The sequence below is a fragment of the Delphinapterus leucas genome, chromosome 5 (genome assembly GCF_059928025.1).
Source record: "Delphinapterus leucas isolate spDelLeu-1000000601 "Yukka" chromosome 5, BTC_Dleu_Yukka2, whole genome shotgun sequence".
NCBI lineage: Eukaryota > Metazoa > Chordata > Mammalia > Artiodactyla > Monodontidae > Delphinapterus > Delphinapterus leucas.
The window spans coordinates 37546008-37654487 of record NC_143133.1 but is presented as its reverse complement, the minus strand read 5'-3'; the positions used below and the strand labels follow the sequence as shown (position 1 = coordinate 37654487).

The 108480-nt window shown below is 45.3% G+C and overlaps 3 protein-coding genes across 7 annotated transcripts; all 3 read right to left on the bottom strand.

Annotated features, from left to right (window-relative positions):
* Positions 1-11770: 11770 nt before the first annotated feature.
* DRD5 (dopamine receptor D5) lies at positions 11771-12532 on the bottom strand. The gene is given in 2 exon segments (XM_022567155.2): positions 11771-12406; positions 12409-12532. Coding segments are annotated over 2 exon segments (651 nt in total). The 5' UTR covers positions 12470-12532; the 3' UTR covers positions 11771-11816.
* Positions 12533-30757: 18225 nt separating this feature from the next.
* Positions 30758-74947, bottom strand: OTOP1 (otopetrin 1). Its single transcript, XM_022567011.2, has 6 exons — positions 74347-74947; positions 62031-62167; positions 57214-57272; positions 50675-50805; positions 46796-47721; positions 30758-32607 (listed from the first exon to the last, which is right to left on the bottom strand). Exons 1-6 carry the CDS (start codon positions 74741-74743, stop codon positions 32437-32439), a joined length of 1821 nt encoding a protein of 606 aa, XP_022422719.1. The 5' UTR covers positions 74744-74947; the 3' UTR covers positions 30758-32436.
* A 3824-nt stretch (positions 74948-78771) lies between these two features.
* TMEM128 (transmembrane protein 128) lies at positions 78772-97841 on the bottom strand. Of its 5 annotated transcripts, XR_016393232.1 has the most exons (6): positions 97699-97838; positions 95925-96066; positions 92382-92540; positions 90327-90435; positions 83428-83549; positions 78772-81728 (listed from the first exon to the last, which is right to left on the bottom strand). XR_016393232.1 is itself a non-coding variant. In XM_089911651.1 (5 exons), the coding sequence occupies exons 1-4, from the start codon at positions 97793-97795 to the stop codon at positions 90336-90338; spliced, it is 498 nt and encodes a 165-aa protein (XP_089767777.1). In that variant the 5' UTR covers positions 97796-97838; the 3' UTR covers positions 78772-83549; positions 90327-90335. The 5 variants fall into 5 exon arrangements, 4 of the variants coding, with proteins under 4 accessions (XP_089767777.1, XP_089767779.1, XP_022422720.1 ...); XM_089911651.1 differs by having other exon boundaries at positions 78772-83549; XM_022567012.2 differs by lacking the exons at positions 78772-81728; positions 83428-83549 and adding an exon at positions 88412-89060 and having other exon boundaries at positions 97699-97837.
* Positions 97842-108480: the final 10639 nt, after the last annotated feature.

Sequence of the window (108480 nt, the reverse complement as noted above, 5' to 3'; positions counted from 1 at the left end):
AACACTGTCATTTTAATTTTTATACGTCTCTGTCCTTTTCTGGTCTATTATTTATCCTGTTATAATCACAGAATATATAAAGCACAACTCACAACTCTTATCTATCTTCTGTTTTTTCCATTTTATATTAAGTCAAATGCATCATCTCAATTTTCAGGCCTTTTGCTCGTATTCTACTATCCACTGCAGTGAACTCTTCATGTGCAGAGTTGTTTTTTAGATACCGAAAGATAATGGGGAATGGTGAGTCAGAGAGATGAGCATTTCCATGAGCCCGGGGACACAGGCTCTAGTGCTTTGCTGAAAGGTACTAACCATTTACAGCACCCTGTATCCATTCATGGACCCTAAAGGAATCTCCTCGAATTAACAGACCTCCTGTCCTAATTCTTGCTGAGGTCTTAGAGATTAGGTCCTGGTCTTACTATTTTATCTATTCTCCCTTCTCCAAGCCATGGAGGTTGACATTTTTTCTTTTCAAGTTCACTGAAAGAAAAGTAACTCATCCAACTTCTGGCTCTGGTTAAGATGAAATAAGCACATTCCACCCCTTTCACTGATTATAACTAAAAGCCCTGGATATAATATGTAATACAAGTATACAAGAACTCTCAAAATAAATTATAGCAGGCAAATTGACAAGGGAAAACAAAACTTGAAGAACAACCAATTTGGCAGTGAGAATTTTGCATTTTTTCCTCCCATATCTCTTGGCTTATACTCCTGAACAGACAATTCCCAGAACTGCCCAATAAGCACTGGCAGAAAAAGCTCTAAGAGAAATCCTCCCTATCTGGCCAGAGGGACAGAAGTGGTAACTGGCCACGTGGGGAAAAGAATACAGTAGGTGTGAAAGAGTCACCTTTAAAAGTGTAAAAATCTCTCCCTTTTTTTTTTGGCCCTGAGACATCAGCCGTGAAGCTGAACTCCTAGGATGTGGCAGCACTGGTAGCCACATAGACACCAAAAATCTAAGAAAAGTAATCTTCTCTCTGATAACAGGAACAGGCAAAATGGGCCTCTGTGGTCTGAAGATTGTGGGGGAATGCCAGTTATGTTTTCTTTATTTTTTTTTTCTATTAATGTTTTGCCCCAGGTGCAAACCCATTTGTGAAGCTTAACACAATGGGGAGGCTATATCCTTGCATTTCTAGCCAAAATACCAGAAGTGACAACTGGAAACTGGAGATTATTGGGGAAATCACAGTGAGGAGCCAGCTGAAGAAAGGGATGCTCTGAATCTATGAATGCAGTCCTGGGCTCACCCCTGAGCACCACATCAGGGAACTGACCAGAAGCAATGTAGAAAAAACTTTGAGAAGTGAACTACAAGTTAGATCACCACGTGGGCCCAGACCAGCCCCTGGGTGGTACACACACAGGGCAGACCCAGATAGCTTGCAAAAACTTTGAAAGTTAAACTGAAAATGGAAATACTGTCCACAGAATGTGGGTCAGGACTTGCAGTCTGAACATAACTAGGTTGATTGCCTGCTTTTAAAAAATTGTCCAGAAAGCTTTAATAGGACACAGAGCTTCATGGTATAATATTCAAAATGCCCAAGATATAATTTAAAATTACTTGACCTATGAAGAGCTAGGAAAACCTCAGCAACACTCAAGGGAAATAACAATCAACAGATGCCAATCCCAAATGACTCCGATTTTTTTTGTTTTACATCTTTATTGGAGTATAATTGCTTTACAATGGTGTGTTAGTTTCTGCTGTATAACAAAGTGAATCAGCTATATGCATACATATATCCCCATATCCCCTCCCTCTTGTGTGTCCCTCCTACCCTCCCTATCCCATCCCTCTAGGTAAAATGACCCCAATTTTATGGCTCCTTTAAAGTAACTATTATAGTCCTGCTCTTTGAAATAAGGGAGAACACTCTTGAAATCAATGGAAAGATAGTTCTCAGCAAAGAAATTAAAACTATTTCTAAAAATTGAAAATATAGAACTGAAAAACACAATAACTGAAAAGTAAAATTAACTTTAGAGCATTAGTAGCAGAATGGAGATGACAGGGGAAAAGATCAGTGAACTTAAAAGCAGATCAATAGAAATTACTCAATCTGAACAACGAGGAGGAAAAGAGTGAAAAAATGAACAATACCAAGTAATGGCAAGTATGTGGGGCATTTGGAACTCCCCTACATCACTGGTGGGAACTATAAACAGGAACAGCCTCTCTAGAATGGTGATCAAAGAAAACATCTAAAGCATGTTTCCTAATATTGAGCTCATGAGCTGAACGTGTGCACCAAGCCCAAACTTCTCACCACCCCCCACCCCACACACACTGACACATTTTCTCTCCCACCTACTCATGGGGCCAGGGCATTCATGCATGGAGGGACAGAGAGTGTGTAGGTCGTGTGGCAAGTCAATTCCTGATACAGAGAAAACAGTGACACTGATAAAGATCCCCTCCTTGACCAAACTTTAGTCAGTCTCCTCTGAGCACTCTTCTTGACTCGACCTTGTCCTTGGCCTGCAGATCCCAGTTTTAGCAAGAATCCTGCCAAGTCAGTTTGATGAGAATACCCCAACCTTTGATATCTAATCGAGGTCCTCTTCCCCCATCTTTCATATCCAATCAAGCTCCTCTTTTCCCTGCTCTTGTTACCTAACCAAGTCCATCTTAGTAATTTCCATCCACTGATTCCCTCACCCTGCCCATTGGCTATAAATCCCTAGCTGCCCCCATTTTATTCAAGTTGAGCTCAATCTCTCTCCCCTATTCAATAGTCTTAACCGCTATTGCGATAGTCTTGAATAATGTTTTCCTTGCCTGCTTACCTCCATCTGTTGCAATTTTCCTTTGGCAATCCTCACAGCTTTAAACCCATATATTTAATCCAATCAGAAAAGTTGAACCAGACTTCCCTGTTGGCGCAGTGGTTAGGAATCTGCCTGTCAATGCAGGGGACACAGGTTCAAGTCCTGGCCCTGGAAGATCCCACATGCTGCAGAGCAACTAAGCCCTTGCACCACAACTACTGAAGCCTGAGCTCTAAAGCCCGTGAGCCACAACTACTGAGCCTGCGTGCCACAACTACTGAAGCCCACGTGCCTAGAGCCTGTGCTCCGCAACAAGAAAAGCCACCACAATGAGAAGCCCATGCGTGGCAACAAAGAGTAGCCCCTGCTTGCTGCAACTAGAGAAAGCCCATGCCAGCGACGAAGACCCAATGCAGCCAAAAAATAATTAATTAATTTTAAAAAAGAAAATGAAAAGTTGAATCAGTGAATGTCAGATTCTCCATTTCCCCAAGAAAACTTCACTTGGGGGAAGAGTGAGTAAAAAGGGCAGAGAAGTTCCTGTTTAAGACAGTGGCTGGTCCATACACAGGGCCAGATGGAGATGAAAGTCTTACAGAGGATAACTTCTCAGTACAGCTAGAGTCATTCAAGATACAGCTTCCATCTTTGGAGTGAAGACAGGAAAGGGAACTCAAGGTTCTGGGCCTCTGACAATGAGGTGGCAAGTGTATCTATAATTCTCAACTCCAAATGGACAGGCAGTTTGGGAAACTTTATAAGTAATTCAGCCCTGGAAGGCTGCCCTGCAAAAAAATCCTTAGCCAGGTATTCATTGGTCAATCCACCAGCCAATCACCAGCAAGCAAGGAAGGTGAGACAAAGTCAGTGATTGGCCAGGCTTGGGTTCCCTCAGCAGGAATTGACTCTGCTCTCCCAGCACTGGCTAGAGTCACCTATGGGCCCTTGAGAGATTAGGAAGCTGAAATTATCAAGAAGCACAGGACTCAGTGGAAAAATATCTCCCCAGTTTTTATTTTCTAGTGAGACTGAGGTAGAGGTGTTTGCACAGAGCATTAGGGATGTTTTCCTTATAACGAAGGTTCACTCATTTAGAAACAGGTCACAGGGTGGGCATTCCATCCTAAACATTTATAGTCACAAGGGTACGTGTACTTGAAGGGATTATGTAAGTGCGTGAATGTGTCTGTGTCTGTTTTAAACACATGAAACATTCCTCTTATGTTACTGCATATGTTCACCTGCTCTGGGCATTATCAACTGGTGCTTATCTAGAAAAATGAAGAACTGCTCCAAGAGAGAGGGGGCCATGTCTGTCTGACTCTACACTGTATCCAGATAGCATCGAATCTGGCACATAGCAGGTGCACAATAAATATTGGTTGAACGAATAAATGAATGAATGGGTAGTGTAGTAGACAGAAAAATAGCCCCCAAAGATACCCAGGGACTAATCCCCAGAACCTGTGAATACGTTACCTTGCATGGCAAAAGAGACTTTGCTGATGTGAATAAGTTACAGAGCTTGAGATGGGGGAATTAGGCAAATCCAGTGTGATCACAATGGTCCTTATAAGAGGGAGGCAGGAGGGTCAGAGTCAGAGAAGGAGATGTGATGGTGGAAGCAGAGAGTGGAGAAAGAGAGATAGAGAAAGACATAGAAAGAGAGGGGTGGGGAGAGAGATTTGAAGATGCTACACTGGTGGCCTTGAAGATGGAGGAAGGACTCCTGAGCCAAGGAATGCAGGTACCTCTAGACGCTAGAAAAGGAAAGAAAAATGATTCACCCCTACAGACTCCAAAAGGAATTCAGCCTTGCCAACATACTGATTTTATCATTTCTGACCTCCAGACCTATAAGACAATAAATATGTGTTGTGCTAGGGCACTAAGTTTGCAGTGATTTGTTACAGCAGCAATAGGAAACTCATACAGTTAGCCCAGAGCAGCTGTCTCCACAGTGAGATATGAGTAAGCAGAGCACAAGACAATTCATTGGGATCTAAGGAGAAAATATGACAAAGGATTTATATTCATCTTTCTTCTTGAAGTAAATATTACTGGACTTATTTTACGTGGTTCAAACACCATCCCTAACCCAGACTGGCCATTAGTTAGATTACATGTCTTGGCTACTTCTCCTCGCAGATGTTTTTTGGTTTTTGTTTTTGGTGGGTTTTTTTGCGGTACGCGGGCCTCTCATTGTTGCAGCCTCTCCCGTTGCGGAGCACAGGCTCCGGACGTGCAGGCTCAGCGGCCATGGCCCACGGGCCCAGCCGCTCCGCAGCATGTGGGATCTTCCCGGACCGGGGCAAGAACCCGTGTCCCCTGCATCGGCAGGCGGACTCTAAACCACTGCGCCACCAGGGAAGCCCCTCGCAGATGTTTTGAAGAACTTCTCTCTTCCTCTTCTCAGAATTTCAAGATTCGTGATTTTTAATGTAGCACATGTAACCCTTCTGTCTATTTCTGTTACATAGTAGGCCCCAGAAAGGTTGTGTTTATTGGAGGGAGGAGCAAATGAAAGAGTGTAAATGTAGTGACAGGAGCACCAGCCACCCACCTAGACCATGATGTTGAAGGTCACACCCGAAGGATAAAGGGCAGTGAACAGTAAGAATCCCAGGTCTGGACTTCATGGAGCAGAGCTGCTATTACAGCCCTGAACTTTCTAGCAATAACCTTTGCTGGTGAGAGTCAAAACTTCTTTCTTGTTTAAGCTACTCTTATTTGGGGTTTCTCTTCCTCATGACTAAACCTAAACTCAATTCATACGGGTCATGACAGGAAATAGCCCAAGGCAAATGAGAACATATGAAGCAAATCTAATCATTTAGACACTCAGCAGGGTGTTTCTCTAGGGCACAGGTGCCTCCGGGTTCAGGGAGCATGAATTTATATTCATGTCGTGTAGTTACTGCAGCTTCTCTGTAGTCTTGGAGCTGTCTGTGGTGCTGACCTGGGTTTTCTGCCTAAGAATACTAATTTCTCTTCTTTACAAGTTTGCAAAATACTTTCACATTATTGCTTATGATGCTGGTGGTAACTTGCGAAGTAAATTTTAATGGATTCATTTCATTTCATCCAAACCCTGTTCTTCCAGCTCCAAGCCCAGCAAAGTTTAGTTCTCCTGTCACTGCACTACAGGAGCTCAGCAATTTGGCCCCAGCCCCTTGTCTCCAGGAGACATGGCTGGGACCATGACTCTGACATGCATCCCTCCCTGTGTGTACCATACATGTATATTCATCCCTTCTGCTCTGACTGCCTGACACATACTGATCTGTGGTAGATTGTAGCATTAACAGCTCCGATGAATCATGCTTCCTGGTGTGCATGATTATGTAATCCCCTTGTGTAATCCCCTACTGCTTTGAGTCTGGACTTGGCCGTGCAACTTTCTTTGGCCACTGAGACATCAGAAAATGTGATATGAGCAGAAGCTTGATGAGCACTTTTGCTCCAGCTCTCTCCCTCTTAGAGTGCTAATATCATCATGTGTGGGAGCCCAATCTAGCCTCCTTGAGGATGAAAGGCCATGTAAAGGGAGAGGCCCAGCTGTATCCACTGTTGCAGCTAAGCCCAGATCCGGTGACCCTCCAGCTGAATGTGGCTGTATGAGTGAGTCCCAGAAAAAATAGCAGGAGAACCACCCAACCAATTCACAGAATCACCAGAAATAAATGATCATTGCTTCAAACTGCCAAGTTTTGGCATTGTTTGTCATGCTAGACAGACCATGTGGGAGACCCCCTAGAGAGGGCAATGCCCGAGGTGCCCCTGCTATTCCATAGGTTGCCATGTCCTGTCTCACCAACCAGGCCATGAAACTTCCCCAAAGTGGGGGACAGAGCGTTCCTGCCATTACCCAGAGACAGGAATGGGGTAAGGAGAGTGAGATGCAAAGTTTAAGGAAGTGCTCACTGCTCGCCTGCCTGTTGTCACATGCTCCTTCCGTGCAGTGGGTGGACAGAGTGCAGGGATTAAGGCCACCTTCAAATTCAGCGTGGGTCCCTCTGGCTGGGTGATCGCGGGTGAGTCTCTGGACCCCTCCCCAGTTCAACTGCCTCATCTCTTTAATGGGCAGGCTGGAAGGACCTCACGGGGGTATTGTCAAGGTAAACCTCTGAAGGCACTTTGCTAGTTACAAAGAGCATTCAAGTGTGTTGCATGAGGAAAACACTTCTTGTGGGGCTTTCAGCCCTGCAGGCCCTTGATCAGCCCTAAATGTGAGGACCGCCACCACCCCCGACAGAAAACACCACCCCTGGACTCGCTGTGTAAACACCTAGTTGCTCAGTGGCATCACCTGAGCCTGGCATGTGTGTGCGTGTGTGTGTGTGTGTGTAGGAGACCAAGGTCGGGAGAGACATCGACATTTATTGAACACCTACTTCGTGCCCAACACTGGTCTAGGCTGAGAAGGAGACCAAGCCTTGTGGGAACAAGACCAGAGGAGTCTCAGCTCTCGTCGCTGTTGGCTTTCAGGACGATGTAGTTCTACCTAAGCTAGAAACCTCAAAGTCTTCTTAAAATTTATCAAACCGCAGAGTTCTTTTAAAAAGGAGAAAAGGGGGCTTCCTTGGTGGCGCAGTGGTTGAGAGTCCGCCTGCTGATGCAGGGGACACGGGTTCGTGTCCTGGTCCGGGAAGATCCCACATGCCGCGGAGCGGCTGGGCCCGTGATCCATGACCGCTGAGTTGCGCATCCGGAGCCTGTGCTCCACAACGGGAGAGGCCACAGCAGTGAGAGGCCCGCATACCGCAAAAAAAAAAAGGAGATAAGGAAAGGAAAAAGAACGACACGAAAATAATCTCAGTGTTACACGAACTCATTTAATCCTCACCCAGAACGTTGGGGTTAAGTTACCCATTTCTCAGGCAAAGAAACTGAAGCTAGGAGAGGTGCTCAAATTCAGACAATTAAGAAAGGGGAAGCTAAAAGCTGAACTCAAGGCTGTGGCGCTTCAAAGCCTAGGTAGTGTGGCTTTGCGACAGGCAGCTGGGATGTGGAGTTAGGGCCTCTCAGGGCCAAATAATCCTTTGTGGTGGGAGGCTGTCCTGCGCACCGTAGGAAGTTTAGCAGCATCCTTGACCTCAGCCCTTAGATGGCAGTGATCTCAGGTGGCCTCAGCCTGCGGTGGCTTGAAACATGATTTCAGTTCCCGGCCAGAAATTGAAGTCAGGCTGCGGCAGCGAGAGCGCTGAATCCCAGCCACTAGACCAGTGGCCAGTGACAAGGCTCTGGCCTGTCAGCTCTGTAGAAATTAATTTCCACAAAGAGACAGAAAGCAGTGAAACAAGTAAAGTGTTTATTAGGAGGAAAAAGGATACGTGTGAGTAGACACACAATCAGGCTCAGTGTCTCGCCCTTGTGGTAATTTGAATCACTTCTATGGGGCATTTCTTCCAGGTTTCCTCGGCCTGGTCATCTTGCTTTGCCTGGCTCTGAGTCTGTATTTGGTATAACTCAGGGTCCTCCCCATGTGCACGCACGTCTCTTAGCCAAGGTGGATTCTAGTGAAGAGGCCTATGGTTAAGTTGACATCACCTACTATGGGATGACACCCCCACATTTTGGCCCCCGAGGAGCCTTTCTGTGCATGTGTAGCCTTGAGGGTCTCCTTGACCTCGAGAATGAGAAATCCGTGGTCTCTTTATCTCTTATCTGGGCAGGGCTCAGCACCTCTTGCTCCAGCTATTATCTTCATCTTGGAGTATCTGTCCACAGGGGACCGACTCCAGCTGCTCAGCCTGGGGCCCATCTATCTCCTCAGCGGGAGCACCTCACACTCAATTGTGGCAACCAAAAAATGTCTCCAGACACGGCCAAATGTCCCCTGGGAGAGAAAATTGTCTCCATTGAGAACCACAGGCCTAGGTAAAAACCCTGGTTCCACCACTTACTAGTCATCTAACCTTGGAAAACCAACTTAACCTCTCTGTGCCTCAGTGTTTGCATCCGTAAAATGGAAAAATAGTAGTACATGTGGTTAATGTGAGGATCAAATAGGGATTAGGAAAGTACCTGGCCAAAATATGGGCTCCTTTTTTCACTGCTGCCTCCCCTCCAAACACAAAGGAGCACCAGGGCAGGGACACAATGAACATCAGCTTACACAAGCATATAGGAATGCGTCAGTTAACCAGCTAATGAACAGATGAGCGAGGAGTATTCTGATACAGGCATCAGTGCGTTTGCTGAGTGCCATGCCTCAGCAGCCCCTCTCACCACCTCAGGGCAGATAAGGAAGACGCAATGGGCAGGCTCTCCGGTTCAAGTCCAGCTTGGCCACTCACGAGCTATGTGACCCAGGGCTAGTTACTTAGCTTCCCAGTGCCTTCACTCCCCCATCTGTAAAATGGGGGTAACAAAAGTGCCTGCCTTGCAGGGTTGCAAGGATTAAATGAATCCGTACATGCGCAGCCCGGGCACAGAATGAGTCTCTACAGTGCCTGCCTTTGCTGTTAGCATTAACCCTCCACAGCCCTGTACCCACACCGGCCACCCTTCTCTCTCCCAGCGCGCCCCACACACTCCCGTGTCCAGGCCTCTGCACTGGCCACTCCCTCTGCCCAGAGCACTCCTCCCCCTGGACACTGGTGTCGCCCTGAGCCTTCCTTCTCCATCTGTGTCTCTCTTCTTCATGCCTCTTGCTTGACTTCCCTAAATCAAATGGCAGCCACATCACTCCACTCCCTCTGTTTTATTTTGCGTCACATCAGCATCGCTGCCTGACATGACATTTCAGAGTCTGGATGGCATAATACACTGTGGTACAGCACAGTATCATAGTGTTTGTTTGCTGTCTCTCTCCCACTGAAATATAAGTTCCCAGACCTCAGAGTAATTAATTGGCAACTATATTCCTAGAAGAGTGCCTAGCATGTAGTAGGTATAAATAATTGTAATGAATGATGAGTGATATTGTGCAGAAGGCATTCCCCAAATCCTCACATAACCCATGTTTCCTAACACAGAAATTATCCGAACTGGGGCCGAGAACAACGTTTGCCACCAAAAAACTTTTCTTGTAACAACCTGTCTTTTAGAATAGAAGAGTTGCATTTTAGAGATTTTTCAGATCAATTAGAGTTTCTGAAACTATGTTCCCTGAAACTGTGATCTCCAAAGAGAGAGTAATAAGGAATTGTACCAAACAGGTATTCACAAGGTCGAAGACACTGGAGAACAATGCAGAATTCTCTCCTGCTTGGGGAGTCACGATGCACAGGAAAAGTTCTAAGAAGCCCTGTAGAAAACAGATATTGTACCTCGGTTTGCCGAACTTATTTCGCCCTAGACCCTATCCACTAATATTTGCATCGTGAAACACGATTTGGAAAACTGTGCTCTAGTATAAGTCTTTCAATTTACAGAGGCAGACAGAAACTGAGACCCAGAGAGGTGAGTTGACTCATTCGAGGTCACACAGCTATCTCCTGAATCTCAGAGCAGGGCGCTTTTCACTGCCCCTGATGTTTCCCTAATGGTCCACTTAGCAATCAGCTCACAAGAGGTAAAAATGGAACACTAGACCTCAGATTCCCATATCAATCTGACTAAATCATATATGGAAACTGATGTATCAAATAGGATTCGCTTTCAACCTCACCATACCAGAAAGTCAGTTATTCATTCAGTAGCTGTTTATTAAGCATTATGTGTCAGGCACTGCGCATTTTGCAGTGAGTAAGACCTGGTTGTTCAGGAGACTGACAATAAAATTCTCCCTAAAGAGACCAAAACTGATTGAACCATCCTTGAGAAGCCTGCTTCAAAGTAGGGACCTGTACGAAATTACATATTCACATTTCATTTGCTTCCATTAACAACGCTCACATTTAGATCTAATGGTAATAATATGCTCTGGTCTGGAGTGGCTCTGGAACTAAGTGCTCCCCTTTGCTGCGCCGACTGCACAGAAGAAAAACAAAAAGACTGGAATTCATTGGGCTTTTTCGTCGATTTTCCAATTTCAAGTTCATTCAAATATCATCTCTGGCTCCTGCATTTTAGTTAAAATGCGTTCCCTCACTTCCTATTGTCTACAAATGAAAATGCCTATTTAAAAATTGGCTTTGTCTTTTGTTTTTTTTTTTTTGCGGTACGCGGGCCTCTCACTGTTGTGGCCTCTCCCGTTGTGGAGCACTGGCTCGGGACGCGCAGGCTCAGCAGCCATGGCTCATGGGCCCAGCCGCTCCGCAGCATGTGGGATCTTCCCGGGCCGGGGCACGAACCCGTGTCCCCTGCAACGGCAGGCGGACTCTCGACCACTGCGCCACCAGGGAAGCCCTGGCTTTGTCTTTTGAAAGCATATCAACTCACACATTTCAAAGCCCTTCAGAAAACACGGTAGATCAAAAGCCATGTAACTTTCAAACATTATAGATTTGAGGTCGAGAAGGACCAGGTGATTATTTTATATGATCTTTTCAATGAACTGATAGCATCTGTCTAGGAACCAGGAGAATTGTTTTATGTCATGTAATTAGAAAAAGAAGATTCCAAATGAGAAAAAAAAAAATGGAATTCCAGGCTTGAGAAGTCCATATTTGATGTTGTGGCATGAAGGCAGCTTTCAGCACAGACTCAAGATGTGTGTATCTAATTTTTTTAAATTCTGAGATATCAGAAACTCTTCAAATTCTCTTGCCCCTGTGTGTACCTTTAAGGCCAAACTGACTGTAAAGAAAATAAATGGGTGCTTCCAGACCCAGCCAAAATCTTTCCTGCTTTTAAGGATGTTCTCATGGCTTCTCTAGGAGCCATCCTGAAAACCAATCTGGCAAAGCAACGATAATCACCCCATAGAATACATAATTTGTGTCTGTTCGACACCAGAACAAATCAGGAAGAATTCCTCAGCTGTAGCAAAGACACAGAGCAAGGAGAAACTGCAGAAACACAGGCCACAGGAAGCAAGATACAGGAAAGCCACACACACTTCCATCAGCGCTACACACACATTGAACCTTATTGCTTAAAAATCAGCCCAAACACAAATAAGTCACTGAACAATCTATTCATTTAGAAGGGGAGGGGAGGGCTTCCTCTGGCTCCCCGGCTTCCTCCCAGGGCGTCCCGTTGACCAGGTTAGATGGTGGGTCCACCCCACCCCAGGAGTCCATCTTGTCCCTGTGCCAGTGGAGCTGGACTGGGATGAAGGAGATGAGGATGGACAAGGTCCACGCCAGGCCGACCATGACCAAGGCCACACGCTGCGTCATCTTGCACTCGTAGCAGAAGGGCCTGGAGGTGGCCCAGGAGCGGTCCACGCTGATGATGCACATGTTCAGGATGGAGGCGGTGGAGCACGTGATGTCGAAGGCCACCCAGATGTCGCAGAAGGCCCCAAAAGGCCAGTAGCCGGCCACCTCGGCGACCGCCTTCCAGGGCATGACCAGCAGCGCCACGAAGAGGTCAGACACAGCCAGAGACACAATGAAGACGTAGGTCATCCTGGCGCGCAGGTGGCGACTGCGCACGATGGACGCGCACACCAGCACATTGCCCAGCAGGGTCCAGACGATAAGCAGGGTCAGGAGGCCGGCCGTGACCACTTGCGCTGGCCCCAGCAGCGTCGCCCCCTCCGAGGCCCCCACGGCGCCCCCTGCGCCAGCTTCTGCTGCCGGGACCGCGCCCGGTAGGCGGTGCCGTTTCGCCCCGGCGGCAGCATATCGGGTTCGGCGGCACAGGCTGGCTGCGCGCGGTCCCAACTTCTGCCCTGCGTTCACCGGGCGGCCCCATCGGGTACCCGGGCGCTGGTACCCCGGGACCCGCGGCTAAGGGATCCCCGAGCTTCGGGGGGCGCTCACCGTGCGCTGCGCCGGGGCCCCGGGGCGCGCCGGCACCCCTCTTGCCTCCTCGACCGCCACCGGGTCTGTGGCCGCGTTGCGCCCCTCCGGTGCCGGGAAGCGGCCGGTGCCCGAGGGGCTGTTCCCGGGAGCCGGCAGTGCGCCAGCCGGCGACGGCGGCTGCGTCTGGTTCGGAGCCGGATAAGCGAAGAGCGAGCCACCACCGAGGGGGAGGGGGCCGGGAGCGGCCGGCGCCGGGCTAGCGCTGCTGCGCGGCCTCCTCCGTTCCTCGCTGCTCCCGGGGCCCGCGCTCCCGCACCCGCCCCCCGCCACCGCACTCCCCAATCTCCTGCCTACCCGCCCCACCTATGCCTTGGCGCCCTCACTCTTCAAGCTGCGAGTTTGGGGGCAAACCCGTAGGTTTGAGAGGCGCTCTAGTACCAGACCCCGGCCCTCTGAAGACCCAGACCAGCGCCCCAGGAAGCCGAAGAGGTGCCTGGCCCAGCCCTGGTGCCCTGGGCACTTTTGGGGAACAAGGAGGTGGAGTAGGAATGGGAAGAATCACTGGCTTCTAGACTGGGAAAGGGCGTTTGTAGGGTCAAGAGGATGGCCTTGGATTTCTCATAGACTTAAGTCCCACTCTGGACTGGCTGTGTGACCTTAAGAGTCCTCCTTAACTTCCTTGGGCCTTGGTTTTCTCGTCCACAAAATGGGGTAAACGATTCCTTCCTTCTCCATCGGGTGGTGTAAGGGTTCAGTGAAGCCAGGAGGTGGTGTCTCCTGGGAACATCTCCTCCCAGCCTCCCCCGGAACATCCATCCTAAGATTGGGACTTGACCTGACCTCTTGGGAAAGCCTATTCCCCACCCCCAATCCTTACACGGCTTTTCCTTTGGAGAATAATTTTGGATGAACCCAGCAGGTGAGGAAGAGCCCCAGCCAGGTGCCTTCTCCCTGCAGGGTGCATTCAGTCTTTCTCTTTACAGGGATGGATTCCTATCTCATGCTTAACAGATGAGGAATCTGAGGCTTGAATAGGTGGCCCAAAGCCCAAATTCTTAAAAAAGAACGGTGGGGAGACACTGGAGAGGGAGGGCAGTGTTCCTGGATCTTACCTCCCTCCCAGCTGACAGCTGCGCTTGTGAGTCCCCGGGTCTCTCTGCGGTGTTAAGCTCAGTGGAAGGCAGCTGGCGAGAAATGGAGGAGGCGGCAGCACGCTGCTCAGGCTTATCTGAGACCCGCTGACCTATACACCCACCCTGTGTTGGGGTCTAGAAATGGGGGCTGGACTCTCAACTCCTCCCTAGTCTCTCTCTGCACTCTGACCCACCTGCCCCATTCGCCCTGAGCCCCCCCTGTACCTTGGTCCAACAGCTGCAAGTGAAGCAACTTCTCAGACCCAGCCTGCTCAGCCCTACGCAGCCTCTCCCACCGCAAACCATCTCCCCCTTCAGTGCTTTATGCTGCCAGAGATGACAAGACCACCTGTCCAGGTGTCTATGCCTAAAACGGGGGAGTCACACTTACACCTGTCTCTCCCCATCTCCTAGGAGCTGGACCACCCCTCTCTCCACTGATGTCCCTGTCCAGGACTTTTCCTTCTCCAAGGTGTTTTGTACTGACACTACCCTAGCCTCCAGGTTCTGTCCGCCCTCCACTCAGTGGCAGGCAGAGTGAACTTTCTCAAATCTAACTATGGTCATGCCTCTCCCCAGATGAAAAACTCTCAGTAGCTCCCTGTGATCCTTGATCCTGAGGCAAGCGAGGTCTTTTAAGTCTTTTAATCATTGTGCCCTTGCTCAGTGCCCCAGCTTCTACTGCTGCTCCTCTATATGCAGCCTGGATTCAAACCACTATCAACACACATACACACACACACACACACACACACACACACACACACACACACAAATTGTAATTTCCCTAACGAGTCAAATGGTAATTCTTCACCCTGAAATGACCTCCCTCCCATTTTGTCCTCCTGGGGAACACCAACACATGACGTTAGCAAAGAACTTGGGTTTTAGAGACAGGGGTTTGAATTTCAGCTTCTTATTCACTTATTCAGCAAATATTTATTGAGCACCTATTATGTCCCAGATGCTGTTTTGTTTGCTGGGAATACAAGGGTATATAAATATATATATATTGCCCTTTCTCTCCACAAGGTTATAGTCTAGTGTTGGAGAGAGGCTTTAATACAAGAATCACCCAGAGAAATGTATGATTACAACTGTGACAAGTGCTATGAAGGAAAAGTACACAACCTTATGAAAGTGTACAATAGGTTGGTTTGACCAAGACAAAATGTCTAGAGAAGACTTCCCTGGGGAAATCTCTCTTTGGGTTGAAATCACAGTTAAGAAGGCAAAAGAGAAGATAAGAGAAGGAAAGCATGGCAGGCAGGAGCAGGTATTTACTAGCTGTGGGATCTTGGGCAAGTTATTTGATCTCTCTGAGCCTCAGTTTTCTCATCTTCAAAATGGGTTGATCATAGTAGTTTAAAAGATAAATGTTATAATACCAAATTCATTCCTGTATGAGTAACTCTGAGCCTCCCTTTTTCCTCTGGCTGTACCGGGGCAGTTCCTCACCCTGGGCTGCTCTCCAAGGATATTTCTGCCCTGAGTTTTGTGAAAGAGAGTCAGAAAGTGGATGCATTATTGGACCTGAGAGGCTGGAGGAAGAAGGAATGGTCCCAGAGGAAGAGATTATGTTTGTCTTCATAATAAAGAGCAGAAGGAGAAAAGTGGGAAAGGGATTGAAAGCTCAAGGTGGGGTTTCCCAGGGAAGTTTGATGTGAATGAGGTGAGGGAACTGGGGTCTGTAGGAAAGTGGATGGGAAGGGACAGGGAATTTTAGAGAAGTATTACCTGCTGCCTTCCCAGAACTTAAGAAATGCAAGAAAAGTTTGAGTTAAGAAATTATCTTCTTGAACATAACACTGCTTGGAGGCTGAAACACACGGATCATGGCTTTATATGTTGTCTGCAGCACTTACCAGTGTTAGTACCTTTCCCTCCTTTTAGATCTGACTTAAACTGCACCCCTCCAGGAAGCCTTCCTGGCTCTTCTGGACTGAGTCAGTATCCTGAGCTCCAGTGGAGCCCTGGGTTGGCTCATAGGCAGCAATCGTGACACTATATTGTCACCATTCATTTACATGGCTATCTGACCCTCTAGCCTCTGAACTTCTTAAATCAACAAACTGCATCTTATTTGTGTCTGAATTCCCCAAACCAACACAATGAGTGGGTGCTTGACAAATCTTCGTTGGTGGAGGAATAATAAAAGGGGGGGCTCTGTGCCCAACACTCTGACACTAATGGACAATTCAATCAGCAAAGGTACACACAAGCTCACCACACAGTTCTGCATTGGTTTTTCAGATAGTTCTGACTCCCTGAATTTCATCCATTCATTCATCCAGCAAGCATTTATTAAGGACCTACTATGTGGGAGATGGAGGGGAGGCTGTATGGGGTATACAAGTCATAGCCAGGGTAGGTTTGTATAGTGTTTATTTAAAACTTCCAGCAAAAGGCAGTAAATTATATTGAGAAAGGGGCATCTTTTTCTAATTAACACAAAATTGATGTTTGAGCCAGGCTCAAATGTAACTACGTCCCAGGCTCTGCCCTAAGCTGGGGGATACAAGAAGAATCAAGGGCTTCCCTGGTGGCGCAGTGGTTGAGAGGCCATCTGCCGATGCAGGGGACACGGGTTCATGCCCCGGTCCGGGAAGATCCCACATGCTGCGGAGCTGCTGGGCCCGTGAGCCATGGCCGCTGAGCCTGCGCGTCCGGAGCCTGTGCTCCATAACGGGAGAGGCCACAACAGTGAGAGGCCCGCGTACTGAAAAAAAAAAAAAAAGAAGAAGAAGAAGAAGAATCAAATATACATTCCTGTCCTCCTGGGGCTTACATTCCCGAAGAAGGAGAAGGTGGTGGAGGAGGAAGAAGGAGGGGAAGGGGAAAAGGAAGAGGAAAGAGAGAGAGTGCGTGAGAGAGAATGACACCTTTGAGCCTCTACCCTGCTCTTTGCAGTTACAAAAGCCTTTTGCTAACACGTATCTGAGTTGAGTTTCAGTTGTCACCTACGACTGAAAAAGCCCTGCCCAGAGCAGGGAATAAACAAGTTCAGTGGTGACCTGAGAACAGGGGAATGAACTGCCCGTTTGGGTGGGCAGCACGGGGAAGGGCAGCACAGAAGAGAGGACACTCAAGCTGGAGTGTTGAACGGAGTCCACCAGCATTCTGGGATTGGAAGGGCATTCCTTGCAGAGGGAACAGCATGTGCAAAGGCTCAGAGGCATGAAGCTTCGTGTGTGAAAGGACAGATTTCAGAACCCCAAGACTCTTTCCTCTGTTATCCAAAATATCAGGTTTCTCATCATTTTTGGAAACTGAGAGTTTTCTCTCTATCCATAAGACCCTGGGCAAGCAAAGTAACTTAATACGCTGCCAGGGTGCTACAGCCCCTGTGTCTTCCATCTTCACAGGGAGCAGGCTGCCTGGTAGGGATGATGGTTTTGTGTAAGTAGTGGCTGTCCTCTCTCACCCAAGCTCTTTCCCACATACTTCAAAAGAGCTGGTTAACAACCGAAAACCAAGGAGTCTCTTGGTCAGCCTCCGAACCCAGCCACATCTGCACAGACTCTAGCCAACTAAGGAGCTAATAAATTCCTTCTCTTATTTTATCCCAGCTAGAGCCCTGCCCTCAGAAGATGACAGCAAGTAAGTGATCCTCTCACACTTTTGGCTCCTGCAAAATTGTACTAAGAGGATTTACTTAGAACATTTTAGCACAAAGGGGGTTTTCCTAATCCGGTTAGCAAACAGTCCTCTATTTAAACTCATTGATCCTTCTTTTTCTGAAGATATATTTTCAGTTGGATTCGTTGCTGAGACAAATGGCTAAATCAGTGGGCCAACAGCCAGGATTTTGCAGCTGCTGCTGCCGCTGCCACCGCCACCGTTGATGATATCAAAAGAGTCAACTCTGTTTTACACCAAGACAGGCTTAGTTCCTTGGCTATAGGATACACCCAGGCTGTCAATGTACTCAGCTTGGCTCAGCGGAACCCAGGCAGAAAGGTAGAGATGAAACATCAGCCTCCATCCCTGAGGCTGGAGAAGCCCCCTCAAGCACACATCCACTGATGGTGACCTGGAGGCCTCTCCAAACCCAAAGGCTGGTCCCCAGGCCCCCACCCCTCTCCCAACTCAGAAACACAGGAAGCTGAAAGCAGCCATTTCTGGCAGGAAAAAATAGCTATCCCAGAAGTTAGCATATTCACATAGATAGAGAATGGAAGAGGGGTTTGCAAGTCAGACAGTCCCATGTTCAAATCCCTCTTCTCTGACTTACTAGCTGTGGGACCTTGAGCAAGTTACTTAACTTCTCTGAGCCTCAGTTTCCTCATCTTTAAAATGGTAACACCAATACCTACTATGCAGAGATATTACCAGTAAACAACATGCCGTACTTAGGAAATGGTAAGCTCCTGTATTAGTCAGGTTTTGTTACCATAATGCTGTGTAACAAACAGCCCCAGGATCTCAGTGGCTTAAAATAACGAACTTTTATTTGTCGCTAATGGTCTGTGGTCAGCTGGGGAAGCTTTGCCCCAAAATGTGGGTCAGGTTCAGTTTGCTCCTCCACTCCCTCATTCCCAGGCCACTGATACCCCTGGGGCTTGCCTTCTTGGGATGCAGGGTGGGAGCCAAGAGGGTTGCCCCAGCCATGCACATACTTGGAGCTTCTGGTTGGATGGTGCATATGTTAACTCAACTCATGCATCCAGGACCAAAGCAGGTCAGTGGGCGAGCAAGAACGACGCCCTGTCCACAGGGAAGCCACGGCAATGTGAGGAGGCCAGGAACAATTGTGAGCAAATAATATCAACCACACGGTCTGCAATAAAGGAAACCACTATGGTTTCATTGTTCTCAAATGGCTCCAACAGCCAACCCCTTCTATCTGTCCCCTCTGCTACCCCCAGTTCAGGTCCTCATTGCTTCATGCCTACACGGCTGCCAGAGCCTCCCAACAGGTCCGTGTGTCTTGATGTCTTCTCTACCCTCCATCTGGTGCTCTACCGTCGAGATGATCCTCCTAAAACACAGATGAGATGTCTTTCATCAGCTTAAACACATCCCACGATGCCTTGTGACCCACACTATTAATTATTCACCCAACTAACAAAAGTTAATCTGTTAATTCCAAACTTCTTAGCACAGCCCTTCCCACCTGGTTATCAGCCTCATCCCTTGCCTCCCAAGCCTTTCCCAGTAGACCCCACCTTCTACCCACCTCAAATTGTTCCCTCTTCTCCCGGCATGCCTAGTTCTTTCAGGTCTTCTGCCCTTGCCCTGGCTCTCTCCTCTGCCTGAGATGTCCCCACCCTTTTCTGAGTGGGAGCGAACTCCCATTCACGTTTCAAACCCAGTGCCAATGGACCACCCAGATGGGTCTTCCTCAAGTCTCCAGGGAGGTAACCATTCAGTGTCGGCGCAACACACAGCACCTACCCCTGCTACAGTGCGCAAGCCCACTGTCATGTGATGGTCTGTTCGCTTACTGTTTACTTACCTTTCTCCCCCTGCTGTAAACCACCTGAGGTGAAGTCATCTCAGCCTCTTGGAGTCAGCTTGGCTATGAGGAACCGAGTTGACATTTGTTGCATGAATGAACATACTGTGGTTAGAAGGGGTAAGGGCGCACCAACTAACTGTGTGTTCCTTGTGCTGCCCAGACTCCCTTGGACTTCTGGCAAATGGCAGCGTGAGCAAAAGTGATGCAGACTTCCTTGCTGGAAGTACCTTAAGAACGGGCATGACTCCTCGGCCTTCTCTTCAGCAATGACCTCGTGCAGGGACGTCAGGGCTGCAAAGATGGACTCTCCCAGGATCCACTAATCTGCATCAGACTCTCCATGAGTGACACATATGCTTCTTTCTCCAGGTCACGCTAGTTAGCATGACTAATACACAGATGAGTAAGTGTTGCTCCATTTCTCATGGCTTCAGACTAAATGTTGCTCAGTACCCACAGGGTACCCAGATCTTGGTTTATAAATACCAGCCTTCACCAAAAGGACTCAGAGAAATGGCTGATGCCAGAGCTGGGCAGAGAAGGTACCACACAATCCTGGGACATCTTGTGGTACCAGAAAACAAGAGAGTGCTCAAAGAATGATGGAGACACGTGAAAAGGGCACAGCAACCAAGTTGAAGGGGCTCCCACTTGCTAAACCTGGGACAATGTGAGCATCAGAGTTGATAATAATAATGGATTATAACCTATTGAATAAAACGAAAATCCATGAATCCATAGTGATAAGAATAAAAAGGAGGGAAGGAAGAAGAGGGGGAGAGAGGGAAGAAGGAAGGAAGGAAGGATGGAAGGAAGGAAGGAAGGGAGGGAGGGAAGGGGAAGGAGGCTTCCTTACAGTAGAATGACAATTAATAAACATGAAAAGTGGAGAACAGTATGGAGGTTCTTTTAAAAACTAAAAATAGAACTACCACATGACCCAGCAATCCCACTACTGGGTAATACTCCGAGAAAACCATAATTCAAAGAGTTATGTACCACAACGTTCATTGCAGCTCTATTTACAATAGCCAGGACATGGAAGCAACCTAAGTGTCCATTGACAGATGAATGGATAAAGAAGATGTGGCACATACATACAATGGAATATTACTCAGCCATAAAAAAAACGAAACTGAGTTATTTGTAGTGAGGTGGATGGACGTAGAGTCTGTCATACAGAGTGAAGTCAGAAAGAGAAAAACAAATACTGTATGCTAACACATATATATGGAATCTAAAAAAAAAAAATGGTTCTGAAGAACCTAGGGGCAGGACAGGAAAATAGACACAGACGTAGAGAATGGACTTGAGGACACAGGGAGGGGGATGGGTAAGCTGGGACGAAGTGAGAGAGTGGCATGGACATATATACACTACTAAATGTAAAATAGCTAGTGGGAAGCAGCCACATAGCACAGGGAGATCAGCTCGGTGCTTTGTGACCACCTAGAGGGGAGGGATAGGGAGGGTGGGAGGGAGACACAAGAGGGAGGAGATATGGGGATATATGTAAATGTATAGCTGATTCACTTTGTTATAAAGCAGAAACTAACACACCATTGTAAAGCAATTACACTCCAATAAAGATGTTAAAAAATAAAGAAAGAAAAGAAAATTTTTTAAAAAACAAGCCATTGGCTAAGAAAAAATAAAATAAAATAAATAAACATCAAAGGAATAAGAGAATTAGAAAATCACATCTTTTGAATGGATAAAGAAGATGTGGTACATATATATACAATGGAATACTACTCAGCCATAAAAAAGAATAAAATAATGTCATTTGCAGCAACATGGATGCAACAGATTATCATACTAAGTGAAGTAAGTCAGAAAGAGAAAGACAAATACCATATGATATCACTTATATCTGGAATCTAAAATATGGCACAAATGAACTTATCTACGAAACAGAATTAGGCTCACAGACATAGAGAACAGACTTGTGGTTGCCAAGGGGGAGTGGATGGGAGGGAGGGATGCACTGGGAGTTTGAGGTTAGTAGATGCAAACTATTACACATAGAATGGATAAACAAGATCCTGCTCTATAGCACAGGAAACCAAATTCAATCTCCTGGGATAAACCATAATGGAAAAGAATATGAAAAAGAATGTATATATGTGTATAACTGAGTCACTTTGCTGTACAGCAGAAATTAACACAATATTGTAAATCAACTCTACTTCAATAAAAAATTGAAAAAAGAAGAAAATAAAATCATATAACCATAATAGTAATAATTGATTTAGACAAGAATCATCACTAAGTAAAAGTTTGGAGAGGAACAGGATATTTGCATTGTCTCAAAGCACCTCCACTCGTATTATTTATTAATTACAAAGAGAAAAAATGGTGACTTCACTGTTGAGAAACCTTAATGAGGTGAACAAAGTTAATACCCCCAGGAGTGGGACAAACAGACACCAAGTGGCCCTCGATGTGATGCACCAAGGACACAGCATCTTTATGTAGCATCCCTGCTCCCCGAGGAAACATCAGACAAACCCACATTGGGGACCTTGACCTGAACTCTTCAGAAGTATCAATGTCACAACAGACAAAGAAGGGCCAAGGGACTGTTCCAGATTAAAGAAGACCGTGGAAGCATGCCAGGGATCAGGGGAGACCCTTTAAAAGATGTTATTGCGACAGTTGGCAAAATGTTCATGTGGACACTACATTAGACAATCATTGACAAGTAGACCATTGACAATCAACAATTATTGACAATTAAGACAGTTGGATGGCAGCAACCTTAAATTTCCTGAATTTGATCACTGGACCTCCCTTGTTCTTAGAGAATACCTGCTGAAATGTTTAAGGGAAAAGGAGCCAGATGCCAAAACTAAACTTCACATGCTCCAGGAGAGGATCTATAACAGATCAGATCAGATCAGGCCATATATGCAGTAGAGACATGGGCAAGAACAATTGGTGCATCTGGGTAAAGGGTAAATGAAAGTTCTTTGTCTTACTACTCTTCTGTAAGCTTGAAATGATTTCAAAATAAAAAAATTTTTATGGAAGCAACCTAAACATCCATCAACAGATGAATGGATAAAGAAGATGTGGTACATATACACAATGGAATATTACTCAGCCATAAAAAAGAATGAAATTATGCCATTTGTAGCAACATGGAGGGACCTAGAGATTGTCATACTAAGTGAAGTAAATCAGACAGAGAAAGACAAATATCATATGATATCACTTATATGTGGAATCTAAAAAAAAATGATACAAATGAACTTATTTACAAAACAGAAATAGACCCACATAGAAAACAAACTTATTACCAAAGGGGAAAGGGGGTGGGGGAGGGATAAATTGGGGATTGGGGTTTAACAGATACACACTACTATATATAAAATAGATAAACAACAAGGACCTACTGTATAGCACAAGGAACTGTATTCGATATTTTATAATAACCTATAATGGAAAAGAATCTGAAAAAAAATATATATGTATGTATGTATGTATAACTGAATCATTTTGCTGTATATCTGAAACACTGTAAATCAACTATACTTCAATTAAATTTTTAATTAATTGTTTTAAAAAGAAATTTTAAATAAATATATTGATTAAGGGCGCTCTCAGCTGTGCATAACGGAAAGCCTGACTATTCGTGGTTTATGCACTCAAGACATACATAACAGGAAATTCAGAGGGAGCCGGCAAGGGCTGGTGCAAAAGCTCAGTGATACAACTGACGACCCAGAATCTTTTTATCCAAATGATCCACCTTCTCAAGGCTGTGGCTTTGTGCCCTTGGAGCCTCATGGTCACAGGATGGCTGTTACAGCTTTAGGCATCATGACCAAGTTCAAACTCCAGGAGAAAAATGGGGGTAGGCTATGTCAGCGGGACTTTTCTTGATGTGTCTCTCACCTGTCACCAGTGAAGAAAATCTTCTTAGAAGGACCTTATGTCTCCTTAGCCAGAAGGGAACCACGTGGCCGCCCCTAGCTACAAGGCAGACTGCAAAATGTTTCCAGTATCAGGGAAAAGGGAACAAACTACCCGTGCTAGGCTTCAACAGACCGTGAGCCATCACCTGAGACCGGGCACTTTGAGTCCCCAACCAAAGTCAGGGTTTTCTTAGCAAGCAAAGGAACTGTTCTCGGAAAGCAATTAGCAGTGTGTGTCATCATTGATATTTGCTAAATACCTGCTCGGTCGACATTGTACTGAACATTAGAGATGAATTAAAGAGATGAAGACTCAGTCCCCATCCCTGGAGCTCACAGTCTGTAATTCCCCCATCACAGCCCTCCATCTGGAGTGTGGAAGCCCCTTCACAGTTCAGTTAGGAAGTGGTACCAAGAAGAGGTGACCTCACAAAGTTTATCTGAGTTTTTCCATAACAAATAAATAAATAACTTTTTAACCATCCTATCCAAATATCAAACAAATACATGTTTTCTTACTGAGTTTTCCATAGTATTGAAACTATCTTCCAGTTCCCCATTTTTGTCTTAAAAGATCTTTAAGCATTCATTCATTTATTATTTCATTTGACAATGATTATGGACTCCTCTTCTCCTGGGACTGAGGACACAGTCCTCAGGGAAAAAAAAAACAGACACTGTCTCTCCCTCTTGAGGCTTACAGTTAAGTGGTTTTAAAAAAAGGACCACTATTCAAACAATCTGACACATAATTGTATGATTAAAAGGTACAATAGACACAGTGAAGGAAAGCTAAATGGTGTTGCAGAAGTTCATAGGGACACCAGACCTGGTCTAGGGATGAGTGAAGACTTCCCTGAGAAACCATTGTTTGGATGGAGATCTGAAAGATGAGTAGGAATTAACTAACTGAAAGGAAGAAGAAGCAGCAAGTGCAAAGGTCCTGGGGCAGGAGGGAACATAACACGTTCAAAAAACTAAAGAAGCTGGTCAGTGTGATGGAGCACAGAGGAAAAGTGAACCACAAGGAAAGTGATATGAGATCAGGTTGGAGAGGTGGTCAAGAAAGACCATGCAGGACCTGGGGCCAAGGTAAATTTCTCTGTCTCAGCAGTGAGGGGAGGCCACCGGAGGATGTTGGGCAGGGGAGGGACAGGAGCATCTTGGCCTTTCTCAAACACCACTCCAGCCATAGCATGAAGGACAGACTGGTAGAGGCAAGGGATGCACTGGAGAAACGAGTGAGGAAGCTACTTCAGAAGACCAAGATGGAGATGATGGTGGCTTGGAGTAGGTGGTGGGGTTGGAAGTGGGGAGAAGTGGATGCAACCAAGGTATTTGGGGGTAGAAGTGACAGGTGTGGCCACTGATTGGAAATGAGGCATAACGGTGGTGTAAAGACAGCCCTTGTATGTCTGACTTGAATAACAGACAGAGGCTGGAACAATCCATGGGGATGGAAAATATGAAGGGAGAAGTAGCCAGAGGAGTGGGATATCTTGAGTTTGGTGTTGGACACATTCAGTATAAAATGCCTTTGAGACATCCAAGTATGCTGCTGGAAATAACCAGCCTGCAGTTGAGAGGTCAGGCTGAAAATGCAAATTTCAGAGCCAACAGTATCTGTACCGTAGGCAAGCCCTTGGCCATGAGCTAGACCACCAAGAAGAGCAGTGAGAAGCCAAGAGGACCCAGTATAGCCCCGCAGAAATTCCAACACCAAATGGCCAAGAAGAGGGCCATGAGCCTGCAAACAGCTCTGAGAAGGGAGGCCAGAGAAATAGAACCAACCCAGAGGAGGTGTGTCATTGAAGCCAAGACCCGATTCATGCTGCTCACCCACTCCACCTGCAGACAGCGAAACCAAGACACAGACGGCTCGGTAGTGCCCTGGACCATCCAGCTTTTTCCGGTGCAAAGGGAAAAAGCATTTCCTATGCATGCTATAACAAACTGCCACAAACTTTGTGGCTTAAAACATAAATTTATTATCTTACCGTTCTGGACATCAAAAGATCAAAATGAGTCTTACTGGACTGAAATGAAGGCGTTGGCAGAGCCATCAACAGAGGCCTGAAGGAGAATCCCATCCCTGCCTCTTCCAGCTTCTGGTGGCTGCTGGCACTCCTTGGCTTGTGGCCACATCAGTTCAATCTCTGCCTCTGTGATCACATTGCCTCCTCCTCTTCCATAGTCAAATCTTCCTTTTATAAGGACATTTGTGATTACATTGAGGTCCTGCCCTGATATTCCACGAGAATCTCCCACCTTAATATCCTTGACTTAGTCACATCTGCAAAGTCCCTTTTGCCTTCTAAGGTGACCTATTCACAGGTTCCAGGGATTAGGACGTGTGGACATCTTTAGGGGGCATTGTCTTTCCTCCTACGGGCTCTCTGGCCCATGTTGAGGACCAGCAATCTGAGAATTCTCGGAGCAGCACTTATGTGCAAAGAGAGACATCTGGTCCACACTCGGCAGCATCCCTGGAGGCAGAGACCTGAAATTGTCCGTGTAGCCATAATAATAACTTGCTGCCAGGGCTTCCCTGGTGGCGCAGTGGTTGAGAGTCCGCCTGCCAATGCAGGGGACACGGGGCCCCGGTCCGGGAAGATCCCACATGCTGCGGAGCGGCTGGGCCCGTGAGCCATGGCCGCTGAGCCTGTGCATCTGGAGCCTGTGCTCCGCGACAGGAGAGGCCACAACAGTGAGAGGCCTGCGTACAGCAAAAAAAAAAAAAAAAAAAAAAAAAAAACTTTCAAAAATGTAAAAACCATTCTTAGCTCACAGGCATAGGTTACCCCCAACTGGTCTAGAGCTATTCGCATGCCCACCTCCATACCGTCCATACCGATGCCCAGCGAAGGGGAGGAGGTTGTCACTATGCTTGGCTTAGACCAATCACCCAAGACGGGTGTTCTAGAAACATCTGCCAAGACATGTAGGCAGCCCTTGCGGCTGTCAGTATGTCGGGGAGACGGTCGGATCACTTCCTGTCCCGGCGGGAAGAAGCGATTGGCCGCTGGTTCCTCCCTACGGAGGAGAACAGACCCCACCTACAGGCCTCCGTAGAACTGGGTGCCCCTGCTTAGCTCCTGATGCAGAGCAGGAAGAGGTGAGCACATCCTAATGCACGGTCTTCTCTGGACTCTTTATTAAGCACCAGGCTTAAAGCGCCCTCTTGTGCCTTAAAGGCGAACGAGGGTCCGCAGATGTGGACTAGAATCGGGCAGAGAAGTTCTGCCAGGTCAGAAACAGGCCAATCACAAGCCTTCCCGGGGTCTCCCCACGCCCTGCGATAGTCTGGGGTCGAGAGGGCAACACATGTGGTCATGCAACCCACGTGGTGAGGCCCTGGGAGAGAAAGAGGCAAAGCCCCACCCTCCCAAGAGAAAAGCACAAAAAAACAAGTAACTAATTATGCAAGTAACCGTAAAGGGCACCGAGGTGAAGCACAACAGAGGGTCTGTTTAGACAGATGATCAAGGAGGGGTGGGAAGCACTGCAAAAGTCCTGAGGAGCAGAAGAGCTTGGAATATTCAAGGACGTGCCCTGCGAGACGGCTGTGGCTGGAGCAGTGCAGGCAGGCGGGGGTGGCTGGGGGAGGAGGAGGCAGAGGGAGGGCCTGGCTTGAGAAGAAGATGGAGCTGCAGAGGCCAGCTCCTGAAGATCCCAACAGACTACGGTTAGGAGTTTGTACATTCTTCTAAAAGCAACGGGAAGCCGTTGAAGGGATTTTAGCAGGTGACTTGATTTGATTTACTTTTTTTAGACAATTAACATACCGTCATCACTGTGGTGTTTCCTATGTTATTAATGCAGCTGAAACACCACACCAGAACTACCATCCCTTTTGAGCATTAAAACATTACACTCATCATTCTCCTGTCTCCTCACCACGGTCCCCTCGGCTCTGCTTTTAGGACAAGCTAATGTCTCGGTCATTCCCCATCAGACCCCACAGAGTGCCCTCCCGCCAGCTGCCCTGACCAAGTTGCACCCCAGCCTCATAACACCCTGCATACACCTTGTTCCTCCAAACCTCCCCCAGGAAGTGGGAGGTGGTGAGGGCACGTGGAAGGAGCATCCTTGTTGAAACTAACTAGTTCTCAGCTTCCCTGTGAGAACTCAGAATTTTCCCAGCCCTCCGCTGGGATGGTGACAGCCATCTCTGACACATCGCAGGAACCCAGAGCTATGGATAGAGTACAATCGGGGCATTTTTACCCTTAGGCTGCTACCACAACATCTCCCCTCACTTTGGCCTGAAAGTGCAAGTGAAGTGGGCTCAGAAGGAAAGGCACCAGCGCCCCCTGCTGGTCACCTCTTCCACAGCAACGCTCGTAATCCCAGGGAAGAACCAGCTGTTTGCAGCAGCTTCCGCTCACTCTTCACCCTGTGAAGCTACGTGTAGCAATTTACAGCTGGGAGAAAAGGGAGATGTTCTGTCCGTGGATGCATTGGCCTGTACACACATCCTCAAGCAACTGTTTGAATGATATTTTTACCGAATTGGCTTTCTTTTTAAGACGATATGTCTAATAGAGAGGAAAGGCAATGGGTTTTTAAAAGGCTCAGTGGTCCAAATGCTATAACTTCCTCGTGATGTAGGCATGGTCAAAGGTTCCCTGCATTTTTTTTTGGCCGCACCGCATAGCATGCGGGATCTTAGTTCCACGACCGGGGATCGAACCCCATGTCCCCTGCAGTGGAAGCACAGATTCTTAATCAGGGAAGTCCTACCCCCCATTCTAATAGAGTAGTAATGCTTATCCAGTGAGGTCAGCTGGGAGCTGAGACTTCATAGACAGAGACAGACATGAGGAGCTTGGTGAATTTGAAGGGTTATGTAGTGAGCAGGCGAGAGTAGTAATTACTCCAACTGGGCTTCATGTTCCCTGTGGGGAGACAAAGGAGGCTAATTTGACCTCCAGGCAAGGACGACTAGGCAGATTCTGGTGCGGTTTAGGCCAGCAGTTCATAAAAGGTCTTGTGGAAGGGAAATCTTTTCTAAGGCACACCCAGGTTCCACGGGGCTAGTTGTGACCCTGGGTGTCCAGCTCCAAAGTTTTTGCCCTTCCATTCAGCCTCACCAAGAGCCATGGTACCCAAAAATCATGAGTTCAAATCCTGGCTTGACCAGGGTCAGGGATGAATGAGCTCAAGCTACCAAATGCATAGGCTCCTCCCTGATCAGGTTGCCACAGGTGAGAACAGATGAGAAAGAGATTATCCTGGTAACTTGAGCGCCAAGGGCATCGGTCCCCACAGTAGAGAACCACATGGGAAAACAAATCCATGTCGGGTTTCCTGACGAGCAGGGAATCATCCCTGGGGAGCGAGTCGGGTGATGTTTACAGCTAATGGCATTGAGCTACTCCACCTCTGGGATCTACCTGCCCAGGAGACCACACAGCAGTAGCCTTGACACCCTCGTCCCAGCAATGGTGGATGAATATTGCAAGTTCACCTTCTCTGATGACTCTGAGTTCATCTTCCTTATGTTGACTTTCTTTTCTCTTTCTTTCAAATGTTTTTATTATGAAATATCTTGTGCATATCAAAAAGCACAGAAGAAACTATAATGAATACTTTCATACCGATCACTTTGTCTAAGACATCAAACATTTCAGGCACTGCATGCACTTAGCTGTTTGTCTCCGCTCCAGACCTCCCTCCCAGCCCACAGGTAACCACCACACTGAACTTGGGGTGCATCCTATCTTCATGTGTGTTTATAATTTTACTGTGTATGGATGTATCCCCTAAATATCAGGAATTGTTTTGTCTGTTTTGAAACATTATATTAATGGTATCATACTAATTATACCTTCATGCTACTTCATTCTTAATTCAGCATTGTCTTGAGGGATTACCCAGGTTGATACATGTTTTTCTGGCCCATTCATTTTTTTCACTCCTGTGAAAAAATATTCCATTGTAGGAATAGTCCATAATTTACCTATTCATACTCCTAACTGATGGACATTTAGGCTGTTTTCAGTTTTTCCCAATGACAAGTACTATTGCTGTAGACATTTCTGAACACATCTCCTATGTGTGATGAACACATGTGAGTGAGGGTACCTCTGGGGCACACACACACCAAGTGGTATTGCTAGGTCTTAAGGAATATGCACCTGTAGCCCTAGTCAATATTGCCAATTGTTCTTCCACGTGGCTTTATCAATATACTCTCCTACCACCCGTGTATGTGAATTCCCTTTCTTTCACATCTTGCCGACCAACCCTTGCCAATCTGATGAATGGGAAATAGTATCTCATAGTTATTTTAATTTGCATTGCTCTTATTCTAGCCCTGAGATCTGGACGCTTGTTAATTGCACACTCTGGTTCCTTTTCTGTGAATTGCATTAAGGTAATAAATTTTCCTTGGTGCCTCAACTGGTTGAGTCGGGATGCTTAACTACTTGTGGGTTGAAGCTGCCCGGCTGGAATAGCCACCCCTGAGGCTGTGGGCTCTTCTTGTTCAGGGACATCTTTAAGATCCCTCCTCAAAAGCCCTGAGCCCAGCAAGGCTATGCTGACTTTTCTGAGCTCTGATGGTGCCCCACGCCCACCCCAAAACCACCACACCTGGACCAGTTGTTCCCAGCATTCCTGTGATTCCCTATATCTCTTTGGCAGGGCCTAAAACCCACAGGCTGAGGCCCTAGGGCTGTACTGATGTGCTTAGAACAGGGGGAAATTAATAATGACCAAAATGGGATCTTTTGGAGAAATTGGCATTCACGTGTAGTAATCTCACACAGTGTCGTTTACCAATGGGCACAAAAACTCAGCAGAAGACGCTTGCCATGGTGTCACTTATAATAGCAAACAAACAAGCAAGCAAACCACTTAAATGTCTCTAAATGTCCAACATCAGGGTTTCACTACATGAGGAATGGTACCTCCCTCCAGGGAATGTACTTTGAAGCCGTGCAAAGTCACACTGCAGAAGAGAATACAACGTCGAGGAATGTCCTTCAGGAGTCTTAACTTGAGGTGCGTGGACTCCTGAGATGCTTCTGGAAGGGAGTCGGCATCACCTGAGATGCTTATTTGAGCATCCAGGACCCCGCTGTAGACCAACGGAAGCTGACCTTCTAGCTGGGAAGGCAGGAATCCTAACAGGCTCCCTCAATGATTCTAATGCATTCAGAAGTGCAAGAATCGATGCCGGGGGACCCTAAAATAGTTACAAAGCTTGCTGGCGTATTAAGATTTCAAAAGCAAGTTACATGCAAATACAATATATATAAAAGCAATCCCGTTTGGGACTGTGAGTGTGTGTGTGTCTGTGTGTGTACTTATAGGTACCAAAAATTAACAGCAGTAACCTCTAGATGATAATTTCTCAACCTAGGCACTGTTAACATTTGGATCAGAATAATTCTTTGTGGTGGAAACAGTCCCGTCCTGTGTACTGGAGGAGGCTTAACAGCTTCCCTGGCCTCTACCCATTAGATGCCAGTAACGCCCCCTAGCGGTAACAAAAATATCTCCAGACATTGTCGAAAGTCCCCTGGAAGACAAGATCACCCACGGTTGAGAACCACTGCCCTAGATCGAAGGTATGATAGATAATGTTTTACTTTGCTTTTAGTCTATCTGTCCATTTCCTATTTTTTCCAAAAATTAATATAAAGTATTTCAGTTATGTAAAAATTTTGGTGTTTCTTATGTCCCTCTGTGTTGTCAAAAAATATATATATATATATACCACACACACACTCAGATGAAACGATGTTCACATTAGTACTTACAGTAAGTTAACTATTTTATTATGATTTTAAAAGAATTAAGAAAAAGCATATACAAAGCCATCCCAAATGTCAATATTCCTTCAGAGGCTTTAAAGTATTTATAACCTTTGGATATGGCATCCTAATTTTAAGGTGTTTTTTTTTTTTCTTTGCGGTACGCGGGCCTCTCACTGTTGTGGCCTCTCCCGTTGCGGAGCACAGGCTCCGGACGCGCAGGCTCAGCGGCCATGGCTCACGGGCCCAGCCGCTCCGCGGCATGTGGGATCTTCCCGGACCGGGGCACGAACCCGCATCCCCTGCATCAGCAGGCGGACTCTCAACCACTGCGCCACCAGGGAAGCCCTTAAGGAAATATCGTAAGAAGTAATTCTAAATATAGAAAATGTTTTACATATATGGTGGATTTTTGCAGAGTCACTGATAAAAACAAAAAGTTATAAACACTCTAAAACCAACAATAGGAAACAAAGTTAATTACGGTACTCAATAGAATAGAATATAGTATGAAAATTATATTTACAAAGAGTTTATAACAATGCGGGTGGGAAGGTTTGTGCCATATTGTTGAGGGGAAACTGCATACGAAATTGAATATGTCGCATCATCTCTGGCAAGTATAACAAAACAACAATGAAAAGAACCCTGTGAGTCCAACACAGTTAAAAGAAACACATCAAGATGTTTAAAAAATGACTGTCAAGATCCTTATCTTTAATTTTGCATCTATATGAGATGACGAGTGTTCACAAAGCTTATTGTGATAATCATTTCATGATGTAAGCCAAATCATTAATGTACACCTTAAACTTATACAGTGCTATATGTCAATTACATCTCAATTAAACTGGAAGAAAAACATGACTGTCAATTGAACAATGGCATCTTAGGGGATTTTTCTCTCTACTCTTCTGAAATGTCCTAATTTTCTAAAATAAGCATATATATATTTATAGTGAAAGATACTAATGTATTAAAAAAAACTTCACAAATGAAAATATACCAAAATTTCAGGTGAGAAATATGTCTTTATATTGATCTATACACAAATTTCCATCCAGACGATAAAAATAACTTTGTTCAAAAAATGAAACGTATTCAGAAAGTACAATATAAACTAAATGTGATTTTAGCTACATTCATAAGCTCTGGGAAAGATAAATCTTAAAGGTGATTAGACTATGCAGATGGTCAGGAAAAGGTTGTATATAGTAACATGATAACAGAAAATATTTTAATGAAAAACAAACTGGATATATTTTTTTCTGACCTGAAATCACATTATTCTAAAACAGAGGATCTCATTTTGAAGGAGATCAAATAATTTAGGTTCAATTAGAATTAACTAACCAAGGGCAGACTTCAGCCATCTCAGATTTTGATCTAACTTGTTTACACTCATCCAGGGTGATGGGCAATTCCAGCTCATGGGAAAAACAATTATCGCAGACAAAAGGCAGCCCTTCTCACATTTGTAAGGCAATATTTGCCCGACCTCGCCATTCCCAGGTGGCTCCACTGAATTCTCTTGTTAGCTCTCTCCTCAGTCTTTGATGTGGAGACAGATTATATCTTACAATAGACCTCAAAGAGGGAGGCAGCTGCGTGCATTCGGTAGAAAATAGAAAAAGGCATGGCCAGGTTGACCACTATTATCCAGGGTTCAAAGCCAAAGACAATTTCCTCCAATCCGTTGTCATACTCGGGGCGGCAGCCAAAGGCAGGGGGGATCCAGAGCTGCAAGAGAAGAGGAGGTGGTCCTAGCAGCCGCCCGGGGGGCCCCCACAAACCCAGGTGCTGACTTGGACTCAGGGAGACCGAGTCACACCTGTCACAGGGGTAAGCAGCCCCTGTGTGTTTCCCATCTCTATGGAGTCCACTGAGCCAGTCCACTGAGCCCCGATCCTGCATGAATGCTCTTCACACCTACCTGGTTCTCTCCATCCCCACAGCCCTCACCTTGGTCTGGTCCTCCATCTCCCCTTCCCCAGACTGCTGCAATGCCTCCCATGATCCCCCCACTCCAATGGGTGCCTTCGATTCCCCCCGACACCCCGCTCCAGCACATCACGTGGCTTCAGAGTGATCTTTATAAAGCACACATCTGACCTTGTCACTCCTCTGCTGACCACGCACCAGGGCTCCAAATGCCTTCAGGAGACAGTCCAAATTCCCTCAGTGATCGGGAACACGTCCACGTCTCCACATCTCTCGTCACGCCCTTTACTCTGGCCCTCCCGGGCTGTGCACAGCCCCCAAATGTGCCTTTCCCCAGCCTTCAGGGTTTTGCTCCTGCCTCTTCCTCTATCAGGGACTCCCTGTCTTCCTTCTGCTAAGTCTTACCTTCTTCCAAGTCCTGAGACACCTCCCCTTCCAGGAAGTCCTCCTTGATCTAACCAGTCAGGCAGGAACTCCCTGTGTGTTCCCATAGCCCCCAGTGTTTTCCTACAGTGGTGCTCCCTGTTTCCCACACCCGTCTTTACATTTCACCATTGGTGCTTGGGGGTCCCAGCCATGTGGGTCTGGGCTGGGGAGTTCTGTGGTCCTTTTTCTGTCTTGTTCTTGGCTTAGAGAGGCAGCCCAGGCCCTGCCCACATCCCCCTGATCGGGAGGAGAAGCACATGCCGTGGAACCAGCCCTGGGTTCCTGCCACTTACAGACTATAATTTAACATCTCCAAGCCACAGTTTCCTCACCTATAAGATGGGAATACTAACACCTGTCTCAGAGGGCTCAGGTGAGAATAAAATGGCAACTACGTCTGCAAAACATAAAGCAATAACCTATTATTTTTGTTGCTCATGGAATCTACACACTGGTTCCCCCTTCTCAGCCTCTGTGTCCCAGTTCCTCCTCCTCTACCTCCCCCTAAATTGTTGGGCTCCTAGACCTGCTTCCCTCTCACACTGACATTTCTACAACTTTCTCCACCCCTACACTGTGGCAGGTAGCCTCTCGGGTGACCCCCCATGGTCCCACCTCCTGGGAATCTTGTGGAGCCCTGTCCCGCTGAGTTGGACTAAATCTAGTGACTCTCTTCTAACCAACAGAATATGACACAAGTCATGGGATGTCACTTCTGAGATTAGGTTACAAAAGGACTCTGGAGTCCATCTTGCTCACCCCCTCTTGCAAGAGAGGAAGCTGGCTGCCATGTGAGCCAGCCTATGGAGAGGCCACATGGCCAGGAACTGAGGGGGATCTCAGGCCCTCAGCCAGCAAGGAACTCAAACCCTCAGCCCAACAGCCCACCAGGAACTGAATCCTTCCAACAGCCACATAAGTGAGTTTAGAAACAGACCCCCTTCCCCTCCAAAATCCAGCCATGAAATGACTGCAGCCCCAGTGGGCACTTTGACCACAGCCTGTAAGGGACCCTGAGCAGAGCCACCCAGCTAAGTCACACTCAGATTCCTGACCCAGAGAAGCTGTGAAATAAGAAATGTCTGTTGTTTTAAGTTGCCAAGTTTAGGGCTCATTTCTTACGCAGCAATGGGTATCTGATACACATGGCTTTCATTAATATCTCCATATAGAACACTCGTGGGCTTATATCTCTAGCCCACTTTGTTCTCTGTGTTCTGGGTCCTTAAGTGTCATCCTCCCACGCCAGCTGGTTCTTCCCGCCCTCCTTAGCTGGTTCCTCCTCCTTTGTTCAGTCTCTTAACGTTGGCTGGTCCCAGGGCTCATTCATTCCTGGGTCCTCTTCTCTACCCTATACCCATGACCCCTAATGATCTCACCCAGTCCTGGTTGTAAATACCAGCTATGGGCCTACGACTTCCCAATCTAAATCACCAGCCTGGTCCACCCTTGAGAATTGCAGGCTCGTATATCTCACTGGCTACTTGGTTGTCTGAAATGCATCTCAAACTCAACATTACATTCCCATTTCTCCCCATCTCCTCAGGAACATCTTCCTCCCAGAGGCTCAATCAAATTTTCAGGCATCATCCTCATCTTCTCACTCATTCTCATAACAATCCACCTGCCACCCAATGCATCAATTCTCAATCCACCCGTTTCTCTCCACTCCACCTGCCAGGCCACCACCCCCATCTCTCACCTGGACCATTGCAGTGGCGCCCTGCTTAAGCTCTCAGCCTACAGTCTATTCACCACTCATTGCCAGATTAACTATTTATGTAAGATGGTGTCCCTTTCCTGGTTAAACACCCAAGGGCTTCACAGTGCATCTAAAATAAAATCTACCTGCTACATGGGATGGCAGAGCTCTCTGTTAGATGGTCCCTTACCACCCCCCAGCCCAGCTCCCCAGATTGTCCCCCGCCCACCCACCCCAGTCACATGGCCTTCCTCCTCTTCTCAAAGGAGGAAAGCTCCCCCCACCCAGGGTTTTGCACCGGCTGATTCCTCTGCCTGGAGCACCCATGGCTCCTTCTGCCATCCAGCTCTGGTCTCTAATCCCACCGCCTGAGAAAGCCCTTCCCACCAACTTGGCCATGTGATCTACCATGGCCATCCAAGCACCACTTCACGCCCATCCTTTCTTACTTCCCTGCAGGGCACGCAGCACTATAGGCATTTCTCCTGTTTGATTTTTTGTTGCTAGTCCTGCCATCTGGTTTATAGACCCCATAGGAGGAAGACCAGAGCTCTGGGGCATGCTGCACCCTCATCACGCACAGCACAGCTGGCCCTCAGTGGGCACACGGAGGATATATTGTCAAGAAGGAGGGAAAATGAGAAGAAAAGGAAGAGACCTTCAAGATGGCCGAAGAGTAAGACGTGGAGATCACCTTCCTCCCCATGAATACATCAAAAACACAGCTGCATGTGGAACAGCTCCTACAGAACAACTACTGAATGCTGACAGAAGACCTCAGACTTCCCAAAAGGCAAGAAACTCCCCACGTACCTGGGTAGGGCAAAAGAAAAAAGAAAAAACAGAGATAAAAGAATAGGGATGGGACCTGCCCCTCTGGGAGGGAGCTATGAAGGAGGAAAGGTTTCCACACACTAGGAAGCCCCTTCGCGGGCGGAGACTGCGGGTGGCGGAGGGGGGAAGCCTCGGAGCCATGGAGGAGAGCGCAGCTACAGGGGTGCGGAGGGCAAAACGGAGAGATTCCTGCACGGAGGATCAGTGCCGACCAGCACTCACCAGCCCGAGAGGCTTGTCTGCTCACCCGCCGGGGAGGGCGGGGCTGGGAGCTGAGGCTCAGGCTTTGGAGGTCAGACCCCAGGGAATGGACTGGGGTTGGCGGCGTGAACACAGCCTGAAGGGGCTAGTGTGCCAGAGCTAGCTGGAAGGGAGTCCAGGAAAAAGTCTGGACCTGCTGGAGAGGCAAGAGACCATTGTTTCAGGGTGCACAAGGAGAGGGGATTCCTCCCCTGTCTGCACACAGGGGGCAGAGCACCGCCTAAATGAGCTCCAGATACGGGCGCAATCCGTGGCTAACAGCTCAGACACCAGAGACGGGCATGAACCACTAACGCTGCTGCTGCTGCCACCAAGAATCCTGTGTGCAAGCACAGGTCACTACCCACACCCACCCTGGGAGCCTGTGCAGCCCGCCACTGCCAGGGTCCCATGATCCAGGAACAAGTTCCCCGGGAGAACACACGGCACAGCTCAGGCTGTTGTAACATCACGCCAGTCTCACCCCGCATCCCAATGATGACTACTGTACCCCTGCCTCCCCCGGCCTGAGTGAGCCAGAGCCCCCTTATCAGCCACTGCTTTCACCCCTCCTGTCCGGGTGGGGACAGACTCCCGAGGGCAGCCGACACCCAGAGGCGGGGCCCAAACCAAAGCTGAGCCCCAGGAGCTGTGCTAATAAAGAAGAGGAAGGGAAATCTCTCCATGCAGCCCCAGAGCAGCAGATGAAATCCCCACAATCAACTTGATAAACCCTGCATCTGAAGAATACCTGAATAGACAACGAATGTTCCCAAAATTGAGGCAGTGGATTTTGGGAGCAACTGTAGACTTGGAGTTTGCTGTCTACATCTAATTTGTTTCTGGTTTTATGTTTATCTTAGTTTAGTATTTAGTACTTATTATCATTGGTGGATTTGTTTATTGGTTTGGTTGCTCTCTTCCTTTTTTTTTTAATATATATACATATATTTTTCCTTTTTCTCTTTTTGTGAGTGTGTATGTGTATGCTTCTTTGTGTGATTTTGTCTGTACAGGTTTGCTTTTACCATTTGTCTGAGGGTTCTGTCTGTTCACCTTTTGTTTGTTTTTGGTTTTGTTTTTTTTCTCTCTTCCTTTTCTTCTGAGCCATGTGACTGGCAGGGTCTTGGTGCTCCGGCCAGGTGTCAGGCCTGAGCCTCCGAGGTGGGAGGACTAGTCCAGGACATTGGACCACCAGAAACCTCCCAGCCCCACGTAATATCAATCAGCAAGAGCTCTCCCAGAGATCTCCATCTCAACACTAAGACCCAGCTCCACCCAACGGCCAGCAAATTCCAGTGCTGGACACCCCACGCCAAACAACTAGCAAGACAGAAACACAACCCCACCTTTTAGGCAGAGAGGCTGCCTACAGTCATACTAAGTTCAAAGACACTCCAAAACACACCACTGGACATGGCCCTCCCCACCAGAAGGACAAGATACAGTCCCACCCACCAGAACACAGGCACCAGTCCCCCCCACCAGGAAGCCTACACAGCCACTGAACCAACCTCACCCATTGGGGGCAGACACCAAAAATAATGGGAACTAAGGACTTGAGGCCTGCGAAAAGAAGACCCCAAACACAGTAAGTTAAACAAAATGAGAAGACAGAGAAATATGCAGCAGATGAAGGAGCAACGTAAAAACCCACCAGACCAAACAAATGAAGAGGAAATAGGCAGTCTACCTGAAAAATATTTCAGAATAATGACAGTAAATATGATCCAAAATCTCGGAAATAGAATGGAGAAAATACAAGAAATGTTTAACAAGGACCTAGAAGCACTAAAGAGCAAACAAACTATAATGAACAACACAATAAATGAAATTAAAAATACTCTAGAAGGAATCAACAGCAGAATAACGGAGGCAGAAAAATGGATAAGTCACCTGGAAGATAAAATAGTGGAAATAACTACTGCAGAGCAGAATAAATAAAAAAGAATGAAAAGAATTAAGGACAGTCTCAGAGACCTCTGGGACAACATTAAATGCATCAACATTCGAATTATAGGGGTCCCAGAAGAAGAAGAGAAAAAAGAAAGGGACTGAGAAAATATTTGAAGAGATTAGAGTTGAAAATTTCCCTAATATGGGAAAGGAAATAGTCAATCAAGTCCAGGAAGCACAGAAAGTCCCATACCGAATAAATCCAAGGAGAAACATGCCAAGACACATATTAATCAAACTATCAAAAATTAAATTCAAAGAAAAAATATTAAAAGCAGCAAGGGAAAAGTGACAAATAACATAAGAGGGAAACCCAATAAGGTTAACAGCTGATCTTTAAGCAGAAACCCTGCAAACCAGAAGAGAGTGGCAGGACATATTTAAAGTGATGAAAGGGAACAACCTACAACCAAGATTACTCTACCCAGCAAGGATCTCATTCAGATTCAATGGAGAAATTAAAACTTTTACAGACAAGCGAAAGTTAAGAGAATTCAGCACCACCAAACCAGCTTTATCACAAATTCTAAAGGAACTTCTCTAGGCAGGAAACAGAAGAGAAGGAAAAGACCTACAATAACAAACCCAAAACAATTAGGAAAATGGTAATGGGAACATACATATCAATAATTACCTTAAATGTAAATGGATTAAAAGCTCCAACCAAAAGACATACACTGGCTGAATGGATACAAAAACAAGACCTGTATATACGCTGTCTACAGAAGATCATACTTCAGACCTAGGGACACATACAGACTGAAAGTGAGGGGATGGAAAAATATATTCCATGCAAATGGAAATCAAAAGAAAGCTGGAGTAGCTATACTCATATCAGACAAAATAGACTTTAAAATAAAGACTATTACAAGAGACAAAGAAGGATACTACATAATGATCAAGGGATCAATCCAAGAAGAAGATATAACAATTGTAAATAATTATGCACTCAACATAGGTGCACCTCAATACATAAGGCAAGTGCTAACAGCCATAAAAGGGGAAATTGACAGTAACACAATCATAGTAGGGGACTTTAACACCCCACTTTCACCAATGGACAGATCATCCAAAATGAAAATAAATAAGGAAACACAAGCTTTAAATGATACATTAAACAAGATGGACTTAATTGATATTTATAGGACATTCCATCCAAAAACAACAGAATACACATTCTCAAGTGCTCATGGAACATTCTCCAGGATAGATCATATCTTGGGTCACAAATCAAGCCTTGGTATAAATTTAAGAAAACTGAAATTGTATCACGTATCTTTTCCAACCACAATGTATGAGACTAGATATCAATTACAGGAAAAAAAAACTGTAAAAAAAACAAACACATGGAGGCTAACCAATATATTCCTAAATAACCAAGAGATCACTGAAGAAATCAAAGAGGAAATCAAAAATTACCTAGAAACAAATGACAATGAAAACACGATGACCCAAAACCTATGGGATGCAGCAAAAGCAGTTCTAAGAGGGAAGTTTATAGCAATACAATCCTACCTCAAGAAACAAGAAAAATCTCAAATAAACAACCTAACCTTACACCTAAAACAATTAGAGAAAGAAGGACAAAAAAACCCACAAAGTTAGCAGAAGGAAAGAAATCATAAAGATCAGATCGGAAATAAATGAAAAAGAAATGAAGGAAATAATAGCAAAGATCAATAAAATTAAAAGCTGGGTCTTTGAGAAGATAAACAAAATTGATAAACCATTAGCCAGAATCATCAAGAAAAAAAAAGGGAGAGGACTCAAATCAGCAGAATTAGAAATGAAAAAGGAGAAGTAACTGATACTGCAGAAATACAAAGGATCATGAGAGACAACTACAAGCAACTATATGCCAATAAAATGGACAACCTGGAAGAAATGGACAAATTCTTAGAAAAGTGCAAACTTCCAAGACTAAACCAGGAAGAAATAGAAAATATGAACAGACCAATCATAGGCACTGAAATTGAAACTGTGATTAAAAATCTTCCAACAAACCAAAGCCCAGAGCCAGATGGCTTCACAGGTGAATTCTATCAAACATTTAGAGAAGAGCTAACACCTATCCTTCTCAAACTCTTCCAAAGTATAGCAGAGGGAGGAACACTCCCAAACTCATTCTATGAGGCCACCATCACCCTGATACCAAAACCAGACAGTGATATCACAAAAAAAGAAAACTACAAAAAAGAAAGCCATTATCACCGATGAACATACATGAAAAAATCCTCAACAAAATACTAGCAAACAGAATCCAACAACACATTAAAAAGATCATAGACCATGATCAAATGCAGTTTATCCCGGGAATGCAAGGATTCTTCAATACGCACAAATCAATGTGATACACTATATTAACAAACTGAAGGCTAAAAACCATATGATCACCTCAATAGATGCAGAAAAATCTTGCAAGAAAATTCAACACCCATTTATGAAAAAAACTCTCCAGGGCTTCCTGGTGGTGCAGTGGTTGAGGGTCCACCTGCCGATGCAGGGGACATGGGTTCATGCCCTGGTCCGGGAGGATCCCACATGCCACGGAGCGGCTGGGCCCGTGAGCCATGGCCGCTGGGCCTGCGCGTCCGGACCCTGCGCTCTGCAACGGGTGGGGCCGCGGCAGTGAGAGGCCGGCGTACAGAAAAAAAAAAAAAACAACTCTCCAGAAAGTAGGCATAGAGGGAACTTACCTCAACATAATGAAGGCCATATATGACAAACCCACAGCCAACATCGTTCTCAATGGTGAAAAACTGAAACCATTTCGTCTAAAATCAGGTAGAAGACAAGGATGCCCACTCTCACCACTATTATTCAACATAGTTTTGAAAGTTTTAGCCACAGCACTCAGAGAAGAAAAAGAAATAAAAGGAATCCAAATCAGAAAAGAAGAAGTAAAGCTGTCACTGTTTGGAGATGACATGATACTATACATAGAGAATCCTAAAGATGCTACCAGAAAACTACTAGAGCTAATCAATGAATTTGGTAAAGTAGCAGGATACAAAATTAATGCACATTAATCTCTTGCATTCCTATACACTAATGATAAAAAATCTGAAAGATAAATTAAGGAAACCCTCCCATTTACCATTGCAACAAAAATAATAAAATACCTAGGAATAAACCTACCTAAGGAGACAAAAGACCTGTATGCAGATAAGACACTGATGAAAGAAATTAAAGGTGATACAACCAGATGGAGAGATATACCATGTTCTTGGATTGAAACAATCAACATTGTGGAAATGACTATACTACCCAAAACAATCTACAGATTCAATGCAATCCCTATCAAGCTACCAATGGCATTTTTCACAGAACTAGAATAAAAAAATTTACAGTTTGTATGGAAACACAAAAGACCCCGAATAGCTAAAGCAATCCTGAGAAAGAAAAACGGAGCCGGAGGAATCAGGCTCCCTGACTTCAGACTATACTACAAAGCTACAGTAATCAAGACAGTATGGTACTGGCACAAAAACAGAAATATAGATCAATGAACAGGAGAGAAAGCTCAGAGATAAACCCACACAAATATGGTCACCTTATCTCTGACAAAGGAGGCAAGAATATACAATGGAGAAAAGACAGTCTCTTCAATAAGTGGCGCTGGGAAAACTGGATAGCTACATGTAAAAGAATGAAATTAGAACACTCCCAAACACCACACACAAAAATAAACTCAAAATGGATTAAAGACCTAAATGTAAGGCCAGACACTATAAAACTCTTAGAGGAAAATATAGGCAGAACACTCTATGACATAAATCACAGCAAGATTCTTTCTGACCCACCTCCTAGAGAAATGGAAATAAAAACAAAAATAAACAAATGGGACCTAATGAAACTTAAAAGCTTTTGCACAGCAAAGGAACCAATAAACAAGACCAAAAGACAACCCTCAGAATGGGAGAAAATATTTGCAAATGAAGCAGCTGACAAAGGATTAATCTCCAAAATATACAAGCAGCTCATGCAGCTCAATATCAAAAAAACGAACAACCCAATCCAAAAATGGGCAGAAGACCTAAATCGACATTTCTCCAAAGAAGATATACAGATTGCCAACAAACACATGAAAGGATGCTCAACATCACTAATCATTAGAGAAATGCAAATCAAACCACAGTGAGGTATCACCTCACACCAGTCAGGATGCCCATCATCAAAAAATCTACAAACAATAAATGCTGGAGAAGGTGTGGAGAAAACAGAACCCTTTTGCACTGTTGGTGGGAATGTTGATACAGCCACTATGGAGAACAGTATGGAGGTTCCTTAAAAAACTAAAAATAGAACTACCTTATGACCCAGCAATCCCTCTACTGGGCATGTACCCTGAGAAAACCATAATTCAAAAAGAGTCATGTACCACAATGTTCATTGCAGCTCTATTTACAATAGCCAGGACATGGAAGCAACCTAAGTGTCCATCGACAGATGAATGGATAAAGAAGATATGGCACATGTATACAATGGAATATTACTCAGCCATAAAAAGAAACGAAATTGAGTTATTTGTAGTGAGGTGGATGGACCTAGAGTCCGTCATACAGATTGAAGTAAGCCAGAAAGAGAAAAACAAATACCATATGCTAATACATATATATGGAATCTAAAAAAAAAAAAAAAAGGCTCTGATGAACCTAGGGGCAGGACAGAAATAAAGACACAGACATAGAGAATGGACTTGAGGACATGGGGAGGTGAAAGGGTAAGCTGGGATGAAGTGAAAGAATAGCATTGGCATATATACACTACCAAATGTAAAACAGATAGCTAGGGGAAAATAGCTGCATAGCACAGGGAGATCAGCTCGGTGCTTTGGAACCACCTAGAGGGGTGGGATAGGGAGGGTGGGAGGGAGACGCAAGAGTGAGGAGATACAGGGATATATGTATATGTATAGCTGATTCACTTTGTTATACACAGCAGAAACTAACACAACATTGTAAAGCAAATTATACTCCATTAAATATGTTAAAAAGAAAAGAAAATGAGAATAAAAGAAGAGTTTATGGACCTCTTTCCTGAAATCCAGATCTTTCCATCTGCTGTGAAGTTGGCTATAATTCTTGCTACTCATCCCCTTGAAAGGCAACCTATGCCCCCTTCCCTTGAATCTGGGTGGACGCTATCACTGCTGGACCCATAAAATATGGCAGAAATGGTGCCGTGCAATGTCCACACCCAGACCTTAAGAGACTGGCACTTCCAGTCCTTTGGAAGCCTGGCTCTGGGTCCTGAGCCATCACCTAAGAAGTCCACCTCCCCTGAGACCGCTGTGCTGGAGAGTCCCCATGAATACGCTGCAGCCAGAGTCCCCACTGAGTCCAGCCTTTCAGCCTCCCCAACCCAAGGCGCCAGATCGTGGACTTTCCAACCCAAGCAGCCCATCCAGTAGCTTCAGTCAGTTTCATTAGGAATAGAATTGTCCAGCCAGGCCCTGCCAGAATTCCTAATCCACAAGTTCCTGAGACATAGTAAAATGGTTGTTGTTTTTGTCATGCATTTGGGGTCACTGGTTACACAGCAATAGAAAACCAAAATTTCTGCCTGTTGGTTATGTCCACTTGGATGTCCTTTTACCACTGAAAGTGTCCAGTACTAAACTCACGTGCTTCCTTCCACCTGAGCCCCTCCCAAGCCTGCTCCCCCTCCAGAGACCCCAATCTCCATAAGTAGCATCACCATGTATCAGGAACTCAAGGCAGAACCTGGGAGCCGCTCTTGGCAACCCTCTCCCTCCACAGACTACAACATGGATGAACCTGAAGGTCCTTGCACCACGTGAGATAAATCCCGTATGATTCCACTTATATGAGATACCCAGAGTCAAACTCATAGAGAAAGAGAGTAGAACGGTGGTCGCTAGGGGATGGGGGTGGAGGGAATGGAGAGTTGTTTCATGAGTACAAAATTTTAGTTTTGCAAAGTGAAAAAGTTTTAGAGGTGGGTGGCGGTGATGGTAGCACAATCATGTGAATGCACTAAATGCTACAGAATCGTACACTGGAAAATGGTTAAAATGGTAAATTTTAGGTTATGTGTTCATTACCACCATTAAAATTTAATTTAATTTAAAAGAATAAAAACACGAATCAGATCTTGTCACTCAGAGCATAAAACCCTTAGATGGTTTTCTGTTGCATTTAGGATTAAGTCCTGGCTTGTGGCCACGCCTCTCTCTTCTTGCTCTCCAAGTTCTAGCCACGTGGGTTTCCTTCCAGTTCTTGAGCGCATCCAGCAAGCCCTACCTTGCTCTGCATCCGTGCCTTCCCTGTACCTGCTGCTCCGCCCAGACTGCCCCACTCCACCAAGAGGAGGCCTCCCCTGAACCCCAGTGTTCCCACAGCACCCAAAGTCTTCCATCATCACACCCACCGCCCTTTACTGTCCAACCCACAGCTGCCAATCCACCCACGTGGTCGTGCACACCAGCACCTCCAGCCGCTGCCTCTGCACCAGCTCCTGGTCCTGGACAGAAACAGTTCCTGCCTCTGCCAGGTGCCCTCAGCACAACATGGGATGAAGTGCAGGGTTTCAAAGTGCTGCCCGTGGAGTTGGCTCAGGTCATCCTAAGACATCAGCCTGCAATCATTTCCGTCCTCTGGCTCACTCCCCAGGGAACGGAGGCAGTGCCTGGGGCCATCAGGGGCAGAGCACAGAGATGAAGAGATAAAACGTGTACTTCTCCTGGTCCAGAGCCCTGAACCTGGCCTTCGGGTCCCAAGAGAACGTCAGTTGCCACTCGATTCTAGTATAGCAGTGCTATTCTCGGTCAAGCTGGTCCAAAAAAAGCAAGCCAAGTGTACCACCTGGTGATCAAGCAAAAAACCAACACAGGGAAAGTGGTCTTTCTGAACTCACTGAAAAGAGAGATCTTTATGCCTTGGGGTGCATAAAAAACAATACGCTTTAGGGGCTTTCTAGAACCAACTCTGACTTTATAAGAACCTAAGCTGATACACCCCTCTCTGGAATGTAAGCCTTATATAAAATGCAGCCCCGTTGTAGTTATTAATATCTCTCTCTCTTGTTCTCCTGTTTTAAGTCCTTTGTTCACTGCTGCACCCACATAGTTCCTGACACAGAGCAGATGCCCCATAAATGTCTATAAGATGAAAGAAGAGGGCGCACCTGGAGCCACACTCTTCTGGGACCCCTTCTCCCTTCAGAACTCCCCATATCTGTCTGCCGACCTGGAGGGGGACCAAGGTCCAGGTGACCCAAAGCAAGAATCAGATTCGGTTGGCAGACACATGGCCCTTTCAGCTTCAGATGGACCCTCCCAATTTTGTGGCCTTAGGGTAATATCAAAAGTTGCAGTCCCTGGACATGCACCAACTGATATTAGGGAGAGGAAGCTAAAAAGTTAGTAAGCTTCTGGGGAAACAGAGCAGCCCTGATGATACGGAGGCTGGTAGCAGAGAGTTGGCTGCGATGATGGACGGGCCCCGTGTGCTGGGGCGTCGTCACCATTCCACCAGACACAGTCACTGCTGATGCCTGTGTGCACCAAAGGCTGCTTCTCCCTCCTTTTTACCCAGACCTGTCACCCTTCTATGTACCTCTAGAAGAAATCCCAACAACACACAATGCTTTGTATTCCTTTTCCTTCTCACCATCCCCACCAGCACTGCCCTGGTTCAAGTTTCCATCATTTCCTATCTGGGCAGCTCTGTGGGGCTTCTGTTCAGGTTTCCCTGACTTTGATCTTACCTCCCTCCATCCTTCCTGCACGTTGCTGCTAGATCATTCTAAAACACAAATCTGAGAGGGTCCTCTACTGCCCTCAGCGTGAAGATCAGACTCAGCCAGGCTTATGAAGCTCTGCTCAAGCCAGACCCGTCTAACCAGACCCTCCATCCTGCTTCCCGCCCTGCTTCACGTGTATGGAATTCATGACAAGCTGCTCATGCTACTCAAATAGGCCATGGTGTCCTTTGCCTCTGTGTCTTTGCACATCACGTGCCCTCTGCCCCAAGCCTTTCTTTTTCTTGCCTTGATCACAGTTGGTAAACTTCCAACTGTTCCTTGAGGCTGAGGCAGACAATATTGAGGGGCTGATTATACATCTTTTTCTACCTTGTTACCGTCCATTATAGAGGCTAGAAAGCAAACCATCCACTTCCCCCTCCTCCCTTGCAGTTAGGGGTGGTCACATCAATTGCAGACATTGCCTGGCACCAGTCCTTCCCTCTGTCTTCCTGTCTTGAACCCAGATGTGATGCCTGGTGCTGCTGCAGCTATCCTATGACCATGTGCCAACCACATTCAGTAGAAAGGTGAACAGTGCCTGGATCCTTGATGATAGGGTTCAGCTGCCAGGCCAACCCTGAATAGCCAACTTCCAGAATTCTTGTCTTTAAGACTGAAGATACTGCTGATCAAGCTATCTGTTATTTGCAGCCAAAAGCACTCCTAATTGAGTCTCTGTCTCACCTCAAGCATCCCCTACTTATTGAAGTCCCTCTTTGACTCCATGCTCCCATTCCACCTTGCAGATAGCCCTGTCCCAGCATTTGCCATATTCACTCTATTATATTTTTTCCTTGTCTCCCTCTCCCACTAATACTGTGACCTTTTTGAGGAAAGAGATTACGTCTTCTCACCTTTAATTCTTAGTTCCCACCCCAGTCCATGGCATACAGATACTCAGTCAGCAAATTTGTAGAATATAAGCCTATGTTCCAGTCTAATATTTTAACCTTACGTTTAAATTATTTTGATTAAAAGCTGCCTTTATTCCTTATTTGAAAATGGCAAGGAAAACAGATTAATCAATATATTTAAATAAAGAAATAACTTGCAGATTACCGAAATATTGCAGAGGAACAAAAAGGCTGCAATATTCCTTAAGACTCTTCTCTGGGCATTGCCCTGCAGGAAATGGGGGTGGCAGGCTGGGCCCAGGGCCCCTTCCCAGCTCTTCTCCTCTTCCTCCTTGCTATCAACTTCTCTCAGACACATATTTCCATTGGCCGCATGTGACATCTCGCTGTCCTGGGGAGCCACGTCCCCGGCTGCAGGTCTGCTCTCGAAGCAAGAAGGGAGGGATGTGGCATTGCCATTGTAGACTGTGACCACCTGCAGGGTTCTGATGTCCTTGGAGAGCTTCTCCGGCTCTCGGTGAATGGACTCAATGATGAAGAGGTTCTGGATGTACTTCTCAACAACCACCAGGATGGAGTAGGGCAGGTTGTACCAGGTGTACGGGGGGCAGGACTCGGCACAGAGGATGGCCAGGATGGAGCCCCAGGAGATGAGCCAGGAGCCGGAGGCAGTGCCCACCAACAGGTCTGCATCCAGTTTGCGGGCTGGATTTTTGGACTCGTCTAGTGATTGCTCATCTAGCCTATAAATCCGGATCCCAGCCAGCCCTGCCGCCCCCATGAGTACGAGCAAGATGATGGCATACAGGTAGAACATGATGAGTGCTGACTCGCTCCCGGTTTTGGAACGCCCGATCCAAATCAGATACACCACCACGACCCCAATGGTGGCAGCCAGTGCGGTCAGGCCCAGTACCGAGCCCAGCATGACCCCGTGAGACCTGAACTGCATCTTCTGACGCTGATGACTGTCAACTTTGCGCCCGATGTTTTTCCACAGGACGTAGAGCATCGTGGAGGCCAGTATCTGATATTCTATGTTGAAAGGGTAGAGGTAGTAGATCCCGTGGGAGATGGCAGAGCAGAGGGTCGGGGGTGTGCAGTTACATGGAGGCGTGTGGTCATCTAAAACTAGCGCGGAGACAGACCACAGGGGAGGACAATTAGAACATTCAGTGGCAAAGCAGAAAACCACAAACAAATACTCTCACTGTGGATTCATGCTTGGGTTTGCCATTGAATTAAAAGCTTTATTTCATGGCTTTTTGTCATGTTTCATATCATGGCTAAATTGACAGCCATGAATACTCCCCAAAGAGTACTAATTACACGAATTAGATCTTATCCATACATCAGAATATTGTCCAGCCATTGCAAATGGTATTTTAGAAATTTACTCATCAACATATAAAGACGTTCAGAAGACACTGTTGAACAAAAGCAGCTTCCAAAGAGGCTGGAGTATGGCTCCATTTTTATAAATTATAGATATCTTGGTGATATATATATACAGAGACAGAGAGGTAGGGAGATAGACAGACATAGAAAAAAATTGGAAGGACATAAACTAAAATGTTAACAATGGTTATCTCTGGGCGGAAAAATGGCAGGTGAATTTTTTTTTTTTTCAGTAAAAGAAACTTCTATTGAGATATAATTGACATACAACCTTATGTAAGTTTCCCTCTAGATTTTGCTTCGCTGTATTTTCTAAACTTTCTATATGAATATGATTGACCTGTGTGATTTTTAAATTACTTTTTAAAAACAACTTTGTGAGGGAAAATGCCCCTTATCAGCAAAAATTTTCCTCTTGAGAATATCCGAAGCCAGCAAGTGTGGCACGAGACAGGCCCCACCTTCTGAAAGACACTTGGCAATGGTATAAAGGACCATTTCATAACAAGGAGGGGAAAAGCTGTAAGTAATTAATGAAATATGCAACAAAAGCCTTAAAGATGATATAAAGTCTCTGGCCTATAATTCCAATCTATTCTAAAGGACAAGTCAAAAATATAGTCAAAGCATTAGGTAAAATTTTGTTGTGAGTTTTTGAGAAAGAAAGAGAAACACCTCAATGTGTAACAATTTAGAAAGTGTTAAATGAATTTTGGTACATCCTTACAATAGAATAGTAGGCAGCCATTAAAAATTATAATTGTGTTTTAATGATACAAGAAAATAATTGTTACAATAACAATGGGAAAAAAGAACAAATTGTATATCCAGTATTTTTAAATGCATACCACAACACAGAACTCAGTTGTGAAATCAATTTAGAGGGTAGCAACCAATATATTTTTTAATGGAATTGCAATGGAATAAAACAGGATTGAATAAATGGAATCAAATACAATAGAAATTTGAGTGCCTCTGAGATAGTAAGATTATTATTTCATGTGTACACACATACAGGTATGTGTTCATTTGGGTTGCAATGTAAAATCTATTTCTTATTGTATGTTGTAGAAAAAAAATGATCGAATATGTACAGTATGATCTCAACTATAAAAAAATAAATAGCACCAAGACCAAAAAATAACCAGATGTTAATAGCATTTAAGTGCACTTCTGGGTAGGTGCTACTGTGGATTTTTTCTTTACGTTTTGTCATTGTTTTAATTTATGATATGTTTTAATTTATATGATACTACTTATAAAATCAGACAAAAAAGCTTGGTAGTAGCATTAATTACCCTCACTTTTGCAGAACACTGCAATTTTCAATTCAAAAGGAGTTTCCCCAACACTTGTAACACAATACAATACAATGCAAAAGACAAGGGAAACACTCAGGAGAAAAGGTTCAGATTAACAGAACGTTAGAGCTGACAGAGTCCTTTTTTATAAATTAATCTAATCCCATCTTCACCAAGGTCTCTGGAGCCAGATTGCTGGAATTCAAATCCCAGCTCAATCGTCCATCTGCTGTGTGATCTTGGGTTAGTCACTTAACTTCTCTCTGGCTCAATGGCTTCACCCATATAATGAGGTCACTGTTGCCTACCTCAGAGTGTTGGGACAAGAGTTTAATGTGCCAGCCACTCAGAAAATGCTTAACAAAACTTTTTGTTATTGTTGTCACTGCTGTTACTGTTATTGATACCAGTGAGGAGACGGGTCCCAAAGAGAATGGCCTTCCCAAGAGCAGGCTGCTTGTTAGGGGTGGTGAAGAAATGTAGTGTGTCCCCCTAATTTTGTCATCCCCACCGCACTGGTGAGGAAACGGGTTTAAAGTTGCTCTCTGGGACTGACCTGGGTTTGTACAGAGAGGATAGATGTGCATTACATTAAAGCTGGAAGGACTCATGGAAAGTACATGGTTCAAGTCCCTTCACTTCATAAAAGAGAAAAGGGAGGCTCGGAGTGGTTGAATGTTTTCCAAAGGTCACACAGCTAGAAGGTGATGGGAACAAGACCCAAACCTGAGACATCAGTCCCCTGTACATTGCACCTTCCTCTACCCCACATTCTTCTCAACCCCAGTGCTCTAATATAGAAGCAACAGGTCACAAATGCTAAAGAATTTTGGAAGAAAATGAAGAGTCATGAGACAGGCGCTCCAATAGGAACAAGGGGGGAATAAAGATGGGCCAAAATTATAAACTAAGTAGAGTTAAATAAAACTTCAAATGAACGAAAACCAATTAACCACAACATACCATTAGACTTCTATGGATTTTTTAAAGCTATACTTTTAGTAGAAAGAACTGGTAATAGAGGTTTAATTAAAAGCACAAACAGAAACAACCACCAATCTTCCAAGGTTGTAAACAAAGACATTCATTTCCATACCAAACTGGACCATGAGAAATGGTGATCAAAATGATGAGCCCTGGATCTGACAAGTCCCTGAGTCACTGAAGAAACCTTTAATTATGCTCAGCACACCCTACTTATGGAAGCAGGATGAGAGACTTAGGAGGTTTTGAAAGATTTTCAACAACAGAGGATTGTCTGGCCGATGTTGAATTGGGTGGACCCTGCAGGTCTTTGAAACCCGTACCTCCATCTATGGACATTCTGGTCTCTGCAGGTTTCCAAGCTGTTCCAAGATGGCAGCTGGGCAACTCTTACCACTCACCTATTGTTATGTTCCCGAAGCCCAGGGTGATGAGCCGTTCCTTGTGCTCGTTAAGTTGGTGCTTTGACTCATTCAGGACACTGTTCGCCCAAAGAAGCAGGTTGGTGAACACTGAGTGGATCACCCCAAACCTGAAAAACACAAGGACTCACTTCCTGAGCAGCCCTGGGAAGCTCCTAGCCCCGTGAGGTGAGATGGAGACATTGCACACATGTACACGGGCACACACACAAGCTTCCTTCTTAGCAGTGATTGTGATTTCATCTGGCAGCTCAGGCTCTGGTCCTGAGGGTCCCCTGTCTGGCAGTTCCATGGGACCTTCCAAAACCACAGCCTTGGCATCCTGCCTTAATCTTGAACCTGCCAGTACTCAACTCATTGTCTACAGGACAAAACAAAACAAATAAAAATCTGGGTCTCGGAAGCAGGGATACAGGGATGGAAATTTACTAAAAACGGGCAGCCTACCCCACCATACCCCAAACCCTTTCTTCCAAAAGGGAATAGAACAATGAAGGAAAGATGAAAGGGCTACTTTGGAAATCTGGAGAACTGGGTACGCCTTTACTGTTGGGTTGCCAACCCAATGATCATTATCCACGCCCTCTGTCTTACCCCTTACTTCTAAAGACACCAAAACAAACCAGAAGCTCACCATCTGGCCTCCCTTGAAGTTAAGCATGGCCACTGTGGCCAGTAGGATGTGAGATGAGGTCTACTGGGCACTACTGAAAAGCTTTTGCTTTCTTGATGGAAGAGATCAGAATGAGAAAAGCCTACTTCTTCTCCCCCTTTTTCCCAGGCTTCAATACAGACACGAAGGCTGGAGTTTTGGCAGCTATCTTGTGACCATGAAGCAACAAGCATGGGATGAAACCCTCACCCACTGAGGGTGGCAGAGTGGAAACATAGAAAGATCCTGCTCTGTGACGACACTGTTGAGCTGCTGGAGTCTTGGATAGGTTCAGGAATTAGGCCATATTATTTACAAATAGAATATGTAGCTGCATTGGGGGTTTGAAAGTTAGGAAGCGACAAGGCTGTTCTCGTCTGACCTCAGAGTTCTGTCCTTGCCTCTGACCACACTGCCTCCTAAAGAAGAAGAAAAGAAATGACATGGAGGGTGGACTCTGGACTCTGGAGAACAGAGGAGGGATCTGGGGCAATATGGTTCCAATGGAGTCACTGTCTGTTTCAAAACCTCCAAAGATTCCCCATGGCTGCCAGTTTAAGATGTATTCACTTTGGTAGCTTCCAGGGTGCTTAACAATGGGCCTTGCATGGAGCAGGTGCAGCAAATACAGGTGATTTGAGAGAGGAATTCCTTGAAACCTGTGTGTAACTGATCACTTCTCAGTTGGAGAGCAGAGGCCCAGAGGATGTGAGCCCCCTCCCCATGTAACCAAGAGCACCCTTGTCCATAATCTCCCTACAGGAAGAATGGTACAGTTGGGTCCTCAACCCTGACCTTGCCTCTCCTCTGAGTTTTAACCCCAGATGACCCCCTGGGGTTCCCACGAGCAACCGCAAGCAAAGTCTTTCCTCATTTGAACTCCAGCTTCCTTTGGCAACTTCCCAGTGTCCAGGCACAAGTGGGGAAGGAAACAGCCGCCTGCGGGTGTCTGAGTCAGCTGTTTGCCCATCTGCTTGCCCCTCATGCTTGCCCAGTTGCTATAGATTGTGGCCAGCCTTCCCCGGGACACCTGGGAGGCATTGTATAGTGCCTTTGACAAATGCAGACAATGCTGTTTGCCTCCGGCTGGCTGGCTTTTCTTTTACTTATAATGCACACAGCTCCCCTTTCTTCTCCTCTTTCCTGGTCCAAATGGTGTTGTCTCATCCCAGGTCCACTGAACCTGAGCAGGTAATACTAATGCCGCCCACAGCTGCTGGCTGTTCTGCCACAAATGCTCCCTGCGAGCTGGCAGCCTCCTGTTGATTTGATCTGGAAATTGTCCTACCAACTAAAGGCAGGCGTTGTTTCCTCATGCCAAGCTGCCTTTCTCACACTTGGATCCGATAACCCCAGACCACAATAAAGAAGGGTTCTGTGAGCCATTCTCTAATCTCAATTTATGTTTCCAGGTCTTTTTTCAGAACTGCTGCTCCTCGAAACTTCACTCTTGAGAAAAGTAAAGGACTCAAACCAGTAAGAGGAATTCTCACACCAGGAGAAAAGTCCTTGTATGTACTAAAAGCACAGAGAGTGGAATATTGGCTCGAAAGATCAGAAAAAAGGGTAAGTCCAGGAGAGGGAAGTTTTAAAAACTCCAGGGCATGGCAAGAAATGTCAACGGCTAAAGCAGGCCTGGGATAACATTAGGGAGTGCTGGGGACTGTAGCTAACTGAGCAGCCACCCCCCCCATCTGGAGGGAACAACCCCAACTTGGCTCTAGCTCTTTGTTGCCATGCACATTTTGGATTATCAAACCTCCCAATTTTTCTAGAGACATCTAAATCTAAAACTAAAAGGTGGGATTTCCCTGGTGGCGCAGTGGTTAAGAATCCGCCTGCCGGGCTTCCCTGGTGGCGCAGGGGTTGAGAGTCTGCCTGCTAATGCAGGCGACACGGGTTCGTGCCCCGGTCCGGGAAGATCCCACATGCCGCCGAGCGGCTGCGCCCGTGAGCCATGACCGCTGAGCTTGCGCGCCCTGAGCCTGTACTCCACAACGGGAGAGACCACAACAGTGAGAGGCCCGCGTACCGCAAAAAAAAAAAAAAAAAAAAAAGAATCCGCCTGCCAATGCAGGGGACATGGGTTCGAGCCCTTGTCCAGGAAGATCCCACATGCCGTGGAGCAACTAAGCCCACGCACCACAACTGCTGAACCTGCGCTCTAGAGCCCACAAGTCACAACTACTGAGTCCGCGTGCCACAACTACTGAAGCCCATGCGCCTAGAGCCCGTGCTCCGCAACAATAGAAGCCACCGTGATGAGAAGCCCATGCACCACAACGAAGAGTAGACCCCACTCACCACAACTAGAGAAAGCCTGCGCACAACAACAGAGACCCAATGCAATGAAAACGCAAATTAAAAAAAAAAAACTGAAAGGTGGTAACTCAAAAATGGTTAACACTTTGCCCTATTTAAAAAAAAAACAACAACAGGCTAAATCAAGTTATAAGCATATCTAGTTCAAACCACTCACTATCCAGTTTAGGAAAGAGGCCCAGAGACAGGGAGAGACTTGTCTCCAATTGCTCAACAAGCAAGGCCAAGGCAGGACTAGGCCCCAGTCCTATAGGATTCCCTCAAATGAAAAATCCTGGTGGGAAATGTCTGCGTACATGGCTAGAACAGCATTTTCCCCCAAAAGATAATGCAAGACACTGATGTGAGCCACATATGTAATTTTTAATTTCTTAGTAGCCACATTTAAAGAATAGTAAAAAGGAACAGGTGAAAATAATTTTAATGATATTTTGTTAATCCCAATATATCTAATATACTGTGATGTCAACTAATCAAAGAGAAAGATTTCACCCAGCAAACCCTGCTGGCCACTGCAGCCACTGCAATTCCATGGAAATAGCAGTAGATTTAAAGTCAGCATTCAGATCCCACCCAGCTATGCACAGGCGAGCTGCCTGACCTTGGACATTTACTTCATTTCTCAGTTTCCTCATCTCAAAGTGGGATCATGATCATACCTACTGTCCCTGACAGGGCTACTGTGAGAGGGTCTCATAAGTAACACATGTAAAAGAAAATGCTTTATGAATGGGAAAGCCCATTTCATTCAGCCAGGAGTTCCCAGTAGGTCAAACTACCCAATATACATTTGTTGAAAACATCTCACCCTTTATCCCCACAATCCTACTTCTAGGAATTTAACTCAAGAAAATAACCAGAGGATAAACAACAAGGTCCTACTGTATAGCACAGGGAACTATGTTCAATATCCTGCAATAAATTGTAATGGAAAAGGAATATACACAACTGAATCACTTTCCTAGACAGCAGAAATTAACACAACATTGTAAATCAACTATACTGCAATAAAATAATTTAAAAAAAGAAAAGAATCAGAGATGTTCAAAAATATTTTTAGCCAAAGATGTTCATCACAGTACTATTTATAATAACAACAAAAACTTTCAGAAAAATTCGATGTCCAACAAGATGTGTTATGGACTGGATTGTGGCCCCTCAAAATGTATATGTTGAAGCCCTAACCCCCAATGTGACTGTACTTGGAGATGGGGTATAAGGAGGTAATTAAGGTTAAATGAGGTCATAAGGGTGGGGCCCTGATCCAATAGGACTTGTGTCCTTATAAGAAGAGGAAGAGACACCAGAGAGGTCTCTCTCTCCCTGCCCAGAGAAAAGGCCATGTGAGGACATGGCAAGAAGGCAGCACCTGAAAGTCAGGAAGAGAGCCTCACCAGGACCACAATTGTAAAAAGGAAAAAAGAAAAACATATATATATCTATTCACCGAAAAAAGACTGGAAGAAAACAGACCAAAGTGTGAATAGTAGTGACCTCTGGGTAGCGGCTGTCTTAGCTGTGGTTGCTATAACAAAACAACAGATATTTATTTCTCACAGTTCTAGAGGCTCAAAGTCCAAGAGCAAGGTGCCAGCAGAGTTGGTCTCTGGTGATGCCTCTCTTCTTGGCTTGCAGATGGCTGCCTGTCACTGTGTCTTCACGTGGCCTTTCCTCTGGGTGCTCTCGGTGCAGGGGTCGAGGAAGGGGGAGATCTGGTGTCTCTTCCTCTAAGAACACTAATCCCATCATGGAGAATTAGTGGGACCTAATGACCCTCGTGACCTAACTACTTCCCAAAGGTACCACCTAATACCATCACATTGGGGGTTAGGGCTTCAACATATGCATTTGGGGGGGGACACAAACATTCAGTCCATAACAGTGGCATTATGATGATTTTTAATTACACTGTACCCTTACAAGTTTTATCAGGAAAAAAAAAAGTGACATTTTTTAAAGAATGTCTATGGAATAGATGAAGTGAAACCCATGCCCCAGAACAAAATCAGCAAGTGTTCTCCTCAAGCTGCAAGTGGGGCCCAGGCTCACTGATGGAAGGAGGACCAGGTGACCTGGTCCAGCACACAAAATGGGAGAAACTGGATGGGAATCCCCAGCTGGCCACTTGCACTCTGGAGACCCAGCTAAGTCCCCTAACCTGCCACATGCATTTAATGCAGAGAAGAATAGTTACCATAGTTACCCTGGCAGAGCCTGGATTAAATGTGAGGATGGATGTGGAAGTCTTTGTCCTGCCCTAAGGCACAATTAAAGCTGCCTTTGCTGGGTCATCGGGGCCTGGACTTCATTTGTCCCTGACTTATCCATTGGACCCCATTTGTCCATTCTCCTCCCCTGGAGGCAGAGCAGTGGCGCCTTCTGCCAGGAGGCGTGGCTTCTCGTGTTAAGATGGGAGTTAAAGATCACTGCCAAGGCCACTGCTTGGGGCTGCACAGGGGAGAGCACAGGCTGCACATTCCTGGAATGATGCTCAGATGCCTGGATATCTCGGCCCATTACCTCTGCATATCACCACCAGTGCCTGGCAGCAGGCTCTGTGCACAGTAGGAGCTCAATAGTTGCCTCACTCCTTGTCGAAGCTGATCCTTTTTGCGTAATGAGGTTGGTGAAAGTTATTTCTAATTCAATAGTCTGTTAAAATAGTTCCAACCAGTGGTCTTACATAAGTCACTCTCTTAAATAGCAGATTTCATTTCAAGAGGTACTGGGGGACTTTTCTGTTCCTCACTGACAGTTTATATGATGAGGGATCTTTCTAGAAACCAAATAGTGATCCCTTGATTCCCCTGTATGTGTGCACAGAGGCTTTCTTACATGATAATCATACCATGCGTTTAGGTAATTCACCCTCTTATCCTGTAGATTCTCTCCCTTGATCTTCACAGTCATTTCGAGGGAGAGGTGATCAGAGATAATAATAGAGCCAACACTTACTGAGTCCTTGTTCTATGCCAGGAACAAGCTTTACATCAATTATTTCATCCAGTCCCCAGAGGCTGGCTATGCTATTATCTCCATTTTACAGATGAGAAAAACTGAAGCTCATAAAGGGGAAGTTTCTAAGACAGCAGAAGTGAAATCCAACCCACAACACCCTACTTCCAGAGAGGCCAAAGTGGAGGGTCCCCTTCCCAGGCCACAAATGAAGGCTTTGCTTGTCAGGATGGAGAGGAGATTCGGTCTCATTTAAAACCCAAGAAAGCTAGTTGGCAGAGTCCAGACTGTTGCTTTTTCGCCACGGCTGACACCGTATCATAACTCAGAAGACACAGCGTCCGCCAGCGACCAGGAAACCGAGGGCTTGCAGTGTGCTCAGAGCCGTTTCAGGAGGTGAAATCCGTTACAAACAAACAAGAAGATGTGATCGTTCATTGTAAAGCGCTTTGTAAAATTCACATTTACAGAATAATAAAGTCAGTTCAAACCCCCCCAAAAAAACCCCAATCAAGATGGCAGTGATGAGTTTTGTTTGTTTCAAATGAACATTAAATTCAACACGTAAGCAATTACCCATGATTTTTACCTTTCCAGTGTTTTGAAAGATTGGATGATATCCTTTGCGTGCCCCCAAAGAAAGTACACCTAAATGGAAATAAAGGAAGAAAAAAAAGATACATCAATGGGAAAGCCATCACTGTATTTGTACCCTTGAGAAGGTATAAAACCTAAGGGAAAGGTGTGAAAAATTTTGGGAGAGTCAGTGCAGTGACCTCCCCCGCCCCAAAATGGCAAGTCACTATCGTCATCTCAGGTGGCAGTGCCATTCCTGGGGGTGTTGGGGGGAACAGTGCTGCAGGGACACTGCCGTGAGAACCAGATGGAGGCCTCCAGGTTTAGGAGGAAATAGTGACGAGTCTGCCATGGGGTGGGGCTTGGGGAGTGGCAGCCTGCCTACCATAACCCCTGTTCACGTGTTTATGTCATCCTTATCAGGCTTCCTTCGAGAAATATTCACTGAACTGTTACTACGTCAGCGGCCGGAAACCAGATTCTGAGTGCTTTAAATGAGGAACAGAATTAATTCAAGCTGGTCTTTTATTTCACTCTGTTATATACGCTGCCCAGGCCCCTGGCCACGCAGTCACTAGAAGCAACTCAGGATGGGGGCTGTATCGGACCCGTGTGCAAATCCTGGCTCTCTCGGCCTTGGGCAGGTTTGTTTTCCCATCTATGAAATGGGTATGATAGTGGAGCCTACCTTGGAGGGTGTTGTGAGCAGTGAAATAGGACAATCCATGTCAACTACTTAGAGCAGTGCCTGGAGCAGATACCTTTTCAGTAAAATCTCTCTGCTCTCAACTCACTCATGTGTGGACATTGAATGAGCACCTCCTCTGTCCCAGGCACTTTCTGAGCTCTAAAAGCATTTGGGGCCTTATTTAGACACAAACACATGTTGAGCACCTACTACGTGCCAAACACAGCTGGGCACTTTATAAATTTGTCTCATTTAGCCTTCATTTTCAATTAAGTGTCATAAAAAAGAAAATCAAACAACACACAAGAAATTACACTTACACATACTCTCTCTTCCACATCATTTCACCTAAGATTTACTATCCTGCTCTGGAAAACACTTTCAGGCATGATTCTCGAAACATCTAACAATTTAAAAAACAGACAGTAGTGACTCCTGGTAAAGAGGACATTCAACCCAACAACAGGGAAACACTGAAGTAAATTAGCTTTTATCTATGAATTCTAAGTTAGAAGACCACTTAACTGATTCTTGATAAAGACTACATAGCAACACAAAAATGTTTATGATTTTTTAAGTGAAACACTCAAAACAGTAAATTCTGCACCTTACATGTAGAACTTTGCCAAGAATGTACACTTGAGTACAAAGAATGGAGGGAACACATAAAAACAGCCACAAATATTTCAGTTAATGGGCTTACAGACACATTTTTAGTCTCTTTTTCAATTTTTTCAGTAATGTTATACTATATTTTTTAAATAAATATTTTTTAAATTACCATACAACCCAGCAATCCCACTTCTGGGTACAAATCCAAAAGAACTGAAAGCAGGGTCTCAAAAAGATATTTGTACACCCATATCCACAGCAGCATTATTCACAATGGTCAAGAGATGGAAGTAACCCAAGTGTCCACACAACATGTGGTCCATCCACACAACGGAATAGTATTCAGCCTTAACAAGGAAGAAAATTCTGACACGTTACGACATGGATGAACCTTGAGGACATTATGCTAAGTGAAGTAAGCCAGTCACAGAAGGACAGATCCTGTAGGATTCCACTTGTCTGATTCAAAGAGACAGAAAATACTCAAATTCATAGAGATGCAAAGTTGAATGGCAGTTGCCAGGGGCTAGGGGTGGTGGGAATCAGGAGTTAGTGTTTAAAGAAGACAGAACTTCCTTTGCAAGATGAAAGAGTTCTGCTGATTGGTTGCACAGCAATGTGAAGATACTTAACACTGCTGAACCATACACATAAAAATGGCTAAGGTGGCAAATGTCATGGTATGTGTACTCTACCACAATTTAAAAATAAATAGTATGTTTTAGAAAGTAATGTTTTGTATTCTCCCATCATCTAACGTCGCAAATGCACGTAGTAAGTGTCCAATAGGTATAGAAAGATTGATTAATTGACTTACTGACCAAATGCCTTAAATGAGGAAGAAAGAGATCCCCAACCCACCAAGTAACGGTTTTTGAAAACTCACTTCTGTCCAGGTCCTTCCTCTGCAGAGAACCTTCAATGGCTCCCCACTGCCCTCAAGGTAAAGTCAAAGCTGCTAAGTGGTTGTCAGCCTTGACCAAGCGCTCACTGCAAAGTGCTCTGCACACAGCACCTTAATCCTCACAACGACCCCGTGAAGGAGGCATTATTACAGATGAGACCCATGAGGCCTAGAGAGGTTAACACATTTGCCCGAGGTCACACTGCTGGTGTGAGCCAAAGCCAGGTAGTCTGACCAGAGTGCATGCTTATAAGCCCTACACTAAACCATGGCTCCAGTCCGGGCCCGTCACCCCTGCTCACCTTCCCCCGCGGGCCACACATCTTCCCCCCATCTGGTGGAGAGACTTCACAGCCCCAGATGTCCTTTGTAATGGTGTCTGACACACCACACCCCTCTCTCCTTGACAACCACCCCGCACCCCAAAGCTAGTGAGAGGCCCTTCCTGGCACCCCCTCTAGGCGATTATGTCAAAGCATTGACAGCGAGGACAAAGTCTGTTTTGGTGATTGTCTCCCGCTCTGACACCTCCATGGGGCACAGACCACGGCTTTTCAACCCTGGACTCACAGTACTGAACACAGGGTTTTGCCCCGTGTGGAAGGAAGGCAGGGAGGGAGAGAGAGAGAGAGCAGAGTGGAAGGAGGGAGGAAGGGGTGGGAGGAAGGAGGAAGGAAGGGAGGGAGGGAGGAAAGAAGGGGAGGAAGGGGGGAACGGGGGAGGGAGGGAGGAAGGAAGTTCTTTCTGGTCCCCTAAGGCTTTCCATGTTGTCACTGGCATCACTATAAGACTGTCATCATGGGATTGGACGCTCCTGGAATAAATAACCAGTTAACTCTTGTATTCCTTTACCGGCATTTCCAGAACAAAGTACCACAGACTGGATGGCTTAAAACAACCAAAATTAACTTTCCCATAGTTCTAGAAGCCGTAAGTCCGAGATCAAGGTATTGGCAGGTTGGTTCCTCCTGAGGCCCCTCTCCTTGCCCTGCAGATGGCCACCTCCCTTCAGCATCCTCACACTGTGTGTCTGTGTCCTTCCCTCCTCTTCTCAGAAAGGTGCCAGTCCTATTGGATTAGGGCCCACCCTCATGACCTTATTTAGCCTTAATTACTGCCGTCAAGACCCTATCTGCACACAGTCACATTGTGAGGTCCTGGAGGTTAGGACTTCAACATCTGAATGCAGGGGACACAGTTCAGCCCTTAACAACCCTCAAAACGCAAGGCGACCCATTCAAACAAGTCTCCCTGGAAGCTGCCACCCTGTTCCACCGATGTTGCCACCCTGTTCCTCCCGCAGAGGCAAACTGCTACCAGGCTCGTCTCTCACAGAGTTTCACTTGTGAGAGTGTGTTTGATCTCAAGAAACACCGTAAGGTCACCAAGAGCTGACTGGCAGTCACCTGGGTGCAGAGTGGAGACCACTTTCTGATAAAAGACTGAGATTAAAAATGGCATCCTTGGCATTCGGAGGTGAGAAATTGGTCCTGAAGGATGTTCCTAAATCGGGAATGCAGAAATATTTTGAGCAATGACAGTATGCCTGGACCAAGTTCATGGTCTTTCTGGGTGACTTCTGTGGAGAAGAACCACGGACAATGTAATATATATATATATATATATATATATATATGCATAAGATTGTGTGTGTGTATATATATATATAAAGAATGTATTCAATATGTCTGTAAAAGAATGTGTGTATATATATATATAAAGAATATATATATATGTATAACTGAATCACTTTGCGGTACAGCAGAAATTAACACAACGTTGTAAATCAACCATACTTCAATTTAAAAAAAAGAATCATGGCGTCTTGGCTGTGACTTAGGGCAAGTCATTTGTCCCCTCTCCTTCCTTAGTGTGACAATCCGACAGTTGTTCTCGTGGAGTTGTTGAAAGCATTACACGAAGTGAAAATGAAAAGTACTTTGCAAAAGTCCTATAGACATACTACTTATTACTTTTACTGTTATCTCAACTCTGATAGCCATTTCCAGGGATTTCTGCCAAGGATGGAAGCTACACTGGAGATCCATCTAAGGTTTTTTTCAAACATGAGATTTTTCTGATTCTAAGCTATAGGTTCAAATTATATATCAAATCCTTATTTCTTACCCACACCAAGTTGACCAAGGCTGAGAATGAACCCCTCATTCATTTCTAAAGAATTTAATCCACAAGTAAGCAAAGAACAAATGAACAAAGAAAAGGTCTCAGTGACTCAGAGGAGGGACTGTAATGGCACAAAGTTTCTTTTGGTGGTGATGAAAATGCTCTAAAATGGACTGTGGTAATGGTAGCACAACCCTATGAATATACTAAACCACTGAAATGTACACTTTAAATCAGTGAATTGTATAGTATGTGAATTATATCTCAATAAAACTGTTAAATAAAATTCCCCAGAGCCTTTTCTGGTGGACTCTGACTTGGCAGAGTTTCCTGATTCTTCATCAGTGTAAGTTCTGCCACTCAAGATTCCCACAAAACTGGCCAAGAGGACACAGTCCCACTTTACAGTGCAGGCAGCTGAAGGACCATTTTATATACCCTGGGATACACTTAACAGGAATCCAGGCAACAAGGAACAAGCAACAAGCGTCGTGTGGTTTACCTGCAACAGAGTATGTACCGCATGGGTAACAGGGAAAACTCCTTCTGTGGCTGATAAACATTCAGAAAATCCAACGAAGTACCCAATTTTCAGGCAGCCCAGGATGATGGTAATGACTGCAAACAACGTGATGCTACCTAAATTGGGGGAGGGGGAGGGGTAGAAATACACACATATAAGTGTTAATATGCACTAATATCATTTCAAAATAAATTATATTAAACCTTCACATAAATGGTCAAATGATTTTTGACAAGAGTGCCAAGACAATTCGATGGGGAAAGTACATTTGTTTCAACAACTAGTGCTAGGAAACTGGGTATCCACATGCAGAAGAATGAAGCTGGATGCTTACCTTACAGTATATCAAAAATTACCTCAAAATGAAAAAAAAAAAAAAAATTACCTCAAAATGAATCAAAGACTTAAATGTAAAACCTAAATCTATAAAAATCTTAGACGAAAACATAGGGGGAAATCTTTATCATGTTGGATTTGGCAGTGACTTATTGGATATGACACCAAAAGCACAAGCCACAAAAGTTAGAAATAGGTAACTTGGGCTACATCAAAATGAAAAAGAAATTATGCATCAGAGGACACTATCAACCCACAGAATGGAGAAAATGTTCACAAATCGTATCTCTGATAAGGTGTGAGGGTCCAGACTCTATACAGAACTACAATTTAACCATTAATAAAAAAAAAATAAAAAATAAACAAAGGATTTGAATAGACATTTCTCCAAAGAACATATGTAAATGGATAATTAATACATGAAAAGGTGCTCAACATCACTAATCATTAGGGAAATGAAAATGAAAATCACTATGAAATACCACCTCAGGGACTTCCCCGGTGGTCCAGTGGTTAAGACTCCATGCTTCCACTTCAGGGGGTGTGGTTCGATCCCTGGTCAGGGAACTAAGATCCCACATGCTGTGTGCCATGGCCAAAAAAAAAAGAAAAGAAATACCACTTCACCTGCATTAGCATGGCTACTACCCAAAAAAGAGAAAGAAAAGGGGTGGGGGGAGGGGGGAAGGAGGGGGGAGGGGAGCGAGGTGAGGCAGGAAAGGAAGGAAGGAAGGGAGGGAGAGAGGGAGGGAGGGAGAGAAGGCGTGGGGAGAGAAGTAAAATAATAACAAATGCTGGCAAATATGTGGAGAAATTGGAACCCTTATACACTGTTGATGGAATGTAAAATGGTGTAGCCACTATGGAAAACAGTATGGCAGTTTCTCAAAATTTTAAAAACAGTAACTCCACATGGTCCAGCAACATACCCAAGAGGATCAAAAGCAGGTACAAAAGCATATACACCCATGTTCATGGCAGCATTATTCACAATAGCCTAAAGGTGAAAGCAACCCAAGTGTCCATCAATGGATGAACAGATAAAGCTTGGCAGGGACTTCCCTGGCGGTGCAGTGGTTGAGAATCCACCTGCCAATGCAGGGGACAAGGTTCAAGCCCTGGTCAGGGAAGATCCCACATGCTGCGGAGCAACAAAGTTCGTGAGCCACAACTACTGAACCCTTGTGCCACAACTACTGAAGCCCGCACACCTAGAGCCCATGCTCTGCAACAACAGAAGCCACCGCAATGAGAAGCCCGCGCACTGCAACAAAGGGTAGCCCCTGCTCGCCGCAACTAGAGAAAGCCCACGCGCAGCAACGAAGACCCAATGCAGCCAAAAATAAATAAATAAATATTTAATAAATAAATAAATTTATCTTTTAATTGCCCTGTTTTTTTTTTTTAAAAAGTGTGGCATATCTGTGCAATGGAATATGATTCCGTTTTAAAAAGGAAAGGCATTCCGACCCCTGCTACACCGTAGATGAACCTTGAGGACATTATGCCAAGTGAAACAAGCCAGTCACAGAAGCACAGATGCTGCATGACTGTGCTCCTAGGAGATGCCTTAGAATAGTTCAGTTCATAGGGGGAAAAAGCAACATGGTGGCTACCAGGGGCTGGGAAATGGGGGGTTATTTAATGATACATACTTTTCGTTTTACAAGATGAAAGAGTGTTGGACATTACAATTGTAATGAATTCACAATATGAACGTACTTAACACCACTGAACTGTACACTTAAATGATTAAGTTGGTAAATTGTACGTTATGTCTATTTTATCACAATTTTAAAAGTTTTAAATATATATAAAGCAAATTCTACTATTGGCCTCACAAGCTGAAAGTAGGAGACAATATTATGTCTTGTTTATCACTGGACCGACCTCATGCATATTCCAGGGTCTGATAAGGGACGTACATTCAACAAAGTTTGGCCAAAACAACACAAGTCCTCTAGAAGTTTTCCCCCCAAAATGATCCATCTAAGAGTGTCACTGTTCTGCTCAAAAATCTCAGTTCTCTGATCCTAAATTCCTGCTCTAAATAATAAAAGTAAGGGGTATAAGGTATACAGGAACTTTCTGTACTATCTTTGCAATTCGTCTGTAAAATAGAAAGTTTATTTTTTCAAAATGATAGGGAGGGGTCTAGAGCAGTGGCATGAAAAGGGCTGTGCTAGTGAAGTGAAGAAAGGCAAGTTCTCTGATGGTACATCCAGCATAGTTGACAACAAATTAAACAAACAAGAAATATGCATATGAATAAGACTGGGAAGGAATATGCAAAATACATTAAAAAGAAACTCGTAACCAAATGAAAAAAAATAGCAAGAAAACCATAATGATGGTGGTGACTTGATCGATGTTACAGTCCCTAATCCCACTTCTGGGCCAACATTAACCACCATTCATACATTCTCTCCCACGAACAGAGGAAACTGGATCGTGTTTGACATGAATTATGGCACGAGAAGAGAGAAGGGCATGAGCCATAACAGGGAGCTATAATATTACAGCTCTGGCCTAAGAAGCCTCCAGTGAAGAGTAATGCAATCGCCTGGCTCCTTTCCATTGCTCAAAGCATTATAGAAACAACTCTAAGTCACATTTTCTTAAATCCTGGAAATGCCCCAGTGAAATCAGAAACTTTGTAGGAGTGGAGAATCAATCCCAGGGCTTTGAAATGGTTTGATAAATGCATGGTTCGTTTTGATTACAAAGAGAAATAGCAAGATGAGGTGAGGCAGCCTGGTTGGGTGGCAAGGGCACAGGCTGTAACTCTGGGAACCTGGCTGTGCCACCAATGGAACATGGGAGTTCAGACAGGTCACTTCCATGCTCCCGGCCTCGGTTTTCCCATCTATAAAATGAGATTGGTCCACAGCAGTGGCTCACAAACTGCAACAGAATCACCTGGAGGGCTTGTTAAAACACAGAGTGTGCTGGGCCGCACCCCCAGAGTTTCTGATTCAATAGATCTGGGGTGGGGCCCCCAAATTTGCATCTCTAACAAGTTCACAGGTGGGGTGATGCTGGTGATCTGGGACCCCACCTTGAGAACCACTGATCTTTGCCACTGACATTTCAAGAGCTGTAACAAACACATCACGTGCCTTCTCACGCTCTTAAAGCCCTTCCTTCCTTCATCCATCCTTCCATCCATTTATTTGTACAACAAATATTTTAGGGACTCATACTATGCATGAGGCATTTTGCCAGGGGCTCAAAGGTAAACAAGTAAGATTGCTGGAGAAACAAAAATACACACATACACACATATAGTATTGCATAAATTGTGGAGTACACAAAATATAGAGCGATGAGCTGGCCCCAGACTTCTCATCCGCATCGTGGGAAACCAGAAGCCAGTGGAAGAGTAGCTAGAGTCCACTGCAAGGAAAGGACTGCATCTCAAGAACCCTATTCCCAGCCAAGATGGCACCCACTTGTCAGGGCAAAAGACAGAAAGATATATGAAGGTATGCCAAATATAATTGTTTGACAATTATTTGTTGTTCAATTATGATCCAGGTACTTGGGATATTAAAATGTCAGTAAAATAAAGTACCTGTCCTTGATGAGTTTAACATTGAGTGGGGAAGCAGAAAAATAAACAAATAAATAATAAACATAGAAGAAATGTCAGGAAGTGCTAAGTGCATGAAGGAAAGTAAAGCAGGGAAGAGGACTGAGGTTGACGGTGGTGGTCAGAAAAGGATTCTCTGAGAAGGTGACAGTTGAACAGACGAAAAAGGACAGTTGAACAGACAAAAAAAGGACAGGGAGAAAAATATCATCCACATAACTCACCTGAAAAAGGGCTTTAACCAAACAACCAGTGAATTAGGAGAGAGTCCTCTCAATGAGAGAAGACGAAGAGGAGAGGCAACGATAGTGAGCAACAAACTTTGCAACAGAATGAAGAGGTAGATGGACATATAATGGAAGGAAGGAGAGAAGGAAGGGAGGGAGGGTGTAAATGAATGTATGATGGATGGATGAAAAGATGGAAGGATGATGGATGGATGGATGATGGATGGATGGATGGATGGATGGATGATGGATGGATGGATGGATGATGGATGGATGAATGAGTGAATGGGTGAATAGTCCAGTAGATAAGCAGATTAATAGAAAAGAAAGCAAGATAAGAGAGGTTAAATCCGAATGGATGAAGATAAACTGTCTGGAAATGTGTCATTTACATGCTATATAAAGACTTGTGATACAGAATAAAATTGGGGATGACTGAGTAGGGAGCAGAGATGAAAAACCTTTCAAAGTTCTCATGGTAAAAAGATGGGTACTAGGGGAAAAGAGGGAAACAAATGTATACTCTAAAGGTCTTGTCTCACTGGAATAGAGAGTGGGTGGGAGGATCTTGGAGTGGGAAGCAATGTGTCTTGCTGGGGGAAATGTTGCATATTTTGTTTTCAGGTAAGAATGGAGTAATATGTATCTGGTTATGAGAATGAGAAAAGGGAATCTAGCCATTAATGGAATAGAAAAACACAATAAAATGTTCAAAGTGCTCCAAAAAGCAAACGTGGAAAAGGCACATGAGGCAACAAAATGTAAAATAAATCATTATAATCAACATAAAGAAAAATAGAAATAATAAAGTCTGGGATATAAATCATTACAATTAGAATGATCTAAGTCTCGCATTAATTAAGGGATGGGAATATTGAATTAAAAACAAAACCTAGCTATATGTTCTTTTTACGAAACACACTTTTAACTAAGTGATAATAGTGGAAAATAGAGGGGTGGGCAAAGAGGAAGTAGCAATGCAAACGAATAGAAAGAAGGAACAGCAACATTAATATCAGACCACTTGGGATTTAGGGTTCAATGTAATAAATAGGATAAAGAATCCTTCCACCCTTATCACTACACATGAAAAAAAAACCCATAATGTATGAGGAAGACATAATAATCAAATAGCCCATATAACATCATTTTTGTTTTGTATATTTAACTGCTACTTTAAAAAAAAAGAGTGGAAGATTTCAGAACTAGACAGATCTAGTAGACATAAGATATGACACAGAAGAATTGAATCACACAATTGATAAACTTGGTTTTATAATACCACCTTGCATATTGATAAAAATCAATTATGCTATCAAAACACAGTACACAGAGTATAGAGGTAGGTACTGACTGCCTGGCTTCAAATCCTTTTTCTACCACTTATTACAGTTGATGACCTTGAGCAATTACTTAACCTCTCTGTGCCTCAGTTTCCTCATCCGTAAAATGTGGATAATAAGATTGACTATCTCCTAGGGATGTAGAGGAGATTAAATGATTCATAACATGAAAAGCACCTAGAACAGTGCCCCACAAATAGAAAATTCTATAAACGGGATGTTATCATCGTCACTCAACCACAAAGAAACACTTAATGAATTAGAACCAATGAGAAAGCTCCCCAGCCACATTCCTTGAGAATAATCCTAAAATGTCTAGTGTTGGCAGAGGGGAGACTCCTCCTCTGTGTTAGGCTCCCAGATCCCTTCTAGGAGTCTAGAATCTTGAACCATAAGCTCTTAGAGGTGGAAGGTTCCACAAAGTTAGTTTACATCTCCCATCTCATGCAAGGATGCTTCCCAGTGCATCATGACCAGCGGCCATCTGGTCTCCACCTGGGCATGCCCAGGGCTGGGAGGCTCACCCTTCCATCGCCAGCTGGTGCTTAGATTACAATGCTCTTCCCCACAGTGAACTGCAGTCAGCCTCCCAGAACTGCCATCCCCTTCCCTGGAGATTCTGCCGTGGTTCACTCATTCCTTCATCCATTCATCCATGCATTCACCCATTTGATGATTCAGTAAATATCAACTGGCCCTTGTTACATGTTAGGCACTGTGCCAGGAGCTCAGGTTATAATGGTAATTACATTCAGACAGGGTCTTTGCCTTCAAGAGCTCACCATCTGGTCAGATCAACAAACAAACTGAATGACACAATCTCCTGCTTGAGAAGTGCTAGGAAGAAAACAGGGTGTTATGAGAACATACAACCCGGAAGCCACACCTGGTCTGAAGGCATCGGGAGAGGCTTCCCTGAAGAAGTGACTCTCGTTTGCTGACCTGGAGCTGAAGGGGGTGGGCCTGCAGCATTTTCCACCCCACCATCTCCACATCCTCTCTCTCCTGGACTGGACATCCTTTCGCTCCTCCTGGGGCCGCCCACCTGCAGGCACCCATGTGATGCTCAAAGGGGGACGTGACACTCCATGTGCAGCCTGACCTCCTTTCCAATCAATGCCTGACCAGCATCGGCTTTTTGGGCAGCTACATCATGAGGTTGAAATCCTGACATCAGGTTTACATTTTCTACTAGAGCAGAAATCCCATCCCAAAACCCCAAACGTGCATGATAATGCATGCAGTTAGGCAAGACTCTCTCACGGTGACCCCAGGCTGGATCACGGCTCCCTTTCCTGAGGGAATTGCTCAAAACTCCCTGCATCTTGATCTGCTCCAGAATTTTGCTGGGAGTTGCTGTTATGCTCAGTTCTCTATATTCTGTGTATTCTTTATCATTTTTAAAATTCAGGGTAGCTTCCTGAGACCCTACATATTCTCCCTAAGTCCACTTAATTCCTAACTGACCTCTCAGCCTCCTGTTTTACTCCTCTGAAAACCAGGTCCCACCCTGCAGATGGAGTGATCATTCTGAAATACAAGTATGATCACATCATTCCCTTTGTTCAAAACCTTCAATGGCTCCCCACTACCCACTGCACAAAACCAAGATCTGAAGCCTGCAGATAGGGTTCCAGCTAACTCAGATCTTGCTGACATCTCTGGACTCACTTCCAGACTCCAGCAAAAGCAGAAGGTCCTCCTCTGGGACCTCCCCCTAAACCCCCAAACCCTTGCCCCAGGCTACCCTTCTGCCTATCGACCCATCCCCTGCACATCATAACACTGAATCATTTAGTGAATGATAATAACGTATTTCTCTTACTAAATGCCACAGATTTCTCTAAGCATTTTATATGTACAAACTCACTGATTCTCATACAACCCTATGTGATGGTTGGGGGGTATCATCCTCCCCATTTTACAGATGAGGGAACCGGGGCAGAAAAGTGAGGCTACATGGGTTGGGGTGGGGTTTGGTGGGGAGCTCTTAGCCATCGTGCTCTGCTGCCCCTCATTGTCTGCACCGTCTTTGCCCCCTCCTGCAGCCCTCCATGCAGGGCCAAACCTGAGCCTCCTGCTGTCCCCAGGGCTCAGCCAGCGCCTGGCACAGAATGGGAGCTCGGTCCAGACTGCTGAACAAAACCAGACCAAAGTTTCTGCCCCGACGTCACAAAAGTTGTCCCCATGCAGTGGGCTTGGCCACCTTCTCTGTTGTTCCCTGCAAGTTCCAAAGGTCCCTCTGCTCGATGAAGAGGACAGAAACCAAATGGAAGTTAGAGGTTTTGCCTTCTCTGTCACCTGCTAATATCACACCCTCTGTCCCGAAGCCAGGAACTTATCTCTCTTCTCTTTCTCACTCTGTCCGAATATTTCTGGTGACAGGGGCTCAACCCTCCTCCTGATGCCCTTTCAGCTTCCTGGTCTAGAAAATGAGGGTGATAACACCCACCCCAAGAACCGCTGGGAGACTGAAAACATTACGCTCAGTGAAAGAAGCCAGTCGCCAAGATGACATATTATGTGATTCCATTTATAAAAATGTCCAGACCAGGCGAGTCTAGAGACATAAAGTAGATCCATGGTTGTCTATTCCTGGGGAGGGTCTGGGGGATGATAGCTAAAGGGCATAGTGTTTCTTTTTGAGATGATAAAATGTTCTAAAAATTGACTGTGGTGATGGTTGCACATCTCTGTGAATATCCTACAAACCATTGGCTTGTGCACCTTAAATGGGTAAACTGTAGACTATGTGGACTACATCTCAGGAAAACTATTGTTTTAAAGAAAGGAGGAGAATTGCTAGGCACACTGACATGGGCTCACTATACCCAGAGCAGGGACAGAAGCCCAAGGAAATGAGGAGTATCTGGAGAGGCCGTGTCTGCAGAGGAGTGAGGTGATCAAACTGAGATGAGCGTGCATTCTGAGGAGGGAAACAAGGTGAAGCCCAGACCCATGTTCATGAACTTGCTGCATCTGCCCCGAAGTCAGCAGGGTGGGCTGGAATACCACGGTGGCCCACCCTGACCACTCCCTCCTTGGCCACACCAGACGCTGCCACAGGACTGCACACCAGGTTTTGCAATCCTGTCAGTCATCCTCCAGTGGTTTCTGTGAGTCCTGGCTGCACTCCTAGACTGTGGGCTCCCCTGGGTGCAGGGGCAGTTGCATCCTCGTGTCCTGCAGCCTTCCTCCTTCCCCTCTCCCTCCTCTTCTGCTCTCTGCCACCATCCTGCATGGCAGCCCGCCTCTCTTCACACATGCACTTGGAACCATTTCTTTTAGCAACCTTCACTTTCTCACACATTGGACCGCCTGTTTCTAAAACCCATCACTGTGTCCCAATTTTTATCTCTACAGCCTGTACAGCCACCTGTCCTGGGCAGATCTTACAAAAGCAGCTCACGTCTGCCCCTTTACTTGCAGCCCCTTAGGGATAAGGAACACAGTGCTCTGAGCAGCCCTTTTCCAAGGATGGTGCACTGGACAGAGATGTAATGTGTCGTATACATGGATGTGCCTCATTTTAAGTAGAAAGCACTTTGTAAAAATCTGATCTCATAAAAGTAGATTTGGGAGTGATTATTCACACGCACAAAGAAAGCCTCACTGTGACAAACAACTGGGACAATGCCTCTAATGTACCAGCATTCCAAACGCACTCAATAACTGTGGCTATTAGTCTTACTGTCGTCATTGCCATGATTTTGTGTTAATAACACTTCTCTGGGCTTGAGGCAGGCCAGAAACAAGGAAAAGGACTACCTTCACCACTGCGGTCTTTTAAGAGACCAGAAACAGAACAGAAACAGGACCCTGGTAATTAACAGGAAGAAACGGCTATTCATTAGGTTTTCATGTCACTGGACACACAGGACTGGCATGAGATATCCCAGCTGCTGCCACTTCTTCCAGAAGAAATCAATCTCTTTATTTAGCAAACAGAGGATCTGGATGAATAATCCATCATTTCCACTCATTTTTAAAAATTAGTCAATATTTTTTGTTCCAAAGAAAGCCTTCACTTTCTCACACCCAGTAGGTGGGACAGAATGTTTTCCTGCTCAAAGAAATGCCTCACAGCCCGTACCAAGACCCAAAATCTTTCTCTGGAAAACCTCAGTGCCCAGAATTCCACAGGGTGGCTCTTTCTCAGAGCCCCAGACTTCTAAGACCATCACAGAAGCCAGGGCAGAGCTAAGTCAAACCTGTTTTTCCAGCTAGGATTCCAGGGAAATCCTCAGTCCCTGCTGGGGCTGAAGGCACTTCCCTTGGCATTATGGCCTCCTGGGGTACTTTGGGGATAATTAGGCTCTTGCTTCTTTGATAAACTGCAGCTCATTTACAGGGATAGACAGTGCTTTGCAAATAGTTTTCACTCGACCTCTCCCAGCTCCTCCCTGAGAGGTGGCCAGTATTCTTATTTTACTGATGAGGAAACCGGGACTCAGAAAGGCGAAGGTAACAGAGCCGAGACATCAAGCCAAGACTTCCAGGGTCAGCACCACTTCCATCATCCACATAGCTCACTTGAATAGTTATGTTATTATGGGGTAACTTGCTGAGTGTCTAAACAGCCACACCCTTTACTGAACACCTACTATGTGCTCTCCTACACTGCCTCATTTGCTCCAGGTCTACCTGGTGTCTAATGGACATCTCAAATGTAACACGTCCACAAGAGGAATCCTGATTCTGCATCCCCACGCTTACTCCTCCTTCTGTCTTCCCAGTCTTGGGAAATGGCACCACCATTCACCCATTGACTGGGGTCCCAGTGCTTAGAGTCTTCCTGGAAAGAGGGAGAGAGAGAGGAGGGAAGAGTGAGGAAGAACAGGGTGGGGGAGGGAGAGAGGAAGGAAGGGAGAAAGGAGAGAGGGAGAGAGGAAGGAAGGATGAGGGGAGGGCAGGAGAGAGAAAAAGAGGAAGGAGGGAGAGAGGGAGGGAGGGCGAGAGAAAGGAAAGGAGGGAGGAGGGGGAGGACGGAACAGGGAGGGGTAACACAGAAAGGAAGGGCTGGATGAGGAGAGAAGAAGAAGGGAAGAAGAGAAGAAAGAAGGACAGAAGGATGGAGTAGGAAGGAAGTGAGGGAAAGACCAAGGAAGGATCCTGCCACTACAGGAAAGCATAGGTCAAAAGCCTCTGTATGCAATATTGTTTTAGCCTGTTTAAGTCAACAACCTCAAAATAACATTTTATTCTTGTTTGCTTGTTTGCTATGACACTGGATTCACTCCATTTATAGGGTCACAAAACCACGAACCTCCCTGAAACAACTACTTTCAGAGCAGTAATCTGGGTCACGCTGCAGTTTTGTGCAGTTTTTCCAAAGGCAAGATGAACTAGACACAGTCCCTGAGCCTAAGAAACCTAAAATCCCATCCAGATGACAAGGCTTATATCCACTAATCATAAGACAAGGCAGAAATAGACAAGCGCCAGAGAGCTCTACAACAGAGAGAGCTGTGGCAGCCCATGGGAGTGAGGAGTAATTCCTGCCAGGTGTGTAGAGAAGGTGTCCTTGGGGCAGACCTTTGAAGGGAGTGTGGGTGGGAGGGAGAGTGACTGTGTGCTGGGCGCCCACCCTGTACCCAGCAGTCACTGGTCCTACACGTGTGATTCCCATTCTACACATGCTGAAACTAGGGGAGTGGGAAGACTAAATAATGTGCCCAAGAGCATGCAAGGAAAATGACAGCCACACTCTGAGACTTAAATTCAGATCGAACATGAGAATTCAAGCAGAGACCTGTGATGTGTCTGGACCACACAGAGTGAAATGTACCCGGCCCCTCCCATGAAGATTTCTCAGGCACCCGTTTTCTCCACAGACTCCCCACCACCTCCTCCCTTTGACCTGCATCATGTCTATCTCCCTTCCAACAGTGCAAGGTCCTTGAGGAGAGAAGGGTTCCTGTCTTGACAACATTTCAATCAATGTGTTGTGGGTACCTAGCAAGTGCTTCTATTCCCCGCTGCCTGAACATTTATCCACTCATTGATTACATCATTCATCTCAACCACATTTTCTTAGCACCCACTCTATACCAGGCCCTGAGTTGGCTCTAGGACGAAGAGATGAGCATCTTAGAGTTCCCCCAGTGTGCTGGAGGGGACAGAAGTGTCAACAAGAAGCACAGTGCCTTCCCAGGGCGCAGTGAGGGGTGAAGGAGTGCGGTCAGAACCCCAAAGGGTGAGAGATGGGGTCTGAAAAGCATCACTGGGGAGCACGGGGTGAAGCCTGAGCCCTATCTCCTAAAGCAAGGCAGGTGGGAGGCATTCCAGGAAGAGGGAACAGAATATGCAAAGGCAGATAAGCATGAAGTATTGTGATGGGAACTAAAAGCCTTTGAGACTGAAGCACAGAATGCGGGCCAAGGAGAGGATTAAACTAAAGAGACCTTCTGAGCTCAGATCTTAGCGGGCCTTGAATGCCAGGATAAGGAGTGTGGCCTCCATCGTGGGGTCCGTGGAACCATGGCAGGGCTTTAAACAAGGAAAGATGTGAATAGGTTTGTGTAACCTAGTTCCAACGATGGCATGTAAGGCAAGGGCCTGAAGGCGGAGAGAGGAGACTATGGCAATAATCCAGCCTTAAGAAAGAAAGAGAGAGAAGGGAAGGTGGGCGGAGGCGGGCAGAAAAGATGTGCAGGAAGATGGAGGCAGAAAAGACTAAAGGAGAGAAGTCAGAGGAGGAAAGGGCACAGAGCTGCTGTCGGGCTGCGGCTAGCGGACGAGCAGGCTGGGTTCGCTGGGCACTCACCCGCCGGCCGGCTCGCTGCTTGGGGACTCACCGCGGAGCCAGCGCGCGCCGGCGTGCGTGTCCTTGAGGCGGCGGTGCGCGGAGCTGCGGCCCACGTACCACAGCATCCAGAGCAGCTGCAGCAGCATGAGCGCCGTGAGGAAGCACAGCAGGTCGCTCTTGCCCACGCCCGAGGCGTGCACGGCCCAGGCCAGCAGGAACAGCAGCCCCGCCACGAACACGTTCAGCCCATACTGGCTGCTCAGCGCCTCCGCCAGCTTCTGCGGGAAGCTGGCGCGGATGGCGCCCCGACGAGGGGCCGGGGACTCCGGGGGCCCCGGGGCCGGGAGCTGGGGCGGCGGGCAGGCTGCGGGTCCCGACAAGCCCCTGTCCGGGCTGCTCCGAAACGCCTGGGGAGAGGCAGGCGCCCCCTGGCCCTCGGGCATCATTGAGGGACCCGCACTGAGTCTAGTCCCGGGGGCGGCTGCGACCCGGGCCCCACCCGCTGCCCCTGTCCTCTGCCCTAATCCCGACGCCCTCTGCCAACCAGCCCGCTGTCCTGATCACCCTCGGACGCCTGATCTCCCGCCTTCTGCCCCCTACCCCCGGTCAAGGTACCCACCCGATCCACTTACCACCTTCCCCCCCCCCGCCCCCCGCCAACCCGGGCTGACCCGGGCTGACCCCGGCTTCTTCGCGCTCCCTAATTCGCACCGCCCACCTTCCCTCCCTCCTCAATGTCCGGGGCAACACTTCCGCCCACTCTGCACCCACGCAGGCCGCTCCCCGCCCCTGGTGCCTCGGCCTGGGGCCAGCCCTGCCCCGATGGCCGCGCGTCCTCCCGCTCCCCGACCCGCGCACTGTCCTCAGCTCTGTCCCCTGAGCCGATGCCGGGTGACAGGTGCCTCCCGCCGGCTTCCAGGGGTGGGATGGGGGGCAAGGTGTCGCCCTGAGCCGGCCCGAGGGTGTGGGCGCGGAGGCGTGGCCGCGGCGCAGCGGCGCGTCTGGGGCCCCGCGGGTGAGTGCGCTCCTCTGGTGCCCCTGAGCGTCTCCGTAGCGGACCACGGAGGTCTAGGTGAGCCCGGACGAACGCGTCCGTGTGCGTGAGTGTCTGCCTGTCCTCGTCTCTGCGTATTTCTACGGTCTGTTTTCTCTGTTGCGTGTTGCTGTCTCTCTCTGGAGGTCAGTCTTTGGGTGTGTCTGGTTGGGTCGGGGAGGATGGGAGGGGGTGGCAGCTCCTGTCCCTAGATCTATGAATAGGGGGACAGGGTGTCCTTTTCGTTTGTGTCTATGTTTGTCTGTCCGTCTGGTGTACCTGGGTGTCTGCCAGGAGATGCCCAGATGCGGACAAGACAGGAGCCACTTCCCAAGAAAAGAGATCCTCTCTCTCCCTCCTCCAAGGGAATGGGGAGCTACTTCTGGACTGAGCTGAGCTGGGGCTGGGGGCTGCCAGGAATCCTCCCTGGAGCCGGGGGAACCGGAGCGTCTCCCTCTGCTCCCCCAGGCCCCCCAAGCTGACCTGGTCCGCCACAGTGCCCCTCTCAGGAGGTCTTAAGGGCTGGCGTGGCTGAGATCAGGGCTGGAGCAGGAAGCTGGGAGGGAGCCGCTGGAGGATGGAGCCCAGGAAAGGGCAGGCAGGGCTCACAGCGAGCCCCTTGTGCAGTAGCATAGGGCTCAGCGCTCAGGAGACACCCTTTCCCCCTTGGTTTAACATCCTGCTGTTGTCGTTCTGAAATTCTTAATTTTTGAACAGGGGGACCCACATTTTCATTTTTGCAGTGGATCCAGCAAATTACGTAGCTGGTTCTGATTGCCAGAGGGTCCTGGCTGTGAGGGAGCCCTGGGCTGGGAGGGAGTCAACCTGAGGACTTGCCATCATTCACGTTTTCACTTTGCTTGTTCGTTTATGTGGTCAACACTCATTTATACTACACTGAATCATTTCAGGCTCTGTTCTAGGTGCCAGGAATTCAGTTATGAAAGACTGCCCTCACGGAGCTGACATTCTGGTGGAGACACACTCAGTGGATAACTATTTAACTCGCTGAGAAGCTATAGAGTATCAAACATGAGACTCAGCCCTGCCTTCCAGGAGCTCATGACCCAGGACTGCCTAGGGCGGGAGGGTTGGACAAGCCCTGAGTCTGCCAAGAAGGGTGAGAGGTTCCCGGAGGAAGCACCACCTGTACAGTTGTTTGTGTGGGGTTTTTGTAACATCTTAATTGGAGTGTAATTGCTTTACAATGGTGTGTTAGTTTCTGCTTAATAACAAAGTGAATCAGCTATATATATACATATATCCCCATGTCTCCTCCCTCTTGCGTCTCCCTCCCACCCTCCCTATCCCACCACCTGTACACTTTTTTTTTTTTGCGGTACACGGGCCTCTCACTGTTGTGGCCTCTCCCGCTGCGGAGCACAGGCTCTGGACGCGCAGGCTCAGTGGCCATGGCTCACGGGCCCAGCCGCTCTGCGGCATGTGGGATCTTCCCGGACCGGGGCACGAACCCTTGTCCCCTGCATCGGCAGGCGGACTCTCAACCACTGCGCCACCAGGGAAGCCCATGTACACTTTTGATAGGAGTAGGAGCTGGCCAGGTGACATGGGGCAGGGCAGAGGAGGGCGTTCCAGAGAGAGAATGAAGCACGTGCACAGAAATGAGTGTGAAAAGGCAGGTGGGGACCAGGAAACGTGTCCATCAGTATGAGGCTTAGAGTGTGCCCTTCAGCTGGGTGTCCCCAGAGCCAAGCCAGGTGGGTGCTCAGTAAATAAACCAAAGAGTTAATGAATGCACACGTGGATGGAGGCTGTATGAATGAGTAAGTGAAGTGTCGTCTTCTCATCAGATCACTGGGAGGTGGGACTCGGGATGTGTTCACCCCCCACCCAGTGCTCTAGCCCCTGACCTTGCTTCGTTTTCCTTCTTAGCACACAGCGTTACCTGGAATGTGTGTGTATCTGGGGCCCATCACTCCCACTGTAATGAAAGCTCTATGAGAAGGATGTGGCCTGTCTTGTCCACTGCTGTATTTCCAGCATGTAGAACAGTGGTGCCTGGCACATAGTAGGTACTCAATAAATATCTGTTGAATTGTGTCCCCCCAAAAGATGTTGAAGTACCTGTGAATGGGACCTTCTTTGCAAAGAAGGTCTTTGCAAATGATCAAGTTGAGGTCATTAGTGTGGGTCCCAATCCAATATGACTGCATCCTTATAAAAAAAGGAAATTTGAAGATAGACACATACAGAGGGAAGAGGATGTAAAGATATAGAAAGAATGTCACCTGCAAGCCAAGGATTATCTGAGACTACCAGAAACTAGGAGGGGCCTGGAACAGCTTTTTCCCTCCCAGCCCCCAGAAGTAACCAACCCCTCTGACACCTTGATCTTGGACTTCTAGTCTTGAGAATTGTGAGATTATAAATTTCTGTTGCTTAAGCCATCCAGTGTGGTCTTTGTTAGGGCAGCCCCAGGAAACTAAGACACCCAACTTATTCCTTCTGTGGTCCCCTGGGGACCTGTTCACCTCTCCATCCTCTATTTTCCACATGGCATAATCTATTTTTTAACTGTCTTTCCTACTCTGAGCTCCCTACAGGCAAGAACTACATCTGGTTCATTCTGTTTTCTAAACCCAGCATGTGTTTTTTTCTTTTTATCTATTGAAAAATGTGTCCTAAGCACCTCTCATGTGCCAGGTATGGGACCAGGCCTGGGGCCAACAAGATGAAACCCAGTTTATGCCAAATGCCACGGGAACCTGGGAGAGAGAGAGCTTAGTGTCTGACAGGTGGCCAGGGCTCCATGAATGCCCCAGAGTCCCATAAAAACCAGCTCTGCTTTTATTTCACTCTACAAGTTTACAAAGCACATTCACATCCGTTATCTCTTTTACATACATCAGCTCAAGTCAACATGAATGTAGAGGGAAAGGCAGCACCAAGTGGTGGTTAGGGGGATGAGCTCTAAAGCCAGCCTGCGAGGTTTGATTCCTGTCTCCATCACTTCCTGCTGTGTGACCCTGGATGAGTTACTAAGACTCACTGTGCCTCAATTTCCTCATCGGTAAAAGGGAGCTCTTAATAGTAACCACTCTTACAAGTTTCTATGAGGACAAAATGAGTTGATACATATGAAGCACTTTGGAAGGTGCCCGCCAAATACAAAGTACCTAAGACCCTTTGTTATTTACTGAGCACCTACTATGTATCAGACCCTGGGCTGACACTGTGTGGCAGAGGCTGCCAACTGTCCATTAAACACATGCTCCCCTTCCGGAGCATAGAGCTGTCACAGGGAAGTGTCTGCCCAGCCAGGGACTCAATTCCCAGTGCAACTTGCATCTAAGTGGACCAAATGACTAAGTTCTGGACAGTGGGGTGCGGACAGAAGTGACACACAAACTCGGGGCCCTAGCCCATGAAAAACCCCTACACAATCCTCCATTTTCTCCCACCCCCACCCCCGCCCCGCCACCAGCCAGATATTGACACCAACACCCAGGGCAACCTTGGAGCCTCGTGCTGAAGACGGCGGAGCCTGTCAGCCTGAGCCCCCAGTGACTGGTGAAGCATATTCTCCCTGCTGAAACTGGACCTTACATGAGTGAGACATGAGCTTCTATTGTGCGACGCCACTGCAATTTGGAAAGGTATCTGCTACAGCAGCTAGCATGACCCTTAACTCGCTTAGAATACAAAGATAGATAACACACAATCCCCATCAGAAAATCAGGTGGGACTCCCTGGTCTGGGCTACCTCGATTCTTTTTAATAAGCAATGAAATGTAAGTTTCTGGACACCAAAGAGAGAAACAAAAGTCTGTCCCCTTTCCTCTCTACTCAAGACAATGGGAAAAACTGATTGAGAGATTTACCCACGCTGATTTCTGCCTTCTGCAGATGACATTTTTTCAAAGGTCTGAACTGCACAGGAACCTCAATGTCTTCTGATTGATCCCAGCTCAGCAGTGGGCAGACATGGGGGTGTGAGAAATGGTGGGCTCTGATGGTATCCAGGCCCCTGGCTTTCACCTCTGGAGCACGTTACTCCACCCACATTCCACGGTGAGAGCTGGTCGCAGGGCTCACCTAGTTGTAAGGGGCTGCGAATGCCTTGACCAGGCAGCTGCTCTCCTGTGACAATTCAGCGCCTCTTGGATGATGCTGAGAAACGCTGCCCTGAAACACGGGCTCCCCAACTTCAATGAGGATGACAGAATCCCCAGAGGGGCAGAGGCCAACCAGACGTGCTTAACTGCCACAGGTAACACGGGCACAGTTACTCTGATAGGCAACAGGACCCGAGTGCCAATTAGAAGATTTTGTCCCCACTTATGTTTGCTGGTGGCTACATAATCCCAGAGTTTCTAAGAATAACAGAGGCGAGCAGTGTATTAGCTTCCTAGGGCGCTGTAACAAAGTACCACCAAGTGGGTTCCTTAACAGAAATTTCTTGGCTCACAGTTCTGGAGCCTGGAATTTGGAAATCAAGGTGTCGGCAGGGACAGGCTCTCTCTGAGGGTTCTAGGGATGAGCCTTCCTTGCCTATTCTAGCTTCTGGTGGCTGCTGGCGATCCTTGGCGTTCCTTTGCTTACAGGAAGACTTGAACAGCCAGGGTGACTCAACGGCCAGGGCTGGAATCATTTAACGGTTTCCTCACTCACATTCTGGTGCTTGGAATAGGATAACCCGAAGGCTGGGCTCAGCTGGGACTCTCGACCAGAGCACCTCGACGTGGCTTCTTTATGTGTGGCTTAAACCTCTCACAGCGTTGCATCTGGGCTTTGAAAGGGAGCATACCAGGAGGGAACATCTGGCAAGCAAGCATTCCAAGAGAACTAGCAAAAGCTGTATGGCCTTTACGACCTAGCCTGAGAAGCCACATAGCATCACTTATGGCATCCTATGTTCCCAGATTCAAGGGAAGGGGATAAAGATTTCCCCCTCTCAGTGGAAGACGTTTCCAAAATTTTATTTTTTCACTCAGCACTCTGTTAACCACATCAGCCTTGGAGAGATTTCTGTGTTGCTGAGCACATGCATGGCCTCCATCCCTGCCACCGTGTACCTTGTACACGGGCCCGTAGAGCAAGCACTGGGGTGGCCAGGCAACGAGGCTGACGGACTCCCACAGAACGGCCATTTCATCCCGCTCCTCTGTAGGGGACGCCGCTGGTGAGCATTCACATGAGATGCCAATCTTCATACCCTGAATCCATTCTGAGAGGTCCATCCACACACTTTTCCCCCAAACCTCCTTGTAACTAATCTTCAGATTTTATTTCCAAGTCACTGAGTATCTAGACAAACTGGTAGCCTGTTAGCAACCATCCATGAGTTCATGTATATTTGTACTCTGGACGTCTCTCAATCCAGACAAAGTGAACAACCCTATGTACCACTCCACACTCTGCCCACTGGGGAGATTTTCCTTTACCACCCTTCCCTTCAGGGATCCCTTTGGGTGGGGCTGTAATGCTGCAGCTGTCCACATGGTTGGACATCATATCATGATGGCTGGTGTTGTCATATCACATAGAGCCACTGTAAACTAAGCCTGAGCTTTTTCTCATCAGTCATGAAAAGAACCCCATGAGACCACGGGTGTGAATTAAAGGAAAGGAGACAATGCAGGAGGAGCGGTTTCAAAGGAACCTGAACCACCTGTGCATGCAACTTATTCATGGTTTTCAACCCTGCTCAAGTCAAGTCTTCTACATCATTCCTACTCAACAATGTATCACTGCTGGGCATGCCCAACCTTGTGGTTTGGTGGGTCAGATGACTGCAGTCCATGCGATAGATGGACATTCAGTCTCTACCAGGGCCTAGTAGCAAATGAGAAGTTATTTTTCAAAAGAGAAATAATTATCTACAGAAGAAGGTATGGATTTGCTCCAAAATCCTTGTGGTTTGTGCTAGAGTCTCCAACATAAGACCACTATTTGCCACAAATACTTCAAGTGCCATTGGCTTTGTTGGGTTGTAAGATCCAAGTGGGAGAATGTGTGCACTACAGCCTGGAGATGCTTCCGAGCCTTCTCTTGCTCCAACACCCACTCAAAATGGCCAGCCTCGTGAGTTCCTCAGTTAATAGGTCAAAGTAACACACTTAGATGTAGTCTATGTTGCCTCCAACGTCTAGAAATCCCTATTAAGTATTTGCCTCTTTTTTAATGGGAGGAAGTACAAGGAGCAGCATCTTGTCTTTCATCTTGGAGGTGATATGCCAACACGTTCAAGATCACTGAACCCCCAGAGACTTCACCAAAGTTATAGCCTCCTGAATTTTAGTAGGTTTTCTCATCCACCCTGTTTCAGATAAGACATCTAAAGTACTGGCTGCTTCCTGCTCATCAGATCCAATGACTGTAGATCATCAGTGTAGTGGCCCAGTATGATATTGTGTAGAATGTCAGATAATCCAGTTCTGTATTATGGGAGATAACAAGAGTCAGGTAGCTCTGAGGCAAGGCTGTGAAGGTGCACTGTTAGACCCGCCTGGGAAAAGCAAAAATGGTACAGCCTCCACTATTATGGGATCCTAGCATTCCAACTGCTGCTAGGGAGACCAGTTCTGTAACAGCATTCCTGCCTCAGCATGGCCTACAGAGGACAGTCACTGTTGACCAACTCAATGATGCCTGTATCTTCTTATTGGCATATTTCTTATCTCCATGATCAACGGAGAGCCTTTGGGGTCCTCCAAAGATCAGCTGGTAGGTTTTCTAATCTTACACGGTGGACCCACTTGAGCACGCCCACTTCCCTGAGTCCGTTGATCCCTTCCCCCACAATGTGTCATGGCGATCCTGGCATCTCTACTTTGTTTAATGTGGGCCATGACTTTTTCCAAGCCTCCAAGAACCATAACAGCAGTGGATTAGAACCATCTCTTCAAGCCCTTGCCAGGGTGTTGAATCCTGTTTCAAAAGGGAGCACCCACACTGACAAACTCTCCCTAAACCAATGTTATAGTCTGCTTTTAATCCAGCACCACCATGATTTACTCCCAGGCACAGGCTCCTGAAGTATTTGTCAGTATATGTTATTCAGGTCCTGAAGCACCTTTGCCATATGATCCCTCTCTCTACTCAGCAGGCCAGCACATCCCCAGTAAGGCTATGCAAGCATTTGATCCAGAATAATGGATGGGTGGCCAGGAGGAACATGGGGACAAATCTGGAGGAGAGCAAGCATTGCTTTGTAAGGTTCCTACCGCCTCTGGGGCCTCAGCATGGTCTTCAAGCAAGGAGTGACTCTATCACCCAGTAAGAGGGAGGTGGCCCTTCTGTAGGTCCAGAAGGTTCTGAGGAATCTAGGAGTGCAAGGTTCTCAAGCGCATTTCACCAGTTATCCCCTTCCCAATTCTCAAATTCCTGCTCCTTCCCTATCAGGGCTCTGACTCTGGTGGATATTTTCCTAGACTGAGAATTCAGCCTTCTCTGCTACTCTGCCACTCTCACAATTCAGTTTTGTGCTGATCCTTAGCTATGTCTACCCTCCAGCTCCAGGAGGTAAAGATTTCTTTAAATGCTACCAAGAAGCTCTTCTGGGACTTCCCTGGTGGTCCAGTGGTTAAGAATTTGCCTTCTAATGCAGGGAATGCAGGTTCGATCCCTGGTCGGGGAACTAAGATCCCACACGCCATGGGGCTACTAAGCCCACGCACCGCAACTACTGAGCCCGGGCACTACAACTAGAGAGCCCACGCGCCTCAGCAAAGAGCCCACGTGCCACAATGGAAGATCCCTCGTGCCACAACTAAGACCTGACAGAGCCATAAATAAATAAATAATTAAAAAAAAAAAAAAAAGCAGCAGCAGCTCTTCTACTTCTCACTCTCTGAGACTTGTTCTAATGGAAGAACCACCAGCTTCCACTAAAAAAAGGATGACACAGAGGGTAGAATAGAGCCCAGAGGGTAGAGCCTAAAGCTTTGCACAGTCCTAAGAAGCAGCACTGGTCCCTAAACAAGAGAGGGAGACATACGCCCAGCTGGCTTTCAGAATTTTTAGGGAACAGAAGCCACGTGCCTTGTTACCCCTCTTTGAACGGGAATATTATTACGAGCACCCTATCTCTAGCTCACCCCTGTATGTTTGGTGTGTAATTGGCAGGTAACTTACCTTTAAAGGTGTGCAGATTGAGAGGACCTTGCACCTGAGGCACCTTTTATTGATTTAGATGATGAGATCCGGGAGCTCGAGCCTGAACCTGATGCTGTAATGGGATGAAACTTCAGTGATTCCTGGAAGATAAACGACTTTTGCATGTGGAAGGAATCTAGAGAATTTATGAACAGAGATTAGACTGTGGCAATTTTCACTTTTCTTTTTTTTTTATTGAAGTATAGTTGATTTACAATGTTAGTTTCTATCATACAGCAAAGTGAATCTCATATATATATATATATATATATATAATTCTTTTTCATATTCTTTTCCTTAGGGTTTATACAAGATATTGAACATAGCTCCTTGTGCTATACAGTAGGACTTTGTTGTTTATCTATTTTACATATAGTAGTGTGTACCTGTTAATCCCAAACTCCTAATTTGTTCCTCCCCCATCTCCATTCCCCTTTGGTAACCGTATGTTTGTTTTCTGTCTGTGTCTGTTTGTTTTGTAAATAAGTTCATTTGTATCATATTTTAGATTCCACACATAAGTGATATTATATGACATTACTATTTGTCTTTTTCTGTCTGACTTACTTCACTTAGTATGATAATCTCTAGGTCCATCCATGTTGCTGCAAACGGCATTATCTCATTCTTTTTTATGGCTGAGCAGTATTCCATTGTATTTATACACATCTTCTTTATCCATTCATCTGTTGATGGACATTTAGGTTGCTTCCATGACTTGCCTGTTGTGAACAGTGCTGCTGTGATCACTGGGGTGCATGTACCTTTTAGAATTCAAGTTTTCTCAGGATATATGCCCAGGAGTGGGATTGCTGGATCATATGGCAACTCTATTTTTAGTTTTTTAAGGAAACTCCCTACTGCTCTCCAGTGGCTGCTAGACTATGGCAATTTTAAAACACGACCTCCAAATTTTTTGGTACTCCTCCTTTAGGATGGGGCAAAGCCATGTCCCCTCCCCTTAAATAGGGGATCTGTGACTGCCTGACCAGTAGCATAGGATGGAAGTGACATTCAGCTTCTGAGCCCAGGCTTTAAGCAGTAGCTTCCATTTCCTGTCTCTAGGACACCGTGGTAGGTGGAGTAATGGCCCCAAAGATGTCCACACCCTACTCCCTGGAACCTATAAATATGTTGTGTTACCTGGCAAAAGGAACACTGAAATGAAGTAAGGATTTTAAAACACGGAGATGATGTTGGGTGGCCCAGGTGGGTGGGCCCAATGTATTCACACGGACCCTTAGGAGTGAAGGAGGCAGCAGAAGAGTGGGTCAGAGCAATGTGGCATTGGAAGAAGAGGCAGGAGAATTTCAAAGTATAAGAGCGATGTGTTGACCCACTGTCCTAGGCTTTGAAGATGGAGGAAGAAGGCTACACGAGCAAGAAATGCACGTGGCTGGCGTCTCCAAGCTGAGAATGGGCCTCAGCTGCCAGCCAGCTGGGAAATGGGGATCTCAGTCCTTCAGCTGCAAGGGACTGAATTCTGCCAACGGCCTGAAAGAACAAGGACATGGATTCTCCCCTAACAGCCTCCAGAAAGGGATGCAGCCCTGCCGAGACCCATATTAGACTTCTAACCAAGGAACCGTGAGATAATCAATGTCTGTCATTTTTAGCGCTATTGGTGGCAATCTGTTACAGCAGCAACAGAAACTAATGTAAAAGCTCACCCTTGAATCCCAGCTACTATGCCATGAGGACACCCAAGCTGCCCATGAAGAGGTCCAGGCGGAGTAAAATTGGCGGCCAGCACCATCTCGTCAACCACAAGGGAACCACCTTGGAAGTGGACCGTCCAGTCCCAGTTGAGTCACCCCATACATAACAAGCTGTTCCTATCAATTCCTGCTCAAATTTCAGATTCCTGAGCAAAATAAAGGGTGGTGGTTGTCCTAAGGCACTTAGTTTTGGCGTGGTTTGTTATGCAGTGATAGGTGATAACCGGAACATACAGACAGATGCACGTGGAAGTCAGCCCAGGGTATGAGAAGGAATCCCAGGTTTTGTGGTGGCACCATGACCAGGGGTGGAGGGATTACAAGGAGTCCTGCTGGTCCTGAGAGAGAGTGGGGATCAGGCTGCAGGCTGGGCGCGCGGGAGCAAGGGAAGCAGTGAGCTGAGTGAACTCCAGGGTCCACTCCTACCCCCGAGTGTGGGCTGGGGAGGGACCAAGTTCCTGACATCCTTTTGGACTCTATTTTTATACATAAAGGAACATTACACACACTCTTTTGAGTCCATACGTCCTAATACAATTTTTTTTAATGAGGAACACAATTGGATATAAGCCTGGAGAATTCTTCGGTGGAGTTTTGCTGTAAAGGGGACCCAAAAAGTGGTTAATAACTGGAGAAGCGTGAGGGAGCCCTATCTTGGGTGTTTGTTTGAAGATGGTAAATAGTACAACACATTTGTAGGTGGACAGGAATGATGCATCTCAAGGCATCATGAATATACCCAAAGTGAGGTATAATAAGGTTTGCCAAAGCTACAGCTCTACCAAAAGCTAGTTGCTCACATTGCTTTAGAAATAAAATAGCTACACATTACATTTCTGCCGAATTGGGAAAATCCCATTCCTCAACTTCAGAACTGAATCTGAGAGACTTAGAAGAGATCTTTGTGGCCTTTTTAGGAATAATTTACTCTTCTGTTCAACTCCCAATCTTCCCTTGACCCAGAGCCTGCAATTTGGCTTCTTTCAAATTAGTCCTTAGTGTATGCGAAATATTCCTGATTGCTATTTATTTTTATGAATTCTATGTAAACATTTCTTAAAATCTACCAAGCTCTTTCCCACCTCAAGAAACACTGAGCTGAATCAAAGTCTTTAAAATATTTTTAAGTGAAAGGCAGTTATCCTAACTGTGGCCACGGAAGAGGGCATCTATTAACCCCTATTACCTAGGACCACCCCGCCCCACTGCCCCAAATGATTCTACTTATAAAGATGTGGCTCTTAGCTTTTCCCTCAATTCCTTTCCAATGCATTTCTCTTTTGCTTAAGCATAGCCAGAGACCTTTTCTTGTTATTGTTGTATAAAACCAAAGAACCCTGAGACAGCCAGGATGTTAAATGCTATAAAGTCTCCTAGAAAGACCATTGCCTCTCAAGCTAGGTCCCAGACACAGATTTGGAGGGAGCCTCAATCTGGTTTTTAGCCTAGGTAGCTAAGTTCAATTCTGCTATCTCTGTGTTCCCTGACAATTCGAACATTCTAGCTTCTGCAGAGACGTCTCTGCCCAAAGTGATTGGAACAGGATAGTTCTGGAATGAGGCTGAACGTTAGAATCACCTGGAGGACTCTTCACAAGACAGCCTTGTCACCAGCTGCAATGAAAACCTCTGAGCAGCAGGCCTGTGGCAACCAGTGTGCAACCTGGGTGGAAGACTCGGTCTTGACACTTGGGACTGTCAGTCAGGGACATTTTTAAGAGCACACGCTTGCTTCTACCATATCCCTGACTTTCACGATAAACATTCACAACTGTTAATTCCGTTATTCATTACTATTCTGAGTGGCTGCTCCTCCCACAGGCTTGTTTAGAAGAAGCAACAACACTCCTTGACACAGTTTTTATTTAATAATTATAACAAGGGCTTCCCTGGTAGCGCAATGGTTGAGAATCTGCCTGCCAATAAAGGGAACACGGGTTCAAGCCCTGGTCTGGGAAGATCCCACATGCCGCGGAGCAACTGGGCCCATAAGCCACAACTACTGAGCCTGTGTGTCTGGAGCCTGTGCTCCGCAACAAAGAGAGGCCGCGATAGTGAGAGGCCTGCGCACCGCGATGAAGAGTGGCCCCCACTCGCCGCAACTAGAGAAAGCCCTCGCACAGAAACGAAGACCCAACACAGCCCTAAATAAATAAATAAATTTATTTTAGAAAATAATAACAATAGGAAAAGACCCACAAATAATCTGCACAGCACTTATTTAATGGGCACAGGGACCAGGAATGATCCTGCTTAAACAAATTTATTCAGATGTCTCTTTGTAACAGGATCACCTCCTTACCACCCTAGCTATACCACGGTATCAGCACTTGGCTAACTGGGTTCTAATGACTGTATTACACAGAAAATCCCAGCCTTAGGTTTCTATCCAAGTATCAACAGTAAAACTACTTTGCAAGAAAAGAAAAATGGAAGGAAGGGAGGGAGGGAAGGAAGGATTTCTTGCAGAATCTGCCCAAAGACTCTGTGGGAGTTGTCACGGGGGTACGTCCCTTGCCCCCCACCAAGTTCCCTCCGGAGGGTCTGAACCAGGGCTCCCTCTAATCCTACTTCCTGGGTTTGCAACCTCAGCCTTGCACTGGACCCTCACATCACTGACTGACTTGGCCACCTGATTCTGACCTTCGCCTGACTTTGCTCCTTACTTTAAATGACTCTCTCTACACACCCTCACATGCATATGTACACAAACTGAGCTTGAATCTGTTTATCGATCATGCCTGCCTCTTCCCATTCCTGCTGTTTGATCTACTTTGTCTTTCATTCCCTCTCCATTACCATTTATTGAGTGAGCACCTACTGTGTGCCAGGCACTGTAGTAGGTGTCTCATAAACATTATTCTTATCACCCACAACCCAACAACACAGATATTGTTCCTGCCTCACAGCTGGAGAAAGACTAACTGCTACTCAAGGTCAAGATTAACTACTACTGCAGGGTGTGATCCGAGTCAGACACAAGTGTTGACTGAAACATATCATTACCTGAAGTCCCTTGGGGGTGGGGAGCGCAGAAACCAACATAAGGTACTTAAAATGTCACAATGCTTACGATGTTTAGGTTTAATGTAAACATATTTGCATTTGAAAGTGCAAATACTGTCTTCCATTGGTCTTTGAAAAGCAGGGTAGCCTTCGCTAAAAAGAAGCCTTATTTCTATAGTGAAAGTGCTAATAGCTGAAGACAGAAACAATTCCAAAGTTTGTAGTAACAAAACCCGCAAGAAAGTTATAGAAATACTTTATTTAAATATTAAGAAAAAAATTACACGTACTTAAGATGATTAAAAGTTCATAGTTAAACAAATGCTAAAAACCCAGTAATTTACACAGTGATAAATCTTAAGTGATGGGAAAACACAAAATCCTTTCAACTGGTCCTCCTCCTTACAAAACTATTATAAAAATGGTATTATATAGGAATTGCTGAAGTTGGGTTAAAGGCACATGACACTATCATTCCTTTATATACACAGCCAGTCATCTCATACACTGAACTGCTCACCCTTAAATGGAAGAGTGAACAACTTCTCTACACTATCGGGAGTACATTATGCATCTCTAATGAAAATTCATTTAAATTTTTACACCAACAATTTCTCCAATGATCCAAACAGATTAACACTGCAAATCAGTTATTTCTGTCTTGAATATTTCTACTTTGAATCTGAAAAATTCGATAATGAGTTTAGGAATATGCAAATGAAATATAATTTATTCTGATTTCAACTACAGAGCTATAAAGTTACAATTCTTCCAAGGAAACCATTCACTTCATAGATGCAAAAACACACTGTAGCTTTTCCATTATGTCTGCGGTGCTTTCAGCTAGCAGGATATTAATCATTCACTTTAAACTGACATGCCCTTACACCTGAAAGAAAACCCAAGCGAGACATTCTATCTCAGGCTGTTGGATTTAATATTAAAAAGCACAGTTCAATCTCCCTGCCTACAACATTCTCTGGCTCTCTGTTACCAATTAAACGTTGATGTCGGCAGTAAGTCAAAAGCTCCTGAACACGTGGAAAAACTCAATACAGAACAGCCAGAGATTCAAAGCAGACAGGGTCAGATGAGGGAATGCTCTTGTGGCGACAGGTCAACAGGGACAGAGGACATACTGTGAGAGTCCAAACGGTCCTAGACACAGCACAACGTGTGGAGGGGACTCTGCACATCAGCATGTGTGTGCTAGCAGCTATTTTCAGACTAGCAACAATGAGAGGACATCCATTTCTTCTTTACCTGGTTATAGGGACTTTCCAAACTCCAAAGGGAGAACATGCTGTCTGTGAGCCGCAATGTCAGTTTTCTTTTGCACCCCAATAATTGAGTGCATTAACTTTTTCTTCTCTGGGCCTCAGTTTTCCAAGTTTACTTCTCTGGGTCTCAGTTTTGAAGTTTACTCCTCTGGGTCTCAGTTTTTAAGTTTACAAGTAAGTAAACTGACATATGGAATAGATTTTCTCCAAGTTCTAACGTAAGCAACGTGAAGAGAGGGACCGTCTGTCTTTTTCACCATGTCCCTAAGCATGTACAGTGAGTACTCTGAACACATACTTATTCAATAAATGAGTTATCTGCCAATTAGCAAATAGACCCCATTGTGAAGGCAGCAGGCCCAGGGACACAGTGGTCTCTAGGTAAACAGAAATTCTATAAATAACATGGAAGGAAAAGGCTGATGTGCCATCCATCAGATTTTTATGAGGCAGCCAGGACAGTTAGAAAACAGATTTTTCTTCTCAACTGGGTAAAATTGCCCATTCTTCCCATATTCCCATTAACTAAGAACGATCTAGCCAATAGTCATCTGTATAGAAGTAGATGGAAGTTTACTGCAATAGAAAATCGATCAATGTGTGAACTTATCCATATTGGAAGGTGCAAATACTCTCTTCATGAGATCTTGGAAGGTCAGGGTGCCTTCTCTAAAAAAGTAGTCACTTAGAACTAAATTATGCAAATGGGAAGGGATCACAGTCCCTTCTACCTCAGAGTTCAATGGATGAACAACTCTGGTGTAAACATGACTGAAATAATTTACTAGTCCGTTATTGCTATGTCCACTGAAAATTATCATGAAAGACTTTTTCAAATGCATTCATTATTAGAAATACCATTCCAGAAATCTTACCTTTAGAAATCATCCAAGGAGTGAGATCAACATTACAACCCCCATAAACTGGGTAAACAACAGCAGTGGAGTGAAAAATGACCACACATGCCATAAAGCAATATTGAAGCTGAAAAGAAAAGGACAAAATAGCCACACAGTTCACAACTGTAGCTATACTCTACACAACTATATTCTACTGCAGAATCTAGATTTAAAGGACTCACTTTTACCCGGTTTGGGAAAGTTCATTCAGCCAGTAACTTTCTATATATAAATCATGTTTCTCAGGTATGTGACTTAGCCAATATTGGAAATATCACAATTTCTTCACAAAGTACTCAGAACTGGAATCACTAAAGCTCCTCTAACGAGAGCTGGCCTGGCTTAACAGAGACTTCAGTCTCTTAACATTAGTATCTGTAAAGGAACACGAAATAAAATGACTACAGCCTGCTTTTACGATCTCACACACTACCAAACTATAATGGTTAAAAAAAAAAAAAAAATAGACGGTTAAAGTATTTTTCTGTTAGAAACAGAATGAAAAAGTAATCATTTATAAGCTGCTATTAAACTTTCCATTGAGAAAAATACTATTCCTGTCACCAGGTAAGAATAACACACTAAGTGCAATGATTTTTATGAACTGAATACTGTTCTAAAACATACAATAATATTTCTGGGGGTGACGTTAGCCTTATAAGAAATTGTAAAATAAGACAACTGTCTACACTCGTCACCGAAGGGTTAATAAAAAACCGCATCACAATGCAACATATGTCAAACACCCATAAACTTCAACTACAGAAAATACATAATAGAAAAAATACATTTAAACTGAATATGTACAAAGGTGTGTGGTTTTCCCTAAATTAAAATGCAATTAATATAAAGAGAGGAAAAAAACCTAAAAGCCCAAACACAATGTTCAGTGTAGTTTTCTCTCTGGTTGGCAGGATCATGGGATTTACTTCCTTTGTGTTTTTCTGTAATTTACAGATTTTTCTTTAATGAGCAAGTTATAAAATACTTTTATAAACATAAAAAAAACTTTTCACTGAGAACCTCTTAGCTTATGAAAAATGATGTTAATTGTGGCATTATTTATAACAGCGAAAGAATAAAAAAACAGGGAGCTGGTTAAATAAATCATGATATGTCCATGCAGTGATAATGATGTAACTGTTAAAAAGAATGAGACACATCTATATGTACTGGTATGGAAGAATTCCAAACTCAATTTAAAAAAAAAAAAAAGATCACTCTGGAAAACAGTTTGGCACTATTTACTAGAGTTGGAGGTATGCATACCCGATGAGCCAACGATTTCCCTTCTAGAGATATGTATATATGTATGCATGTACATATACATCCAACAGAAACACACACAGGCACACAAGACATACACAAGAATGTTCTTAACAGCATCACTCATAATAACCCCAAACTGGAAACAATCCAAATGCGATCAACAGCAGAACAGATAAACTGGGAGTTGATTATAAGATGGAATGCTGAACAGCAATGAAAACGTGCAACTGTTATGCACAATATGGACGAATCATACATAGTGTTGCATGTAAACAGTCAAATGTAAAAGAATACATACTATATGAACCCATTTCTATAAGAGATGCAAAAGAAAGCAGTTACCATGAAGGTGGGGACAGTGTTTACCTGCGGGCAGGAATGAAGGTACAGTGACTGGGAGGGGGCATGGAAGGGGTTAGAGGGGGCCGGCACAGATCTTTCTCTTGACCTCGTTAGGGTTTACACCAAGGCTCACTGCATGATAATTCAGCTGTATATTTTAGATTCTTCCACTTTTCTGTCTGTATTATACTTCACAATGAAAATGATTTAAAAAGCAAAATGCAATATATATATATATATATATATAGCATGTCACCATTTGTATTTTAAATAACTAAATATATAAGTAAAGAAAGACACTACTGAAAAGGGAATCAAGGAGACTGTTTTCCCATTATTCCCTTTTTTTTTCCCTCTTGAATTTTGTACCATGTACATCATTACCTGATCAAAAAACTTTTCATTCCAAAGGTAACTTACCAAATTCCTGCTACAATAAAAGTAGCAGTTGTAATAGGTATCAACGTTGGATACTTGATATCATAATCTTCAATTCCACAATACCATTCCAGATAGACTATGCAGTAAAATGCAATCGATAAGCTAACAAGCAACAAGGTACCGCCAAACAGAAACCAACTGTAGAGACAAAAATAATACCCTTCTATTATCCTCTTTTACATCCTCTACAGCCTAATAGTAAATAATCTTTTTTGACACATCTGAAATGTGACACAGGCTCATATCATTGCTGGCTTACCATACCAATGGCAGTGATCTCATTTTTTTTTTTTTTTTTTTTTTTTCGGTACCCGGGCCTCTCACTGCTGTGGCCTCTCCCGTTGCGGAACACAGGCTCCGGACGCGCAGGCTCAGCGGCCATGGCTCACGGGCCCAGCAGCTCCGCGACACGTGGGATCCTCCCGGACCAGGGCACGAACCCATGTCTCCTGCATCGACAGGCGGACTCTCAACCACTGCGCCACCAGGGAAGCCCCAGTGATCCCATTTTTGACAGTGCATGTATCTGACAAAGGTTTTGTAAGTTTACCTTTGAATACAGGTGATTTGAATTTTGAGTCCTGTCCCATAACACAGGGCCTACCAGCCAGGTATGACTCAGCCCTGCCACTAGAGAAAGGAAGCATCTTAACTTACTGAATCAGAATTTCTATGCCTATCTTTAGAAAGATGTTATTTGCAATTCTGCTCCAGACTGTGTGCAGCATACCTTGGGTCTAGACAATATAAACTACTTTTAAAGGCTCTTCAGATACCTGAAGCTGACTAGAAATTCAGTGACTGTTAAGCAAATATGTACACAAAAATAAAGTGGTTTTAAAAAAAAGTGCTAATTGACAGCACTTAACAAATCAGGTATCTTTAAAGTTTTCATTAATAGACTAAATATGTATTTCTAAGAAGAATATCAACTGGAGAAGGGGCAGAGAGACCCACAGTTACTCAATCCCGGCTTGCAGAAAGTCTAGATCTAATAGATGGGTAGGTAAAGATGAGCGTGAGACACATGAAAGGATGAAAAAGTAAGACTTTAAACACACACACACACTTTCATAAACTAACTGACAAAAAAGGACGTTTTCTTTAAACATACAGGAAAGCAAGCGGCTTTCTGGTTGTTTCTGAAGTTTTGAGTGTGAGAGTAATAAAGATTTCAACAGACACCATCAACTCCTCCAAGTTAAGCTGGGTTTCTTGAAATACTGAATATCAATTTGGAAGGAGTTAATTCATATTGCCTCTCGCAAAAGATTTCTAAATGAAACCCTCCCGTTCCTAGAATATCTCCAGTCCTCCCTCAAGGGCCAATGGCTTTTTGCTCCTTCCAACTCCACAGAAGACCTGGCTCAGTGTGTGTGAGAAAAAGCTCATCAGCCCCTTCCTTCCAGCCCCTGCTGGTCATGGGAGGAGGCCAGATTTGGAAAATCAGAGGAATGAACCCTTTTCGAGAAAGCAGAAGGCAGCCTGCACGGCCTGCCTCTGGGTAGCGCTCTCCCGCCACAGCTGCCCCAACTCCCCGCTGCTTACCGAGGCCTCAGCAAGAATGCAACCCTACTCTACTCAAAATCCTCAGCCTTCGGCCATGCGTTTCTGTCTCTTTTCCTCTAAGATGACACTTCTTTGAGGACAGGCCTATGACTCCCACTTTGTTTTCATGCCCCCCAGTCCTGATCCGGAGGCTGAGTCCAGGCTCTGTCACACACCACCGTTGGGCTACTGTGTGCCACTACTCCTGTGGGCGCCCCCAAACACCTTACAGTGTAGTGAGTTATTCCTTACCTCACCATCTCCTTTAACTACTAAGAATACTTAGTATTCTCATATACAAGGATACATAGGACACAAATGGATAAATCCTCTCATCTCTCCTGAAACCTCAAAAAGGCCTACCTCCTGAGGTTGGGCTGGACTGGGTGCCCCTTCTAGGTGCATTCACGGCATCCCGCACATACCCTCGTACACGCAAACGGTACGCACCACATGACTTACTCATCTATCACAGCCTAAAATGAGCTGGTGGAGGGTGAGAAGTGTGCCTTGTTCATCACTGTGACCATAACTGGATACATCTCAGGCTCTCATGAGATATTTCATGAACGAAGCAGCAGGTGCTACTGATGGTGTCTGAAACAACCATCGCTTCTTTTCCCGGCCCAAGTTCTAGACCAATTGAAAGACACAAAGAAACCAAACTGATAAAGACCAACTGTCAGCTTCTTTACTGATAGAGCTACGAAAAGAAGATAGCTTTGGTGAATGGTGACAACGTGCTTCCTAACACTGAAACCCAGAAAGAGACAGACTTACCCACTGGGTTTCAAGTCACAGTGAAAACCTAGAGACCTTCTCATGTCAGGGTCGCCCCATAAAACAATGGTGCAGAAAAGCAGCCCAGAATCTGTGCTTCCCATGGGCAGCTGGCTCCCAAGAGGAAGAAGGTGCTGAGCTACACGCCTGGTTCTTCATCCCAAACCCTATCAGGAGGTCTAGCACCTCCCAGGGAAGAAGCCAGTGAGGGGAAGGGCCAGAAGATGGGAGTGGTTAGGGAAAGCTCCTGCTTGTGGAAATAAGGAACGGGAACAAGCTCTCTCCCTGCCATAGTTTACATAACACCGCCCCCTCACCCCCCACCTGCTTTCCCCGGACCACCTGCTCCCTCACTCTCCTCAGGCGCCCCTCCAGCAGTCACTGCTCTTCCTGAGGGCCTCTGCGGGAGAGGCTGGGTGTCCCCCAACCCCCAAGGATATCACCGGATCAAACAGTCCCGTCTGCACCTTTCTAGCCCCGCTGGTCCTTCCAAACAATTACACTCGCACTTTAAGCAAATCAGCCCTCCCGATGCCAGCTCCGATGCTCACCAACACCTCTCCCTCTTTTTCTGTTATCTAGGGGCCTCCAGAACACTCTCCAATGCCCAGTGAGGACTCAGGAGTGTGATGAACAACCTTCCCCTCCATGTCAACTCCTAGATTTCATACTAAAGAGATTTCAATCCTCATGAACGATGGACTATCTGACATCCTGCCTCAAAGCTCCTGACTCCTCCACCAGTGACCTCAACTCTAATTCAATCACAGACTGTACATGTAGTTACCTTGCTGGCTGTAACTATTCTCTGAAAACGAGCTCTGAGACCCAATGCCCACCCACCACAATTCTCATTCCCTCCTCCCAATGCTCTTGTACTTGATCTTCTTAAAGACCTTCAGTCATTCTCTCTGCATGGTTTACAAATGGATTAGATCCTTCTTAAATTCACTACCGTCCTCATCCTACAAAACACCTGTGCTGAGAAAGCCCACTGAAATAATTTCCAGCCTCACCCACTCTGCGGTACGTGCCCAGAACACACACTCTCTTTTTCAACTCTGCGTCACCAGCACCTCCAACACCATGCCCGGCAGAAAGTAGATGCCTACTAAGCGTTTGAAGAATTCGGCTCACAAAACGTGAAAAATAAAACAAGTGTGTTTAACTTACAAAGCAATTAAGTTTTCTTACCTGCTGGTGTGAAAGTTTTCTTTAACGGTTTGAAAGAAATCAACATAATAGGTCACAGCAATGGATGCCAAAATCCAGAATCCAGAATGGATATTAAGTCTTGGAAGAGGTTTCTCCTTTTTCTCAACAGGTGTAGAGGTTTCTGCAAATAACGGAGAGTTCAACTTATGAAGTAACCATTAACGTCACAGGAAAAATTATACCTTTTTTTTGGCCACGCCGTGCCGCTTACAGGATCTTAGTTCCCCAACCAGGGGCTGAACCTGCTCCCTCGGCAGTGAAAGCGTGGAGTCCTAACTACTGGACTGCCAGGAAATTCCTTTTTTTTTTTTTTTTTTTAATTACACCTATTTTAAGTCAAATAAAATAATTTCCTAGAGCTTTCTAAGAACCACATTCTCTCCCATTACAGTACCAATTTCTTCTGTAAAACCACCAAAATAGGTTTATATTTTTAGAAATAATTAATAGGACCCTGCCATAAAACCTGTCCAATATAGTCAACTTTTTTGCCGCTAAATGAGTTTTGCAACCAAATTTATTTATATAGTCTTTTGGAAAGAATAATGCCATCTGGTAGTATAGGAATTTTAATGCTATGCTTCACGTGTAGTCTAGGAAAGTGATTAGTCCTGTTAATTAAGAAAAATGCAAGTGGCAAACATTAGAACACAAAATGGACTTGATTTTCCACAAACACTACTTACAACTACATATTTTAATTTTTTAAACAAACACAACCTTTTGGGGCAGCTCAAAAGTGGAAAGGGCACACTGGAGGTCCAGTCCCAACATGGTACTGCCTTAGACAGGTGATGGACAAGTCAAATTCCTTCCATTTGGGACCCAATCTGAAAGAATGGGTCAAACGGGGTCTGACAAGTTCCCCATGTGACTGACATGCCCTCTCTCTCAGTTCATGTGAGAACCACTAGTATGTAGCCAAGGTTCCCGAGCTTTTAGCTGACCATCAGAATTCCTGGGAAGCTTATTCATAATACAAATTCTGCGAGACACCCTCAAAATTTATAAACCAGCATGCCTGCGCATGTTGTTTTCTGCGTTTACTTTTTAAAATAAATACACAAGATTTACAACATACAGGACAAAAAGATGAAATCGCTCTCTTTATCCTTAACCCCAGTTCCCCAGCCCCAAAGCAGCTACCAGTAATAACGTCTACTGAATTCTTGCATATTCTATGCATCTACAGGTGAACACACACCGCATGTTATCTGGTTTGAACACAAATGGTGGCATACCATACGTTGTTCTGCGCCTCCCTTTGAAAAGCATCCACATTGATTCATAAAAGTCTGCCTGCTGTGTCATGTATAAACAGCCAAGTGTATTTAGCCAGCTCCCTGCTGACGGACAATTAGATGTTTCCAGTCGTTCGCTATTACAAGCAAAGCTGAGATGAAAGACTTTGCACACACGCCCTTGTGTACTGCTACGAGTACGCTCCTTTGTTAGGTTCTTAGAAATACAATCTGTGGATATATTTTATTTTAATGGATATTGCCAAACAGGTGTTAAGCCAGCTCTCCTGGGAATCCTGAAGACCAAGATGCGCAGGGCTACCTGATCTCTAAGGGTCTTTTACGACAGTAAATACCCGACTTGCAAAACTACTTGGTAAGCCTTGAAAAAACGAAACCCGGTCCCTCCTGACTGGGTAGGGCTGCGACAGGCCCGCGGGGCCGGCCGTGGCCGGCGCCTCGCCTCTGGGAACCTCGGCGCGACTCGGAGCGCGCCAGCGGGGGTGCCTCACCCGGCCCGGCGTAGCCCTCGCGGTCCAGCCGGACCACCGCGTCCCGCGGGAACAGGTATCTCCGCCGGAGTCGCTCCCGAGCCTGTAGCGCGTCCATCTTAGCACCGCCCAGAAACTGGGCGGTAGTGACGTCAAGCCCACCGGAACTTTCCGGCATCGGTTCGCCGGAGGAGGGAGGGATTTCCTTTTGTGAAGGGGAGAGGGTGTGTTGTCTTCGCGGTTTTAGTTCGTGAGAACGTACGGAGGGTTTGGCTTTGCTGTCTCAGTGCTCAAATCCGGAAACATGATTTGAATTTCAAAATATTTATCCTTCCCCACCTAAAGATGTACAGTTTGTTCCGAACTACGGAAGCCCAGAAGGGTCAAGCTTACCGATGCCGGCGAATGCGCGCGGGCGTGTGTGCTAGGCCCTACGGGGGCACTTCGTTGCTTTTGTGCTCTGCGTCCTGAACCCCGTGGCTACTGTATGCCCAGAGCATCTCAGCCCCCAGCTTCTTTCCTCCTCCTTCTCCTCAGGAGTTGTCCAGCTAGACTTGAAAGGGTCAGAGGCCACCCCGGAGGAGGAAAGGACCGCTGGGCTGGGCCCGGGAACCTGCGGTGGAGTCTGGGCCTGGCGCTGACCGCTGCGGGGGCGTGGGGGTGGGGGCTCAGGCAAGAAATAAACCTTTCTGGGCCTGTTTCCTCTTCTGTACAACGGGGATTATACCTGCCTCATGGATTTGTTCTGGGGTTTTAAATGTGAAGCACCTGTATGTGGTTCGTGTTAGCCCCCTTCTTAACGGCTTGTGAGAAATTGCCCCCAGCCAGAAACGTGAAAACTAAATTTGTACTTTCCCAGAAATCCGTCAGTTCCCATCGCTCAACGCTCATAAACTGAAAAAGACTGTGTCACTAATTCACAAGTTTTCCTCCATCAGTAATCCTGTTTGCTACTCTCTTGCCTCCTTCCTACTGTGTCATATGTTGAGAAATTTTGTGCTTAACCCTTCAAACTTTTGCTGAGCACCTACTGCCTGCTAGGAACTGTTAGGCACCATGCGAGGCAATGGAGATAAGATGGATAAGACATGACGTTGCCCTTGAGGAGCTCCTGGGCCAAAAATGACCACAGAGACCTAGTACAGTAGAAAGCAGTATTTATAAATGTATGGAAGCGTTTCATTAATTCAGTCAACAAACATTTTCCGAGCAGCTACATCTGCTAAAATGCTGAGGACAGGGGCAAGTTAGAATCTAGTGGTGGAGACGATTTCCATCCAATGCCATAACAGAGATACTGCATATGAGGTTATGAGAGCGTCAAATAAAGGGCAGCCCTTCATTCTGCTGTGGTACATGGGGACCAGGGAGAGTGGCTTGAGGTAGGTTGAATACAGGGATGGATAGTCCAGAAAGCCACCCAGGAAGTAAAATCTGAATTAGTAGGCACTCTTTAATATCACTGTGTGTTCTGAGTGTTTGCAGAAGAAATGCAATAATTATTCAAGAAAAGAATGTCAAGTTTCTACAGGTTTATTTCTATCATTTCTTCAGCCCTTGTAGCAAACCCTTTGGAGCAAAGGATTTAACAACTGGGTGGATCATATGGCCTTTCTACACAATACCTCCTTTTTCCCGTTTTGTTTTTTTCTTTTCCTTTTCAGACTCCTAAAGAACCAGGGTTTATCTCTTCAAAGCCACCTGGGGTCTTTGCCCTCCCTTCTCCTTTTGCTTGTACAGGGTTAGAAGCCTTGTTAACAGGAAGTGAATTCCTCTTATCAAATACAGTCTTCTGTTGATTGTCTCCTTGTAAAAAGGTCAGTGCTGGGTCTCCCTTGTAATTGAGTATTCCCGAGAGCATCGCAACCATTCCAGGGTTTCCATATGTAGTATGTTCGGGTCAGATCAGTTTCCCCTTTGGTGGTTTCAGGGCCTTTGTATCTGGATCCGAATGCCTTTCAGCTTTTTTTTCCCCCCTGATATTTTAAATGCACTTCTTGCAGACCATATTGATGATACTTAAAAGCAGGTTGGAAAAAATCAGGTATTTAATGACCACATCTTCATTGCTAGGGCCCATTAAATAAGTTCTTCAATGTGTGTACTGTGCACCGAAATGATAGATGTATGATATCAGATTGCTACCAACCAAGAAATTTCATTTTGACTGTGGATTACTTGTGGGGAAAAAATGAATTTGACTGTGACCTTTGCTGGCCTTCCCTTAGCAATGTGGTTAAATCCAAGGTGTTCATAGACTATTGAATCCTGGCTCCATCACTCTGGATTCCTTGGGCAAGTTATTTCATTGTTCTAAGTATCGGTTTCCTCATCTGTGACACAGTAGGTACCAGAGTGAAGATAAGTGTATACCGATTGTTTAGGCTAGTGCCTCGCACGTTCAAGCAGTGGTAGTTGGTAGTTATTAATTGGCCTTGCCAGGCTTTCTGGATTTGGTTCCTGCTTACCTCCTCATCAGTTATTCCCTTCTCCTTGGACTCCAGTTACTCTTTTTATTATTATTATTATTATTTTTTTTTTTTACGGTACGCGGGCCTCTCACTGTTGTGGCCTCTCCCGTTGCGGAGCACAGGCTCCGGACGCGCAGGCTCAGCGGCCATGGCTCACGGGCCCAGCCGCTCCGCGGCATGTGGGATCTTCCCGGACCGGGGCACGAACCCGTGTTCTGCATCGGCAGGCAGACTCTCAACCACTGCGCCACCAGGGAAGCCCTCCGGTTACTCTTTGTTGCAATTTTCCTTTTGTTTGTGCTCTCTCAGTTGACGGGGGGCTACAACCATGTCATAGCTGCTCCCCAATGCCTTGCAAACACCTGGCACATAGCAGGTGATAAAAGAAATTTTTACATATTGAGATATAGGGAAATCATTCTGGCTTCTACATGAGTTAACCAGAATTTTATGCTAACTAAAATAGCCTGTTTCTGGCCTATCAAACCTACTTTGTACATCTGTTTTATTTTTTTAAATTAAATTGTTTATTTATTTATTTTTGGCTGCATTGGGTCTTCGTTGCTGTGCGCAGGCATTCTTTAGTTGCAGCAAGCGGGGGCTACTCTTCGTTGTGGTGTGTGGGCTTCTCATTGTGGTGGCTTCTCTTGTTGCGGAGCACAGGCTCTAGGTGCAAGGGCTTCAGTAGTTGTGGCACATGTGCCCAGTAGTTGTGGCTCATGGGCCCTAGAGCACAGGCTCAGTAGCTGTGGCACACAGGCTTAGTTGCTCTACGGCATGTGGAATCTTCCTGGACCAGGGCTTGAACCCGTGTCCCCTGCCTTGGCAGGCGGATTCTTAACGACTGCACCACCAGGGAAGCCCTGTACATCTGCTTTAATTATTAAAGAAAAGGGCACATTGACCAGATGTAAAGAATGTCCATTTGAAAAATAAAGATTAAATGCCCCTCTTCCTAGGACGCCAATGCTGGTCCTCCTTTGATGAAAAGACTCCCTTCCCAGGTGCCAAGGCCATTACTGTATGTGCTGTATGTGTATGCATTTGTGTTTTTTTGAAACCTTGAAGAAATGTATCCCTGACTTGTTTAATGTTCTTTATTCTGACAAGATATAAAACTGTGCTGAAAACCTGCTTCTCCAGAGCAGTTTCTTAGAGTAATCTGGGAACCAGGCTTCTGGGCTACTCCTCAGTTTGGCGCAAATAAAACTCTTTTCTAATTATTGATTGTTTATTGATTATTTTCGTCGACATAGGAATTCCAGTACCTGGTTTTCACTTTGACCCTTGGTCACAATTAACTCTGGTCTTTGGTGTAGACATCCCTTCCTCTGAGAAAACACTTTTTCTCCCTTCTATAGCAGTCCTGCAGTGTTCTCAGGAGGCTGACCCTGCCCTAGGAGAGGGCACATGACACAGACCAGACCTGTCAGTCCCCAGGACTTAGGCTAGAGCTGTTGGGAAGACCTCTCTGAGGTCAGTGTGGGCTTGTCACCATGGAGACACACAGAGGAGCCCACCTTAGGAAGGAAGCTCTGAGATGCAAGCCAAGCCAAGCAGTCTCATAGCACTGTTTCAACCCCTGAATCCAGCCAAACCCTACTTAAGCTAGCCTGGCCAGCTGTCATTACTGGTTCTGTCATTACTGGCTGTTTCAACCTTGGGCAAGCCAGGGATCCTCTCTTTTGTCTGCAAGGTTGGGTAAAGATGAAAACTACTAATACATGTAGGGATTCGTTCAAGATGGCAGAATAGAAGGACGTGCACTCACTCCTTCTTGCGAGAGCACCAGAATCACAACTAACTGTTGAACAATCATCAACAGGAAGACACTGGAACTCACCAAAAAAGATACCCCACATCCAAAGACAAAGGAGAAGCCGCAGTGAGACAGTAGGAGGGGCGCCATCACAATAAACTCAAATCCCATAACCACTGGGTGGGTGACTCACAAACTGGAGAACAGTTATACCACAGAAGTCCGCCCACTGGAGTAAAGGTTCTGAGCTCCATGTCAGGCTTCCCAACCTGGGGGTCCGGCAATGGGAGGAGGAATTCCCAGAGAATCAGACTTTGAAGGCTAACAGGATTTGATTGCAGGACTTCGACAGAACTAGGGGAAACAGAGACTCCACTCATGGAGGGCACACACAAAGTAGTGTGTGCATTAGGACCTGGGAGAAGGAGCAGTGACCCCATAGGAGACTGAACCAGACCTACCTGCTAGTGTTGGAGGGTCTCCTGCAGAGGTGGGGGGCAGCTGTGGCTCACTGCAAGAACAAGGACACAGGCAGGAGAAGTTCTGGCAAGTACTGCCTGGCATGAGCCCTCCTGGAGTCTGCCATTAGCGCCACCAAAAAGACTGTGGCCTCCCGTGCTGGGTCCCCTCAGGCCAAACAACCAACGGGGAGGGAACTCAACCCCACCCATCAGCAGACAAGCAGATTAGTTTTACCGAGCTCCACCCACCAGAGCAACACCCAGCTCTACCCACTACCAGTCCCTCCCATCAGGAAGCTTGCACAAGCCTCTTCCACCAGAGGGCAGACAGCAGAAGCAAGAAGAACTACAGTCCTGCAGCCTGTGGAACAAAAACCACATTCACAGAAAGGTAGACAACATGAAAAGGCAGAGGACTATGTACCAGATGAAGGAACAAGATAAAACCTCAGAAAAACAATTAAATGAAGTGGAGATAGGCAACCTTCCAGAAAAAGAATTGAGGATAATGTTAGTGAAGATGGTCCAGGACTTTGGAAAAAGAATGGAGGCAAAGATCGAGAAGATGCAAGAAATGTTTAACAAAGACCTAGAAGAACTAAAGAACAAACACCTAGAAGAATTAAAGAGCAAACAAACAGAGATGAACAATACAATAACTGAAATGAAGAATACACTAGAAGGAATCAATAGCAGAATAACTGAGGCAGAAGAACGGATAAGTGACCTGGAAGACAGAATGGTGGAATTCACTGCCACGGAACAGAATAAAGAAAAAAGAATGAAAAGAAATGAAAACAGCCTAAGAGACCTCTGGGACAACATTAACCCACCAACGTTCACATTATAGGGGTCCCAGAAGGAGAAGAGAGAGAGAAAGAACCTGAGAAAACATTTGAAGAGATCAAAAACTTCCCTAACACGGAAGAGGAAATAGCCACCCAAGTCCAGGAAGCGCAGAGAGTCCCAGGCAGGAAAAACCCAAGGAGAGACACACTGAGACACATAGTAATCAAACTCAAAAGAATTAAAGACAAGGAAAAATTGTTAAAAGCAACAGGGGAAAAACGACAAATAAAATACAAGGGAATTCCCATAAGGTTAGCAGCTGATTTCTCAGCAGAAAGCCAGAAGGGAGTGGCACAATATATTTAAAGTGATGAAAGGGAAGAACCAAGATTACTCTACCTGGCAAGGATCTCATTCAGATTCAACGGAGAAATCAAAAGCTTTACAGACAAGCAAAAGGTAAGAGAATTCAGCACCACCAAACCAGCTCTACAACAATGGTAAAAGAACTTCTCTATGCAGGAAACACAAGAGAAGGACCTACAAAAACAAACCCAAATCAATTAAGGAAATGGTAATAGGAACATACATATCAATAATTACCTTAAATGTAAATGGATTAAATGCTCCAACCAAAAGACACAGGCTCGCTGAATGGATACAAAAACAAGAACCATATATATGCTGTCTACAAGAGACCCACTTCAGACCTAGAGACACATACAGACTGAAAGTGAGGGGATGGAAAAAGATATTCCATGCAAATGGAAATTAAAAGAAAGCTGGAGTAGCAATACTCATATCAGACAAAATAGACTTTAAAATAAAGGATATTACAAGAGACAAGCAAGGACACTACATAATGATCAAGGGATCAATCCAAGAGGAAGATATAACAATTCTAAATAAATATGCACCCAACAGAGGAGCACCTCAATACACAAGGCAAATGCCAACAGCTATAAAAGAGGAAACTGACAGTAACACAATAATAGTGGGGGACTTTAACACCTTATTTACACCAATGAACAGATCATCCAGACAGAAAATTAATAAGGAAACACAAGCTTTAAATGACACAATAGACCAGAGAGATTTAATTGATATTTATAGGACATTCCAGCCAAAAACAGCAGATTACACTTTCTTCTCAAGTGCAGACGGAACATTCTCCACGATAGATCACATCTTGGGTCAACAAATCAAGCCTCAGCAAATTTAAGAAAACCGAAATCGTATCAAGCATCTTTTCTGACCACAATGCTATGAGATTAGGAATCAATTACAGGGAAAAAAATAAATAAAAAGCACAAACACATGGAGGCTAAACAATACGTTACTAAATACCAAGAGATCACTGAAGAAATCAAAGAGGAAATCAAAAAATACCTAGAGACAAATGACAACAAAAACACGACGATCCAAAACCTATGGGATGCAGCAAAAGCAGTTTAAGAGGGAAGTTTATAGCAATACAATCCTACCTCAAGAAACAAGAAAAATCTCAAATAGACAATCTAACCTTAAACCTAAAGGAACTAGAGAAAGAATAACAAACAAAACCCAAAGTTAGTAGAAGGAAAGAAATCATAAAGATCCGAGCAGAAATAAATGAAATAGAAACAAAGAAAATAATAGCAAAGATCAATAAAACTAAAAGCTGGTTCTTTGAGGAAAACAATAACAAAGATAAATAAAACTAAAAGCTAGTTCTTTCAGAAGATAAACAAAATTGATAAACCTTTAGCCAGACTAATCAAGAAAAAGAGGAAGAGGACTCAAATCAATAAAATTAGAAATGAAAAAGGAGAAGTTACAATGGACACCACAGAAATACAAAGTATCCTTAGACACTACTACAAGCAACTCTATGCCAATAAAATGGACAAACTGGAAGAAATGGACAAATTCTTAGAAAGGTATAACCTTCCAAGACTGAACCAGGAACAAATAGAAAATATGAACAGACCAATCACAAGTAATGAAATTGAAACTGTGATTAAAAATCTTCCAACAAACAAAGTCCAGGACCAGATGGCTTCACAGGTGAATTCTATCAAACATTTAGAGAAGAGCTAACACCCATCCTTCTCAAACTCTTCCAAAAATTGCAAAGGAAGGATCACGTCCAAAGTCATTCTACGAGGCCACCATCACCCTGATACCAAAACCAGACAAAGATAATACAGAAAAAGAAAATTACAGACCAATATCACTGATGAATATAGATGCAAAAATCCTAAACAAAATACTAGCAAAGAGAATCCAACAACACATTAAAAGGATCATACACCATGATCAAGTTGGGATTTATCCCAGGGATGCAAGGATTCTTCAATATATGCAAATCAATCAATGTGATACACCATATTAACAAACTGAAGAATGAAAACCATATGATCAACTCAGTAGATGCAGAAAAAGCTTTTGACAAAATTCAACACCCATTTATGATAAAAACTCTCCAGAAAGTGGGCATAGAGGGAACCTACCTCAACATAATAAAGGCCATATATGGCAAGCCCACAGCCAACATCATTCTCAACGGTGAAAAACTGAAAGCATTTCCTCTAAGATCAGGAACAAGACAAGGATGTCCACTCTCTCCACTATTATTCAACATAGTTTTGGAAGTCCTAGCCATGGCAATCAGAGAAGAAAAAGGAATCCAAATTGGAAAAGAAGAAGTAAAACTGTCACTGTTTGCAGATAACATGATACGATACAAAGATAATCCTAAAGATAACTACTAGAGCTCATCAAATTTGCAGGATACAAAACTATGCACAGAAATCTCTTGCATTCCTATACACTAACAACGAAAAATCAGAAAGAGAAATTAAGGAAACAATTCCATTCACCATTGCAACAAAAAGAATAAAATACCTAGGAATAAACCTACCTAAGGAGGTAGAAGACCTGTACTCAGAAAACTATAAGACATTGATGAAAGAAATCAAAGATGACACAAACAGATGGAGAGATATACCATGTTCTTGGATTGGAAGAATCAATATTGTGAAAATGACTATACTACCCAAAGCAATCTACAGATTCAATGCAATCACTATAAAATTACCAATGGCATTTTTACAGAACTGGAACAAAAAATCTTAAAATTTGTATGGAGACACAAAAGACCCCGAATAGCCAAAGCAATCTTGAGGGGAAAAAAAAAAAATGGAGCTAGAGGAATCAGACTCCCTGACTTCAGAGTATACTAAAAAGCTACAGTAATCAAGACAATATGGTACTGGCACAGAAACAGAAATATAGATCAATGGAACAGGAGATAAAGCCCAGAGATAAACCCACGCACCTGTGGTCAACTAATCTATGACAAAGGAGGCAAGTATATAAAATGGGGAAAAGACAGTCTCTTCCATAAGTGGTGCTGGGAAAACTGGACAGCTACATGTAAAAGATTGAAATTAGAACACTCCCTAACACCATATGCAAAAATAAACTCAAAATCGATCAAAGACCTAAATGTTAGGCCAGACACTATAAAACTCTTAGAGAAAAACATAGGAAGAACACTCTTTGACATAAATCACAGGAAGATCTCTTTTGACCCACATCCTAGAGTAACGGAAATAAAAACAAAAATAAAGAAATGGGACCTAATGAAACTTAAAAGCTTTTGCACAGCAAAGGAAACTATAAACAAGACGAAAAGACAACCCTCAGAATGGGAGAAAATATTTGCAAACGAATCAACAGACAAAGGATTAATCTCCAAAATATATACACAGCTCATGCAGCTCAATATTAGAAAAATAAACAACCCAATCCAAAAATGGGCAGAAGACTTAAATAGACATTTCTCCAAAGAAGACATACAGATGGCCAAGAGGCACATGAAAAGCTGCTCATCATCACTAATTATTAGAGAAATACAAATCAAAACTACCATGAAGTATCACCTCACGCCAGTTAGAATGGGCATCATCAGAAAATCTGCAAACAACAAATGCTGGAGAGTGTGTGGAGAAAACAGAACCCTCTTGCACTTTTGATGGGAATGTAAACTGATACAGCCACTATGCAGAACAGTATGGAGGTTCCTTAAAAAACTAAAAATAGAATTACCATATGACCCAGCAACCCCAGTACTGGGCATATACCCCAAAGAAGACCATAATTCAAAAAGACACATGCACCCCAATGTTCATTGCAGCACTATTTACAATAGCCAGGTCATGGAAGCAACCTAAATGCCCATCGACAGACGAATGGATAAAGAAGATGTGGTACATATATACAGTAGAATATTACTCAGCCATAAAAAGGAACAAAATTGGGTCATTTGTAGAGACGTGGATGGATGCAGAGACTGTCATACAGAGTGAAGTAAGTCACAAAGAGGAAAACAAATATCGTATATTAACGCATATATGTGGAATCTAGAAAAATGGTACAGATGAACCAGTTTGCAAGGCAGAAATACACACACAGATATAGAGAACAAACATGGACACAAAGCGGGGAAAGCAGGAGGGCAGGGTGGTGGTGGTGGGAGGAATTGGGAGATTGGGATTGACATATATACACTAATATGTATAAAATAGATAACTAATAAGAACCCGCTGTATAAAAAATAAATTAAATTAAATTAAAAAATACATGCAAAGTGCTTAGTACGGTGCCTGGCCCATAGAAAACTCTCAATAAGTCTTTTTAATTGAAGTATAGTTGATTTACAATGTTGTGTGTGTTTCTGGTGTACAGCAAAGTGATTCAGTTATACATATATATATTGTGTACATATATATATTCTTTTTCAAATTCTCATCCATTATGGTTTATTACAGAATATTGAATATAGTTCCCCCAGTAAGTCTTAGCTGTTGTGCTTATCCATTGCTGAGACTTCACAGATTTCTGAGCCAAAAAAGAAGAAGGATTTTTATTTTTCAAATGCATGCTAATTTGAGCGGGTTTCTGTTACTTGCAACACTGAGGCCCGACCAATACCACCCTATTCTCCCGTTGTACCATGTACCTGCCCCCATTGGTCCCTAGCTGGACTGCGAGTGCCGCCAAGAGGGACTTCATACATGTGAAGCCCTTAGAAAATCGCCTGACATGTGAAAAATGCTCAGTAGATGTTAATATCTATCACTTGGGATACTGTAACCAAAAGTGGGGTCCAGCGGCTTGCTGCTCAAAAGCCAATAAAGAAGCAAGGTTGGTGGAAAGGAAAGTTTGCTTTATGTCAGATGCCGGCAACCGGGGGAGGGGATGGGGCAGACGGCTGTCCACAGGCCCACTGCCCCCCACGCACACAATCAGGGGGCAAGAGCTTTTCTGAGTGGAGGGA

Coding starts and splice junctions, on each gene's coding strand:
- OTOP1 (XM_022567011.2), bottom strand. CDS start 74,743: ATGATGCCCGAGGGCCAGGGGGCGCCTGCCTCTCCCCAGGCGTTTCGG. Junction 62,168..74,346: donor CGGCGCGCGCTGGCTCCGCG/GTGAGTCCCCAA, acceptor CCCCCAATTTAG/GTAGCATCACGTTGTTTGCA. Junction 57,273..62,030: donor CGGTACATACTCTGTTGCAG/GTAAACCACACG, acceptor ATTTCCATTTAG/GTGTACTTTCTTTGGGGGCA.
- TMEM128 (XM_089911651.1), bottom strand. CDS start 97,795: ATGGACGCGCTACAGGCTCGGGAGCGACTCCGGCGGAGATACCTGTTC. Junction 92,541..95,924: donor GAAAACTTTCACACCAGCAG/GTAAGAAAACTT, acceptor TTGTCTCTACAG/TTGGTTTCTGTTTGGCGGTA. Junction 90,436..92,381: donor TTTATTGTAGCAGGAATTTG/GTAAGTTACCTT, acceptor TTTTCTTTTCAG/CTTCAATATTGCTTTATGGC.